At 46.7% G+C, this 144,179-nt stretch overlaps 1 protein-coding gene across 1 annotated transcript; it reads left to right on the top strand.

Moving 5' to 3' along the window:
• The first annotated feature begins 17,892 nt into the window (after window positions 1-17,892).
• Window positions 17,893-118,925, top strand: LOC126524203 (uncharacterized). Its single transcript, XM_055067363.2, has 14 exons — window positions 17,893-18,000; window positions 18,335-18,380; window positions 62,965-63,203; window positions 64,050-64,190; window positions 68,794-68,946; window positions 79,601-79,803; window positions 90,043-90,237; window positions 96,588-96,636; window positions 103,098-105,147; window positions 106,046-106,162; window positions 107,740-107,917; window positions 114,854-115,057; window positions 116,024-116,256; window positions 118,662-118,925. Exons 1-14 carry the CDS (start codon window positions 17,893-17,895, stop codon window positions 118,829-118,831), a joined length of 4,086 nt encoding a protein of 1,361 aa, XP_054923338.2. The 3' UTR covers window positions 118,832-118,925.
• Window positions 118,926-144,179: the final 25,254 nt, after the last annotated feature.

Genomic DNA, 144,179 nt, shown 5'->3' on the forward strand with positions numbered 1-144,179 from the left:
GAAGACTCCGAAAGTATGCTTCTTATCATTTTTACAAGTGAAACGAAACTATAAATACATTCTCCAGGACTTTTCTTGGCGTCATTATCTCTTGCCTTCATATGGATGTGATTGACAAAGAACAGAGCCCTCGGATATCCTCCTTCTTTTCGTTAATTCCAAGTCGCAAACTAAGAACTGCGGCAAATAAATAGTTTGCAAAGAAAAGAAGGGACAACAAAAATGAAGTATGCAATAACGGAGAGCTGAAAAGTTGACAGGCACTTTAGCATACCCTGAAGAGGATGATTGCGAAAGCCTGCACGCTCCCGAGACATTCATTAAACCACTTTACATTCTCATTCGAATGCGTTACTACTTCCTGTTATTTGTTTTTTCCCGCCAGACACCGTAGGTTCGAGTGCCCTAATTTATTATATTATTTAACTGTGCCTTAATTATATTTACTTCAATTAACACCAAAGGTCGTTGACGCGACTCGCACGAATGGTCGTGAGTTCAACCATCAATTTTGCTGCCATAGACCTTTGGTCCTACCTAACGTCGAAAGTTCAACTCCCGCCAAAGATCGTGGGTTCGAGCGCTTTAATTAAGTTTGCCTTAACGAAAGACGGTCGATTCGAGTGCATTAAATAATTACATCCTTATTAACTGCGTCTTAATTATCTCCGCCTTAATTACTTTAATTTGCACCAGAGGTCGTAAGTTTGACTCCCACCAATGGTCGTTAGTCAGACCATCAATGGAGGCACCATGAATTTTAGTTCCATTGAATTTTAGCCCCACCAAAGGTTGCGCCTTGGACTTCAACCAAATGTCGAGGGTTAGAGTGTCTTAATTAACTTTGTCTTAATTTACCGAGGTCGCCTTAATGAACAGGAAAGGTCGTGGGTTCGACTCCCATCAATGGTCGGGTGTTTGACTTCCACCAAAGGGCAACCAAAGATCTCGGGGATCGGCCCACCATACGTGGGCCGATGGGCCGATCCCCAAGATAGTGCAATGCCGGGCTGACCAGCGGTGGAGGTGAAGCAGGCGTTAAGCACTCCCCACATGTGGGCCGATCCCGAAGATAGTGCAATACCGGGCCGACCTGGCGGATTGAACTCACAAAGGCCCACCACTCAAAAACCTTGGCGGCGCCAAGGTTTGTGAGTGGTGGCGCTGGCTAACACTCCCAGGGTTAGTTGTAGTAGTAACACATAAATACGCCAGAAAGTGGAGGGGAGAATGGTGCCGGCGGTAGCTCGATTGGCAGAGCATCGCCCGTGTAATGCGAAGACGTGGGATCGTTCCCTACCTGCAGCAAATTATTCATTCATCCACTTCCATTTCAATAAATTTATCATTTCTTTAATTCAATTAGTAAGTATCAGAAATTTACACTGTGTTGTCCTTTGTGCCTCTATTTGTTGGTGTCTTAAGCAATTTTTAATAAATATCGGCCCCCTCGGTTAACCCCCTTTTTTTCCTCGTTCATTACATAAAGAAGGTCTCGGATGCGGCTACATTGATGCATTCAGGTAGTACGTGTGGCCTTATTGACCAGTTGCCTTCAACGAAAAAGATCACCTACTCGTGACGCCTGCGGCAGAAGGATGTTCCACATCCGCCGCAAAGGTTTGTGAGTGGTGGCGCTGGCTAACACTGCCAGGGTTAGTTCTAGCAGTAACACATAAATACCCCACAAAGTGGATGGGGGAATGGCGCGGCGGTAGCGTAACTGGTGGAGCATCGCAAGCGTAATGCAAATATGTGGGACCGTTCCCCACCTGCGGCAAGTTAATTTTATATCCACTTTCATTTTCATTAATTTATCCTTCCTTTTATTCAATTAGTAAGTATAACCGATTTCCACTGTGTTGTTCTCGGTGTCATTTCTTTGTTGGCTTCTTATTGTATATATATATATATATATATATATAAAGAGAGAGAGTACAGTAACGTACAGTACGGTATATAGTACAGTTACGCATTACTGTACTCTGACGAAGGCTGGTCCACCAGCCGAAAACGTTAATAATTCTACCAAAAAGTTCGTCGTCTCTTCCCTTCGTGTACATATACATACACGCAGGAAAGAGTGTATATATATATATATATATATATATATATATATATATATATATATATATATATATATATATATATATATATATATATATATATATATATATACACGTGCGTGTGTGTACCACCACGTGTCATGCGCAAGTCACAGTTCAGTCATTACTATATTATTGCGGTCCTCTGAAATTATTAATTCCTTTTATTTCGTCAGCAATTAGACGGACACGTGAGGCGCGTTGGCACCGCCGCCGTTGTGCAGCCTCGTTATTGACGGCGCTTGCGCCGATAGCACGCAGAGGGTTAGGCTAGTTAGACGGTGTCCATTGACGCGGAGTAAGTTTGGGCGACGAAACGATGACGCGAGGCGGTCTCACCGTCAGCGCTTCGCTCAATCATCTCGGTGGCCAAGCCAGTACAGCGTGCTGCTTTCCGCTCCTGGCGTGAACGTTGCGGGGCACGCATACATTTAGCACAGTAGCATTACTGCTGAGATGCCGTGTGTATGCACAGGTCTGAGCGCAAGGGATAGTAAACGTCAAGCTAACGTTATCTAACTTACGGACGCCGAAGATTTAACATCGGTCTCATCTCGAGCGCCATCGAAGTTCGACGCCTCCAATGCCACTTGCGGCGTTCCTCTACGCTAGTGTTGTGAGACATCTGGTAGCTACGAAGGCACTATTTCTTCTGCCCCGCCGCAGTTTCCTTGCGTGCTGCGTTATCGCACCGACGTGTCACGAACGCCCGGTTATAATTCAAACAGCCGCAGAGGAGTTCGAGCACAACCGTAAATCTTCTTATCGCCAGCAAGGCTTCGCCGTTCGTGAGAAACTGCGAAACGTTTTTAGTGCCCGCCGTGCTTGCTCACTTGCTACGGTGTTGGGCTGCTAAGCACGAGTTCGCGGTATAGAATCCCGGCCATGGCAGCCGCATTTCGAAGGGTGCTACATGCGAAAACACCCGTGTATTTAGATCTAGGTGCTCGTTATAGAACCCCAGGTGGTCCAACGTCCAACCCCAGGTGGTCAGGGTGCAAGTACCTTTTGACCATGCTCTGCCCCACGACAAAGTCTCCTGAAGCGATTCCTTTGAACGAACTGAGCTCCACCGAGATAGTCGACGCTCTGTTGTCTGCGTTTGCGCGAATCGGTTTTCCTGCAGAGATTCAGGCTGACTAGAGGACGGTATTTACAAGTGTTTTAACCACGACGTTCCAAGAAAGGTGTGGTGTGCGGCTGATACACATCTCCGTGTACCATCCACAATAAAACGGCGTTGAGAAGATGCACTAAGTGCTTAAGAGAGTGTTACGTGCATTGTGCCATGAACACAAAGCAGAATGGGGGGACTGTTTACCCGTAACCCAGTTCGCGTTGAGAACGGTCCCACATAAGGCAACGGGGTTCGCTCCTTCCGAGCTGGTGTACGGTCGGACGATCCGTTCCCCCCTTAGTATGTTAAGAGAAATATGGGAAGTAACAAGTGAAAATCAGACGGTGGTGAGTTACGTTTTGAAATTGCTGGATCGCTTAAGTGTCTCGCGAGAACGGGTTGAAAAGACCTAAAAGAGGCCCAGGAAACCGCGAAGGTGTACTATGACAGAAATGCGCGTAGGCGAACATTTAAGGTAGGCGACAGGGTCTTGATCATAAGGCCTTCACGAAAAAACAAACTTGAGGTGCAGTGGGACGGACCTGTAAAGGTTACCCAGAAGATATCGGAGACTAACTACACCCTAGAAGTTCCCGGAAAAGGAATAAAAGAATCATTTACCACTGCAATTTAATGAAACTTTATTGTAGAAGAGAAGAGGTGGTGAACTTGGTGGTGAACGCGTCTGAAGAAGTAGCGGTCGAACTTCCAGTTTTAGCAACAGTGACAGATGCGGATTGCTCCATAGAGGACAACGTGAATCTGTCTGTAAACCGACTGGCGCTCGAGGCCGATCAAGAAAGCAACCTCCGGAAACTCTTTGAGGGATTTCGCCAATGCTTGAGTAGCCAGCCGGGGAGAAAGACGCTCATTACTCATGCGAATGAGTTGACATCAGAGGAGCCCGTCCAATCAAAACCGTACCGGGTCTCACCTCGTCAGCGAGAAATAACGGAAGTATAGATCAAACGAATGCTTTAGTTGGGAATCATTGAGCCAACACACAGTGATTACACTAACCCGATGATTCTCGTAGAGGCGAGCGGGAACGAGCCGCGTCCATGTTTGGACTATAGGAAACTGAATGCGATTACAATTGACCAACTTTTCCCTATACCTAACATAGAAGAACGAGTTGAACGGCTGGGTGGAGCCCAGTACATTTCAACGATCGACTTAAGGGCTACTGGCAGGTGCCCATGTCAGAAAGCTCAAGTCGCTACGCAGCATTCACTTCCCCGCTTGGCACATTTCGACCACTAATGTTAAGTTTCGGGCTTAAGAACGCACCGTTTAGCTTTTGCAAGCTGATGGATATTATTTTGAAAGACCTAGAAGATTACGTGATCCCCTGCTTAGATGATGTGGCCATATTTTCTAACAGCTGGAAAGATCACATGGAGCACTTAAGGAAGATGCTGGCACGTCTACAAGATGCGAGTCTCACGGTAAAGGCCGAAAAGTGCAGCTTCGGGTGTTCGCAAGTTGCCTACCTAGGGCATGTCGTAGGACAAGGAACACGACGGCCCTCCGATTTAAAGATAGCGCCTATCAATAACTTTCAAGAACCGTGAACTAAGACGGATGTCAGAGCCCTTTTGGGGCTCGTGGGATATTACCAGCGGCACATTGCAAATTTCTCACAGGTAGCAAGCCCCCTGACAGACCCCCTCCGAAAGGGAAAGCCCGGAAAAGTTCGATGGAATGAGGCCTAAGAAAGCGCATTTCAACACCTGAAAAAGGTTCTGAGCTCAGGACCAGTGCTTCGGACCCCCGATTATTGTAAGGAATTTATCGTGCAGTGCGACGCTAGTGACATAGGGTTTGGAGTCGTCCTCAGCCAGGTGAGTGAAGAGGCGATGGAGCATCCCGTACTGTATGTAGCCGAAAATTAACGTGCAGAGAGGAGGCGTTCAGCGCTTCCGAAAAAGAATGCGCCTGCTTAGTTTGGGCGGTCCAGAAATTATCTTGTTATCTGTACGGAGCGAAATTCACTTTCGAGACCGACCGCTGTCTTCTGACCTGGCTCAGACACATGTCCCGTAAGAAGGGACGCTTGCTCAGATAGAGTCTAATTATCCGGGGATATAACTTCACCGTCCGTTATAAAAGCGGCAAGTTAAATGGGAACGCGGATGATTTCAGCCGGTTGTATCGGTAAACTGACTTATTACCTTACTTCCTTTGACTAGCAAGGTAGGAAGTCTTATTATGGGCTGGAAGTCATACTTGTAGTATCAAAGCTTTGCTTGTGTATAGTTATAAAAGTTGTTTTCAATAATTGTTTAACTTTCTCCAGTTTCTTTTGCAACGAAAATATCACACTGGTCTTGTCGGCATTCGGAGAGATATGGGAAGCTGTTTAAAAAGGTGGTTGGAACTGCTTTATCAAAATTGAAAAAGAAAAAGAAAACCTACGGTTGATTTTGACATAGTAATAGCATGGCGAGTCAGCGATGAAGAGCCTGCGCTTTCACATTGTGCAGCGCTATGTTGTTTCGTTTGTTTTACGTACGTTCTCCAGGGCCCGGGATCCAGAAATTCGTCACACGAGGCTCGTCACCAGTACACTACATGTTCCATCAGCGTTCCTCATGGCCAGCAAATTGATTTCACCAGCCAATGCAAACTTCCGAGGCGAGGAGGAGCTGTTGCATACGTATCCTTTTCCTGGCATCACTCAAGTTCCCCGACCACATCCAATCGCCGTCGCATTCCAATTATGGTGCGCCGCGGCGCGTTTACCGCGTACCGGACCCATCAAACAGGTTGGCGACCCCGGCCTCATGCGCCGCGCGGTGAGTTATTGAATCTCCCCCCCACCCCCCCCCCTGCTTGACTCGTCACAAAAGTGCCACGGGAGGCTGGCATGGTTCCAGGTAGTTGATCGTAGTCCCGAGCAAAGCTGTTTTGCGGATCTGGAGGGTCGGTCGAGAACAACCTGTCTCCTCCAGCTGAGCGCTTCCAGGCGAGGAGGGCGACGCCGGAGGCCAGTCAACCCTCGGACAATGGAGCCCTTGGAGCGTACCCATTGGCAGAATGTGACGGCGCTTGCACGGGCGCCTACCAATGGAGGAAAATGACGACACCTGAGCTGGCTCGACGATTGGCCGAAAATGACGTGACCCTGAGAGACCGAAGGGGTTAAAAGCGAGAGACAGGGAACAGAGCCTTTTTTTTTTCATTCTTGTTGCCACGGGCCGGAGCGTCCGATTTGTTGCCGGGCGTCGATGACTTTATGACTGTTCATCACATTGTGTTATTACTGTAAATAATGTAAATGAACCTTCAGTTCTGAAAATCCTCCTCAACGTCGGCCAACTCCCGCACTCAATGGCAAGATCTAATACTACTTAAGCGGAAAAAACGAAATCAGGAAAGAAACTTTTTATGATAACTCAAAGGGTATCTCATTACTTTTCGAAGCGAGATCAGGATGCCTTAGAACACGCACCTATAAAACGAGATATAAGAAGGAAGAAGAAGCATGTGCTTGCAGCGGTAAAGCTAGGGAAACTATGGCGCATGTCTTACTAGGACGTGAAGTTACTGGCCAGTGGTCGATTTAGGCACCAATGGACTCCTTGTAGCCCTTGGGTTCAGCGAGAGCAGGGAGAAAGTAAACATGTCCGCAGTAGAGATTAGAAAGAGGCGATTGAAAGATTGGTGGAAGAAAAGTAGGGAAATGACAAAAAACGGAGACGTACAAACAGAAAGTTCACAATATGGGGTCAGAAAATTTCGTTATGAGAATTCATCGCGTGCTTTCTTGTTCTTTCTTTTACCTAGGTAGGACATTAGGCAGCATAATAACAAGAGCTTGGTGGCGCAACCCATCGCCCCGTTCCAGAACGCTCAGCACATCCATCCATCCATCCATCCCTCCCTTCTTCCATACATAGATATATTCTGATTCTCATACGCGCCTCCTTCTGGCGCAATTGCGTTATTGAAATAACTGAATTTCTCAAAGTAAAATGCATCAGAAAATTTGCAAAATACGACTTAACTTTCGTACAACCTGCAGACATGGAAGCATCGGATTGTAATTCGAATATACGAGAAAATATAATTCTGTGACGTGGAAACTCAAACACAAAGCCTTCCATCTGGCATTTGTTTTTGTGTGAGCAAAACTGCGCACGAGGACACGAAAGGTCCCGACCAATTCGGGGCTCCACTGTAAAAGAATCGCTGAAATTTGCAAAACGCATACTGTTGAGATCGTTTGAAAATGTTCAAGCCTAATTTCATGCAGACATGAAAGGCTGGCTGCTATTCGTGGCGTAAGTACGCCACAGCGAAGTGGCCCGTGCGAGCCAGCTGGCGGTGTATGCTGGCGGCTGCCGATGGTTAAAGTTGTACCTGTGCTTGGGACTTTGATTCCTTGTATCGCAGCTCCTTTTCATCCTAGATGTTCGACAGTGGTTCTGGCATATCGCAAACGATACAATTTGAACATGACTTTATCTCAGGGGCCGCTGTTCTGTATGGCAAACAAAATTTAACGGCGTTTCTTGCTGCGCTAATTGCGATTTTTTCCGGAACATGTAAAACAAAGTTTTCCAAATGGTCACAGTGGCCGAAAATGCAGTCAAAAATTCTATTTCTTTCACATAAGCCATGTGTGGCGGCTCCAAATTATGAGAAGTTCTGTCTTTCGCGATTTCGACAGAGAAAGGCAACTCTCTGCTTAAGCAAGCGAAAATATATGCAGTTATCAGAACAAACTACAAACACAATATTTCTGTCACAAGATTATGTTTATATCCTTATATCGCGGCCCACACTTGAAAATCAACACTACGAAAAATTTGTTGTAGCCGTTCTGACCTCGCTTTACATCCCTGCAATTTTTAAAGCGAAGCTTTCATTGCCTCTTCCTTTGACTTTTGCACTGCTGCTGCTGTTTCTGCTACTGTAGCTGTCAGAGGTAGTTCACAAAGTGCATACACATTCTACAAGCGTAGCAGGTAGGGAAGGCGACGCGAGAAACTCAGTAATGTGGAAAGTTGGGCAACTTGGTGATTCATCACCATACCTTGTTGGCAAAGAAGCACACTGACCAGGGTGGCTTGCACGAACGTTTAATAACGAAATTAATAACGAATTTATGAACGCGTTATAGTGCCGACTAGGACTTGTCTAGGGAATATTTAAGAACACGTTCTTAAATTCGTTATTATTTTTGTTAATAAATATTTGTGCAAGCTGCCCCAGGACATGGCAGAGAGACGCAAGAATACACGACCCTCGCTGCTCAGCGAGTGTCGAGTATTTTTGTGTCTCTCCGCTTTATCCTGGTCAGTGCGTGGCTTCACCAACACGGTATGATGGCGAGAAACTCGTTTGGACCTTTCCAGCGCGTCGCTTGTGCACATGTCCTATGGAGCTCGCTGGGCGGCGCCACAATATCCTGCTGGCGGTTGTAAATATTAAAGAATGATGGGGTTTTACGTGCCGAAACCACTTTCTGATTATGAGGCCCGCCGTAGTGATGGACGCCGGAAATTTGGACCACCTGGAGTTGTTTAACGTGCACCTAAATATAAGTACACGGATGTTTTCGTATTAAGCCCCCATCGAAATGCGGCCGCCGTGGTCGGAATTCGATCGCGCGACCTCGGGCTTAGCAGCACAACACCATAGCCACTAAGCAACCACGGCGGGTATTGTAATTATTGGTGGCACCCACAAAGGCATTGCAGAAAGTGCAGCGCTTACTTTTCTACTAACCTGCTAGCCTCCAGATGGGATGCAGATAGAACGGCAGAGAGGGGGTTTAGAGAGCAGGCAAAGAATGCGTAGGACCGACGCCGCCTCGAAACGAATGAATAACTGCTTCGGCATTCTTCGCTCGCACTCGCATACATGGGGGAGGGCGGGAAAAGGGAAACGCTATGAAACGTCACTACTAGACATGAGAACAGCTGCGGACAACCTGGATAAATTTAAGCTGAAGGTGCGGTACGGTACGTTTCTGCAATTTCTGGAGAATAATGGAAAAGGCCTAAGGCCTGTAATATTGGCCGGTAGTACTTGCTAAATAAATAAGTAAAAAAGAAACACTGCGAATTCGCCAAGCTGACAACTGACGCGCAGTGTAAGCTCAAAACCGCATTAATGCACCGTAACATCTAGGAGACCTTCAAGTACCGTAGGTTATAGGTGTCAGACGTCAATTTAGCACTTTTGGGCCCGCTGTGGTTAATTTGCGGTTATGGCATACGTCAAGATTGCGGGTTCGATCCCAAACCCGGCAGCCACATTTCGGCGGGGGCGAAATACAAACTTTCGTGCACTTAGATTTAGGTACTGTTTAAAGAACCTCGGGAGGTCAAGATTGATCCGTAGTCTGCTACGACGGCGTGCCTCGTAATCCGGTTGTGGTTTTGGCACCTACAGCTCCATAATTCAATTAAAGTTTAACGCTTCTACCACAATGCGATGTGCCGTGTGAGGCAATGGCAATACTAACCTTCTCTGAGGTTATGAACAATGACGCATAGAAACGCCTCAAGCAAACATTCTCGCTCTTTGTTCGGTGTACTACGAGGTCAAACAGCAGTAGTGCAGGCAATATAACATTTACCATCAACTCACCACTCTCATGTGGCAGTAAAGGCTGAAGAAATTAAACAGTCGCCGTCAGCATCACCGCTAATTATCGTCAATCAAAGCAAATAGCACCGAAAGCTTCGCTTACGTCCACTCCGCATAATTTTTAACATACTTTTATGCGTTGCATATTGCAATCACTCAGTTCAGCCCTTGGGCGTGGCCGGGCAGCCACCATTGACCTTTAGCGCAACCATGTGACGTGACGTCACGACAGCCGGAGGAAAAGCTGGGCCCCAACACAATATGCAACGCATTCTTGGCTTAACCAAGCTAAGCCTGGCCATTTTTCATTGAAAAAAAAACTGACTTCGAGGAGCACCTGCAGTGGCCGTCGAGGCGCCAGAAACACTGGAGGAGAGAGTAATCGCATTCACCTATGCTGCATTTCGTCATCCGGTTTCACCGTCAGCGGCGCAGCTGCCACCGCTTTCGAAATACGTCGCGTACACTCTCGCGTCAATGAAGCCCAATGAGACTCGTTCACGTAAGCGGATCACGCGAGCGTCATATGAGCACAGCTTGCCGTACTCGCTCGCTCTGAAAGTGTTGTAGTAGGTGTGAGAGAAACAAAAGCCCTCCTGCAGAGAACGCACTGCTCGCGCGGAGGAGAAGGAGTTATGCGAATAGGTATGTGTACAGTTGAAGCAAGTTGAAGAAGACGATAGTGAAGAAGATAGTGAAGAAGATGACCAGGAAGTCGAAAGCTTCTATGAAGACGTGGAATCGGCGATGGGTAAAGTCAAAACAAAATACACCATACTGATGGGCGACTTAATGCCAAGGTAGGCAAGAAGCAGGCTGGAGACAAGGCAGTGGGGGAATATGGCCTAGGCACTAGGAATAGCAGGGGAGAGTTATTAGTAGAATTTACGCAACAGAATAATATGCGGATAATGAATACCTTCTTCCGCAAGCGGGATAGCCGAAAGTGGACGTGGAGGAGCCCGAACGGCGAAACTAGAAATGAAATAGACTTCATACTCTGCGCTAACCCTGGCATCATACAAGATGCGCACGTGCTCGGCAAGGTGCGCTGCACTTACCATAGGATGGTTAGAACTCGAGTTAGCCTAGACTTGAGGAAGGAACGAAAGAAACTGGTGCATAAGAAGCCGATCAATGAGTTAGCGGTAAGAGGGAAAATAGAGGAATTCCAGATCAAGCTACAGAACACGTATTCGGCTTTAACTCAGGAAGAGGACCTCAGTGTTGAAACAATGAACGACAATCTTGTGGGCATCATTAAGGAGTGTGCAATACAAGTCGGTGGCAACTCCGTTAGACAGGATACCAGTAAGCTATCGCAAGAGACGAAAGATCTGATCAAGAAACGCCAATGTATGAAAGCCTCTAACCCTACAGCTAGAATAGAACTGGCAGAACTTTCGAAGTTAATCAACAAGCGCAAGACAGCTGACATAAGGAAGTTTAATATCGATAGAATTGAACATGCTCTCAGAAACGGAGGAAGCCTAAAAGCAGTGAAGAAGAAACTAGGAATAGGCAAGAATCAGATGTATGCGTTAAGAGACAAAGCCCGCAATATCATTACTAATATGGATGAGATAGTTCAAGTGGCTGAGGAGTTCTATAGAGATTTATACAGTACCAGTGGCACCCACGATGATAATGGAAGAGAGAGTAGTCTAGAGAAATTCGAAATTCCACAGGTAACGCCGGAAGAAGTAAAGAAAGCCTTGGGAGCTATGCAAAGGGGGAAGGCAGCTGGGGAGGATCAGGTAACAGCAGATTTGTTGAAGGATGGTGGGCAGACTGTTCTAGAGAAACTGGCCACCCTGTATACGCAATGCCTCATGACTTTGAGCGTACCGGAATCTTGGAAAAACGCTAACATGATCCTAATCCATAAGAAAGGGGACTCCAAACACATGAAAAATTATAGACCGATCAGCTTACTGTCCGTTGCCTACAAAGTATTTCCTAAGGTAATTGCAAATAGAATCAGGAACACCTTAGACTTCCGTCAACCAAAGGACCAGGCAGGATACCGTACAGGCTACTCAACAATAGACCATATTCACACTATCAATCAGGTGGTAGAAAAATGTGCGGAATACAACCAACTTTTATATATAGCTTGCATTGGTTACAAGAAAGCGTTTGATTCAGTCGAAAACTCAGCAGTCATGGAGGCATTGCGGAATCAGAGTGTAGACGAGCCGTATGTAAAAATACTTAAAGATACATATAGCGGCTCCACAGCCACCGTAGTCCTCCATAAAGAAAGCAACAAAATCCCAATAAAGAAAGGCGTCAGGCAGGGTGATACGATCTCTCCAATGCTATTCACAGCGTGTTTACAGGAGGTATTCAGAGACCTGGATTGGGGAGAATTGGGGATAAGAGTTAATGGAGAATACCTCAGTAACTTGCGATTCGCTGATGATATTGCCTTGCTTAGTAACTCAGGGGACCAACTGCAATGCATGCTCACTGACCTGGAGAGGCAAAACAGAAGGGTGGGTCTAAAAATTAATCTGCAGGAAAATAAAGTAATGTTTAACAGTCTCGGAAAAGAACAGCAGTTTACGATAGGTAGTGAGGCACTGGAAGTGGTAAGGGAATACATCTACTTAGGACAGGTAGTGACTGCGGATCCGGATCATGAGACTGATCATGAATCAGAAGAATAAGAATGGGCTGGGGTGCGTTTGGCAGGCATTCTCAGATCATGAACAGCAGGTTGCCATTATCCCTCAAGAGAAAAGTTTATAACAGCTGTGTATTACCAGTACTCACGTACGGGGCACAAACCTGGAGGCTTACAAAAAGGGTTCTACTTAAATTGAGGACGACGCAACGAGCTATGGAAAGAAGAATGATGGGTGTAACGTTAAGGGATAAGAAAAGAGCAGATTGGGTGAGGGAACAAACGCGAGTTGATATCTTAATTGAAATCAAGAAAAAGAAATGGGCATGAGCAGGACACGTAATGAGAAGGGAAGATAACCGATGGTCATTAAGAGTTACAGAATGGATTCCAAGGGAAGGGAAGCGTAGCAGAGGGCGGCAGAAAGTTAGGTGGGCGGATGAGATTAAGAAGTTTGCAGGGACAACATGGCCACCAATTAATACATGACCGGGGTAGTTGGAGGAGTATGGGAGAGGCCTTTGCCCTGCAGTGGGCGTAACCAGGCTGCTGCTCATGATGATGAAGCAAGTTGAAGCTCTCTCTCTCTCTTCCCCAGTCGGCGCCTCTTGTAGGGATAGGCAAGTGGAGAAAGCACAACACATTCAAACAAGACGGCTCATCGCCGTCCCAAATGGCATTGTTCGTAAGAAAAACTGACATCACCTGGCGTATTCTTTTTTTTTCCATGTTGGATATAACGCATGAGTCTAACGACAGAACGTACCGCTCAATGCTGACGGCTGTTAGTCAAAGGGAGAGCAATGACACACGGGCATCTAACACGTACAACCTAACCAGCATTTAGGTGCTCCTGTTGCTGCTTCAGGTTTCTGCTTTCGTGTAGCAAAATATGAGTGGCGTTCATATTAGGCATCAGAATACAGCCGTACCTACCAAGCGTCACGTCGGTAGCCCTGTGCCTCACGAAGCGAAAAGAAATAGCTTGGCCGTTTCTGTTCTGATCTTTATCCTTGTATTTTTCAGGAGTCGAACACGGTGGCGTTTGTCTTAGCATAACTCGCAGCAGTAGAAGTGGATGCGAAAATTTGCCTAATGATCCTCAGCGTTAATCCATCGGTGCCACTTAACCGCAGTAGTCAGCTCATCGGGCGGCGAAAAATTTTGAGCTACATGTCATTTAGTCTAATGCACATGGTTATCGGCGCTGACAGATAACCGAAAATGCTCGACGTTAATAAAGCCAGGAGGACCACCCGTGTGAATCGCAAGTCGCCGCGGCATTCATTCTTGGTGGAGCGGCCTTGACGGCAACCGTTTAGGTGCTTAGAGCTTAGCTCTTAAGCACACGTTCGTGCATCGAACGTCAGCGTGCCTCGGCGGCGTATACCTCGTAACCGATTGAATGAGCACGACCGAAAGAGTAAAGCGAACGCGGAGCGTAGTGGTAAATGAAAGATCCCGCGAGGAGAGTGGAGGAGGAGGCTAAAGAGAGCTTGAGGCGGAAAGTGAAGGAGGATTGGAGGGGAAACGGCATGAAAGGAAAAAAAAAATTGGAGGGAGCGTCACGGGACAATCTTCAACCCTAGTCACAAAAAATTACGCGAGTTGGATGATGGGAATTAGGACCTTACGTGATAGGCAAGCGGTCGATTTAGTCGGCTCGCTTTGGTTGCGTCTGCTGCGGGGGTTTTGGAATATGCGCACAAAGTAGGCGTGGTAAACGCACGCCGAGGTAGAGTGAAAGAATTCAAGTGTGTGAAGCAGTGGAGCCTCTGTTATGTCAGTCAGATAACGCACTGAACTACCACGCGGTGCGCCGCTTAAGCAAGCAGCAGACAGACGACAAGGCTGTAGCGAACGAAGGCGTCGGGTAACTAACCAGAATTGTGTCCAACAACCCGCGAAGGCCACCTCAAGAACGACCGGTCGCGTTTCAGGACGGTTTCAGGGAAACGAGGAAACCTTTCGCTTGCAAACATCTGAACGCATCCACGCCGCCCTTCCGACAGTGACTGGTCGTGTTTGGGAGCATCTTCTGGGAAACAATAATGTATTTCGCCTCTGCAAGCATGTGCAGTCGATCAAACGACCGTCCAGGGTCCGCAGCGACTGCTTTACTGTCTGAAAAAAATTCTTCCCATCTTGTGCCCAACGATGGACTGGCGAGCCGGGGATCCCGGCCATACTTCACAACGTGCCGGCCCACTGCTTTGGCAGGTGGTTCCAGTCGACGCTGTCGTTCTGCTCAATGCATTCTGCCTCCCAAGAGACCAGCGAGAACTATAGGAACGTGTGAACAGCGGAACGACGTCTCACCGCACAATCTTACAAAATAGTGAACTTAAATCTCACGGGAAGGCGATGACTTCGGCGTTTAGAGTGCAGGGTAATGCTCATTATTTCTTTCACGACGAAACGCGCAAAGCAAAACACTTCACTAAGCAAACACGTGACAAATAACTATCCTACGAAGCACCTCGTCTCATCCTATATAGGTGCAAGAAAGCGGAACAAAGATCGGCAAAAAAATACGCACCGGAGTTCAAGATATCCAACAGCTGATTTGACGAAACAATAGACCACCTTCGGGCATATTCTGAACGGGTTTCGAGGTGAGAGCGCCGACTAACTGCGTTTCAACTGCGTTTTTATCTACGTTTCAACGCAATGCATTTCAAGCGAAGAACGACGCCCGCGGTAGCAGAAACCAACGCATCATACTTCCTACGCGCCTCGGTGCCTTTGACCGCAGGGGCCACTAAGCCACTAATTGTTACTGCCTTCGGGACACGAATGGTCCAGCAACAATGTGGGTCTATTCCTACCAAAAAGGCACCGCGCACAAGGCCCCGGAAACCGGGAGGAGCGGCTTCAGAGGAGGTTGGCTTCCGGAGACAAGCAAAATCACCTGACGCTCCCTCCTCTGTTTTTTTTTTCCTCCCTCTATGGGAAACGGCTTGTGCATGCGCTGAGTTGCCGCGTGGGCGATCTCATCTGCGCTTCTGAGGGGGGTCCAGGGTGCCGTGAGGTGGGGAGGGCTACGCTCGTCCGCGGCATAAGCTGCTGAGGTCAGCCCGCAGTACCAGCGTTTCTGACCTGTATCACTGCTCCTGCAAGGGGCTATGGTGAGCCGCTGCGAGTGAGGCTCGATGTGACGCTTCCTTGGGTGCTGTCGCCGCTGACACTGGTCGTACGATTTTCCTGTTACGAAGGGCCGCCTTCATCGTTGGTGGAACGAAAGCGTGAGAAGAAATGCGTAGTGCCGCTCAAGACGGGCTGTGCGGCGACGATGGCTACAATACGGCGCCAGAGTAGTGCGCGTCGTCTGTAAGGGAACAAAGCGTGCTACTCACAGCGTTCTCTTCCTAATGTAAACCGTGTAACTATATTATCATAATAGAAAATATTGACACGCGAAATGAAACCATTTATCAAACCTTATCAGCCCTTATCAAAACCCTTATCAGCCAGTTCAGCTTAATCCTATGGCACCCATAGAAATAGACGAAAGGGAATTACTGCATTACTTCAACGACTAGATGTGTCCAAAGCTGGAGGCCCTGATGGTTTGTCCAATGACCTTTTAAAGTTGTGTGCCGAATCTGTATCTCCTTCTTTAGCTCTCTTATTGAAGAAATCTTTGCTCACTAGTTCTCTTCCTGCAGATTGCAAGGTTGCCTGCGTAGTCCCTATTCATAAGACCGGGCCTCGGGAATTGGTCTCTAATTACCGTCCTATATCCTTAATAAGTAATGTCTGTAAAACTCTAGAGCACATCCTATATACGAACATAATGAATCATCTCAATCCCTTATTAAATCCAAATCAGCACGGCTTCCGGCAAGGGACATCCTGTGTTACACAACTAACCGAGTTTGTTCATGAGGTATGCGAAGCTATGGATCGTTGTAGCATCATTGACTGCATATTCATTGATTTTAAAAAGGCTTTTGACGTAGTAGATCATGGTCTCTTAGTCCACAAGTTGCGCTGTTTAAATGTGAATGAGAAGGTTGTTGAATGTATTAGGGAATACTTAAGTTTAAGGTGTCAGTATGTCACAATAAACAGAGCCAAATCAAATGTAACTTTCGTCACGTCAGGCGTCCAACAGGGGTCAGTTTTGGGACTGTTGCTATTTCTTGTGTTCATTAATGACATATCAGAGAATATTACTTCCCACATGCGACTCTTCGCGGATGACTGTGTAGTCTACAGAGAAGTGAAAAATTGCCAGGATTCGCTTGCTTTGCAAGAAGACCTAAATACATTGCACCGGTGGTGCGAACAGTGGCACATGAATATAAATTTGCAAAAAACAGTGCACATGTGTTTCACGAGGAAAAAGAATGTACCTAATTAAGTCTATAACATAAACGGCCACTTATTGGAAACTGTTCTCGAATATAAGTATTTAGGTGTGTACATCACCTCAAAACTATAATGGCATCGACATGTTGATTATGTTGCTGGGAAAGTTTGCAAAATGTTGCGTTTTTGCGCCGTAACACGAGAATGTTTCCGCAAGACTCGAGGGATTTACTATTTAAAGCGTATATTAGGTCCGCGTTGGAATAGGCTTGTACTGTATGGGACCCGCCGACAAAGACCGACAGACAAAAATGAGAAAGAATCCAGAACTTAGCGGCCCGCTATGTTTCTGGGAATTATAGTAGATACATTAGTGTGTCTGGCATGAAACAGGAATTAGAATGGGAACCCCTTGAAGTAAGAAGAAGAAAGCTAAGGCTTAAATTTTTTCATAACATATATTACGATAAGATTGCTATTCCTAGGGAGAAGTACATTTTTCATCCACACTACAGATCCGAGCGGCTTGATCATAACCATAAAGTGCGTGAATTCAGGTCAAGAACCGATATGTTTAAGATGTCGTTTTTTCCTCACATTGTTCGAGAATGGAATGCTTTATCTTCATTTCTTGTTAATATTACTGACAATGAAGTGTTTGCATTGTTGCATTGTCATTGTGAGTGCCATTGTAATATCTTTTTTCTTTTGTACAACCCCCCCACTGTAATGCCACTGAGGCGCTGTGGGTAAATAAATAAATAAATAAATAAATAAATAAGAGCGGCGCTCAAATTTCGCATTAGGCAGTATCGTAATCGTCGGGAAACTTTCTTGTAGAAGCACTGATAATACGTAGCAATCATACAGGTTGGCTAACGCAGATTAGGCCTTAATAGAAAATAAGTTTGCTGAAATAGTCTTGAGGAACAAAATGATACAGGAAAAAAGAAAGTGATCTCAGATGCAGCTGGTCAGTGCAACCTGCTCCATTCTCGCCAGCCCGACTCTGTTTGGGCTTCACGACTTTACCTTTTACCGTCGTAGTACCACTCCCGACGGCCTGGAGCTTCTGCTTGTTCTCCCCAAGCAATTTCTTGTTACTGTTCACGAAGAACTCCACGATGCCCCTACGCCTGGACATCATGGAGTGTCGCACACGTACTACCGCGTACGGCGCCGCTTTTCCTGGCCTTGTCTGCACCGATCTGTTCAACGCTATGTTGCTGCATGTGAGCTTTGTCGGCAACGTCTACAGCTTTCGGTGTTGCCTCCAGGCCTTCTCCAGCCCATTCACACACCCAATGAGCCATTCTACCGCTTCGGACTTGACCTCCTCGGCCTGTTCCCTACGTCTACGTCAGGAAACAAGTGGGTGCGACTGACTACGCTACGCGGTATTCCATCACGCAAGATTTGCCGACTAGTTGTGCCGCTGACGTCGCCGATTTCCTATTTCATGACCACATCTTTCATCACGTTGCCCGTAGGCAATTGCTCACTGACCGAGGCCGCTACTTCCTGTCCAAAGTCGTCAATGAACTCCTTCGTTCCTGTTCTGTGCAGCACAAGCTCACTACTGCATACCAGCCGCAGACGAACATGCACACCGGTAGGCTGAACGGCACCTTAACCGATATGCTGGCCATATACGTGTCTGACGAACATCGTGACTGGGACAGCACTTTGCCATACGTCACGTTTGCGTACAACTCATTCCGTCGCGACACCGCCGGCATTTCGTCATTTTCCTACTGTTTGACCACAAGCAGCATTCCCGTTCGACACGTTACTACCGGTTGCTGGAAAACATAGCAAAGAGTATGCCCGCGATGCTGCCGTTCGAGCCCATCTGGCGGGTCAGATCGGTCGTGAGCGTCTCTCTGACTCGCAATTATTTGAGAAGGACCGCTATGACTGCAGCCACAGAAACCTCTACTTTTCTCCGGGCTGTCCTGTGCTTCTCTGTATTCCATCTCGTCGTGTAGGTCTTTCAGAAAAGCTTTTGCCACCTCACAGCGGACCTACAAGGTTTTGCGGCAACCTAGTAACCTTATATGTATAAAGTCGCGCCTCTGAGCAGTTCCTCGCCATCTCCATTTCGTCTGGTGACGTCGTGCATGTATCCCGGTTGAAACTGTACTTTTCTTCCGCCTCCCCCTTTAGTAGTTAGTCTCGAGACGGCGTTTGGCCCGCACGGGAGGTCAGATGTTGCGAGCCACCTCATTGGACTAACGAAGACGATGACGATCTCTGGAACGCGGCGCGTGTTCAGCCATCTTGGCCATCTCTGTAGATAGTTAATTTATAAATCACGCTTCGCTTTTCATCTATTTCACGCGCCGTCACAACATTGGCAGCATTTTAAGCGAAGAACGCCGTGTTTTGGCAGGACGGCTTTTGCCGGACGCACCAAGCCTGTGACCACCTTTGGTGTTCGCGTGGTCACTGTGCAAAGTTAGTATCCCCTTAAGGCGCCACCCTAAGCGCCGCTCCTATGGCACTCTTTCTGCGTAGCTAACAGGAGCCACCTGGCTCCATTTCTAGACGAGAGACGTTACTTTCAGCCACGAAGTCATTTCGCCTACGGCAGTATCAGCACAGATGCCTACCGACAACAAAGACAAAACGAATAATCTCGGATTACCATCACCGCCTGTTCTTTGTGCATCAAAAAATGATTACACCCATGACAGGCTCATTTGACTAGAGTTATACACGAGCCCCAGTCCTGGCCGGCCGCGCCCAAGAGCGCCCAACCGAGCCTCGAACGACCGCTCGCGCTCACGAGTCACTTTGTCCTCCGCCTCTTCGACTGCTGGCTCCGATGCCCGAGTTCCCATAACATATACACTGACGTTTCGACAGGCATCGTCATAGACCAGTTTGGGCAACAGCGTTCATCGCTCTGGCGTATTGTTTTTGTCAACATTATAACTTAGTTGTTTGTTTCGTCTTCTTTTTGTTTTTATATCTTTCAGTTGTTATTTTTTCTTATTATTTATTTATTTATTTATTTATTTATTTATTTATTTATTTATTTATTTATTTATTTATTTATTTATTGACTTTATACATATGCACCTAGGTTTCGACACACGTCGTCAGGGACTAGCGTTTGGGTAACAACGTTCATCGCTCTTGTGCATTGTTTTTGTAAACATCTAGGACATACTTTTTCCATATGGTAGCCATAGACATAGGCAGCTTCGCTGTAAAAAAAAAAAAGAAAGGAGAGCTCCGTTATCTAGCGCTCACATGGCTTCAAGGCAAGGGGCCCAACTCCGGTACGTTCACCAATAAGACATGCATGGGACCGCGCTGCACACAGTTTGAGGTGCGGTTCTAATGCCGCGCATGGGTTCAATATCAGCTCCCTCGGCAGCCGGTACTGTATAAATTGGCTGGTCAACGATGTCGATCGACCACCAACGGACGACGAAACGCGCGCTCCTTTAGCATAGGATCACAGCCCAGTGCACAGAGAGCTATTAAAGCAGCCCAAATAAAGAAATGGAGACAGAAGCCGTGCCTGCCGGCACTCCCAATATATGACAGAAAACTTCACTGCGCAACATCCACACTTGTAAGTTTCGCTTCCTGTCACACTTTGGCATCTTATCAGCGTTCATCGCTTCTTCTTGGCTCTTCCTCAGCTGATAAAACACTGCGACGCCTCGCACCATGTCAAGAGTATGTTCTTGCAGGTTAGTTAGTTTATTTGGGTTTAATGGCGCAAAAGCGACTAAGGCCATGCTGCGCCAGCCACAACATATTAAAAAATCAAATGTGAATCAGCGAAAGCTGCGTTAGAGTCTGTGCAAGAAAACCGGTTTCTTCTAAAAAGCTCAACAAGTCAGTGAAGGGCACTAGCGGTTCCTCTCCGAGTATTGAGGGGACGTGTAAAGGTAAGTTATAGAGATTCTGTAAAAGCTTCCGTCTTTGTGTTTCAGTATGTGGACATGTCATAATAATGTGCATTACTGCTAGTGTTTCATTGCACTTCTCGCAAGTTAGTGGGTTTTTGTTTTGAAGTAGAAAATTGTGTGTCAGGTGTGCATGACCTATTCGAAGTCGACATACGATCACCTCATACAAGCGTTGCTGGTGACTGCACGACTTCCACTCGCCAAGCAGGGGTTTTATTTGTGTAACTTGTTATTTATGCAAGACTCCCATTCTAGTTGCCACTTTGATGTAAGGGCCTTATGAATCGCTCGGATACTGTCTTTGTATGGAAGTGTTGTTTGCGTTATGCCTTTGTGCGCTGCCATGAACGCGCATCTATCTGCTCCTTCATTTCCTGGTATCCCAACATGGCTTGGGAACCAGCAGAATCGTATGGTTCTTCTATATTCATTATAGGCCAACATCGCCAAGCAGGGGTTCAGACGGGGAGTTAAGGTTTAGAGCTCTGAGTGCGCTTAACGAATCGATATATATGATAGCATTCATCTGCTTGCATGTGGTAATTTTTTTACTGTCGTCCTTATCGCAATAACTTTTGCGGTAAAGACTTAAAAAAGATTATTTATCCGAATGCTATTTTCGCACGTTTTCGTTATTATTCCGACACCTACGTATTCTTGTGTTTTAGAACCGTCAGTGTGAAATTCCGTGTAATTTTTATATTTTTCTTGAATAGCGCGGAACTCTTGTAGTATGTGTTTTTGTAGAATGTCTTTTTTTCTTTAGATGTGTTAATGTCCAGTCACATAGCTGTGAAAAGTTGTACCATGGAGGCAGTCTTGGTGGCCTTTCAGCAACCTGCAAGAGCTCATCAGGAATTTCATAAGTCTGACAGTATCATTCGTGTTTTGAGATAAGCGGTCGAATCATATTCGGTTTGTTTGTATAGTGTAGCCGTGATTTGCACTGTGTTACGATGCTGTAGCATATATGTTGTGGTGATGACAGAATTTTCAGTATGTAGGAAAGTGTAAGTAGTGCTCTGTAGTGCTCTAATGACGGCTAATTGCAGTCAACGTATAAACTTTGGACAGGCGATGTTCTGTAGGCACCGGTCGCCAGTCGTAGGCCGAGATTGTGAACTGGATCAAGTTGCTTAATGTAGGACTGCCTAGCTGCACCATAAACTACACTACCGTAGTCGAGGATGCTACGTACAAGAGACCGGTATATACGCAATAGACATGTTCGGTAAGATCCCCAGTGCTTGTGCGATAAAACCTTAAGGATATTTAGTGCTTTATTTGCTTTAATTTTAGTTGCGTTAATGTTGGCCAGCAAATTCAGTTTTGTGTCGAAAGTTACACGTAAAAATTTGTAGTCTTCTTTGACCCGCAGCGTTGTGCCATAGAATGTGAGAACTGGAGTGCAGCGTAACACTCGCTTCTGGGAAGAGACGACTGTAACAGTTTTGTGTGTTAAAAAACGGAAACCATTTTCGTCAGTCTCCTGTGTAAGATTATTTATCGTTATTCGTAATTGCCTCTCGCAGGTGGGTAGATTTGAAGCGCGGCAAGCCACTTGCAAATCGTCGACATATATTGAGTGCATTACAGAGGATGGGATGATCTTATTAACAAAGTTCATTTTGACTATGAAAAGTGCCGTGCTCAGAATGCATCCTTCTGGAACGCCATTTTCTTCTGTAAATGTGCGTGAAAATATTGTGCCGAGACGTACTTCAAATGTTCTATTTGACATGAAATCACACCGACAATTTAGTATTCTGCCGCGAATTCCCCGGTCATCCAGATCTCTCAAGATTCCATATCGCCACATCGTGTCATACGCTTTTTCGAAATCGAAGAAAACCGCGAGACAGTATTGTTTGTGTAGAAACGCGTCACACATTTCCTGTTCTAGTCGCACGAGATGGTCGGTGGTGGAGCAGCCGTTTTTGTATCCGCACTGGTGCGTCCCTATTAGCCTTTTTGATTCAAGGATGAATGTGAGTCTCATGTTTATGATGCTCCCATAGGATTTGGCTAGACCACTTGTTAACGCAATGGGTCTGTTGCTGCTAGGGGATGTTGCGGGTTTACCAGATTTCAGAAAAGGCACTACTACCGCATTTTCCCAATCTGCAGGCATTACCCCAGACTGCCGTATATTATTGAAAAATTTTAGAAGTGCCCCTACCGATGCTTGAGATAAGTGTGCCAGGATTGTGCAGTGGACAAGGTCAAGACCTGTTGCCGTTTTTTTACCGGCAGAAAGAACTTTGTTTAATTCATGAATTGTGAGGGGGCTATTATACATTTCAGCTGAAGCGCCAGTGGTGGGAAGTCTCTGTTTCTCCGCCAACTCTTCATATTTTAAGAATGTATTTGAATAGTTCGCTGAGCTGGAGATGTTTTAAAAGTTCAACTAAAAGTTCGACTGGCCCTGTAGTGCTTTTTGTGTGCCTGAACATGTAAGTAGTGGTAATGTGTATGATGAGTATTCTCCTCTAAATTTCCTCACCTGGTCCCACATTCGTTTCGGTGTGACCGTACTATTAATTGAAGATATATATTTTTGCCATGATGATTTTTCAGCCTGTCTTCGAATATATCGTGCTCTGGCTTTGCCTTGTTTGAAGTTTAAGATGTTCCAATAGGTGGGGTACCTCAGTAGGATTCCCCAGGCCTTACTTTGTTCTTTTGTAGCGTCGGTACACTCCTTCGTCCACCAGGGGTTCAGCTTTTTTCGCACAATACCCGATGACTGAGGTATTTCTGCCGCTGAGATTATGACCTCAGTGAATTTTTGGTTCAGTTCATGAACGCTTAAGCCTGGCGAAAAAAAAATTTTCCAGTTTCAAGTTCTCCATAAAAACCGGCCAGTTAGCGAGCTGTAATTTTCATAGGCGTGGCCTAGTGCTTAAGGTTAGTGGTGATAAGAGTTTAATGACTGTGGGTAAGTGGTCACTACCATATGACGTGTCGAGGGCTTCCCATTTAAGTTCATGAAAAAGACAATGGTGAGCAAAAAGCTAATTCTAAACGCCTAAAAGTGCGGGAAGTTGATGAAAAGTAGGTCGGGGCACCTGAATTTAAAAGGCAGATATAATGGCATAAAAGAAGATCGTCAACCAGCAGTCCTGTTTGGTCAATTTTGACACTGCCCCAATAAGCACTAAATTCCCCTACTAAAACAAATGGTTTCGGTAATTTATCTGTTAAATTTTCTAATAATTTAGTAGTAAAATCGGTGTGGGGTGGAATATACAGTAAGCAAATGGTGATAGTTTTCCAAGATAGAATGGTGACAGCTACAGCCTCTAAAGATGTACTCAATTGGGCATTTGGATAACAATTGGGTAACAGCAGATTTGTTGAAGGATGGTGGGCAGATTGTTCTAGAGGAACTAGCCACCCTATATACGCAATGCCTCATGACTTCGAGCGTACCGGAATCTTGGAAAAACGCTAACATAATCCTAATCCATAAGAAAGGGGACGCCAAAGACTTGAAAAATTATAGACCGATCAGTTTATTGTCCGTTGCCTACAAAGTATTTTCTAAGGTAATTGAAAATAGAATCAGGAACACCTTAGACTTCCGTCAACCAAAGGACCAGGCAGGATTCCGTAAAGGCTACTCAACAATAGACCATATTCACACTATCAATCAGGTGATAGAAAAATGTGCGGAATATGATCAACATTTATATATAGCTTTCATTGATTACGAGAAAGCGTTTGATTCAGTCGAAACCTCAGCAGTCATGGAGGCATTGCGTAATCAGGATGTAGACGAGCCGTATGTAAAAATACTGAAAAATATCTATAGCGGCTTCACAGCCACCGTAGTCCTCTATAAAGAAAGCAACGAAATCCCTATAAAGAAAGGCGTCAGGCAGGGAGATACCATCTCTCCGATGCTATTCACAGCGTGTATACAAGAGGTATTCAGAGACCTGGATTGGGAAGAATTGGGGATAAGAGTTAATGGAGAATACCTTAGTAACTTGCGATTCGCTGATGATATTGCCTTGCTTAGTAACTCAGGGGACCAACTGCAATGCATGCTCACCGACCTGGAGAGGCAAAGCCGAAGGGTGGGTCTAAAAATTAATCTGCAGAAAACTAAATTAATGTTTAACAGTCTCGGAAGGGAACAACGGTTTACAATAGGTAGTGAGGCACTGGAAGTGGTAAGGGAATACATCTACTTAGGACAGGTAGTGACTGCGGATCCGGATCACGAGACTGAAATAATCAGAAGAATAAGAATGGGCTGGGGTGCGTTTGGCAGGCATTCTCAGATCATGAACAGCAGGTTGCCATTATCCCTCAAGAGAAAAGTTTATAACAGCTGTGTATTACCAGTACTCACGTACGGGGCAGAAACCTGGAGGCTTACGAAAAGGGTTCTACTTAAATTGAGGACGACGCAACGAGCTATGGAAAGAAGAATGATTGGTATAACGTTAAGGGACAAGAAAAGAGCAGATTGGTTGAGGGAACAAACGCGAGTTAATGATATCTTAGTTGAAATCAAGAAAAAGAAATGGGCATGGGCAGGACACGTAATGAGGAGGGAAGATCCCGTACAAAAATGACTGTTGATTAACCATTGATATATTGTTGGGGAATTGTTGAAACAACAAAATTCAATAAATTTTCAATAGCAATTGAGTTCGCTCAACACTTGCACAACAATATTACCGTTGAGTGTTCTCAATAAAGAATTTATTGGGTAATTTGTGTTGATTTTTGTAGTTGTTTGTTTGTTGTGTAGCAGTTGAGTCCAGTATCAATAATTAGGACTCGCAAATGAAGACATTCCAAAAATTTAATGCGAAGCGTTCCAACATCATTGCTGTCGCTTTGCGGCAGGTAGGTTCTTCTTTCGCCTCGTTTTCATAAAAAGAAAATAATTTGTGACCGATGGGGTGGCATTGAACGTCGGCCGTTCAGCCCGGTGCTCTAACCATTAGGCCACGAACGCGCACATGCTCCTCTCGTTCGACAGCCAGTAAGTTCTGAAATGCTTGGCGCGTGCGCAGCGTGCCACTTCCTCGTGCTGTCGCTAAAGCTGGCGCTTTGAAGCGCCTATCTCCGGGACCGCCCCACTTTCGTAGCCGTTTTCTCTCTCTAAAAACTGCAGCGTTAGACTAGCTTCATGACCGCCCAAATTCATAACGATTTATTTCTTCGCCAGTGTACAAATGCCATCGTCGTTTTAACATACACTAGATGACATAGCAATTGGTACGATCCAAAATGAGCACGTTTCGGGGAGCAGAAGAATGCGAAGTTCACTCGCAAACACGGTGACTACACGCATGTTGAGTTCCCCAATAGTAGACACGGCGGCAGCGCGGCCGGCGATAAGACAGGCGTTGACACGCGACGACGCTACCATCGAGCATCCGACGCGCTGTGGGAACCGTAGGATGCAAGCGGCGCACATGCTGCAAACATACACGTGAGAGATCTTCGAATTTCCTGCGACGCACCCTCTGTCCGGAAAGTAAATATACCTATTTTTATCCAACGGCCGTGGTACTAGAGATAAAACAACGAACACGCTTTGAGATCGCAGCGCGCGGCCGCTGTAACCATTGACTTCAAAGAGCTTCTGATTCAGAAACAGCCGCAACAGTATCGCAGTTGTATCTGTGGCTGCTCCCGACTTTCGCCTTGCAAGAAGCATGCGATTTATTTGAGCCTCGCCGAACTGTCGTCCTCTCCCAAGCCTGTAGGACAGGTCCCGTATGTTCAGTTAAATTGGCGGCGAGGAGTTACGGAGTCGCCATCTATCGGAAGCGCCTCGCTGGCGTATTATGAGGGATCACGTGGCGCGCTCCTCATAGGTTTTGCTGTCAGCGCTCACTGAAAACACCATGCGCGAGCTCTTCCGGACATTTCTGTAAGTACTTTCGAAACGAGAGAAGTTCATTACTGTCTAAATAATAATTTTGGACAAACTGAAAGCACACAATCGTCTAGACGCTATTTCTTTACCAAATACGTACAGTGAACGCCACTGCGCGCGGTCGCCGCGATGGAGTCTCCCGAACTGGCTTCTTGCGTGAAAGGTAGGTAAACGCTGAGAGCAAACTATGTGAAATATGTTCTTATAGTGTTTGTATAACTAAATGGAGTGTAATAGAACGAAGCCTCAATGCAGCGATCGCGCAGATTCGCAGCGACCGACTGCGCGTCTGCATGCTTGTCCGCGCACTGTTTCGTTTTCACCGCGCGCGCGTTTTCGCACCGTGCCATGAGATTTAGGCAGCAGAATATGAGCATTTGACAGTATACAAGCAACCATTGTTGCGTGGGCGCTATCACAGCTGTTCAAAAATAATTTCATTGTAGAGACTTCGACGCCTACGGGGACTGTGATGTGCCGTCGCGACGATTCAATCTTTTTTTTCTTCTAAATTCTTTGACCTTTCAATAGTATTTCTCGAGTTGCGTCGCACTGTATGTTTATCGGTGTTGTCAGCGTGCAATTTCCCGCTGCTCCTTTTTTGTAATTTAGCGCATTAATTCATAACACAAACATGACCATATGCCATGCTTTCCTTAAATGTGCTTCTTACCGCTGCCTTTCCACTCCACTGAACTTGCCAGTATCTATAGCATCGACAAGTTCATAGACCAAACCGTCACGACATTAGTCGAGCAGCGGACTCGGGCGAGCGTGTCAGTGCGCGTTTTCAGAACATCGCAGACCAGGCGCCGTAGCAGAAATCTTCCTCGCGTCTGTGCTTGCTGCATACCCGAGTTGTAGCCGATGACTGTTTGCCGGTTTTATGTTTCGCCAGCCAAGCTTCACGCAGCTTCTTGTCCTGCGGCTACGTGTGAATAAGGCTGACACCGGCCTCCGTTACGTGCGCCCGGCCCTGCGGCACCGAGCAGTAGGCTACCATGTTGCGCGCCTTCAAAGGCAGCCACTACCCATTGTAGTGCTTTCAAGCGTTGTAAAGGAGACACTCGAAGCGGGAAAATTTCGCCACTAAATGAGGACCGCAGCGTACGAGGGAATTTAAACTCGTTTTCAGCTCGCTTCGGCGCGACCGAAGCAGCCGACGCGGCCGCTATGTCCACGTGATCCCTCCTAGCACGTCACGCCGACAGTGGCGCCAGCTTTTCCAGTGGTGGAGCTCGAGGCCAATAGAAGAACACCAAAGGGAAATGAAAAAATCACAGGTAACGGACTGTTATCACACCTTACTTGTCACCGCGTCATCTGCAAAGATGCTATAAACTATTCCAATAGCGTTACTTTTGTAAAAATTATAAAATTAGTAGTAATTTTTATTTCTAGGTGGCGCTACTAACGTCAAGGCAGCGTTCGGGTGTGTGCGTGTGCGCACGCGGTTGCAACCAATGTAGCTTCGTTTTGAGCACACTTTTGTAACAGTACACATCGTTGCCGCTAGTTTCGTAGCCGCATATTTTGGTCGTAATATTTGTTGTTTACGCTACAAATTAGGTTGTTCTTCAAACTTTATAAAGGTTAATGGATTAATGGATTGGTTAATGGTTAATGGTTAATGGATGAAAAATTATTACTAAATAATTAGTCGTGTTTCCGTGCCGGTATTTTGTGTTTGAAATGTTTTTATAACTCCATGCGATAAAGAAGCTGTGAACGGCTTTCGGACTCAGTTGGTTGCCTTGTCTGGTAGTTCACGTTTCGTGCTTTTCGATGAAAGTATTTTTTTCTTTTCGGACATCCTGACGCACATTTTAGTGATATGCTTTAACGACGATAAGTGGGACGTTTATCCGTTGAAGTTGTTGGCTGACTCAGCTACTAGCCTTCGACTGATGTGCGAGCCTGGCTGTTTTGATGAGTTGCGCGGCAGAGGTCATGATGCCTGTTGGAGAGAAGGCACCCCGAAAGAGCCGTAGCCGAGCCTCTGCAGATAGGTAAGTAATCTCGTTTTCTTGGGCACGTAGCCTTTTATCTATTTTGACATTGACAAGCGTGAGATGTTAAGCACACCGTTCACATTTTTCAAGCAAACCGTATGCCCCGGAGCGAAAGCGCGCGATACTAACGCTCGCTGCCGCCGTCACTTCGTTTGAAACAATGGTAGGCGAAGAGGCAGCGGCGCCCCACGTGCGTAAAATTGCATTGCTTCATTTGTTCCTGCCTAATGACCTTTCCTTAATTTGTATTAGAGAACACAATTGGAACATAAGGATCAGCTTCTCTGAGCAGTGATAATTTTGTACAGTGGCCACGCCATCTTTCATAGGGGCTCACGTGGGCCGACTAAGCGCTTGTTATCGCGTTCCGATACGTGAGAGGCGCGCTGCCTTTCAAGGTATTTAGGCAGATACTACGAGCTTAGGAGAACCGCGACAAATAATTGTGCAACAGGTGTGCAGCTGTGCTACGTTTGTACCACACTCGTACCGGAAGGCGGTGTCGCAAGTCACGCTTACGCATTTCGTAACTATGGCGGCCGCCGTGGCAATTTGGGGCTCGAGGTCGTGGATACGATCCCTGCAACGGCCGCATTCGAAAGGAGCGGAACGCAAAAACGCTCGTGCATTGTGCATTGTATGCACGTAAAAATTTCCAGGAAGTCAATATTAATACGGAGTCAATCCCCAACTACGACCTGCCTCATAATCAGAGCGTCGGTTTCGCCCGTAAGACATCATATTGATTTTTTTTAATCCGTAGTGGCTCATCCTATACCATACGGTTAGTGTGATCACCTTTTGTGCCGTAGCGGTTAAGCGTGCCTCGATTTAGGTTGCACCTAATGGTGCGGCGCACCGCAAAATATATTTCGCCTCTTTGGGATTTGCGGAGAACGGCCAACCGATAAGTCGCAGCTTCCGCGCGGTGACTGTTCACGGATACACAGCGCAAATGAACAGAGCTGTGGTGACGACGTCGGCAAAGAACACAGCCGCCGACGGGCTCGCCTTATTGCCTATCACTGCCAAAACTACCGCAGTAAGCATCTTTATCTAGCGCGGCGCGTTTCTGTGGAAGGCGTAGCGTACAATTTTAATTGGCGATAACCGGAACATGCCACCGTTCTCTGCTGCCTCTTTGAGCTGGACCGATACTAATGTGCGTTGCTTGCAGAAGCGAAAGGAGCGTCACTCAGCGCGTTGTCGCCTCGAGCACCGTTTGTGCGGTGAATGTCGCGTGCATGAAGCTAGCTCACTGCGCAGACGCTACCGCGCAAAACGCGGAAGGGCGTGTACGCGACGTTCTGCACAGAAATCACGTGGGATGATCGGAGACACGCCGGAGCGGCTAGCTTCAAAGCACCAGTGCATGTTCTCACTCGTACAGGCACGCTCACGCTCGCATCGCTCTCGGCGTATCTTTAGGTCATTCCTGCTGCTGGACTTCTACCCAAACATTCGATATCTGCTTGGTGTTGGCTATGCACTGTAGCGTGGTCTTTGGTTCTGCAGAGAGCCGGGAATATTTCTCCCCGCTGCGAAACATCGCTGTGCGTGTCTTAGCTAACATTTACCGTAGTGACCCATTTCTTCCTTTTCTAGACAGCACTCGTAAAGAGTCGCAAATTTTTACTTGCCAGTATACTGTGTACTTCTATTTTGTGCGTAGTTATGTGCAGAGTGTGGATTCTGAATCCGCGCAATCTCATTTTCTGTCCGCATTCCCTTCTCGCAGGTTACACATGCAGCAAATGCCCAAATGCTAAAGTGTTCTACGTCAAGAGCAGCTTGGCGTCGTGCAAGAGACACCCGTTGATATGTGGCTGATTCACTAGCAAACTCGCATCTCTGTTGCCACTCTCCATCAAGTGGGATTTTTAACTATTTTTTGTGCTGCTCTGTGGTGTACTAGCTGCCGCATGGACGCTGTGAAGGCTTACTTTCGATTGGCTCTGGCTTTTAGTAGTGAAGGACGGGCTACCTTTTGAGGGAGGTATTTCCTTTTGCTTGCGAGGATGTTTACTAGCCTAACAAAGTGATACGTGCGTACTGGAAACAGCAACGCGAACAGAGGCGGACGACGGACGACGAAATAGGTAGGAGCACATACGAGCGCAAGTTCAGCTAAGTTTATTTTTGAAGACAGGGGTGTTAAAGACGCTGGTCAACTTGACAAAGGTAAAGAGCCGTGCATGCGTGGCAAACAGCCACGAGCGACAAGAAAAAAAATATGAAAAAGCCATGCCATGTAGAATAAACGTGCGTGAAAAACGAGAAATATCGGACAAATCTTTCGAAAACGCCAAATATTTGTCCGATGAGTGATACTACCCAACGAGAAATACTCTTGAGGACTGCAAGTCTTTCCCACTAAGGGCAACAGATAACTTGGTTATGCATTTGTTTCGTTTGTGATCACTAAATATTGCTTCTGGAACTCCTCTGGTGTTGAGGTATAGAGCAGAAAGAACGGTTGTTTCATCACAAAGACCGGAACACAAAAGGACTTATGGAAGAATTATTTATTGATCACGAAGAAAAATTCATAAGCAGGATTTCTGTGAGCCTTAGTGGGAAAGAGTTGCTGCAGTATTTCACGTTAATATCACTTACAGGACAAACCTTTCATGTTTTTTTTTTGTTTTTGACGCACATGTTTGTTCTACAGGACATGTCTTTCGGTCCTTTTTTGTTCTGCCGTGCTGTTTCTGCTGCGCATCCATGGCTTTTTCTTTGTGAAGTTGGCCAATGTGTTTAAAATCTTTGTCTTCACGAATGAACTTCTAGTTGAGTCAGCGTTCATCTGTGTTCCTACCTTAATTCATCCTTCTCGTCTGTTAGGGTGGTTGTCAAATATATATGTACACTGAATTGTCGAAGTGTCCATAGAATTGATACATGAAATATTTGCGCTGTTTATTTCAGGAAGAACGCTATAGGGTCTTATCTTCTGTTTTTAACTGATGTACATTTTTCTAGTTCAACTTCAAGGAGTCCCCTGAGGAAGCCAATAAGAGTGATGGTAACTTCATTTGTGTGAGATTTATGAATTTCATCCATTGAAGGCATGACATGTCACAAGCCTGTAGGTATGCAAGTATTCGTACGTTTTAAACATACTAAGCTCTTGTTTTTGGTTCTCATGACGCTGCTTTGTACTGTGCTGCATTCTCCAGGCGCAGGAACCTTCTTTTATGCTGTCAGTGCATGGGCTCATTTTGTAAATATTGGGGAAAAATTGTCTTGAGCTTCAATATGCATATATATCACTTATAATTTCTTTTCAACACGGGTGCTGTATCTCCCTCCGTCTTTGTTACTGCTTTGGCCCAATTTTTTTGCAACTTTTATGTATTTTCTGCAATAAAATTCTGGTAGCATTTTAATAACATTTTACCTGCGCAATTGAGGTCATTGGTTTTTCGTATACGCATTTATTTGCGTTTTTCACTGTCTCACCAATCTGGCTGTCCAGTCATTGAAACCTTTTCCCATCCTTTATGACGATTTCTGGGGTACTAGATATTGCAAGTGCAGGTGACCATCTATTTGGCTCTTTGGAATTGTGTTAGCCGTGTGTTACTACCAATTTTCTGTGCTAAATAATTATGTTTTCTCTTATCGCTCAAGGTATTAGCCTTGCCTTATCTCTTTATTGACTGAGGTACCACTTAGTTGCTGGGTAGAGTGAAAAAGGCCCCGAAGAGTGCTCTAATTTGCTTTGTGCAAGTCCAGAAAAATTAACTTATAATGAGCTCGCTAAATTGAGGAAATACCACCAACAAACTCTTCTGTACCTCAATTTAAAATATACAAATGGTTGTTCTGTTCTTGCAAGCCTGGCTCGTCAGAAACATGATTCAGGTGTTCACCATGCCAGAAAACTTTCTAAATGATGTTTCATCAATTAATAGCTAAGTTGAATGATGTTACTTTATAAAATATTTGGGCAACCTGAAAATATATACATCTCGAAGACAAAAAACTCAGACAAGTCTACTTTGGTACTTCATTAAATTTTAATCGCGGTGAAAGACGTGTGCTGAAGCTTGTATATATTTACGTGAAGTCATTTGTTTCAAGTCTGTTATTTTGCCTTCTCACAATCAGCCGTAACTGTTCCTGTGATGGGTTAGTGTGCGAACCATTTTAATGTAACGTATTCAGATGTCTTGTGTGTGTTCACATGCAAGCAGCTTCAAGTGTTCATGTGTTCAAAGTTGGTTGTTAAAAGGGTATGCTTAAGCCCTGCCTTTTGAGTCGCTTTGCCTTCTAGTCATAAACTTAAGTCGCAAGGGAAGACCGCAATGATCGTTTTGATTTAATTCATATGTATAGGTTTTTTCAGATGTATTTACACTGTTAAGAGTGCTGTGGGTACTAGCCTGTGTCTCCAGGTTCGATGTAGGGGTGCCTTATGTACTGTAATAATGTTTCATGGGCACGCACTTTAGTGTAAATAAATGTCCTTCAAATTGATCAGTCTCTCCTTTGCTTTTGTTTGTGAAAGTTATGATCAGGCACCGGGGCATGCAAGTGTGAATAGCAAAGCAATTTCAATATATGAATAAAAATCCACTAGCCCAACGAAATGTCAATCATATTTCAATGGCCACTTCTGAAATCTCCATGTCATCTCAACTGGGCCACAACGTACTTTTCAGTGCTGTGACAACAATAACTCAACAGGTCAGCAGAACTACCACAACGTCAGTTCGATGCATTATCAACGGTAACCCAGCAACCATTCAACAAAATGAACACAACGAGCCGTCTAAGCGCAACGGAATTTCAATGGTAACTTAACAATTATTCAACATTGAGACACCCAATGGCGTTCCAATTAAATTTCAGTGGCCAATATTCAAGACCACTCAACAATCAGCCCAACAATTCTCCATCAAAATTTCCACAATTCCTCAATGAAAAACTCAACATTGACCAATAAGAATTCAATGCCTTCTCAATAATTTTTTTTGTACGGGATAGCCGATGGTCATTAAGAGTTACGGAATGGATTCCAAGGGAAGGAAAGCGTAGCAGTTGGCGGCAGAAAGTTAGGTGGGCGGATGAGATTAAGAAGTTTGCAGGGACAACATGGCCACAATTAGTACATGACCGGGGTAGTTGGAGAAGTATGGGAGAGGCCTTTGCCCTGCAGTGGGCATAACCAGGCTGATGATGATGATGAATTGGGCATTTCGGATAGAAGTGCCGCCCTGCACGACTATATCCAGTCTACATGACAAACGGCTGGAACATTCGCCGTCCCTTCGGACAACCGTGAAACCTTTGAGAAGTTGACTATTTTTCGCCGAGATTTGTTTCCTGGAGACACACTGCAACTGGTGAAAAGCTGTTGATGATGCCTTTGACGTCACCTAGATTGTGTATGAGACCTCTACTATTTCAATGCATAATATAAGCCATGTTGAAATTGATAAGTAAGAAATGGTACAACGGAAAGAATAAGAGGCAAGCTGATAGGCGACATAGATTTCAATATAGGTTAATACAAAGGAGCAACAACCTTTAGGTTATGGCTTTCTTATTTAGAGTGGTTATTGGGACTTTCTTCCTCTTTCCGCGCTCGAGAGAGCGGTTGTCCTTCGGTGTCGATGACACCGGGGTGTTTGCATCGACCTCCATCGCTCTCTCTGACGCACTGGAGGACCGACAGTTTGGCGCCGAGACACGTGTCTCGGGCCTTGGAGTTCGCTTGATCTTAGGGCCCTGCGGGACTGGTGTCTGCAGGGCCTTTGAAGAGGATGGAGCAGCACTGGCTGCTTCCACCACGGAGGCGGGGGGGGGGGGGGGTCATTGCGGGACCACTACGCGTGGTCTCGGATGACTCCTGAGGCCTCTGTGACGCTGCCCCCATCTGCGTCACATCGGCATACCTTCTCCGCGGAAGGTACGACAATCGCTCTCTTCAAAGAACGAGATTTTTTCCTTAAAAGTTAGTGCAATTACTTCTTTTTCTTTTTTCCAGCAAGGGCCAGACCGCGAGTAAGCTGGATGATCTCCTTTGCAGTTAACAGAATGTGGCGAAGAGGTGCAGTCGTCAGATTGGTGATCATTGGAGCTGCATTTAGCAAGGATTGTTTGACCTCGGCATGTACACTGTCGTCCTTTATGAAAGGGAACACGCGAGCGCGTGGCCTGCGCTCTGCGGCGGCTACCTACAGTGCCATCAACCTACAGCTAAAGAAAGTACGTCCGCTTTTGGCGTCATCTCTTGGCAAACAAGATAACGACCGTGCTTGTGCACCACGCTCGATTTGTTGGCGGCAGACGACGCGCTACAGCCATCGCCCGTTGCGCGAGTGAAGAGGGAGCGTTATCTAGCAGCGCTTGTGCACCGGCCATGACTCGTTATTTTGTTTGCCAACAGATGACGCCAAAAGCGCACGTGCTTTCTTAAGCTGTCGGTTGATTGTGCTGTAGGCAGCCACCGCAGAGCGCATGCCACGCGCTGGCGTGTTCCCTTTCATAAAGGACGACAGTGTATGTGAAGCATGTCTGAACCTTTGGCACTTGAAACATCGTCTGGGGTTCGGGATATACGGTCTCACATTGATTTTAACATAAGCTGCATCTAGCGAAGTAGGCAATATGCTTGTTCCGAAGGTGAGTATGACATGTTTGGTGGGGATTTCTTGGTCATTTCTGCGGATGACAATTCTTTGTACTTTTCTCACATTTTGTTCTTGAAATCCGTTAAGGAGTTCCTCATCGCTCAAGCCAATGAAGTCTTCTTCAGATATTACTCGCCTGCTTGTACTAAGTGTTCTGTGGGCTGACACTGTCACTGTCGCGTCGCCACTACTGGTGAGGTCAGAGAGCTTCTCTGCTTGATCTTAATCATTTGCTTCAAGGAGGAGGTCCCCGCTAGACATTTTGGAAGCTTTGTATGTCGGTTCGATTTCGTCTTTCAGGCATTTGGCTACCAGGAATGGAGATAGCTTTCTTACTAGCATGTTGCCTTCGCTGTGGACTACATAGCACTTGGGGGAAAATGGAGCGTTGCTCCGAAATGAGAATTGGAACGGTGCTTCTGTGCGGCATCTTTTCAGACGCCGATCATAGACAACAGAGGCTTGCGCTGCCATAAGAAAATGTGTATGTTCGGCAACAGCGCCGACCGCCCACCACGGAGACCAACGAGGGGACGCGGCAGAGCTTGTATACAAGCCTGCACGACGGCAGCCGTACGCTGTCACTATAACCAAATATGGTGTACCCAAGGTAGGAGAGCCACACAAAGTTAACCCTTGCCGCCAAGGAGAAAGGAAGTAAATGGAAGAGAGAAGAAGACAGGAAATGCCAGAAAGTGAGATATAAAGACGAAGATTCGAGGAGAGAGAAACTGGAAGAGGCGACTGCCGATTTCCCCCGGTGGGTCAGTCCGGGGGTGCCGTCCTACGTGAAGCACAGGCCAAAGAGGGTGTGTTGCCTCCGCCGGGGGGCCTTGAAGGTCCGAACACCCGGCATCGGCTCAACCCCCAGGAGCCCCCTTTCCCCGCACACGGCTAAGCCTCGCATGGCTACCCACGGGAGCGTCCAACCCTCGTGTGCTCGGGTGCGTGGTGTCGCAACAGACCAAACGCCTGCTGACGCAGACGCCCCTGCGGGGTTTTCGCAGGTTCAGTCGGCCGCATTCCCACAGAGGCAAATTGCACAAAGGCGTGCACACGTCTATTTTAGAGACCGACAATACACCATAGGTTGGTGTTGTCAGGGCCTGGAGCCCCAACTACGCTTTCTGTCGTAGCCCAAGTGACACCTCACAGAAGTCAAGGCTAATCAGTCGATATCACCACGATGCTCATCGTCAACACTGCCATAAATTTTCCAATCTCATAAGAACACGCGCTCACGTGCACGCTAGAATACTGCGCAGCACCATAGACAACATTCTAACTGGTTTGGGATGAAATCCGTTCAAGTCGTCGATCTCGCGACATTGACGAACTTTGTTCAGAGCAGTCACTGCACACATAGTACGACTCCAAGATGGGGGTGGTGGTATCGAAGCGGCACCTGACGCTGTTCGGTTAACATGCGAATGTGGCTTAACGTGTATAACGATTACTGCAGTCTGATGCTTGAATTTTAATAAAGAATGTTTTGGATACAACCATACGTCTCCTCACGGGATTAAACTTAGTGATGCATACAAGGCCTAGCTTCAGAAGGATCAACATCTGAGCTGTGTTGTCTTTTCTACGTTCTTGTTCGTCTTGAGTGCACTAAACTTTTCCTTAAAGCCTAGCTTTTGCAGAAAACAGAATGCAGATTAATCGCAAAGTGAACATATGTGTTCGTGTTTACAACAGCACGCGTTTCAAGCCAGTTTTGTTGTGTTCCTTATAATAATAATAATAACAATAATGATAATCCCGTTGATCGCACTTTGTTCTTTTTATATTTGGTGGAATTAAAATGACACGTGGCCTATTTCCAGTAGCGTAGCAGGCGACAGGGGGGGAAGGGGTGTCTGTATAGAGAAAGGGGGCCTGCATGCGCATTAGCCAAGGGGCCCCATTTTTCTTAATCCGGCCCTGAGAAGGAGCGCCAGCATAGGAGGAGGAGAGAGGAGATGTCGTTACTTTTAGATCATTTAGGGGTTTTAGCCAGGGTTGGGAAACGGCGCCACGAGCTAGCGGCGGTGAAAGGTGGGAACTAGCCCCGAAGAGCAGGCCGAAAGAGCGCGCCCATCGCCCCTCTGGCCCTGCCGTGGCTGTAAAAGGTCTATAAGTGATACGGCTGCGTACATTCTTAGTAGGTATTTATGGCATAACCGCACGGAAGTCTTGCGGCCCATTAAGGTCTTAGGTTGTACGAAGCCTGGGCGAAAAGGACATTAAGTAGCAATGTCAATATATGCATGAAAGAAAATTACGAGCTAGAATCACGCTGAACGGGCAAAAAAGCGAGACATGAAGGATATCATAGGTGATTTTGAGGTGCCTTCTAAGCGAATAAGGCAGGCGCCTAAAAGGAGTTAGGTCAGACTGAGTGCCGTCTCCATAGTACGCAAAGCAGTTCTCGCCTCTATGAATCGCAGCTCATAGCAAACTGGTCGTCATCCATTACATCATACTAATTTTGAATAACGCCACGGCACAGTGGTTAGTCACTATTTTGAAAAATTACTGAGGGTTACAATCGTTCAACGGACTACCGTGGTTCAAGAAGAGTAAAAAGTAGGCAACAGCGCAGAAGAAACGCATACATGACGTCCACATTCACTTATATAGAAGCGAGTTTTCAAGAAAAGGCCAGAACGCTGGTGGTCCGATTGCGCAAGCTGCAAGTGCGCGCAAATTATTCCTACGAAGCAAGAAATTAGCACAAAGGCGCAAATACAGGTGGCCTTTACCCACAGGCTTCCAGCTGACGGTTCGCCACATGATGCTTCGCAGGGAGGATAGAAGGCCGGGCAACGTTCCCCGGAGGAGGCGACCCGACAACTGGTAGGCGACTGTATCCGTATCGCGCTGTCACCTGGCTTTATCCGTTCTGCCGCGACTCGCTCAAAAAGTCAACGCCATCTGCGTTAGGCGCCGTGCCAGACGATTGGCATTTCATTAGAAGGCGAATTTCAAGAGCGTGCTACTGAGAGATGCAACGGTGTCGTCAGCGCCGACGTCGGGTTTGAACTCCGGCGTGCACGCGGTTTAATTTTGGCTTAGACCGAACCCAGTGAGCCTGAATGAACGCACGTAGACACCATTGCAGAAAACAGTGAGGTTAGAGAGCGTGACGAGGCAGGGTGACGCCTACGCTCCATTTCATTTAGCGTCGATATCCCGGACGTATGCATCCGAAGCATGCGAAAGCTCAGGCCCAATGCTCTGTCGCGCGAAGGTCCCGACTTAAGAAAAAAAAAAGGGCTACCTTTACGTTCTTATTACACATACCGTCGTGTGCCCTCCCACTGAATCAGATTTATGTGCGCGTAATTATAATTCGTTAACGGCGTTTAGCATCCCAGTGAAGCACAAGAAATACACAAGACGTCGCAGTTCGGCTTTTAACACTATAGTATGTCCCAATCTTGGCAGAGGAGCGTTCTTGCGTTCTGCCGGTATCATATCAATGTGTAGCCACCGATGCTAGATACCTGAACGCACGAACTCCTACTCAGCAGGAGAACGTCATACCGCTGACCCCATACGGCGCGTTAACTTAAACTCTATAGCAAAACTAAGAAAAACCCATAATAATGCGATATTGCACTTTAGCGTAAAGTTGGCGAAAGAAAACAAATGACGACTGAAAATGTGTACCCCAAGTACTCTTTATGTCGATGTCACTGCGCAATGCAAGCGATCTTCAGAAATAATGTATACTTTATTGAAGAAATGCAGTGTAGCGTGAAAAAGCGAAAATTAATGCAAAAGACAACTTCAGGGTTAGAGATTTAGAAGGGTGGGGAGGGGGGTGCAAGATGGGGCGCGTAATAAATGGCCCTTAAACCACTCTGCAGATGAAAAACTTGTTTTATAGTGCCAGCTGCGTACCAGTCTACAATTGATCAACAGCCGCAATAATTTTTTTTATTATTTCCACCATAGCGAAGTTACAGGCGCTCTGATGAAAGACTTCGTCACAGGCGCGGTTTTGTAGCTCGTCGTCGATACTAGGTTTGCCAACCGTCCCGAATTTAGCGAGGCACTCTGACTTATTTATGTCTAAAAGACCCGACTTCTGTATTTTCTGCTAAATAACAATCAATAAACAAAATTTTTGTAATGACTGACATGTCGGTTACAGATTTGTCTTTTTCGTCTTCTCTTGCATGTTTATATACATAAAGGTGGTCTCGTTTTGATCCTGGTGCTAGTTCTCATGTAGACCCGAGCTGCTCAAAGTAACGTTTTCTCTACTAATAGATATGTTAGCCAGGCAACTACAGCACTTTTCTTGTAAACCGCGACGTGTTAGTATCGAAGATCTTGTGATATTTTCTGCCTGTATATATACGCGTAACGAACACACGTGATGCCACCTAAATCTTCTTACTCTAACAGAGAGAAAGAAAAAGGTAAAGGTAGGGAGGTTAACCAAGGACGTTCCGGGTTGACTACCCTACGCTTGGCGAGGGAAAAATGGAAGAACAGATAAGGAGCGAGAAGACAAATATCAGTCAGTCATTCACAGTCAGTCGCAGAGGAATCCCCTCTGTCACAAACGTTCATACAATCCAGTGTCCTTTCAGAAACGCAGAAGGGCTTTCATGGCCTTTTGCATGCAAGAACGCATAGGCCATGGTTAGTGGATCTTTACTTCTGAGAGCGCTCTATTGTCTAGCAGGTTGAGTTTTGGTTGTAAAGTAAGTCGTTGAGTGTCAAAGAATGGGCAGTGACACAGGAGGTGCTCTAGAGTCTCATCACAACCGCACAAATTGCACGCCGCTCTGCTGACCATTCCGTCAGGAATTAATGGGGATTTGTAAATGCCAAGCCCAGCCACATGCGACACAGTAAACTTGTTTCGCGACGGGAGAGTCTAGGTCGCAGGCGAAGTTGCAAACTAGGGTCGAGAGAGTGCAAGCGTGAGTTGGCGAAACCCGGTGAATTCCATCGTACAAGTGTGATGTGGCGAGCAAGTGATTGAAGTTCTCGCGCAGCATCAGTTCTTGAAAGTGGTATAGGAACCCGCTGACATCTTGGGTGAGCCGAATGCGCAGCTTTATCAGTGCTGTCGTAGCCGAGAATTCCGCAATGGCTTGGCAACCATTGAAATACAATGTCGTGGCCTTTCTCGAGCGCGTGATTATGAGCGTGTGAGAGAGTCAGTGAGTGAAACAAGTTTATTTGGTCCACTATAGACGCAAGCAAGCTCAACGTCACCTGGCTAGGCCCACTCGGGGACCATGAGGTGAAACCTAACGGCCCTCTCGCGAGCCCTCTGGACTGCCAGGATTTGAGAGGCCTGCTGTCACATTTCGTACACTAGCTGCTCGTGACGATGAGCAAAACGAGAACAACGGGAAAGCAGGAGCCAACGTTTCGACAAGTAGACTTGTCTTCTTCAAGGCGACATATGCTTTCCTCGCTACAGTATAGACCTTTGCACCGGAAGCCTCGAACCAGATAGTCGCAAACGGATATCAGGCCCCCGTTAGCGAGAGTAGCTAGCGTCTCATAGTTGCCCTCTCTTGCTGGACTGTCACGCGCACAGTTCCCGCATTGACTGCACGACGTTTTCGCGATTTTAAGCTTATCCGCAGAGGCTATGCGAACGTCCGGGCAGCACTGCGCTGTGTACGGTTGTTCGGACAACCAGAAGAAGCGCAATGCAGTGAGAAAAGTGCAGTGCAGCACGCACAATGTTCTACAAGAGGACTGCGGCTGCAACATGTACCTGTTGTATCGGTTTCCTGCCGATGCGGTACTGAAACATCGCTGGATTAGCGCTGTACATCGTAAGGGATTCGAACCTAGGAAGTCGTCGTGCGTCTGCTCGATTCATTTTATCGACGGAACGCGGACATCTTAGAATACAGAGCCGATGCTCGGATACGCGAGGAAGGTAAGATGCGCTGTGTGTGTCTCCATCGTCAGCCCCTAATGTTTAGATGGGCTATAAATATGCAAATATGAGCCAACAAGGTCAAGTTTTGGCCTTGTTGGCTCAAGGCGGCAAGCCGACAGCGGCTGACGTCGACGCCATTCCGCAATCGCACGGACTGATTTGCAGCCACGGGCACTCAAAACAGGAAAGTAATCGCCTTCATGCGTAAAGCGACACCTCTCAACACTGGTGATACTTCCACTAAAGGTACAAAACAACGCTGAGGAGACTTAAGACATGGAGAATTATAGGTGAAAGCAGCTGCAGCGCTGAGCTGACGCTTCCCGGCGCCATCGGGCAGTCGCGTTCAGTCGTACGGCCGCTGCCAGCAGGAAAGTTTCCGTCTCGATGCGTAGCCGATGCCTCTCGACACTGCTGAGAATAGCACGAAAGTGGCAAGACGACACTGTGAAGGCCGAAGATACGGAGCAACACAGATGTAGGTAGCAACCAACGTTTTTAGATCTGTTTGTTGATAGCAACAGCAGTGCTGAGCCGGCCGAGGCTGAGCAACGACAGTCCAGTATGGCATCGCCGCCAAGCAGACGCTAGGCGGCGCCAGTAGTCCAAATATGGTGGCGCCCGTGGAAGCCTCAGTGCAAAGGTCTATATATAGGTGGGGTTCTTCTAAAGGGAAGAGGGCGTAGTGCGGGTGGGTGCGGCATCAAGCGAAGGTGTGTTAGCGCCGAGGGTGTCGAATTGAGAGTAAAGGAGTGCTGTGCACAAGGCCAGGGACACGGCCGCCTGTCAGTCACGTGTCAACGCCCGTGTGTCAGCCGGCGTGTGAACGGCGTGCACAGCAGCTCTCTATTACCTGTTTCGCTGGTGGTCGTGGGCTATCGTGTCTCTGAAAGAGATGTTAGAAGGAGCGGCAGAAACCGGTGCTCGTGAAAAAAGAAACAGCAATAGAATAGAAAAAGCTGAAGTTGAATAAATAAATAAACAAAAGCAAAAAGACGGAAAGAAGAAGAAAAGAACGCTAGGAAACCAAACTAAGTATTGTTGCCTATAGGTTGAAATTTAGCATAGCGAATACATTCTAAAGCTCCCTTTGAAATGCATATGCCTATTGGTTGTAATGTTTTGAACTTATGGATAAGCTATGATTCTTTGTATTTTATCTGTCGTTCAGAACGGAAATTCGGCTCTAAGATATAGAGTTTAAATTCATCACAGTTAGGACCTGGTTGGTTGAAATGCTCGACTACTCTTTGGGAAGCTTCAGCTGAGTCCGCGCGATATCCGTTTAATCGGACGTTCATTGATAGTCCCGTTTCACCGATATATTCTTTTCTTACAGAATGAACATTCAGACATATAAATCACATTTGAACTTGTACGAGTGAAGCCAGATTTGACTTCGTGCGTATAACTATTTGCGGTGCTTTTAATTTTTATGTGACTTTGAAGGTGCCTGCAGCTTTTGCACCTGGGGCGACAACATGCTCTTATTACAAGGTAATGATGATAGCTGACTTTTGCGCGCACTGACATGTCTTTAAAGGTCGAGTTGCGGCGATAGGTAACCCTTGGTACATCCGGGAACGCTTTTCTCAGACGCTCGGTACTTGATAATATTGGGTGGTATTTTCGTAGGATGTTGTTTATGTTTGGGAGTGCATTAGAATATTTTCTTTTAAAATATGGCGGTCTGTCAGGTTCTGGTGTAGGCTGTCTTTTAGCTAATTCCAACTGTCTCTCCAATATTGACGTGACATCATAAGCTCTATCGAGAGCAACTTTTGGATAGTTTATTTCTGCTAGCGTTGTTTTAAGGTCATTCAGGTGGTGGATATAATAGCGGTCTTCGCTGCAAATTCTTCCTATTCGTTTCGCTTGTCCGACAAAAATTCCTTGCTTGCAGTGTCGCGGGTGATGACTGTTGTAGTCTAAATATTGCTAGGTAGATCACCAGAATTTATGACAAAATATTCTAATGCACTCCAAAGCATAAACAACTTCCCACGAAAATACCACCCAATATTATCAAGTAACAAACGTCTGAGAAAAGCGTTCCCGGATGTACCAATGGTTACCTATCGCCGCAACAGGAACTTTAAAGACATCTTAGTGCACGCAAAAGTCTGCCAACATCATTCCCCCGTAATAAGAGCATGTTGTCGCCCCAGTTGCAGAACCTGCAGGCACCTTCAAAGTGACATTAAAATTAAAAGCACCGCCAATAGTTATATATTAGTCAAATCTAGCTTCACCTGCACAAGTTCGAATGTGATTTAGATGTTTGAATGTTCATTCTGTGAGAAACAATATATCGGTGAAACGGGACAATCAATGAACGTCAGATTAAACGGACATCGCGCGGACACAGCTGAAGCTTCCCAAAGCAGTCGCCGAGCATTTCAACCAACCAGGTCCTAGCTTTGATGAACTTAAACTGTACAGCTTAGAGTCGAATTTCCGTTCTGAACGAGACATAAAATACAGAGAATCATACTGTCGCGAAAAAAGTATACCGCGGGCCTCTTTGCTTTCTTTGCGGGAGTTTTGTGGGCTCCTCGACGCGGGGGGAAACCTTCGTACACAAATAACCGCGACGGCGCCACACGGGCATGTGCTGCCGCCTGGCCGCCGCCGCCGCCGCCGCACCTGACGTCACCCGTGCACATGACGAGTCCTCTTCCCACGCTCGGCTGTCAAAAGCTGATTAGTTATGGTCAGAGTGCTTTTGTGTACGGAGTGTTGACGCGACCATTTCTTGACCCCTTAAACTCTGACGCTTATTGGATGATGTCGGCTTGCCTGATTGGTCGGAGTAACAAAATAACCCATTGGTGGAGAAGCCTGCGCCTCCCGCCGGTCCGCGGCTCCCTTGAATGCTGGGGAAACGTATTTAAGGAATAGTTTGAGTAGTTTTGAGGTGTGAGCAACGAGACAGCAGCAGACGGCGCAACTTCACCAGGGGAGACCAGGCCGGTCAGGCAGGCCGACGACGACGGGTATGACATCGTTCTGTTTGTAGACATTTTTGTACAGTGTAAACTTAAGGTAAAATACCAAGTGAATACACCTAGTTGTTGGAATGCTACCTCTCTTCGTCGTAGCCGCGGATTGGGACTTGCCCCCGCCGGAGCTCCATCCCACTTCATCTTCCGTCTCCTTGGTGAGCTGATGCGTCTTATATCTAACGGCTGCCTCACTTCGCTGCAATACCTTATCCATAAGTTCAACACATTGCAACCAATAGGCACAAAAGTTTCAAAGGGAGCTTTAGAATCTATTCGCTATGCTAAATTTGAACCTATAGGCAACAACGCTTAGTTTGGTTTCTTAGCGTTCTTTTCTTCTTCTGTGCGTAATTTTTGTCCTTTTGTTTATTTATTTATTCCAATTCAGCATTTTCTATTCTTTTGTTGTTGTATTTTTTCACTAGCGCCGGTTTCTGCCGCTCCTTCTATCATCTCTTTCAGAGACACGATAGCCCACGACCACCAGCGAAACAGGTAACAGAGGGATTCTGTGCGCGACGGACACACGGGCGTTGACACGTGATTGTCAGACGGCCGTGTCCCTGGCCTAGTGCACAGCAGTCCTTTATTCTCAGTTCGACATCCTCGCTGCTAACACACCTTCGCTCGTTGCCGCACCCACGCGCCTTACGCCCTCTCCTCTTTAGAAGACCCCCCCCCTATACATACTGTAGCGAGGAAAGCATATGTCGCCTTGAAGATCGTATCTCCCTGCCTGACGGCTTTCTTTATTGGGATTTTGTTGCTTTCTTTATGGAGGACTACGGTGGCTGTGGAGCCGCTGTAGATATCTTTCAGTATTTTAAAATACGGCTCGTCTACAAGTCCACTTGTCGAAACGCTGGCTCCAGCTTTCACCTTGTTCTCGTTTTGAACTGAGTAATGTCATCTGAAAGTCGAAGGTACTGAGATATTCACCATTGATCGTCACTCCTAAGCCTTCCCAGTTCAAGAGCATGAATACTTCTTCCAAGCACATGGTGAATAATATGGAGAGATTGTGTCTCCTTGTCTGACCCCTTTCGTTATAGGTATCATCCTACCTCTGGAGAATTAAGGTAGATGTGGAATTTCTGTAGATAATTTCCAAGATATTTACGTAAACGTCTGTACTCCGTGATTACGTAATGCCCCTATGACTGCTGCTATCTCTGCAGAACCAAATACATTATTGTAATCTATGAAAGCCATATAGAGAGGCTGATTGTACTCTGCGGATTTCTCGATTTGGTTGATGACATGGATGTCACTAATCGTAGAGTACCCCGTCCTGAAAACAGCCTGTTCCCTTGGTTGACTGAAGTCCAGTGTTGCCTTTATTCTGTTGGAGATTAAGTGCGATACTGGACTTCAGTCAACCAAGAGAACAGGCTGGTTTCAGGAAGGGATACTCTACGTCGAGAAATCCGCAGAGTTCAATCAGCCTCCAGAAGCAACTAGTGTTGCTAGGCGACTTCAGCTGTGTTCTAAAGGGGCAGCATAGGTCAACAGGAACGCTCATTAGAGACAAAAGCTGTGAGTTATTAAACGAGATAATAGGTGAGCATGACAGAATACGTGGCTGAATGTCTCGAAAGGGAGAGAGATGTGAGATTACGCACTTCCAAGGAGCCAGTCCCGCTCGGCTTAATAGAAAATATCCTTCTTTACAGATGATCCCAAGATATGATAGTTGCTGTTGTGCCCGTATCCTCTTTCGGACCACCGCATAGTTAAATGCGATGTATGAATGAGAAATGGTGTAATACTAATGAGAATTGCAGAAGGTATACTGTCACCTCCCTAGAGACGAGATCATTAGCCAGTGAGTAATGGAAGCAATTCATTTTAGTAAACGAGACAGTACACCGACCATAGGTGTACAATGGGAAATATTGAAGAAGCGAGTCAACATAAAAGCCATTAGTCGTTCTAGCTCATTTCACTCACGTGCTAGACCGACTAATGACGAGAAGAAAAAAAGAAAATCCGAGAAAGCCTAAGTACTTCTTATGAGTTATGCTTTACAAAAGGGACATCGGTCATGCGTTCTTTGAACATTATAATATGAAAGGTTGTTTGCTGCTAGCAAGTGGATCTACACGACTTAAGATGAATGTTTCTAGGAAGCGTGTGACGTCTCTCCGACAAACAAAAACAACTCTAGATGCACATAAAACCCACACTGAAAAAGAAAAGACGCTGGATAATTTGAACCTTGTTAAGTCAGCCGGGGCAGATGGGCTCAATACTGTGCGGTATGAGGCATTAATAAAAAATATTGTTTCCTTCCTTGAAAGTGGTTTTCGACGAAGCATATGCGAAGAAAGCGCTGCCGCCGTCTTTTGTCAAGCCACGCTGTTCTGATATCAAACACTTAACAAAGAGATAAACTAACAATGGTTGCGTCGTACAGACCGATGCCATTATCGAATTGCGATTACAAGACACTAATGAAAGTATTCGGTAGAAGAATGCAAAATTTTATTAAGTAAATACTTGGTCCCCATCAGATATGCGGCATATAGGGGCGTTCAATTATAATTTATATTGGAATGTTGTGACGCCACACATGCTGCAGTTGCTATTCTCCAGCTCCATCTAGAGAAAGAATTTGCTTGCGTTCTCCGTGAGATTTCGCTTGCTGTCCTTGACCCATCACCACAGACGGCGTGGTCTTGGCGTATTGCAACTACTTAACAGGGTTAATCACGAATAAAATTATTAGGGGCCTCCATTCACGTGAATCGTTCCGTGCGCCAAGGGTGCCCAGTGAGTCCTCTGTTGTGTACAATTTAAGTTAAATGTTTGTGTTTATCAATAACAGAAAATGGTACCATTCGCCGGTTTAGGGCTAATGTGAATTGAGGTGACACTTGTGGCTTACGCTGGAGATGTAGCTGTTTGTTGCACGGCCGAAGAAAGTATACCTGAACCAGCCAACGTAGTTAAAGATACGGAGAAGTCACAGGAAGCTTGGTGAACAGGGAATAGCGTTAGCGGTTTTGGTATGGCGAGTGGCCATTGACCCTAGGCACTTTTGCCAACATCCGCTGCGAGTATAAACCTGTAAAATACCTAGGAGCGTCCCTTCCAAGTTGCAAAAACAGTGATGATTTCTCTAAAGGTGACGTTAAAGAAATATGAGAAAAGGCAGAGAGGCGGAAATGCACTTAGTTATCAATGTTCGCGTAAATTTATTATTTATCAGTAAATTGTGGTATGTTATGCAAGTGTTACACCTTTTTTGATGATATTACCATGTCATCAGTACTGAAAGTATGCCAGAAACCATTCGTGTTTATATTAAAGAGGTTGAAGCAAGCATACGTTTTTTTGGCTGTACGTTTTCCCAATTAGTATATATTTTCCTTAAAATGGTAAAAGTTTTGCAATGACATTTGTTATATAGTTCTACCGATACCATTATATAGAGCTCTGTACATTGGAGGCCAAGGACAAAAGTCCTAAAGAAAGTGAAGAAGATGCAAGTTCAACGAGGTGAGCAACCCTTTTTGTTTAAACTTCATACAGGAACCCTCACTACACGGTTACCTTTACAACAATTTACGTTTTATTTACCGTGACGAACAAACCGTGTTATATGCGAAAATGAAAACATGATACAACTGATAATATTTTATAAACTGCTCAGAGCGAGTGCACACTCTGAACGTGTTATAAAGAATATTAAAATATATCTGCCGTTAGAACTACAAGGAATCCGGGATTCAGCCATATACTCTGAAAACTAATGAGGGTATCGCACGAGTGAAGAGACCAATTTACTCTTCAAAGCGTTGTTTTACTCTCCTAAAATGTCGAGTGGAATAAAATGCATTGTTCACTTCGTCAGCAAGAAGGGAGTGAGATGTGCTTTTCACTCTGCCCTTCTGAGAGAGAGTAGAATACCCGTTCTACTCTTGAGGCATTAGAGAACAAAACGTATACCGTAAGCACCTGCTTCAACTGTAGGAGGCTGGCCCCGAACATGGCGATGTATTAATCACGCGCGCTAAGCAAAGAACACACCATTTTGCTTCTAGCAGGCAGCCACAGTTAAAAAAAAAAGAGGAGCTATCGCCCTACTTTTTCAGTCGTTGTCCCACCGTGCGCACGCACCATATCGCGGAACAGCACAGCAATGGAGAAAAATGATCCGTCCAGCGAATAGCAACGAAGGCCATCCAAGGCAGATCGTGTGTCAGCCATCTCGCGTCGCCGCGAAAACACGACACTCGTTCGTCATTCGTTGGATATGACAACAAATCCTCCACGGTAAGTGAATTCTAACTTACGTGCTCATTCTGTGTGTATGACATGCTATCGCAAGGAAGTCGTCGCGGCACTTAGCCGCCGCGATTGACAACAGACTAGGCAAGGGCAGAGTTCTGACTGGTGTGGTAGAAGTCTGTTGCCCGCTTTTTGGGTCAATGTTGTCAGACTGCCTGCCAAATTTTACGGGGGAAAACACCGTCAAATATAGCGAATGCAACGAGGCCGTTTCCGAAGCGTACAGAGTTACTAGATCAGGAGTATAACACGCGCACGCCTCCCAGCTTCCGATAGTACCGTAAGGTCGCTGCATAACCCGCGTGCTTTCGAATCGTTTGCTTGTTGCGGGCCCTGTTCTCCGACGGTACGAAGCGCTTTCTTTCGCTGTACATGCTGTGCCTGGTACCCGCGGGACGAGGCTTTCGCTGGATATGAATCTGAGACGCGTTGCATAACGCTCGAGGCGCTTTATATCACTGCGCGCGATCACAGCAATGATAGAAAACAACTGCATCGCCTTCCTTTGCCTAGGCAGTCTATTGGGGCTTATGCTGCTCGCAATGAAGACTTTTCTGAAACTTAGACGCGTTGCATGACGCTCGGGGCGTTTTATATCGCTGCGCACGATCGCAACAACGGTAGAAAACCGCTGCATCGCCTTCCTTTGCATAGGCAGACTCCTGGGGCTTACGCTGCTCGCAATGAAGACTTTTCTGAAACTGAGACGCGTTTCACCCTTCCTCTGGGGGTTACAAGCGTAATGTGTGCATTTTGTTACTGCATGGAAGATCAAAATATGTTTATCGCTTTAATATTTTTAGTGGAGAAAGAAAGTATCAAAATAAAACGTTCCTTTAATTCTGTGTTACCAGTCATCTGTTGTACACAAAACAAATTGGTCCAATAAACTAATAACTGCGGTCTAAATGCTACTTTTACATGCCTTCAAGAATGTAAAATGCTAGATTTCAAACTGCAGCAGTAGGCGAGTCTGTCAAAAATGAACTCCATTGCGCACCTCATAAATGAAAATAAGTTCATGCCTTTTAGTAAGCTTAGATGCAGGCCGCAGTGAACTGTTTCTTGTTAGTATTGAAATGTTGGAAAGCTTGCCATAAGAAGCCTTGTTACCCGTTCTTATAGGCACATCCAGTCATATCCATTGATCTGGAGGACCATATTTTCATCTCTACTGAGTATCATGTTTGCAGATATGATCCTTAAATTATGGCTTGAGCAGTAGCACTACCAGAGATTGTGCGGGGGGCACACTGGGCACGTGCTTAGGATGTGTCACAAGTGGTGTTTACGAAACACCAGACTAATGAAAGGCTTACTACATCTGACAATGACCAATATTCTATTCATTAGTAGTATTGTAACATTGGTACTGAACGAGGATGAACTGTCGGCTATTTCTTTTTTCTTCAAATCTAGATTAGCAGTTGACTGTTGCGGTCATTTAGATGTTTCGCATGCATTTCAGTAGGAAGACTAAGAGCTAAGGCTTTCTTTTAGCGCCGTGACCTTATTTCTTGACTGTCTTGATGTTGTTTTACACCATGTTCTCGTGTTTACTTTTGCACACGATATTTTTCAGGTACCAGTTTTATATAAGGCAAGGACACAAGGATGTCAAAGAGCCAGCCAAGGGCGACTCCATGCAGTGCAGAGGAGCGCACGCCGAAGAATCAAAATACATTAACATGCAATTTGGACGAGAAAACTAGAATGTAGGTATATTGAGTGTACCATTTCACTGAATGTCAACAAAACTTTCAAAATACAGTATGTGACACCAAGATGAAAGTTCTCACGTGCTCTAGGTATTCATCTTAACATGGTGTTTTTACGTAATATCTCTGATGGGAAAGTCAAGATCAAGTATGCTCTCTGGAGACAAACACGTAGGGGAAAGTGTCATTGAAAAGTTAAAACTGTGTTCTTAAAAAAAGCTGATTAGGTTTGTGAGAAGTGACTGCTTTTTGTCTTGCCTCTCAACAGATATATCCATGTGATAAAAATATGGTACAATGAAATTGTACATTTGCTTAGTGACATAATACATACATGCTTTGAGCACGGTGCCTGTGTTCACTATAAAAAGTAACAGCTCATGCTTAATTTGCTGCTAACATAATTTAACAACACGTGAATGCATGGGTGCAAATACGAACCACTGTTATTCTGTATTTCAAATGCTAACATGAAGCGGACAGATTTTCATGTCTTCCATTTTATCAATGTTTTATACCTAATTTTAGAAGTATGGCTTCCTCTTAGGTTCAAGAAAGGGGAAGCATTGGGGGCAGAGTATCCCATGTTTAAGAAGTCATAACCGTTTACGTGCATGCTCACGAAACCAGTTCACTAGAACCGCTCGTGCCTCCCGAAGCGAAAGCAAGGAGCAATTAAGACCTTTAACTGTTTACACCGTGGTGCGCACCTTAGGTCTTAGAAGATGCCGAATCACTTGCAATTTAAGATTATTTTAAAAATATAAAATTATGATTTCTCCTGCTGTTAAAATAAGATCGTAGCTTCTTGCAGGTATTTGATATTTTGATTAGGGTGACTCAATCTACTTGCCAACCAAGTATGCTAGTGGAGGCAGACATGTGTTCAATGCAAAGAACTGAGAGCATCTGAGTGGAACACTTGTTCCTCATTTGGCAGATGGAAATATATAGTGTTAATCAAGCAAAAACCCGTAAGGTTGATGGTTTCTGCAGGCATAATTTTATAAGGCAAAATAAAATTAAAGCGTTTTTGCACATGGTAAATTTCTGGACTTAAGATAGAATGTACAGTGAGGCGATGTATTAATCTTCCCAGACACAGATGCACTTGTTTTGAGACGAAGATAAGATTCTGTGAAGTGCGATATTTTTTTGGCGTATCTTAACCATTTCAGCAGGAAAAAAGCTTTGCTTTCAGGTAGTTGGTTCATTGTGAAAGCATATGCACAGCCGCATGCAAAATCCGCGTGCATGGAAGGGGTATGTCAGACAGGATGGAGCCTTTCCCAATTTATTATTTGCTTCTTTGTTTGTCTTTTTCATGCACTTCCTTGCCTGTACTTATGCTTATGTCGCCTTTGCTGCATCATATTCATCACATCTGATTTTTGGTTCACATCTGAAGCCACGCTAAACTCTAGTTAGATTGCATTTTCAACTAGTCACAATAACTGATCATGTAATTATGCAAGCTGCTCCTGAGAAGTATAGCATTCTTACTGTAATGCGGAATGAAAAGATACTGTATATGACAACAAATTTGATGCGCATGATTTTAATGCCAATGCTCCTTGCAGTTTTATGCTCATTTGCCACATAATATTGTAACAGACTACACACTAATATTGTAAAGTTAATTTTATTTATTTGTGAGAAAGTGTAACAGATCAATCTCAACAGCACCAGGAAGCTACATTCGTCAGGGCGCCAATTGAATAGGAAATATGATATTCCTCTGTATCGCTTTGAGACCAGGCAGGATATTGCTACAGAACCACGACTAGACACCCTTAGAAACAATGGGGTGAAGCGCATACATGAATAACTTTATGTGAAATATAAGCAAAGCTAGCTAGACCTGTGGCCTCACATGAGAATATGCAACACATTTCTAAATGCACAGTATACTCAGTCAGGAAAATCCATACACTGTTCAGGACGTTATCAAATGAGCTGCTGTCTTAGAATATGGCACACAAAAAAGTTTCTTGCACAATTTATGTACGTTACCAACCCCATGCGTAGAAGCTCATCTGGTAACCTCTGCCATATAAGTGCATGCGTTTTGTGCCAGAAATGCGTTTGCTAGCCAGTAATGTGGCGCATATTTCTCTTTGATCGTAGTGTCAATACTTTGCGAGTTTCACACATTTGTTCTATGTTTAACTTTCCATTGTATACTTTATTTTTGAGGAGGTGGAGCCATTTGAAGATAAAGGATATTTCTACACTAATACTGATGAAACTTTAGAGAATATACTTATTTTTTATTGCAAGATGTGTTGTAAAGTTCATGGGTATCATTTTAATCTGATTTTATGTGTTTGTCAGTATGTTTCTCAAAGTATAATACAGTTTGTCTTGTGACTGATCAATAAAAATTTTGACTTTTGAAGAGAAAAAATGTTTTTGATTTGAGTAACTCGGCGACTACAGATTACATCCGATTCACCAAGTATAAGGACAGGAGTTGCTTCTGAAGGAATCGAATATTCCCCACATGTAAGTATTGCTAATCCCTTCTAACGTGACCATGGCGCTACATCGTGCTTTCACTGTTGGGAAGAGTACTAGCACTCTGTTCTGAAAGAGTACAAGCACCCTGTTTGTGGGAGTAGAAACACTCGGCTTGGAGGAGTAGAAGCACTCGGTCTGGGGGAGTACTATTACCCTTGTGGGGAGAGTATCAGCACTCTGTGGAAGAGTACATACACTCCCTTGCGGTGGCATAATAAAACTGTCAGGAAGAGTTACTCTACTGCTTCAAAGAGGCTCGATCTACTCTCGAAAAGAAAGTGAAATATGGGACAAGCAGATAATCCCTCGAAGAGAGTGCCTGGAACTCTCTTTGTTTTTAGAATGATACAAGATGAAGCCTTTATTTCCTACAGTCTAATTATGTAAACAAGCCTCCACTGTTTATGGCACACCCGCATGGCTGGGTTTCACTGCAACCCTGATCGGCGTCCAGCGTGCCTGTCCTTTTTCGCGGGAGCATTGCTAATTTAATGAAAGTGATAAAGGCACAACTATGTGTCCCGCATTAGCTGTCAGTAGTGGAACCCTTGACAGCCCTTATAGAACTTTTAAATGAGAAACTTAAAAAGATCAGCCATATCACATGCATTCAGTGACCTTCATGTATGAGCTGATAGCAAAAAGTATGGTGGTGTTTGTTGCAACGTCGAGAGCCTGGAAATAAAGAAACAAAGATTATACATATACCTCAGTATATGCGGAGCCCACGAACTCATCTTATGCCTTGATCTTCTGTCGAGTGGGTGGAATCGTATGGCCGCAGCCTTTTTTTAGCCCGTGGTGAGTAGCACCAATCGACAAGTTTTAAAAACGACATATTTACATCTAAAAACTGCAACAATCTGCCTGGGGCGTGCGCTTAAGAAATCGTGTGTTCATAGGTTCGAGACAAGTTTTGATGACAATCAGATTGTGGGGCTATTAAAAGCCGGCTACTCTAACTCAGTGGTGACATCAGTGGGGGAATTTGCTCGAGAAGCCGAAATGCAACAAAAACCTAAGGTGGGCGATGAAGTCGAGCGTAACGCTCGAAAAAAGGCCCAAGTGGTCCAGTACCTTCATAGTGTTAGCCACAACCTTAAGAAAGTAGTGGACAGGCATGGAGTACCTGTGGTCTTCTCCGTCCCGAACAAGCTGGCCCGTCTGTGCCCCCGAATTACGGGTGACGCTACGAACTGGTGTAAAGTACAGCAAGTTAAGCGTTACGTGAATTGCTTCATTGGAGTGGTTTATCTGATTCCGCTCAGCTGTAGCACGTGCTACATTGGGCAAACTGGGCACTGCGTCAACGACCGAATGAGAGAGTATACGAATGTTTTAAAGAAGGCTACGACTGCGCACTTGTCTGCGCATTTCAGGTCTTGTCCCGACTGTGAAGCACTGTTTTTTTCTTTTATGTCAGGCTTCTAGGCATAAGCAAGAACAAAACCGCCTGCGAACTGCTAGAGGCCTACCATACCCAAACCACTGGTCTAGCCTGCGTGAGTCAAACTACTGTTGCGCTTTATGATTCGGAATTGATATTTCTAAGGATATAAAAATGACCGCTCCTTCCAGTCCGTGAAGATGGTCGAACAGCGAAGCTGTGTTAGTTACACCGAGTGTTACGCCATGCAAGTCAAATTTCGTAAGCACTCTATATTGTAAATATTTTCTTTCACTATTCTTTCATCTCATTTTTGCTTTTGCGTCCTTCGCATGGTGAGCATGCTTTAGGAGTGTTCCTTTTTTTGCGCTTCTCATTTTTTTTCGCGCGTGAGGTTTCTGTCTGTGTGTGTATGTGTCTGTTATTGGCGATCCCGTTCACTAGCCAACTCTCGCGGACCCTCGCAGCAGGTAGCTTCTTCCTCAGGAGTACGCACTACTCGTGGTCTTCCCATGGTTGTAGCTGGGATGGAATGTACAGAACCACCAATTGAAAGCTTCGTATATTGGGCGTATGACCCCCTTGCAGCGCCTGCAAGATGCGGACGCTGCAAACGTTTTGACAACTGGTTGTATTGGTTCGACGGTTGACGCGATTGCCAGCACTTCTTGCTGGCGCAAGAAGTGTCGGCAGCCACGCGATCCTAGTATCGCGTTTAAATCGCTGGGCACTGTTCCTTGGTCGCAAACCGCAGCATAACATTTGTTTCTTTCGTGACAGGGTGGAATCAATCGTCGATAAATTCGACGCCAATTAAAACTCTTGCTTGGGCTAGTTGGTTCATGCTTGAATTAGTAAAGACAAGGCGCAGAAGACCAGGACTCAAGAAGAAGAACACAAACGACAGGACCGGCGCCTGTCGATGCCAATGTGGCTCGATCGCCGACAATGCTCCATGTGAGATAAGATGCGCGTTTAAGATAGCATTCTAGATGGGGCAAAGGGGTCACTCCATCCCCTTTCCCCCCGTTTAGCTCTGCTTTCCCTCTCCCGCTATGTCATGGGCACCTTTTTAGCGAAGTCCGACTATGACGCCATAGGTTTCCCATACACAGCTACGCTTTAAAAGTGATAACAATTCCTTCGGCTGACTGGCGTCCTTTGCGTGTTTCATGATTTGTGCATGCGTTTGTTTTTGTGTATATAGGATGCTCTGTTTTCGGAATAAACATTTATAAGTACAGCGCCCGTCTTTCCTTTCCTTTTGCCTCTCTCTGTTTTCTCTTATTCGAGTTTTTTCGCTAAGGAGTATCGTGTTAACTATTGACTGCTCTGCGGGCGTCATCCAACTTGCCCTACCGCATGCCGTTGGCCCTCCTGATCCTACGCCGAGTCGACTATGTTCCACCAATTACATTAACCTACCTCACCGACCGGTGACATATATCGGCGCTTCGCCCGGTACTCCTGTTGCCGACAGCGATTACATCTTGTCGCGCAACGTCACCGTCCTGCTGTCGCAGGACGTCGCATTCCCACACACAGCCGCATGTATAAAAGACAATGCCACCTGTCCTTTTCGGCATCTGCCCTCAAGTGCTACCTCTGGGCATATCTGTTGCTACCTTGGCCTCGGCTTGCGACTACCATATTTCTGCTTTTACTAGTGATACTCCGTCGCCTACCTCTCTTCGTTCAGGACCTACAACCCCAGTATTAGAGCCTTTCACGTCAATAGCCGCGTTTACATGAATGCGACAGTGTCGCATCGTATCGCATTCATGTAAACAGCGGTAATGCGCTAGGAAGGCGCATCGCAATAATGCGCCAGGCGAGGGTAGTTTTACGGGCGTGAGTCGACTCTCGCGTAGCATGTAAACGCAGGATCGTCGCATTAGGAATTATGGGAAGGAATTAGCTGCGGGACTGCCGCGCTCGTGAAGCTGCGAGACAGCAACGTTAGTCCATGCCGACAAAAGTAGCATAAGAGGGAGACGTAAAGCTGCATTCCCAATTTTGCACAAGCGTCAGGCTCTCGGTAGTCGGTACAGTCGGCACCATGGTCGGCACTCATGCACCGACGTGCACTCGGCCCACTACCGGAAACCAGTTACACCGGAAGTCGGCTGCACTTCCCTTATACGACACCATGTGGCGCTACGTTCTCGTGAGAGTTAATGCGCTACATGTAAACGGCGTCGCATCGCCTTTCCCAAATGCGCTTGGAAATGCGATGCGCCACTGTCACATTCATGTAAACGGGGCTAATCATCCCTCTTGACCTTCCGGCCCACCGTGCGGACGCCATTATATGCCCCATTACGCGAAAATACCGCGTTGTTGTCGGTGCCGCAACCGAAAGATCATACCAAAAATGTCCCACGGCGCGACGAGTAAAAACACGTCAAAAATGCTCGGATTGACGCCAGCTTTCTCAGGCAAGTTTCTGTAAACAAAGTCAATTTATAGAATTGAAAACAAAATTTGGTGCATTTCGGTTTGGGTGGGAGTTGCATCCGGGCTGCGAGACAAGCGCGCTTCCCCGATGCCACATGACTCCACGCTAATGGTCGTCCAAAGTTGTGCCTAGTGCGTGCTTCATTGCATACGTCACGTCGCTGCCTCCCGCGCACTTGCTTTTGATATGTTATAGGTGCTGCGTCTACTGGGATGCACTCCCAAGCGAATACCTCAGCGGCATCTGCGACATACCCCAACGACGTGCCCATTTCCACATACCCAATGCTCCATGTTCTCGATTCACAAAGGCGCAAACTCACTGGCACTTGCCCAGTGGAATATAAGCAGTGGCCGAAGTTGTAGTGAAAGAAGTTACATGCGGACATACATCATACATCCCACAATGTGGGTGACTAAGAAAAACGTTGATCAATAAAATAATAATTACAGCATAGAAAACATATCTAAAATGACACACTCATCACACGAAATAACGCTAATCACGATATTGTCGCTAATCATCACAAAATAAGTGTGCGCGCCACCTTTATTTTTTTTCTTTCTTGATGCGACAACAGCATCACACTGCACAGAACTCAATATCAGCTAACTGCCCATGGCCCTACTTAGATTTCTGCAAGATGTAATGTCGCCATTTTTGTTTATTCAGGCAAGTTTCGCTCCATTCTTATCTTTGCCCACCTACGCGCACGTGTAATGCAGCAGGGTACACATGGGGGCTACTTCGTGAATTATCACGGCGAGAAGGTAAGACGGGTGCAACGGCTAAAACCCATGACGCAGCTCTGCGACCTACGTCGTTCAGTTGTTGTCCTGTGTTGGCGCTGTTTCTTCAACAAGATGTGTTGTGCTTTGGGCTCTTTTTTCTATTCATACTGAATGACAGCCCATCTTACAAAGGTCGTTTGCCGTTATCCATCGCCATCAACAACCAAAAGTAACTGCCCGAATTTCGCTTCGGAAAAGAAGAGGAAGACTGGACCTCGGCGGCGAGAGGTGTGCCTCAGGGATCAGTACTTTCACCAGTATTGTTTAATATTTTGCTCAGTAGAACCCCCGTTCATCCAGGTGTCAGTACCTACGTATATGCTGACGACATTGCTTTCTTTTTGCTACTGTTGGATCCTCAGCGCTGACGCCCGTTGTTGCAAATGGGTCGCAAGCCCCAAGGGTAGCGTTGGCCTGGCGGCCTGGGGCACAACTGGAAGCATCCGAAGGTCCCGGCAAAGCATGAGTCGACTGGTAACAGAACAACTTGTTTATTCTAACATCGCAAAAGAGCGGGCGGTCAGGTCGACCGAAGTGGAGAGACGGGAGAGCACGTAACTCAACGGAAGAAATCGGAGCCTCTCTCTCGGCGTCCGGGGGCAGCTGCTCTTATACTCTCGGAGTTGAGGGCAAGAGGAAGGCCTCGTGACGAGACCACGTGACGGCGGGCACGGACACGCTGAGAGACACGTTGAGACGAGTGTAGTGACGCATCCGCCAACCCGGCGCCTGTCAGACCTCCTCGCTTCACACTTGGGGAGCTCCTCTCCCCGGCTGCCGCGCTTTGACAAGCGTGGGCACACACACACACACGCACACACGAAGACACGTGGCACTGAAACACGCCTAGACGCGCTTGGCGGGGAGGCTTTGCGGCAGCTCCGAACGGGCCAAAATGTCCGCCGCTTTGAACGAAGCCCCGGCGTCCGTTGCATCCGCGCCGGCTATACCGCGCGTCGTAGGCGAAACGTAACACTACCGTTAGTGACATTTACTCCCTTTACCAAATTTTGCAGTCGTATCTGAGGGAACTGGAAGGCTGGCTGGATAGCTTACACTTACACTTGAATGCTAATACGTGTGCTATCCTTGCTTTTTTTGTTAAGGACCCAGTACACACATCACTTAATTATCACCTAGAAGATATCCCACAAGTAGAGTCACTAAGTACCTTAGAGTTATTCATAACGGATCTCTCAACTGGTGATCTCATATTGAGTATATTCCGACAAAAGGAGCTCGTGCAATGGTCATTTTCCGCAAGTTGAGCAATCGAATATCAGGTATGCGAAGAAAATCACTTTTGTAGATGTACAAACTGTACATCTGGCCGTGTTGTATTCTCAGGTGTACCAGCCCACAAGCTTCGGCCACTAATTTTATTAGAACGAAAGGCACTACGTCTGGGCTTAGGACTTCCGAAATACGTTGCAAACGCCGTATTGTACCCGGAAGCGAGAATCCCAGCCATTTTATGCCGATTTTACCTTCTGACCGTTCCGACTTTTCTAAGACTGTCTGAATCACCATTAAGCCGTTCTGAAATAATTTTTATCTCTGATCCAGAATAATTTACTTCCCGTTCATTGGCCTAGGTTTCATACACCACAGGTCATATTTGTGCAAACATTACTTGAGCCACTTAATACACAAATTCGCGATGGCATTTGCAGTAATACGCATTCAAATTCCCCGAAAATTATGTTTGAAGACATTTTTCCAAACCACAAACCACGCAAAACTATTTCCTTACGGCATCTTAAACGGCATATTACAAGGCCATGTAAACACTCTAGCAACAAACATTATCATTGCGACAGATGCTTCGCAGTGAGACGAAAAAAACTGGCATTGGAATATTTTGCCTTGGACTCGACTGCTCTATCTTTTTTTTTTTGCGGGGCCCGTTTTTCTGGTTTAGTTTATAGCAGTAATTAAAGTTTTACGTAAGTTGGACCAAACGACTGCAACATCTGCTTTTATTACTGACTCACTACCTGTGTGCTCTTCCCTTACCACTGCTAGCGATCGGCCTATGCTAAAACTGTTTCACTTGCTAGTCCCTGCACATAAGCAATGTGTTCATTTGATTTGGGTACGCGGTCATAAAGGTTTGTTTTTCAATAAAACTGCCGATTCACTGGCAAATACATGACCTCTCGGCCCAGTACTTCCTGTTCTACAAGTGAAACCACATACTACGGCGGCTAGATTTCTTATTCGATCAATTGTGAAAGCCTTATCAAACCCAGTTCTGACTGCTTCTCCAGATTATAAGCACCTGGAATTTCCCTGGTGTAGTGAACCATGTAACACAAACAGGCACGTACGCAGGCTTTTTTTTCGGGGGGGGGGGGCCCAACCCAAGGTAACTTTTCTGTGCAAATGAGGGGGGGGGGGTACCTTGACTAGTACAAATATGAATAGCGCCCATCATTCGCCATAAAAACGCGTAAACCCACAAAAGAGAAATGAAATAAGGTGTATTTTACAGGTACGCCTGTGCGATACGCCTCTCCCTTACTTGGCAAACAAAGAACCACGTCAAATGGACTCGCGCAGGAAAGAAGCGCAGGAATAAAACTGCCAAGAACAAGTACAGAAGCGAACGTGTAATATAAATATTGCTTTAGTGGGATAGAACTTTAAGAAACAGCAGCTGACAACAAAGGCACACGGACTGCGCGGAGTTGTCTTACTCCGCCAGCCAATCACAGAAGCAAACAAAATCGTTGTCATGCGGCCTTTTCAAAATGGCGTCGTACTTGATACCTCCGGAGCGTCTGCTATTCTTCAAGAGTTTTTTCATCGGCGGAAGCAATGAGGTGTGCAACAGACATGCACAAAATGTATGGAATCTGAGCATTTCACTCTTCGAAATCTGCTGTGCAGTTCATTTCACTGCTGAACCCGTTTTACTCATGAAACTTCACTGGCAACTGAAGTGAAACTTCACAGCGAATAGTTGTAGCGAAGCGAGCATGGTATTGCAATTCAATAATGGATTAGGTATTCGCCATTCCACAGTAATAGGCGAGGGGAAAGGTATAAAATTACGCGCTAATAATTTTATTTTTATAGTTACCGCCTTATTTGGTTAACAAAAAAAGTTTGAAGTACGAATTATTTGCAGCCTCGCGGAGAAGCAGTGGCTGGCGGTTATGAGGGCGTGGGCTGGGCTTCATTGCAGACTTAAGTGGAAGCTTTAGCTCGGGTGCTCCTATCTAAATATATGTAATGTAAAAGGATAATTCGTTTTTCTCAGCAACCACTGCACCAAATTTGACAAGCTTTGTTGCATTTAAAAGAAAAACTTAAACTCCAGTGACCGTTGGCTTCGAATTTTTCCTTTAGCTTGTCAATGTTTTATTAAAAATTGGCAAAAATCAAAAATTGTCAGAAAACGAGACTATCAAGTTTGCAACTCTGTCTTTCGGCAACGAGAAATGATATCACAATTCTGTAAATTGCACCTAATAGTAGATCTAAAGCGTACAAAATTGATATGTTACACATGAATCTAAAAAAATAGTAATATGGAAATACAGCTTTTCCTGAACCCTTGTAAATACCGTAACAAATTCACATGAAATATAAAATGACATAAAATTTTTCCGCTTTCAATGGTCTAATGGATGCCGTTTACAGAACTGCGATATCTGTTCTTGATGCAGAGCTATGGATTTGTAGACTTCTTGCTTCTATGTTTTTCAAACTGTCGAATATTTGAAACTCTTTTTAACAAAATTCAGGCCCTAAATCGAAATTCCGTTTGCAACAGTCACTATAGTTTAGCTGTCTCTCTCAAATCCAACAAACTTTATTAAAATCGGTCCAGGGGCTATCTCAGAAAAAGTTTTTGCGTTTTACATGTATTTGAATAGGCCGCGTCGGAGTTGGGCCTGAGCTAAAGCTTCCTCTTAAGTTGCATCCGACTATAGTAGCGCTTTTTGAATTAACTCTGGAAGAAATATACAGAAATATATATTTGCGGAAGAATCTCAGTTGTTTTGGATCCCTTGTTTACTGCTCTAACAAGTGCCACAACCGACTCGTATTGTTATTTTTTGGAAAGCTACGTAACGATGCGTGCCCGCGAGCCGCGTACAACCGCGTATGGCGCAGGAAGCTGCGATTCTACACGTACTGCGCCCACCGCGGAAGGTTACAAAAACATCTACATAAGCACAGCAGAGAAATGGCAACGTTAAGCGGCTCAAATGATAACTGTAGAAGCGTCATTCAGAACACACGAAATTGTCCTCCACTTCCGGCGGCGTTTTCTCTACTTCCTTTTTAAATAAAAAGATGTTGATCCATAAATATTTTCATAAACAGTGGTTACAATTGTTAATTTTCGCTTTTCCTTCCCGTTTGGTTGTTGCCTTGGCTCTCTCCCTTAGGAGATCGCTTAATTTCTGAAATCCTTGCGACTATTGTTTCCAGTTGACAATTTTGCACGAAAAGAGCTGTAGAACTAGGGAAAAACCACACAAATTAACGAGTGACTGTCATATTGGCTGTGAGTTTAAAGGTTATTGCAGTGATTGATGATGGATGCTGTCTCCAATCATTTTATTTTCCACCTCATCTAATCCATATCACGGGTATATTGTTCCGAGGATCTGTCAGCGTCGCGGTGAGCCGTCACTCGAGGAAATAATGGAACAACAAGAAAAATTAAAGGCAATTGGTATTTTCTCTGGCCGCAACTCGCTCCACGTGCACACAGACCAGCTGACCACGAACTGAATCCCTTTCCTGGCCTCTGGATCAGTCTAAACGAGGAAGGTTGAATATACGAAGCAACAACGATGGGCGTGACATTTGAATAGACGGTGACAGCTAAATACATCTCGAGTTAATCGCGCGGGCACCGAATTGATGAGAAAACTGGCCATAACATCCCAGGAGACGCCGATAACTGCCGCCATCCAAAAGGAGTGAGAAAGGCAGCAAAATGTTGACCGCCGAATAGCTGTCAAGCCTCAACATTGATTTGGCGGTGCATTAAGAATGTGTGTGAGAAATGGTGCCGTGGGAGGGGGGGGGGTATGCATCTTAATATCGGGGGGGCGGGGGCCCGGGCCCCCCCGGGCACCCCCTTGGGTACGTGCCTGAACACAAAGATGATTGAGGTTTCTCTCACAAAATTACGTTGCCGCATCCCCTGCCTGAATTCCTACTTACACAGGTCGGGTTTGGTTGCCTCCCCTATCTGCTCGTTTTGTAATGAGGGCGAGACAATCCATCACTTCCTTCTGTCTTGTCGCCAATTTTTTAGGGCAACAAAAAGAGTATTGCAAGTACTTTTTTGATAACCTGACCTAGACTCGATAGAACCTGTAATTCTTTCGTTTCGTGTCTCCGCTTCGCAATTCAGTCACAGGGACGCCTATGTTCCGCTGTCCGAAAAATTCTTACCGAATCTAGCTGAATGCCCTGCTAAATTTTATCTTTGCCTTTTTGTGCGCTCTTAAATAAACTGTTATTGGTTCGACATGACCTTACTGGTTTTATTTTAACAGGTAATTCCACGTTATGCAGCTCTAAATTCATAGATGTTCGGAAAGTTGTTCACCATAAATTGCAACAGTCCACTCCTTCCTTGACCCCCAATCCGCCACAGTGGGTAAGAGCCACATACGCGACAGGAAGAAGAAGCAGAAGAGTGAACGGGGGCCTCTGGCGGCGGCGCCTCACCACCGATGGGCCGGCGGCGGTCGGGTGTCCCCGGGGTCTGAGTCGCGGCAGCGCGGTCGGCGGGCCCGTTGGCCACAGCGAGCCCCCGTCACCGCCATGGCCGAGAACAGCGCCGGCATGGCGCTCACCGGCAGCGGTGGATTTGCCAAGGAAACCATGAACGTCGTGAGTCTCCCGTTTCACGCTCCTCTTATACCGCCTCCTCTACCCAGACTGTGGATGTGCAAAGCTGTCCGCGCTGCTGAGTGCTTGCGCGGGCCACGCGCCGCATCTTGGGCGCAAAGATGGATGAGCCGAGACGGCTGGTCGCTTCACTCGCGCTGTCTTCCCGCACGCCTATAGTGAGGTCGTGTAAAGTGAGAGGCCTGGTGCTAGTAGTATCCTAAGGCGAAAGTAGTATTTTGAATGCGTAATATAGATGTTTAGGCAGGTTTGTGCACACCCATGGTGGGCTTGGAGTAATTGAGGATCATTCCTCACGTTATGCCGTCTCGGCTTGGTGAAGGTAACACTAAGAGGAAGCGAACGCAGAACTTATGTTTGCCTATGTTTGGCTGAAAAAAATTACTGCGTCGCCTGTTTTCCTCCTCATTGTTTTCCTTTTCACAGCGTGATAACTGGCCTCCACGAGTGTAGGATGATAGTACGCGGCTGAAAAAAAAAAGATAAAATACGTCATGATACGATATTTCATTGCTACATCCATCTAAATATCCTTCTAGTAGGTGCCGCAGAAATTTTCTTTCTCTATATTCGTGATTTTTATCAGCGTTCTCTTTTTTTCCGCCTCTTGTCAATTTTCTCTGTTTCTCATGCCTTCTGATGAAGCCGGTGACAACGATTTGCAGGACGGAACTTTTGCCGTGATATTTCTGTTAAAGGATGAAGAGCGCTAGGAGTGCTGTCGCAGTTGCTACATCCTGCAATCTAGACACCTTAAGTAAGCCCATAGGTCACACCCTGAGTGGCCCAACCTCTTAAAAGGCCACATTTGCTCGTGGTTATATGCAGATGGCCGACGGCTCACTGAACTGTGTCAGCGTTATACGGATGAAGGAGAACGACTACCTGCTGCCGACAGCGGTGCTCTGCGATCACAGTCCCATAATCAGGGACATCGTGTCCATCCAGAGGGGGGACACCATTCCCAGGGTGAGCTTCTATGATTAAATAGTGCCGAAGATGAACAGTAGTCCAAAAGAAACATCGAGACAATGTATTGTCTCTCAACTGCAGTTTACCAAAAATTAAATAAAGCACAGCCCTACTTTTGTAGGGTGAGCTATAGACATTGCTCACTTGACTTAATGCAAAAGGGTTTGGCCTGCATTATGTACTATAGTGTGCCTAGTACTAAATGTTAACGCCTGGCATGTTGCCTCATTCCCTACCAAGGAAGGCGGGCTGGGGTTAAAATTGAACTATAGGGGAATGTGTTGCCCTCGTCTCTTGGTTGCTACTCCCACTGGAGAGAAATCTAATTGGCCATTGGGAATCAAATGTGCTATGCTGCGCGGGTGCGCGACGGTACCAGTCCTTGCTTAGTGATATACCATAGAACTATAGCCAATCGTTCGCTGCAGAATCATGCATGCCGATGTTCGTGGCAGGATTTATAGTCAGATAGCAGGATCAATTCCAATCTCAAAGTCTCAAGCTCGGCATACTTAGGGACAGAAGTAGTAGAGGGTCGACTACGTTCGAAAGAAATTTAGCAGAAGCCAAGCTCGTATTCGCAAACTTATTACTCTTTTCGAACGAATAGCACTCAAAAACAGCGGTCAAAAGCAGTGTCCAGTGTTCAAAAAGCACTGTTCACAGGAACAGCGTCCAAAACAGCACTGTTCATAAGGGCGGGTGGCAGCTACTGGTGACGATGGAAGCACTAGCGAAAGTGACCGGCCAATGGCAAACGCCTGTTACGAACGATTAGGTTTGTAATGTCGGCCACTAGCCAGAAGGAACGTTCCTTCTAGTAATAATGCCTATGATAATAATAACTCTGGCCCTGAAGTTAGGACAACACAAGTAAATAAAAGGCTACGAAGCTGTCAACAGACGACATAACTGCACTTCGCTCACCTTGTTTTCGCCTTCGCCACCAACGCGCCTTCATGGAAGTACATGTTACTGGGCTAGTCGGTTCATAAATATTCGTGGTCTACTGAGCGTCTTGATGGGCCAGATGCAAGTGTGTCTGGCGCTGGCTGGTGCGACTCCCTTTAGTTCAATATAGTACCTGAACGAGCACTACAAAAATGTAGCGCACCTTGTTTGCATTCGACAGGCTGCAGTAGCCAGACATCTGTGCGGAATGTGACGATGACCCATCAAATGAAATATGGAGTGGGAAAGCTGCTTTGCATGCATTTCCATGTCAGCACCATTGAAACGTCAGACGGTTCAGTTCAACAATTTCATGTTTTTCATGCGTTTCTTCTATCATTGTTACAGAACTTAGTAGTCGTTACGTATAGACCGTTTTATCAAGGCTGCCGCCATTTTTCAATCACAGCGCCGTCTATCGGCTGGCACGATGCTGGTATGTGGGATCGCGCTGGAGGGTGCACAGCGAACGTGCTGTTGACGACGAGTGCCACGTTTTCACGTTTTCCGATGGGGCCTCGGCAAATGTTTGCGATTGGGAAACTTCTTGGCGTGTCGTTACTGAGCTAACTGAGCTTCAATATAGCCGCAACTACGAACGGCGACTGGCCTAAATGCGCTGCCAGAGCTCTGCCCGCAACCGGAATAGGATGCGAATGAAGTCTGAGCATTGTCGATACGTAACATACGTGTAACGAGTTGTCATTGTGCATCTAGCCAGGAACTCTATCAATGTATCATGCAAGTGGCAACAATAAGAGGTGTCTTCGTATGTCATGCGGTGAGCCGCACCAGTTTACATCCCAATCTAGGTTCCGAGGAAACATGTTTTGCTAGCTTACCTGCTCCTAAAATTTTCGCAGTATGACTTTCTAAGCATTGATTACCTGGCACCTGGGCATCAAGTACGAAATAAAGAACTTAAAATCGCTCGAAAGGAAGGCCCTTAAGAGGAAGCTTTAGCTCGGGTGCTCCTATATAAATACATGTCAAATGAGAATTCAGTTTTTCGCGGCAACCACCGCACCAATGTTGACGAGGTTTGCCGCATTTAAATGAAAAAAAAAATCTAGTGACTGCCGATTTTGAATTTTTTATTTAGGTTGTCAATTTTTTAATAAAAATTGGCAAAAATCGGAAATTTTCAGGAACCGAAACCAAGTTTACAACTCTGTAAGTCAGCAAGGAAAAATCATACCACAATTCTGGGAATTCCATCTGATAGTACATTTAAAGCGGACAAAATTGATATGTTACACATGCATCTCAAAAACTTTAGTAGTATATAAACACAAGTTTTGCAGAACATTTGTGCACAACGGAACAAATTCACGTAAGATATAAAATGACATAATAAATTTATCCGCTTTCAATGATCTAATGGGTGAGATTTAGAGAACCGCGATATCCGTTTTTGATTGCAGAGCTATTAATATCTAAACTTCGTGCTTCCATCTTTTTCAAGCTTACGAATCTTTGACAATCTTTTTAACAAACTTCAGGCCCTAAATCAATGTTCCGCTTCCCGTCAGTCACTACAATTTAACTTTCTTTCTCAAATGCAACAAATTTCATTAAAATCGGTCCAGCAGTTATCTCAGAAAAGCGTTTTTTTCGTTTTACATGCATTTGAATAGGCCGCGTCGGAGTTGGGCCAGAGCTAAAGCTTCCTCTTATCATGGAGTACTCGATAAAACGACCCGATGACAGTGGCCGCGCATACGCCACGGTCAACCAGTCACACGCGACGCGTTGAAAGAATATGCGGGCTATTAGGGCTCGAGTGGCGCCTGTGAAAGAAGACCTCGGTGACTCGAGAAAGCTGAAAAATGAATAACTGCTCTCTGCAATAGGCAACTTTATTTTCTGAAGCAACACAGCACGCGATGCGCGGCGTCGGCCAGGCAGCTTTCCGGCGATGTTCAGACACCACTGCCGTTCGAAGCTGCCTTTGGCATAAACAGCGATGCGTACGCAACGATGCAAAGAGGAGAGCAGCGTGGCGTGCTGGTTTGAGGCTATGTTCGAAGTTACCGTTTAAAACGGTCTCTCAGTACCACGCGGTTTCAGCAGAACGATGGCGAAGCATATCGAATAACTGCAACGTCACAATTCCGCAGGGAACGGTCGAGTCTACAATTGTGTGAGGTATGTTATGACGGATTCGGTTTTGCCATGTATATTGTTCACGACTGTACAAACATTGCTACAATCTACCGCGTTGGGTCAGCGACAGTGCTACAGAGCACAGTATCCCGGGTTCGAATCCGGCTTTGGCTACTTTATGTGAGGGGCGATATTTGAAGACGACCTTGCACAGGGATTTCCGAGCCCTTTAAATGGGAGATGAGAAGGAATTTTAGGTTTAGCTTTATTTGTCAATTACGCCTATGGGGAATGAAAAAAACAACTCAGCTTTATTATGAACCTCAGTCTTGGTAAGTCATCAAAGAGGCAAATGTAAGCACACGTTACGACGCCACCTAGAAATGGCCGGATTATCGCAAACGTAAACAACACGGAACAATGGCGAGGGCAGTAGCGAAGGCAAATAAAAGTTCGCACGCGGAATTCGTCCTTTTTCCTGTGCCGATTGCGCATTCATTAAAGCCTATTTTTGCTCTAAGTACCTCAGCATCATGCCGCGAATTTCGGCAACGTCTGCTCAGAACTCGATCGGTACATAGTAAACGAATAAAAAGAATGCGTTTGCATTCACAAGCACCCATTTTTGCGCTACCTGTCTGCTTCCTGTCGCTACCTGTCTGAATGCATTTGCGTTCGCAAGCAGACAGGTAGCGCAAAAATGGGTGCTTGTGAATGCAAACGCATTCTTTTTATCCGTTTACTATGTACCGATCGAGTTCTGAGCAGACGCTGCCGAAATTCGCGGCATGATGCTGAGGTACGTAGAGCAAAAATAGGCGTTAATGAATGCGCAATCAGCACAGGAAAAAGGACCAATTCTGCGTGCGAACTTTTATTTGCCTTCACTACTGTCCTCGTCATTGTTCCGCGTTGTTTACGTTTGCGATAATCCGACCTAGCGAATTTGGTAACAATTTCTCTCGAAAAATAGCCCCAAGCATGCGAAAATATATTAGAGCGAGTGAGTTTTGCAACACAAGAACCTTTCAAACTCATCGTTGAACAGTAAGTCAGAAATTCCCGAGATGTCGCAATGGGAACTTCCCTGTTCTTTTACATCCTAAGTATTCCTGCCTCACATTTGCGAAAGTGCACATGTGATATGCATACACATTTAGATGGTATGCGTGTCGTACGCTGCGGGGATGCTTGGGCCTCCCCCCCTTCCCAAAATTCCCTGTATTATCTGAATCACACTTCTCTGGAGTGGTTAGTCAGCTGACTTTGCCGCCATTCTTTTTCAAACGCAAAGGAAAAAGGAAGCAGAGGCCGACGTCACAATGAGACCACGCATGGTCAGGCCGCATGCTGGGTCAGGTCACATGCGTTGTAGTACAAACATAACTGCACCTTAGCAAAAAGCTACCGCGGGGCGGTACTGGGGATGGCACAGTCCGCCGCTAGCCACTCGGCTACTCTAGAAAAGTGCGATTCAGACTGTACATTGCCCTAACTACTCATTTATGCTGCCGTAAGAAACATCCTCAAACTTGGCCTACAGATTCACATCAAGGGCATCGATGACAAGACCTTCCGAGTGATCATGGAGTACATGCGAACAGGCCACGCTGACATCAATGTGCAGAACGTCATCGACGTCTACCACGCCGCCAACAGCCTGCAGATCACGCCGCTCGAGACCATCTGCTGGAACGTGAGAACGTCTTTTATCTTTCGTACACACGTGGCATCCACCAAGTTATCGTCGGTGCTTCAATTTTCTATAACGTTGGTCACGACTGACAGCAAATGCCAAGGGAACGCTGTACTAAGATTTTAAAAATTCAGAGGTTTAACATCTTAAACCTACACAGGCTGTGAGGGACGTCGCAGTTTGTTTTCCAGTTTAACATCAGCCACCTGGAGCTCTCCTTCACCCAAAGCATGCTACATTGGCGTTCTAGTAGATCGTCCCTATCGCAGTGTGGCAGTCAAGGTGGCGAATTGAGCCCGCATCCTCATTGTCAGCAGCAGTATGCTAAAGCCGGTGATCCACCTTGCCGTGTCCTGGGCGCCTTCGAAGAGCAACATTATTATGATTGCTTTTAGGGAAATATCTACTTAGCAAACAGTAATGCCGACCTCAACGTCACTAGATGCGTGTTCTCAAAAGGGAAACACTTCTCGGTTTTAATTTGCGGTTCAGCGTTTCCTTGATCACAGGATCCTGTCGGAACAGGATAATATACCACGAAAACCCTTACTAGCTTCTCGCTCCTTCTTCTTCGGGAAAAGTACGTAACATTGCGCACACGTGTGGAGGAATACATTACGAAAGTATATTGAACTCTTTGTGCGTTGCTGTGAAAACGCCATATCAGCGTACTATGATTACGCTTTCTGCAATCTTGGCGTGGTAAAAGTCCTCTAATACAACAGAAACAAACAAACAAAACAAAACAAATAGGCTATACCAGGGACGCTGCCGCAGTGGACTACGTTGAACGCCTTGTGCGTGCTGCAGGACGTGTATGGTCAATATAGGGCGCAGAAATAAAGTAACAAATACGAAAGTTACATTTCTCAGTCCATTAAAAAGCTTACACGCGCCTAACTTATATAAAAGCTAGAAGCAGTATCCCAACCTAATTTTACAATCGTGCTCGCTGCCTATCCCTATAGTGGGCCCGCTTGTTTTGCAAATGATGTTTGTGCACTAAGATAAAGAAATTGAACCCTGTTGGTGGCACTCGAGGCAGTCCTTTGCCGCTAGAGCCCACCGAACTCGTAAATGGTTAGGGCTCCTTCCTGCATGCACTTGCTCTCCCTGTGGGGACGGACGCGTCCCGCCGTGGTCAAATGTCTCGATAACTCTCTCTGTATTGCTGCCAGAGACTTTTCACACCGTTTCTGTACCCTACGTTTCGAACGCTTGGGTGTCATAACCGAGCAAGCATGAAATATGTCTGCAACATTTACCACACCTGTAGGCCTTGTAACCCCTGTTGAGTGCACGTTTGAGTTCGATGGATTATAACTACTATGGCTGTGAGAGCTTTCTCAAACGCGACCACTTTGGCTCGGATCGGCAAAAGTATTGTCAATCTGTGCCTCTCTGGAAGCAGAGTGAGAACATCATGCCCGGCGCAAAACAGCGCCATCTCTGCATGCAAAAGATGAATGACCGAGTAACGGCTTTTCCTCTACACAGTGATACCAAAGTAAGGCGTATGCGTGGTATGGTTGCAAAGATATAAGCGATAGTAGTGTAAACAATGTGTTATGTGTAGACAATGTGTAATAGTGTAAACAATGTGTTATATAAACATATATATGGGTTCGATAAACAAGTTTTATACTAAACGAAGTCGACGCCAAAATGCGATCGTTCTGCAAAATTTGAGCAAGAAAAGTGCAGCGGTGAGCGCAACATCTTTTTTTGAACACGCGCACCCAAATATTCCGGACCCTGTACAGTGAAAATTACGGTTATGGGAAGCGTTTTGTGGTTGGCTGGCTATCGCGCCTCTTTTGAGGTTGGACAAAATATAAACACATGGAACTAAACCGTCCTCCGTGTGAGGCAAGCAATTATGTGCATGTGTATGACGTAAGCTCATCTATTCTGACGAGATTGACAAGACGACTGCATAGCGAAGGTAGAATTACGACGGCGTGTAAAACTATGGCAGACAACAATGACACACAAATCATAAATGACGGCAACAGCAGCGTGGCGATCCCAAAACACTTAAGACACGAGGTCGCGGGATCAAATCCTGGCCGCAGCGGCCGCGTTTCGATAGGGGCGAAATGCAAGAACGCCCGTGTATTGTGTATTGAGTGCACATCGAAGAAAGCCAGGTTATCATAATTAATCCATAGTCCTTTACTATATGTCGTGCCTCATAATCATATCGTGGTTCTGGGGCGTAAAATCCAACAACCTAACTTAATTTTTGTTGACGAATAATACAAGCTGCTTTGTTTGGTAAATGCCCCAAACGATTTGTCAGGGCGATTGAATGGGAATTCCTATTATGGATGCATATTATATACGATGCAGCGAGCGTTCGGAATTTCAGCACGCCACAAGGTCAAGAAGACATGCAGCGTTCGAAACTAGCGCGCGTTAGCACTACCTTGGATCCGAGTCAAGGAGTGTTAACAAGCTTAATTGAATCAGTCCAAAACCACATGTCGGCCTGTCCGGACAGGCCGCCATTGGAATATGAACCTGGCAACGTTTAACGCAAGAACATTATCTAGTGAGGCGAGTCTAGCAGTGCTATTGGAAGAATTAGAGGGCAGTAAATGGGATATAATAGGGCTCAGTGAAGTTAGGAGGCCAAAAGAAGCATATACAGTCTTAAGGAGCGGGCACGTCCTGTGCTACCGGGGCTTAGCGGAGAGACGAGAACTAGGAGTCGGATTCCTGATTAATAAGAATATAGCTGGTAACATACAGGAATTCTATAGCATTAACGAGAGGGTGGCATGTCTTGTTGTGAAACTTAATAAGAGGTACAAAATGAAGGTTGTACAGGTCTACGCCCCTACATCCAGTCATGATGACCAGGAAGTCGAAAGCTTCTACGAAGACGTGGAATCGGCGATGGGTAGAGTGAAAACAAAATACACCATACTGATGGGCGATTTCAATGCCAAGGTAGGCAAGAAGCATGCTGGAGACAAGTCAGTGGGGAATATGGCATAGGCTCTAGGAATAGCAGAGGAGAGTTATTAGTAGAGTTTGCAGAACAGAATAATATGCGGATAATGAATACGTTCTTCCGCAAGCGGGATAGCCGAAAATGGACGTGGAGGAGCCCGAACGGCGAGACTAGAAATGAAATAGATTTCATACTCTGCGCTAACCCTGGCATCATACAAGATGTGGACGTGCTCGGTAAGGTGCGCTGCAGTGACCACAGGATGGTAAGAACTCGAATTAGCCTAGACCTGAGGAGGGAACGGAGGAAACTGGTACATAAGAAGCCGATCAATGAGTTAGCGCTAAGAGGGAAAATAGAGGAATTCCAGATCAAGCTACAGAACAGGTATTCGGCTTTAAGTCACGAAGAGGACCTTAGTGTTGAAGCAATGAACGACAATCTTGTGGGCATCATTAAGGAGTGTGCAATACAAGTCGGTGGTAACTCCGTTAGACAGGATACCAGTAAGCTATCGCAGGAGACGAAAGATCTGATCAAGAAACGCCAATGTATGAAAGCCTCTAACCCTACAGCTAGAATAGAACTGGCAGAACTTTCGAAGTTAATCAACAAGCGTAAGACAGCTGACATAAGGAAGTATAACATGGATAGAATTGAACAAGCTCTCAGGAACGGAGGAAGCCTAAAAGCAGTGAAGAAGAAACTAGGAATTGGCAAGAATCAGATGTATGCGCTAAGAGACAAAGCCGGCAATATCATTACTAATATGGATGAGATAGTTCAAGTGGCTGAGGAGTTCTATAGAGATTTATACAGTACGAGTGGCACCCACGATGATAATGGAAGAGATAATAATCTAGAGGAATTTGATATCCCAGAAGTAACGCCGGAAGAAGTAAAGAAAGCCTTGGGAGCTATACAAAGGGGGAAGGCAGCTGGGGAGGATCAGGTAACAGCAGATTTGCTGAAGGATGGTGGGCAGATTGTTCTAGAAAAACTGGCCACCCTGTATACACAATGCCTCAAGACCTCGAGCGTACCGGAATCTTGGAAGAACGCTAACATAATCCTAATTCATAAGAAAGGCGACGCCAAAGACTTGAAAAATTATAGACCGATCAGCTTACTGTCCGTTGCCTACAAAGTATTTACTAAGGTAATTGCAAATAGAATCCGGAACACCTTAGAGTTCCGTCAACCAAAGGACCAGGCAGGATTCCGTAAAGGCTACTCAACAATAGATCATATTCACACTATCAATCAGGTGATAGAGAAATGTGCGGAATATAACCAACCATTATATATAGCTTTCATTGATTACGAGAAAGCGTTTGATTCAGTCGAAACCTCAGCAGTCATGGAGGCATTGCGGAATCAGGGTGTAGACGAGCCGTATGTAAAAATACTGAAAGATATCTATAGCGGCTCCACAGCCACTGTACTCCTCCATAAAGAAAGCAACAAAATCCCAATAAAGAAAGGCGTCAGGCAGGGAGATACGATCTCTCCAATGCTATTCACAGCGTGTTTACAGGAGGTATTCAGAGACCTGGATTGGGAAGAATTGGGGATAAGAGTAAATGGAGAATACCTTAGTAACTTGCGCTTCGCTGATGATATTGCCTTGCTTAGTAACTCAGGGGACCAACTGCAATGCATGCTCACTGATCTGGAGAGGCAGAGCAGAAGGGTGGGACTAAAAATGAATCTGCAGAAAACTAAAGTAATGTTTAACAGTCTCGGAAGGGAACAGCAGTTTACGATAGGTAGCGAGGCACTGGAAGTGGTAAGAGAATACATCTACTTAGGACAGGTAGTGACTGCTGATCCAGATCATGAGAGTGAAATAATCAGAAGAATAAGAATGGGCTGGGGTGCGTTTGGCAGGCATTCGCAGATCATGAACAGCAGGTTGCCATTATCCCTCAAGAGAAAAGTGTATAACAGCTGTGTCTTACCAGTACTCACGTACGGGGCAGAAACCTGGAGGCTTACGAAAAGGGTTCTACTTAAATTGAGGACGACGCAACGAGCTATGGAAAGAAGAATGATAGGTGTAACGTTAAGGGATAAGAAAAGAGCAGATTGGGTGAGGGAACAAACGCGCGTTAATGACATCTTAGTTGAAATCAAGAAAAAGAAATGGGCATGGGCAGGACATGTAATGAGGAGGGAAGATAACCGATGGTCATTAAGGGTTACGGACTGGATTCCGAGGGAAGGGAAGCGTAGCAGGGGGCGACAGAAAGTTAGGTGGGCAGATGAGATAAGGAAGTTTGGAGGGTCAACATGGCCACAATTAGTACATGACCGGGGTAGTTGGAGAAGTATGGGAGAGGCCTTTGCCCTGCAGTGGGCGTAATCAGGCTGATGATGATGATGATGATGAAAACCACATGAGTAGGCTCGTATTGAGGATTACTCCTGTAATTAGTGGGCGCAACAGTTGGAATCCGCTAGCGTTATATAGGGTATTGTGGACATCGATGGGAAAAGCGTTCGTCCTGCAAGAGACATAAAAATAGGCTGAAGATGAAAGGTGTTCTTGTACGCACCAATTAGATTTTTAAAAAAGCAATTTAGCCATTTCTTGGCGTGGCTGTCATTGTTTCTCGTGGTTCTATTGCGATAGCAATTATATGGAGACTCCAAACGCATTTCTGCAGTCGGCGTCGCCATGAGGTTCCGTATAAAGTCCTATGGCGATAAACATTTGGAGGATGCTGAAGTTTAACATTTAAGAGTGGAACGTGCTAGCATTCAAAGATCCCAGCAATTGCAGCTCGTTTAACCGTAATGTTTACCCAGAAATGCTGGCGGGGAACGCTATGTACGAAGGCGAGCCTTCTGGTAAAAAAGCGGCCTCTTGCATAAGCCCCAATGCGAAAAGGCCAGCGCCATCTAGAGGTGTTGCAAAGAACCGTGCGCGCCGCTTTATGGCGTTTGATATTTCCGCGCGCAAATGTGCGAGGGCATGGCCGCTCTATGAATGGTAGAAACGCTGGAAAAGGGGCTTACGGGTTTTTCTCGTTATGTTTTCTCGTATATTCAAATTACAATCCGACTCTATCATGTGTAGGTTGTGTGTAAGTCGTACTTTACGATTTTTCTGCGTATGTTAGCTTGAGAAATTCAATTAGTTCAGTAACTTCTGTGCGCCAGATGGAGGACCTGGGTGTGCGTGGTTCGAAATTCTTTTTGCTGAAACGACGTCTGACGCTGGGCGCCGGATTTTCTGTGACACGGGGCCCTTAACGTTATCGCGTTAAAATCGGCGCCGCGTGCCGTATGCTGTATGCGTGAGTGAAAGCGTCCCAGGTTGAGCCGATGATCGCTGCTCAATCTCGCGCACGAAAGGGAGGAAAGCGACGAGGAAGCGCTCCGTCTTCCGTCACGCACAAGCCTCCGGGGGAAGGGTAGGGTTGAGTGGAGGGCGCGCTTCCCTCCAGGCGGACCGGGCGCCCGCGCGCGTATACAGTCCACAGCGAGCATAGTTTTCGCGGCTTAGCCCGCGTTGATGCGAGCGGAAGCATGAAGGTCAATTAGCTCACTGCTGCTGCCGCGCTTGGGCTACGCGTTCACACTTGGTCTCGGAGCAGGCGGAAGTGGTAAAAACTTCACAAAATCCGCCTGCTTAGGAGGCGAACCCAATCGCTCTAGGTTCGATTTTTTCGTCACGGTGAAGCGGACAGCAGTTCTGCTTCACTAGAAGCTGCACTAGTATGTAAACATCCGGTCGTAAAATTGAACATATTCGGTTGTTCATTGTCCATTTGTAGGAAAAACTAGCCAAAAGCATCGAAACTGTGTCTTCTTCCTTATTCATGGTAGACGAAAGTTAACGGCGACGCGTTCAGTTCCGCGAAATGATAGCTTTTAATAATTGATGGGCAAATGAATAAAGATACCGCTTGAAATGGTGCTATGAACAGCGCCACCACGCGGACAAACGTACGCAGACTAGATGGACGTAGGCGAAAGCGGCAGTGGTTTCCGCTGCTGTGGCGAAACAAATGTGAACATCTTGGACATGCGCGGAAAAGATTTTCCGCCCGCTTTGGCCTTTGCGCCCGCTTGCCGCTTCCAAAGTGTGAACGTTGCCTTACTCCACCATTTTGACAGCATTTCTGCGGTCATCGACTGAGGTGTGTTCATGTTCGTGTGCGCGCGTTAGACAATGCTTGTTAATCTAGTTAGTATGCCTATGTTTACACATCTATACGCCCGATAGAACTACTATCCTTACTTAGTACAGCTATCCCATGAATTTGCTAGCGCAATCGATACTTCGTCTTTCGGGCGAAACTGCGACTTTTTTTATTACAATAGTAAGTATATGGACAATTCAGGCAAATTTTCGCCGCCACTGTCACCGTGATGCTTCGTACTAAGTACAAGTGCAATAATATCACGCCCCGCCCACCGTATCTTGTGGGAGAGTGAAAGTGTGCGAGGGTGAGCCCAGAAAGATAGTGGCTGGATACGCGCTATTTTCCCGCGCGCTCAATCTTGGAGGTCATTGATCAAAGTTGCGGAAGGCGAGGGGAGGGGAGGCAAGAAGGTGAGCGAGTGGCAGCATAGTCAAAGCATTGTGGGTGGGGGAGGGGAGGGTAGAGGCTCACGTCAGCGCGCATCTCCTCCTCCAGCTCGGCCATGGCTGCGTACGGATGTCCGCATGGTTGTAAACAAAATGGGCCTGCGTGTCCTACTTTAGAGGCAGCCTGCGGCAGATGTAAAGACTGGGCAAGCCGAGAATCTATGGTGAATTCGTGTGCGCTGCCGTTCCGCGCGCCTAGATTTAGAAATCGTTTAGTTTAATCTTTCGGCTACGCGTTTAAGCGAGAGGCAGCACGAAACATTCGTTTCCCGCTGCCAGTTCTCTTCATCAAGCGAGTGTTATGACAGCGAGTGTTCACCGTCATCCAAAGAGACATTTTCATCTTTGCCTGTGCACGCGTGACACCGTGCTTACTTGTTTAATAAGTAAGCGAATGATTACTGCAATTTATACGTACGATAAAAATTCGTACATTACATCGTGTTGTTGCTGAATACAATGCCTGCTATCACTTTCGATGACATGCCGCTTGGACAAAATTTGCCTTCTCTGGTGCTTCTGCTTTCATTGCTTTTTGTCGAAGCTGTTTGAAGTGACGGAACACAGTAGTGCCAAGAAACTGAACGATTTATTGCTCTGCCCTTGAGCTTTAAATAAGTGAAAACTACGTTAAAACCCGCTCGTTTTTGCATCCCTTCTTGCTGATAAGAAAATCGGGCGCGTAAAGTGGTGGTGGTTACAACTTTATTAAAATTCTGCTGACGTAAGACCTGACAGGCCCGAATCCTAGAGTGGCCCCGCACGAGGAGCGACTCTTTCGGCCCAGGCAACGAGGGCTTGCTGTCCTCTTTGATCTGGCGTTCTCAGCAGCTCCTCCCACGTCTGTTGTGTGGGAGTTGGCAGGAGCGACAACCCTCGCGCCCCCAAAGCATGTGATTTTGGGTAGCCAATGCTTGATTTGTGCAGTTTTGACATATTGGGTTCCATTGCCCGTTGGTTATTATGGCCAGCCAATGTGGGCTGGCGAACGAATTGGTTTGCTTTCGACGAAGAATCCAGGCTTGTGCTCGCTTGAGGCTTGCGTTTGAAGGCGGATATATTCGCCTTTTGTGCTTGTCGTAGTTTATTTCGAGGTATATCGTCGATGCCTCATCCATGGGATCCGAGTCTTAGGGGCACACCTCCCGGTTTATCAGACGTCCCGTTAACCACTGCACCTCCTCATTCCCTTCGATTCCCCAAATGGGAAGGTACCCATACTAGTTGAACAGCCTTTTCATCTGTGAAGTCCCGTAGAACACGCGCCGCGCAGACGCCTATGCTGCTTCTCGAAAAGTTGACGATTGCCCTTTTGGAATCGCTTATGACGGTTTGCACGGAGGGATCTGCGATGGCCAAAGCAATGGCAGTCTCTTCCACTTCCACGGTGGACGGCGTTTTTATGATCTCGGCGTTGAGGCTACTTCTCTCTCCGGTCATGACACTCACTACGTAACTTTGCTGATTATGCTTTGCTGGCATTGACATACACGGTGTGCTGGTTGTTTTGGTACCTTTCTTTAAGGGCCTTGACGCTGGCAGACCGCCTCTTGTCGGGTTTGCCAGGAAGCATGTACTTGGGTAAAGGTTTGATAACCAAGGGCGTTTGAGCGCACCGAGTAGTGTAGTTCGTCCTGCTGAATTCATAAAGGAATTCTGTCCGACCTTACTCAGAATGATCTTGCCAGTTGCGGTGACGGAGAATTGTTCACGCTAGGCCGGTTTTGTGGGTCTCCATGAGTTCATATAGGGCACTGTATATACCTAGCTCAAGTAATCATCCAATGTTCACATACCTAGGTAGGTATAACAGTTATAAACACTGGGACTTCGCTGGTTAACCATCTCTGCGGAGTGCTCGGGAGGTATTACTTTTCTTTGTATAATGTTGTTTTTCTTTTGATTATGCATGAACGTATCTGTCCGCATAAGGCTTGCAACTTCTAATTGACATGATTATTGGTTTTGTAATTGTATTACACATGTATTGATATCCATTCCTGTAGAAACCCTGCACAGAGTTGGCAGTATTCGTAAACAAAAATAATAAATAATGTTACCTTATGTTAACTTAAAGCGCAAGTAAGTCTTCCTACCGCAGCATCTCATGGTTGCCAGGACGATTTTACCTTTATCTTTCACACGCTCCCAGCAGTCGGCTATTTTATCCAGCAAGCTCATCCTCTCTCCCTTCACAGCCACTAAAATGGTTTATATCTTTAATTCATAAACACTCACAGACCATTCAGTACCCATTTTCAGTGAGCATAGCCCAAGTCTGGGACGATCTACTCGCGTACATCGCTTTGATGACTGACCAATTCCAATTCAACACTGCCGTAGAAACATACCATTCTTCAAGAACTGTTTGTGCCGCCATTGTGTAAAGTCACGCATAACCTTAAGGTGTAATAAATAAATGAAGCAAGAAAGACGACATGTCTGCCTGTACAACTTGTACAGTTTTCCGGCGATTGTTGGCAGCAAGCCACGTAGACCAAACCAAAACCATTGAGGCCCGCATCAGATGGTACCAGCCGATGCCCAAACTTCAAAAGTAAATTACTATTGTGAGCCGCTGTGGAGCTGCTTAAAGGCAATTAAGGATATTTGCGCACATAAAAGATAATGTTTTCTTGCAAAACATATGTAAATGAACTCGGCAGAGTTCTCGTGCAACTGTGAAAGTATATGACTGCAGGAAGCGCGTAAGAGCTAGGTCGTAATTGAACGGGGTCGCGGTAACGTAAAATTATTCCACTTCTGTTATTCCAAATCCAACCACTAGCCCTCCGTGATCGGTCAAAGTTTTTCAGTCTGAACATTCTTGATCAACCACAAAAAGGCTCATTGCGGATTTGCCTTAAAACATAGTAGAATAGATGTATTTTCTCAAGTGGAACTACAAATACAACTGCGCCAAGTGAATGCAAGAACAGAGAATTGGGTATCATGCTGAGTGAAGGCCAGTTTATTTGCACGTGCTTTTACTTATCGTCCAATTTTACACTGTGTACTATTTTTCAAGTTCTTACAGGGAAACGTTAAGGACCGAACTTCAGCGCCCTCTGCTGGTGGGTTGTTGTGGTGTGCAGAAAGTGTTCGAGAAGGAACCCATGGAGCGGAGCCTTCCGGCCTGGATCGCCGCCAAGCGGCTGAACATGCCGAGCGAAGAGAAGCAGCTGTTCCGCTACATCACGCACAACTTCGACGAAATCTCGAAGACGGAAAGCTTCTATGAGCTGGACGCCACGCAAGTCAAGGAGATTCTACGCGCCGACGTCATCAAGGCCGACGAGTGCGTTGTATAGAGCGGCACTCGCATTTTGCCCTTTCGATAAGCAGTGGGCGCGTTAAGTTAGCGCGCTCCGAACTCCAAAGGAGCACGCTCGAGTGCGCTCGAGCGCGACGCCTTCGGAGCTTAACGGCCATTTTCGCCGACTGTTTTCGGGTGCACGAACGCGCCGTCTGGCGAATGTTATGTCGTTTCCGCATCCGCTATGGCACATCGCGCGCTTTTCGAAAATGGCCCCGCCGACCGTACTCCTGCAGTTCTTGTTAGACGATGAAGAGGTAGAAGAACTTGACGCGCGGCGACGGAGGCAGCAGCAGCCGCTTACGTATTCGATGCAAGCTCAACGTTCGCGCCAAGCTCAAAGAGCGCCAACACGTTCGTGATCCCCCCTGAGAGCAGCTTCAGACGCCCGGCTGCGCAGCGGCGGGAGGAACGAGTGGGCAAGGAGAACGGACTTGCATCAGTGGAAAGAGTAGGAAACACGTCATTTTTCCGGAAGCCGTAGCAGGCGCGCGCTCTCGCGCACCGTTTCCAGGCTGCGTATTTCCAACTGCTCGTAGGTACAACGGGGCGTGGAACTTGCGGAGACGACGGACGTTTGCGCGCATGCGCGAGTGAGAGCGGGTGCGAGAGAGGAAATGTGGGGAGTTTTGATTCTTGAAAATACGACTCTGCCTAGGTACTACGGAGGAGTCCCTTGGGGCGCGGTGTATGCGCTTGTCCCTAGGCGCGCCGTGCCGGCAGAAGTCGCGGGGCGCGGTTGTGCTGAACTTAGCATCGCAAGTTGGCGGCTCGACGCAATCATATTTAATCGATCATGTTTTTACTAATGAAAAGAACGTGTCATTATTTCGCATTATTGGCGGCGCCTCCAGGACACCAAAGCGGCAACGGGGATATCAAAGCTAGAAGCCGGACTGGTCCGTGGGTTGGGGCTCGCAGAGGCCTGCGCGTGCCAGGGGAGTATAAGATCGGCTGTCCGCTATCGCGGACAGCCAATGTTTTATGCGAACACCCCCAGGCACGCTTCGGCCTCTGCGGCCCCAACCCACGGGCCGCCCGGCTTCCAGCTTTGATCCCCCCGCTACCGCTTGGGTGCCCCGGAGATCCTGCGCCGCCTGCTTTAATATAACCTCAGGTGCTCTCCTGAGGCCTCCGTTTGCCGGTTACATGTGCCCTCCTGGAGCAGTGCTTGTAAAAAATCCGATCTATCGTCGCGACGAAAAATTCGACCCGTGACTTATAAAACACCAGTCAGAACATTGTCCCTTCAGACACAGCGATCACCAAGCGGCGTCCGCGCCCACTGCCTCACCGCGCGGGCAGCCAGCGGCGGAGCGTATAAACCAACTCGACCGAACTCCGCAATGCCGGCATGTCAGGGGACAAACGAATACAACGCAATCTAAGAAACCTCCTCCGTAGTGCCTAGGCTGAGTCATATATTCAAGGAGCAAAAGCCCCCAGATTTTCTCTCTCGCGCCCGCTCTTACTCGCGCCTGCGCAGAAACGTCGAGCTCCGTCAAAAGTGGCACGCCCCGTTGTAGCTGCTAGCGGATGAAAATACGCTTCCAGGCTGGGGCGCGTAGAGCGCGCTCCGTAATCACGCACTGGAAGTCGCTTTTTAGCCGTTAAGCTTAAAAGAGCGCACTCTGCTGGCTAGAGCGCGCTCGAGCGCCTTAACTGTCTAAAGTTGATGGCCAAGATGCATTTCTGGCACCGCATTTGAATACAATCAGTGCTGTCCAGAACGCGACGTCTATGACGTGTTTCCGCCTGCCAAAACTGCTTCCGCCGCATTCAACCAGCAAACGCATACCTCTTAACATCCGTTATTAAAATCCAGAGGTCGCCACCCTATGAAGCGGGGATTTGGGCACCACCTATTCTCAAAAGCATATATAGCCTTCGACACTGGTGTCTCTGACTCGGAAGTAATCGCAGCTAGGGCGCGCATTTGGACAGCAGCTATGCAAAATTGTCGATTTCGTCGAGTTTAATCAGTATAAAGACGAACGGTATATTCAGCTGCTTTGGTAGATTGAGCGCCTTGAATCACGAACAGGCTAGCATTTTCGTAAGCGAAAGCATCAGCAAAGTAACGAAAAAGAAAAGCACGGCGCCGTGACACTGAAATTTCCGTACAAATCCATTGACGCAAAAAATTTTAGGAAGCGCCTGCTCGTGGCTCGGATTGCTTTCTTTTTTTAAATATGGTTGATCCCTCTTTCACAGTGTTAGGCGAACGAAGGATGAAACACTGAAGACTATTTACAATGTATACTTACAAAAACAATTGCAGCGCTAGCCTGTTCAGCCGACAGCTCGAGACCCTGGAGAAGTTCGTCTTCTTTGTCGGGGCGCCCGCGGGCATTGCCCGAAAAAAAAAAAGCACGCAATATGCACGTATAGCATTACCTCAGGTGGCAGAAGCACCGACCTAGTGCGCCTAGTTATCGGCGTCACCAAGATAGTAATGACGCTTGAGGCGTGCAACATGCACAACATCAGAGGAATGTGGGGCAGAGGAGGCACTGGCACTGACTCGGGCAATTTCATACATAACTGAAGTCATGGCACGCAACACTCGGTATGGGCCTGCGTACAGAGACAGGCGTTTATCGTACAGCCCAACGTGACGGGTGCCAGAGATCCAGGAGAAAAGTGCATGCCTCTGTGTTGCCTATAGTACAAACGCCGTTGGTTCTCTTGGGAGGAGAGCTGGCGAGTGCGGCCAATTTCGCGTGCTTGGGCTGCCCTGGTGATGGCGTCAAATGCATATTTGCTGGCCTCTGCTCCGACAGATGGAAGGCATATTTCCAGTGACAATGTTGCTTCTCGACCAAGCAACACGTAGAACTGGGAATAACCAGCAGTGTCGGGGCGCCAAGAATTACATGCAACTTTGATAGAGTACAGCGAGGTCCAAATCAGTATGGTCGGACGAGACATACTTTGCAGGGTGCGATTTAGACGCTCCGTGAGACCATTAGCTTATGGATGGCCAGCTGTAACCAGCTTGTGCCTGGTTGAGCAGGACTGCACGATGTCGGCGATGACTTTTGAAAGGAATGGTAGGCCATGGTCACCGAGTAGCTGACGTGGAGCTCCACGTTGTAAAATGACGTCAGGTAAAGGAAATCGGCGACATCTGTAGCACAGCTTGCTGGAAGCGCTCGGGTGATTGCGTAGCGCATTGCGTAATGTGTCCCTGCGGCGACCCACTTGTTGCCAAATGTTGATAGAAGGAAAGGGCCAAGTAAGCCCAAACCAACATGAAAGAACAGCCCCGACGGGACGTCGAGCGGCAGAAGGCACCCGGAAGCATATTTCCAATTGCTAGTAGGTACAGCGGGGCGTGCTCTTGCGGAGACGACGGACATTTGCGCGCATGCGCGGGTGAGAGCGGGTCCGAGAGGGGAAATGTGGGGACTTTTGCTCCTTGAATATACGACTCTGCCTAGGCACTACGGAGGAGTTTCTTAGCGCGTGTTGTATGCGTTATGCGCTTGTCCCTAGGCGCGCCGGCAGTAGTCGCGGGGCGCGGTAGTGCTGAACCTAGCATCGCAAGTTGGCGGCTCAACGCAATTATATTTATTCAAGCGTGTTGTTTGCAAATTAAAACAACGTGCAATATTTCGCATAATTGGCGGCGCCTCCAGGAAACCAAAGCGGCAACGGGGACATCAACGCTAGAAGCCGGACTGGTCCTTGGGTTGGGGCTCGCAGAGGCCTGCGCGTGCCAGGGGAGCTTAAGATCGGCTGACCGCTATCGCGGACCGCCAATTTTTTATTCGACCACCCCCTTGCACGCTTCGGCCTCCGCGGCCCCAACCCACGGGCCGCCCTGCTTCCAGCTTTGATCCCCCCGCTACCGCTTGGGTGCCCCGGAGATCCTGCGCCGCGTGCTTTGATATAACCTCAGGTGCTCTCCTGAGGCCTCAGGTTGCCGGTTACATGTGCCCTCCTGGAGCAGTTCTTGCAAAAAATGCATCTATCTTCCGCGACTAACAACGTGACCCACATCTTATACAACACAGTCAGAACCTTGCTCCTTCAGAGACAGCCATCACCAAATGGGGCGTCCGTGCCCACTGCCTCACCGCGCAGGCAGTCAGCGGCGGAGCGTAAACAAACTCGACCTCCCTCCGCCATGCCGGCACGCCTAGGGACAAACGCACGCTACACGCGCAAAGAAACTTCTCCACTGTAGTGCCTAGGCAGAGTCACATATTCAAGGAGCAAAGGCCCCCACATTTTCTCTCTCGCACCCGCTCTTACTCGCACCTGCGCAGAAACGTCGAGCGCCGTCGAAAGTGCCCCGCCCCGCTGTACCTACTAGCAATTGTAAGAACGCCACCCCGGAAGAGAGCGCTGATGGTGTTTTTCGGCGCTGGAATTTGTCATACGCCACAACATATTTCCGGACGGAGCGGGCAAAGCGTGGCCAAAAGAAGCATCGGAAAATCCGGTCGTAGGTGCGATAGACGCTTAGGTGACCTGCGGTTGGTAAGCCGTGAAGTTCTAAGAAAACAGCTGAGCAGGCATGCTTAGGCATGACGAGGAGTAGGTCAGTACCGTTGGGGCGAACGTTGTGGCGGCATAATACACCAACCCGGAGGGCAAACATTTGAAGGGACGAATCTGAAGGCGAGACAATGAATGATGGCGCACAAGGTGGCATCATGACTGTGCTCGTCGGCGCTTAGAGCAGTTCACAAAAGGGGAAAACGCAAGCGTCGTCATCGGTGTTAGGGACGGCGGGTGGCTCATCCACTGGATAACGTGATAAACAGTCTGCGTCTTGATGTAGGCGGCCTGATTTGCACACTACTATATAGGACTATCCTTGTAGCCGCAGAGCCCAGCGACCAAGCCGGCTGGTAGGACCCTTGAGTGAAGAAAGGCTGCAGAGTGCGTGGTGGTCCGTGATTACAGAGAACTGTGTGTCATGCAAATACGAGTTGAATTTGCAAACCGCTCAGACGAGAACTAAGCATCCACGCTCTGTAATAGCATAGTTGCGCTCCACTGCTGTAAGGAGGCGGATAGCACGATTTTGTCCCAGTTGGCGTTGGGCCAAGACGGCTCTGATCCCGTAACCACTGACATCGGTACGGAATTCTGCAGAAGAGGACGGGTCAAAGTGCGCCAGTAGATATGGAGTGGTGAGAATGGTAGTGAGGTGGGCAAAAGCGGCAACTTGATTGGGACCCCACGCAAACGGCTCATTCTTCTTTAGAAGATCAGTAAGTAAGCGGTCGGAAAATCGCTGCGACATCTTTCCCGAATCATTGGAGTAGGAGCATAGTCCTACATAACTTCGAAGGTCTTTGACAGACGGAGGTACAGGAAAAGACGTGACAGCATGAATTTTCTCCGGGATTCGTTGAATACCAGAGGCGTCGACGTGGTGGCTCAGCACTGTAATCTACCAGCGGCCGAAGTGACGCTAAGATGAATTTAGTTGGAGCTCAGCCTTGCGGAAGACTTGAAGAATAGCTGATAAGCTCTCGAGGGAAATGTAGGGAAATATAGAAGAACGTCGTCTAGGTAGCAAAGGCATGCTTACCATTTCAGCTGTTGAAGCAAAGAGTCCATCATACGTTCGAGCGTAGCTAGGGCGTTGCATCGACGGAACGGCGTAACTTTGAATTCCCATAGGCCATCAGGGGTGACGAACGCAGTATTCTCTCGGGCCCTTTCATCCGCAGAGATCTGCCAACAGCCAAACTGAAGGTCTATTGATGAGAAGTAGTTGGCACCGTAGAGGCAAAAGATACTCTCGTCAATGCGAGGCATGGGGCAGACATCCTTTTTGGTAATGCGGTTTAGATGACGATAATCTACGCAAAAACACCACGTGCCATCTTCCCTTTTAACGAGCACAACGGGCGACGCCCAAGGGCTCGACGAGAGTTCAACGATGCCTTTTGCAAGCATCTTGTTCAGTTCATCGTGTATAAGCTTTAGCTCTTAAGCAAACATTTGGTATGGCGGGTGATGAATGGGACTAGCTTCACCTGTATTTATGTTATGCTTAACAAGTGAAGCGTGACCCAGTTGAGGATTGTTGAGGCCGAAGGTGTCGCAGTAGGAAGCCAAAAGGCGGCATATAGCTGCTGCTTGTTCAAGCAATAGGTCCGCAGCAATCATTAGACAAAATGTGGCGTCGAGGCAACTTGCATCCTGTGGACATGCAAACAACTTGCAACTGCATAACTTGCATAACTGGTCTTGCATAACAGACAACTTGCATAACTGGTCAGCGCAGTAAAAAGAACTGGAACGTGGCGGCCAGCGATGCTTATATGGGCAGTCCGCATTCCAGTGACGGCAGCGGTGTTGCCATCGGCGACGCGTACGACTCGTGTAATAGCAGGCGTGACAACTTGCTTCAGTAGACGATGGAGGTTACCACCGATTATGGACACCTGAGCTCCAGCATCAATTAACGCGGCCAAAGGTACACCGTTGACATGAACATCAAGTGGGTTCTGGTTGGATGGGAGAATCAATGGAGGATTTCGGCACGATGACAATAATGCAGCACTACCACCAGGAGCTTGAACGGTGTAGTTTTCCGCTCAAGAATCCATGATTGGTCGGCCACAAATAGCGACGTGGTTGGGGCGAAGGGCACCTACGGCGCTGAGGTGACGGCGAGCGAGTGGGACGAGTGTCCACTAAAGGAATGTGAGACATAGTAGACCTACAACGAGGCGAGTAGCGGCGAGGATCTGCATATCGGCGAGGAGAGGGGGAAAATTAGCTCCAATACGGGGACGTCCAGAAGGTGCGGCAGTGGCGAGCTACATGGCCTATTTAGTGGCAACGAAAGCAGATTGGCTTGTCGTCCAGAGGTCCCCACTGACTATGGTTGCGGAATCAGGGAGGACCACACAGGTCGCTGCGAGGCACAGCTGTCGCCACCGGTCTGACATCAGGTCGTGAGACAGAGCAGGCAGCAGGAAAACCGAGGTTGGCAGATCCTTTCGCACAACTGCCTCAATGAGGGAGATCACTGATGCTGATTGCTTATGTGGGCGTGGACGGAACGGGGCTGGACTTGTAACCTCGAGCTCGCAGCGAACGATATGCATCTCGTTCTCGTTGAATATGGGGTAGAGTAGTAAGGTGGACGTGGTTTGACGTCACAGCCTTCTTAGTGAGACAAGAGATCTGTGGAATGACGCGGCGGCTCTTGGCCAGCTCGAAGAGGGCCCATTCCTTGACAGTGACGTCGATGGTGGAAACATTGTCGCAGATAACAAATTGAACGCGTCATCTGTGATGCATTTGATGACACGGCCTGCTTTGTCAATCTCAGCCATTTTCTCTTTGGCTTTCCGACAAAAAGCAAGCACGTCTTGTACGTACGAGACGTACAATTCAGTGGAAGACTGCACTCAGCAAGCTCTTTCAGCCAGTTGGCGACCGGCCGCGTTTCCGAAGAGGTCGTGGAGCTTCCTCTTCAAGGCATCCCAGCTGCACAGCTCGTACACGTTTGTTTGGAATCAGCCACGCGGTGTTCCGCCCAAGTATGTTGTTCTGGCTAAGACGCTCATACATGCTGAGCCGAAACGACAACATTATTTTGATCGGAGCATATAACAGGATTGTCTGGATTGGTAACCGTGGCGTACGTTGTTGATGAAGTCGCAGATGTGGATGCAGACGAGGTGTCATCACCGGGATCCATGAGGGAAAGCTGGACGGTGCGGACGCTGCGGAGCTGCGTGGCCAGGACGGACAGCGACAACATCCATCAAAACTTTATGCGAAAGAGGACTGAAACGCTGAAGTCTATTTACAATGTATTTTTAGAAAAACAGCTGCAGCGCTAGCCAGTTCGGCCGACAGCTCGAGACCCAGGAGCAGTTCGTCTTCATAGGGGCGCCCGCGCACATCGTCCAAAAGAAACACGCAATATGCATGTAGCAATAGGATTCGGCAGAACACGAAAGTGAAGCGTGTCTTTGCAGAAAATGTTGCATCTTTCCATCGTAAACTCACGGTCTCTTTTATCCGGTTTCGTACTGTCTTGGCCATCCAGTTAAACTGGGACGCGCTCTGCTTCAGGAATGCAAGTGACAGGGTTCGCAGCGTGCGCTGCGAACGAACGCGCGAAGGTGTTCTGCTATGGGCTAGCGTGTCTCTCGCCGGACCGAAGCGAGATTCACCCTTCGGCGTCGTTACCTTTCTGGACCGCTTAGTGCAATAGTTTTCTTGGTGCCTTCTCAAGTGAAGCACTAGGCGGCGTGTAAGCACTGCTGATGCATGTGGAAGCTGCACTCCGTATTTAACGAGGCCTCACAGGCTAATCTGGCGCGAAAGACAAACCATGTGTGGAAACTGCGTGGTCACCTCAGCAGAAGGCCTACACTGCCAACATCAGGCTTTCAACAGTCATGTTGCTGTCACCGGGCTACTGCTGCTGTTGAGGTGGCAAGGCATAGGCATGCATCTTTTGCACCTTTTTCTGATTTCCCAACGCAATATTGTGTGAGGCGGGAAAGAAGAATGTATAGACGTACGGAGACAGAAAAAATATACAAACCGCATCTTCGGCACACGAGGGGAAAAAGATTCACTTAGTTGTAATTTTTCTTTGTGCAGGACCAGACCTCCATAAAATATCATGCACTCTATATTTATTTATTTATATTACAATACTTCAGACTCTGTTGAGTCCAAGCAGGAGTGAGCACATACATAGACATTCACTACAAAGATATGGAAAGAGCAAAAAAAGATGCATCATTCAGACATAGCTCTCAATGTTGCGAGGAACACTTCAACATTGGAGCTGTCAACAACGTCCCTCCGTAACAGATTCCAGGCTGCTATAGTGCAGGGAAAAAATGAAGAGTTGAATGTATCAATATTTGTACCATACTGTTCGAGCTGTTTGCCATTACTGCAACGAGTGCTGGCGCGAGACACGGGGGTTATGTAGCGAGACAAATCAATTGGTAAAAAATCATGATACATGATATTTTTGGCACGTAAAACCCCATAATTTCATGATACATGAGATACAAGAGCTTTAACTTTGATTCCGCTCGCCTAGACTGCAGCGACTCGAGGCCAAGAAAACTAATCATTTCTGTAACACTGTCAGTTCTCCTGTACCTATTACAAATAAATATTGCAGCCATCCTCTGTATTTATACATATGAGTCTACCGAAGTAAAAATAAGGGCATATATTTACAGCTAAGACTTAGCATTCATCAAAAATTTGTAGCTTACAGGGATGAATACTACGAAAGCAAGCACCAAAACTTGATACACAAAGAAGTTTCCGGTGAGACAAAATACACGGCGAGAAACCAGTTTCATAGGTTGGTACATTTTTCCACGTTCATTTTGAACTAATCAATCGCGAATAAACATTGCTGAAAATTTATTTCTGCGTTTACAGTCACATATGGCGTAGGTTGTGCAATCATATTGGTTCTGAGGCAGTATGAATATTTCACAGACAAACGCCTCTGGCATTTCACTGACTAGTAAAGAGAAGTTACCTGAATGTGTTCTCGCTGGCCATCGCTTCTGGCCCATGGCTGCTTCCAAGAAATGTTTATTCACATGAAGAGGCACATGAACGCCCTCCGTGGTCCGAACTGTCGAAAACAATGACGCATTCGACTGCTCTCTTCCAGGGGCTCGGGATCACTCTCGCGGAATGACATTAGCCTGACGAAATCGAGTTTTCGGAACATTCGCCTGATTCACTTACGACACGTCGCTACATGTCAGAGCGCTCGGGGGCGCTTTTAGTCCTCGATGCGCAAAAAAGATCCGACAGAATCACGAGGCTGCCACAACTTACGTTGTTAACGCGGCGTCAGCCTCGTCAACACACATGCCTCTGCAGGCCGTATGTGTCCACCTTGTTTATTACAACATAAGCAGTGTGACGTATTTTTGCTTTGAGCCTGCGTTTATTCTGGCGAGTGGCCGAACGCCGGCTCTATAGCAGGCTTTCTCGGGCTGCGATCTCGGGAGGCTTCCGCATCGTTGACATACAGTTCATAGTATAACTAAGTTAGTCATAATAACCCTACGGTAGTCGCGATTCGGGTGAAAGGGGACGAAGCGACCAAAACTGCCATGAACATATCCACTCATTGTGAACATCTAATCTGCCGGGGCTTGTGCTGAACAGATGGTGCAACGGTTGTCAGGTGCTCTTGAATCAACTCGCCATGTATTTCGTTGCCCTGACTCCTTGCAGTGAGCTGGCGCTATACAAATCTCTCATCAACTGGATCCACTACGACTGCAAGGCACGCAGCAAATACGCCAGCAGTCTAGTTGAGGCCATCCGCTTCCAGGACATGTCGGCCGCCCAGGTCGAGGCCTTCAGAGCCGTCAAGGTGTGCCCCGAAGTTCAGAAATACTTCGACGTCAGCCAGCGCATACCTCAGGCGTAAGTGTCGTGTCGTACATTTATTCCCCGCGGCGTAATCTGTGATTTTGGCACTGCTCAGGGGATGGAGCGCAAAAGAAATGAAAGTTGGGTGGTGGTAACAATTTTCGAAGCATTGTCGCATTGTTTAGTCCGTTGTTTTCAGAATAACATCACCTTATTGTTACGAGAAACATTTAAGGCTGAGAAAGAAAGTTACGGCTTTGTAAGCGACAGTGATGTTGTGTGTCTTATTAACGACTTTTTTTTATCTTTTTGTCCCCTTTAAAGCATTTACATGGCCACCTTATGTAACGAACTCGAAAGAAAGCTTTACTCGATCTATTATTGGCTTTTCCCCACGTTGGCCGTCAATGCAGTCATCCAAAATAACATAGAGCCACTGAATGAACAACATGTAGTTGCGTACGGTTAAATCTAATATATGCCCTAACCTCGACTGACGGAACATGACACACTCGCAAAGAAAGGCGGCGTCAATGTTCCGATCACGTCTGAACGTCTGTTTTGTCCTTGCCTCTCTCTAATCACGGCATTTCGCATTGAAGACGTGACACTATATTGGCAGCTGTCGTGCACGACTTGCAAACAATGGTATCCTCCACATAGTCCGTGTAGCATACCAAATAGCCAGTCTACAAAACGCTGCTTCTGGCGAGACGAACTCTTTCTGTACACTGTGAAGAGTGTGCTGCATCGCGGTACCATGCAGTATCGCAAGCGCGCGCTGCCAAAAAGGCAACTAACCCCGCATTTTTCCCAGCCATTCAATTATCACTGTGGCGTAGCCGCCGCAGTGACTCAGTGGTAAATATGGCTGCTGAGAACGGCGGCGCATTTCTGTGCGGGTGAAATACAATACTTCGATTTAGGCACCCGGTAATGAACCGCAAATGGTCAGAATTATTCTGGCGTTGCTCACTACATCGACCCTGGTTGCTCTACTATCGCTTCGCTACATCCGATCCCATGAAATATCAGTCAGTGTAGCACGTTCTGCTAAACATTTGCCCCGGTGCCCACCGTCCGTCTCCCTTTGAGTGCACTGACACCGGCGCTTGACAGGGCTCCTGCGGTCGGCCATGGCAAAGGAGCGACTCGAGGCGACCGATATTTGCGCCGCTGAGCGCGACCTACGAGTCGCCACCTCAGCAGTAGCAAACGTTTCAGCACATGTGCCACTCCCTTGTTAATTCACATCTCCTTTTCGCACCGAATGAGTTTTGATTTTCGTGACTATACACGCAGTACAAAACACACGATTAGTACCTGCTTGCGCCTCGTTCACCTCAAGCTGGCAAACATTAATGCCGCACAATCGGGCCTCCCCATGTCAACTTCTGTCGCCCACATTATGGCCTCTTCCTGCTTTTCGCGCGTGTTATTCTAGGGCTGCCGTCACCTACGCTGATGACAAGTTCGCTACGAGTGTTCTGAAATATACAGTGGCAGTTTGAACTGAACTTGGAATAGAGAAGAAAATAAAGTGACAGTGATAGAGAGCGATAGAAGTACTGGCCTGTTCTAGCCGGTACTTGGTCACCACTCTAGGAACGGCGTGTGCCTCCGGTCGCGCCTCTAATATATTATCACGCAAATTAAACGTCAGCCTTTTTCCGACAGCTGGTCTTGCGCGTCGCTGATTGTTCCTGAAGCTTTTGCGGCTCTATGCATGGAGCTCGTTGCAGCGAGCGGTTCACCTGAACCAATTGTTTTTCTGCGAAAGCGAATATATGCGACTGTCGCTTCGCGACCACTTTGGTCGTGCGACGTCAGCCACTTCATTTCATTTATTATACCCCTCAGGGCCAAGGGCATTATGGAGGGGGAGTGGTAAATACAAAGGAATGAAGAAGACAAATGCACTTGGTTACGTGAGTGTTTAAATGGCACCTGCATATACAATATTAGCTAAGGCTTCACGGAACTGTTCATAATTAATAAGGCCTACAACTTCGGTGGGAAGATGGTTCCAGTCACGTGAGGTTCGCGGCAGGAATGATTGTGAAGAACTTTTAGTGTTGCATGACAAAATGCCGACTTTGTACTGATGATCATAGTACCGGGATACATAAATTGGATGGGGGATGATGTGACCTCGTAGAGTATGATAATGGTGCAACTTGTGGAAGAGGGCAATACGAGACACTTTTCTGCGAGATGCCAGCGATGGGAGGCAAAGATTAGATTTCATGTTAGTTATACTCGTTGTGCGGTTGTAGTTAGCAAGAATAAAATGTGCAGAGTTATTTTGAACCATTTCGAGGTCAGTGATTAGGTTTTCATGAGCAGGGCATGAGCAGGGTCCCATACCGGAGTCGCGTATTCGAGTTTGGGTCGTATTAAAGTTTCATATAACAAAAGTTTCAAATTAGTAGGTACGTTGAAAAGGTTGCGACGTAGGTAGCCAAGCGTGCGATTAGCGTTTTTAATTATGTTCTCAGTATGAAGAGACCAGCTTAGTTTAGAAGTGATGTAAACACCAAGATATTTATATGAAGAAACTGATTCCAACGACATGTTGTTAATGTAGTACGACGGTATTGTAGATGTTTTCCTAGAAACACGCATGACTTTGCATTTGTTAATATTGAGCTTCATTAACCATTCATTGCACCAGTTCCCTATAGAGGTAAGGTCCGACTGAAGTAATTAAATATCGTTAGCATTGGCAACTTCTCTCAAAATGAAGCAATTATCAGCGAACAGATGGATATGGGAGTTGATAAGCGAGGGAAGATCATTAATGTAAATTAGGAACAGTAGGGGTCCAAGGACGGAACCCTGTGGAACACCTGAACGGACCTCTGTAAAACCGGAGTTAATGCCTTTAGCAAAAACAAATTGCGAGCGGTTGAGAAGAAAACACTCAATCCATTTCAGAAGGTTACCGTCTATGTGAAGTTGTTTTAGTTTATGAAGTAATAGTTTGTGACACACCTTGTCGAACGCTTTTGAAAAATCTAAGAATATACAATCAGCTAGTGATTATTTCTCATGAATATGGTGTAGTGCATGTGTAAACGATATTATTTGGGTTTCACAGGAGTAAGATTTCCGAAAACCGTGTTGTGCTGACGTAAAAAATGAGTTCAATTCAAGGAAATTAACCAGGTTGGTAAAAATATGTTCGAGCATTCGACAGCATGTACTGGTGAGATGGATGGGACGATAATTATTAGGGGATGCTTTGCTGCCGGATTTATACACTGGAATCACTTTGCCTATTTTCCACTCATCAGGTAGCGTACAATGGTCAAGGGATTGCTGGAAAAGTTTGGATAGTATGATAGAAGAATAATATGAAGTGTTTTTTTAAGAATTTCGAGTTAATACAATCGTATCCGGGAGCAGAATGAATGCATAGTCCATCAATAAGCTTGCCGACACCGGATGGAGCAACAAATATGGAGGGCATGGTAACATAGTTAAGGTGCTGTGCACTCGGCATATGTGTGCTAGATGTGGCTGTAAAATTTTCTGAAAATGTATGGTTTAGTATGGTGGCAGAAAGGTCGGATGGAATTGGAACACCGGAAGAGTCGGTTAAGACAAGGCAGTTGTCAGTCAAAGGAATAATTGCACGCCAATATTTTTTTTTTTAACATTAGTGGCAAGCATTGAAGGGAGAACATGTGATTCGAAGTGCTTTTTGGCTTCTTTGAGCGCTTGCACATATGCGCTTGACGCCGCAGTACACGATGCCCAGCGTTCAATTGTGGGTGAAAGCTTTGCAATGCGGTAGAGACGCTTCTTTTTATTTGATAAACGCTTAATGTAATTATTGTACCAGGGAGAGATTGTGTGAGTTGTAATGGTGCGTTGAGGAATGTACTCTTCAGTTAGATTGTTGACTATAGCTGTGAACATGTTCCAATTAGTTTGTACACTACGGTGTTCAACGCCATCAAGGAAAACGCCGATAAAAGAAGATAGCGCATTATTTATGGCCTGATAATTTGCTCTGTAGTAGTCTCGTATTATTTTTTCTTCATAGTTTTCGGACGGTCTAGTTTAATATCAAATTGTAGAAGGAAGTGGTCGCTAATTCCTGGCAGTACGTTACAGGCGATGCTATATCGGGTTGATTAGTGAAAACTAAGCCTAGTGTATTCGCCGTGGTAGCTGTTATTCTAGTTGCCTGAGCGCAGATCTGCACGAGTGAGAATACTGAACACACATCCAAAAAGTCACGAGCTTGAGGTGAGAGTGGGGATATTAAAGGGGGGTCGGTATTCCATGTGATGTTTGGTAAATAAAATCGCCAAGTAGGAACAGCGGTGATGAAGGAAAGCGTGTTGCAACGATGTTAACAGCATCATAAAGTTCGTTACTAAAGTTTGGTGACGACGAAGGTGGACGGTAGCATACCCCTATTACAACTTTCTGATGATTAAGTGTTATTGCTGACCATACTAATTCTAGTTCAGTCTGCACGTGTATACACGATGGTGATATATCATTGGGAATTGCGAGAAGCACGCCGCCGCCTCTCTGCGTGCTACGATCGCAGCGATAGAACGAGAAGCGATGAGCATTGACGAAGATATCAGCGTCGCAGACATGCGCAGCGAGCCATGTTTCCGTTAGCGCGATTATTTTAGCAGAACATGTATCGATTGCTGATCTGAGTGAGTTGTACTTGTTAAGGACGCTTCTAATATTAGTAAAAAGAAATGCTACTGAAGCCGAGGATGTCAGGTCACTTACCCCTCACTCGTCCCTAGGGAGTGTCGGCAGAGATAGCGGCAGAGAGCGAGCTGGTATGTGGCCTTCTCGTATCAGTGGAAATGACAGTGGCAGTGATAGGGCCATACATGTAAGATTTCTTGTTCATAAGTAACGTGTTGTGGCGCAACTTATGGGTTGGGGATCCAGGTTGGGCTTTCGCAAATTCGAGCAAATTTTTTCGTGCCAGACGTCTTGCGACCGAGTAATCTTCACTAATGGTTACCTTATTTTCCTTCAGGCTGTTGCGTTTGGCGAGTATTAGGTCTTTCGTTTTGAAGTTCAAAAATTTTGCAATGATAGGGCGGCATTTGTTAGGTGCGAATCTTCGTAAGTGGTGCGCGCGTTCGATTTAGTGAGGGGAAAGGGGGTCAGTTAGGCAATCACGAAGGATAGAAGTAAATTTTTCCTGAGTCAGGTTTCATCGGAATCTGGGATGCCATAGAAAATTAAATTGTTACGCTGTGACCGCTCGTCAAGATCATCCTGCCGTGATTGCAAAGTGGTGACCAGTGCAGAAAGTTCGTCTGTTTGAGTGTGAATGGCGGCAATATCCTGGCTTACAGCTTACCTAACCTCTTACAGTTTTCCTCTAGCTCATCTAACCCGTTTTGAGTCGCTGTGATTGTGATTTCAATGGATTTCTGTCCAGTTTTAATAGCTTCAACGTCAGCTGCCAATTCCGTTTGTGTTTTAGAACTATGCAGCGAACGCGTGTGTACGTCCTTTAGCAAGTGAAAAATAACTTTCATCTGTTCAGCGGGATGCGAAGGTAAAGATTCAATGTCTAAAAAGGCTTCCGAGCGGGTGGTTGTGGGCCCAGGCTTGCTCTCAAAATCACCTGCGCGCAACAATAAAAGGGTCAAAGAGAAACATGAACAACAAATTTCGCACAACACTTGTCAACACGGGAACAGCGATAAGCAGACGTTATTGCTCTTCCTAGCATACAAGGAAAGGTTTGTATGCACCAGCATAGCAGACGGAAAGCAGTTCAGTGCTCTGTCAAAGATACTGTCCCCGTGTCCACTGAAGCAGCTGGTGCAGGGCCGGCTTCTTAAGTACTGGGCCGAGGATGACGTTGCTGTCGATCCGAGGGGTGTTTTAAGGTCGAGTTGTACCGGGCAGAATGAGCCGACGAAGGGTGCGAAAGCAAGATGCCATGAAGGCACCTCGTCAATCGCGCAGGCGTAGCGATGGTCCATGGTTACAGGTGACGGAAGCCGGCATATCAGGTCGCATGACGGGGCTGATAGCCAGGGCATGAATAATGCAAGCAGAGCCTGCATAGCAAACGGAAAGCACTTCAGTGCTCTGTCAAATATACTGTCCCCGTGTCCACTCTTAAAGCACATACGTACTTGCCGGTATGTATAAGCCTTTCCTTCTGAATCAGTGTCCTAGTTCGCTTTGCTGATTGATAATGCGCTATCGGATTTAAAGGATGCCAGTGGATCATCTTGCACTGTTGCATCGCCTTCCCCTGATCCAGTAGGGTAACACTTCAACGGACACTTCCGGGTAGACGTCGATCTTCTTTCTATACAGGCACTGTACACTTACGGGTAGACGTCGATCTTCTTTCTATACAGGCTATAGACTGTGTCGCGCGCCTTTTCCAGGGGACAGAAGAAGCCTGACAAAGCGAGAGAATACGCTCAAGCGCACAAGGTAAGCACTGCTTAGATACTCCGAGAACGGCTGATGAATATCTGTGAGTGCGCAAACAATAAATGAAAATGACGCGTGTGGAGCGTATGACAACTGGCCACGTACACAAAGTGCACAGGCCGAGGGATGGTAAAGCAAGGTTGTAGGCGTAAGGCTACCGTTTTCGAGTCTACTTCGGTGGAATGTAATATGATTATAATTATCCGACTCGTGCACTAAAATGCTTCGCTGCAAAGCGAAATGCACCGAAAGGTGACTGCAGATACGATAAGCCAGAAGAGTGCATGAAAAATATACATTTAAACAACAAGATTACAAGTAAGCATGTTGGCATAATACGCGTAGAATTATGCTTTCCTTTAAGATATACCACAATGAGATAGACAGAGGTAGGACCTGTTGTTTCTCTGCGACCCTACAGACGACATTTGAAAGCGTCGGGGGCTTATCGCGAGGGTGTCTCTCATAAGACGCAACAAGACCCTACAACTGATGTTTTCGACTAGGTCATGCGGAACTGTAATTAGTACCGCTAGGGCGTCTTTGACACCACTACGAGCATTTATGTAAAACTATGGTTATGGTAGCAAACTACGCAACAAAACAAAATATATTCATAGCATAGCCGCACAAGCTTGCACATAGAAGTTTCGTAACTGGAGACAGCCGTTAGAAAATCTGCACATTGCAGTAATATTGGACCTTGGGCACCAATAACTATTTAAAAAATCAGGGCCAGCGTTCACAAAAACATCTTATTCTATAATTATTCGTACTAGCGAATGGCAGGCGATTGTGATGGTGGGCATACTATTGCTAAATGCGGCCAGCCAGTAACAAAGAGCATTTAGAAAGAAAAGCTTTGTGAATTCATCCGCAGGTGCCGCTCAGGTAAAGGAACAACAAAAAGATACAAGAATGAGATCGACGTAACTCTCTCCAAAGCTACTACGAGCTTCGAGAATTTCATCCGTTTGAAGAACGGCACACATTTATTGAGAAAAGCTGCGCGCTTGTCAAACATGCAAGCCCACGTATTTTTGCCTGGTAATATTGGACAGTGTCGGTATGGGGAGAACCTCCTCCAGGTCTAAGTATACCAGAGAGGCCCGTGCACACTGAAGGCGAAACACGTGTCGCGTACCGGAGCTGGTAACACACGCCGCCGTCAGCACGACCGCGCTGGTCAGCGTTTTCTCCTCCGCGGCAATCACGTGATAGCTTCCGTGTTCAACGCGGTCTCTAAAGCAAATACGTCCTTTGTCAGAAGAACCCTGGTTCTTATACGTCTTTCAGCTGTTCAACGGGCTTCTAGCGCGCAGAGATCAGTACATATTTAGCAGTTTTACGCTTTATCCGTCAAAATGCCGTAGTTTTCCCATTAGTGCAGCGCTTACCTGTAGGATTCACTTTGACACTTATGTTGGATGCACCTTCTTTGATAGAAATTTCCATTGTTTGCTATTCAGTGAACGCCGTGCGCCTGTTATCGCCGCAGTTGTATACCGCAAGGTATTTAAAACGGTACTGCGTATTTTTTTCACATGTAGGAGGCCATAAAAACGCGCTTGAGCTTGTTGATATATCGTCAACTTTCGCTTTCAATGCGCTGCGCAAGGCAGTGAAAGAAACGCTATTTAAAGTGTTAATATTTTTATCAGAGGCTGCTGGGCTAATGGCATTCATCTTCTACGAGCGAAAAGCTATGTGAATTTGGGCCGCGGGCCCATGTTCGAAGAACCGTTTGTATGTAACGTTAGAAAATCGCTGAATCTTTTATCTTCTTTAGTGTAACGACATTTCGAACGTACTTTTGGATATTCCTTCTATACGTTTTACAGCCCAGCAAAAACTCACTTGACAAGAACGACGAGCTGACAGTTCCACCTTTGTATCGCGCAGTAACCTCGGAACAATTTTACGACGCACAGCCAATCGCGTGCGCATAATTAAGGGACCCTAGAAGACTTTTTATCGAACTCGAGAAATGCATTAGAGAATATTTCAGAACTACTGCGCAGCAAAAAGCACTTCGATGCGTTCAGCAGAAGCAGAGGCATTGGCAATCAACAATCGCCTTTGATCCCCTTCGCAGTGTTCCTGCTTCTTCAATGTCTTGCACTGTCTTGCACTGCGAAGGCTACGGCGGAGCCCGCAATGCTCCGCTTACTATATGAAGCTTTAGCTTAGGGGACGCAAACGGCTTGCGTACGCAAGAGCTAGGGGCGAGGGTACTGCGCATGCGTAGACCAAGACGTAGTGGATTGCGCATGCGCAGTACCGTCGCCCCTAGTTCTTGCGTACGCAAGCCGCTTGCGTCCCCTAAGCTAAAAACTCTCTACTGAACATCACCGTGGCGGGCAGCTATCCTTGAATTTGAGCCCCTCTATTCTAGATAGCGACACTACCCTCCTCGCGCTCGCTTTCCTCCTCGATTCTCCTCAGATTTCGCTCTCCCACGGGACGGCGAGTTGCGCACGGCACGCTTTTGGGGCCAGCGACCGCCGGTCGCCGCGGAAGGACGAATGCGCCCGCTTGTTGTTTCAGTCGTTTGAAGCGTTATTCTGGAATTCATCGGCTAATGAAAGTGATGTGACTATGGTAAACTTTTGATGGGTCATGCTGACGAATATTTTCGAAAATCGACTCCGAGATACACTAGCGGAAACCCTCTAAGCAATGGCTATCATTCAGTGGCATGAATGGCCCCGCGGCTCTGGCCATCCATATCGCGGCGGAGTAGGTTATGCTGAAAACTTACGCAGCGCAGACAATTCATGCGTTCATTTGATAGGCGTGGTCTTTAAAAAAAACTTGGTAACGTAATTCACGCATACACATGATGTTTTTTTTACAGTAAATCCACCACTATCGAGGGCACCCAAAGCACTTGAGCCAATGCCACTACGCGAGACGCATTCTGGGCTTGTGTGAAGAGTCAGTAAAGGAAACAATGCACGCACTTGTACTTCGCTAATGTCCCTTCATAATAAACCATCAGCATGTAGCATGTATGTTTTACCAGAACTAAGGGGCCAAGTGCTACGCGCATAGTTCGTATTCTGTAGCAGCCGCGAACAAAGCCCGCAAGTTGCGCGATGTTGCTGGCTGCTTACTGCACAGTGGATGCCGGCATAACCTTTACCAGCGGTAAAGTGATACCCTGTTTTCATTCGGGACGTCAGAAACTGAAGGGTGGGCGCCTACAGCATGTTTTCAAAAATCAGGCCGCATTCTCCAATTCATGCGTAAGAACATAGATTTATTTGCTTTGACTGAAAACCATTTCTTATGAGCAATTTTTTTCTTTAGGAGATTCGCCGCCGGTGTTCCAGAATTATCGACACTTAACTCTACGGAGCTGTTGAGCCTCTAGGCTCGCGAGTATTAATTATTGAATGAAAAATAGTTCTCCAGATATATGTAGGCGGGATTAATCGTCGGCGACTGGTACTTGATTCGGAAAAAGAAAAGAAAATGGCCTCGGACATTACCCTCACAGTAGTTGTTGCGATCCGATAGTTTATTTTTCTTATTGGTGAGCATAATTTGTAGATAAATGCAGCTCCCAACGGCACGCCAGTTAGATCGTACTGAACACGAAATTTAACTTGCACTAAATATGTGCGCAATGTACTCGATGAACTAACACCATGCATGAAAGCTCACTGCACTGGTTGCCGGAGCCGGCCAACAAATTTTTGTGAAAGTCTTTTTTTACGCTCAAATTCAGGCAAGAACACAAATTACCCGCCGGAGAAAAACAGGCCGCACGACCCGTTTTCTTCCGGGGATTGCAAACAACGCTAGTCCTTTTTCCCGTCTGCTGCGCCCTTGAAAAGCGCAGCAGCCAGGCACTCATCCGGCAAACGAAGCTCGCCTAACTTGCAAAATGCACGTGCGCCGTGGCAGTGTGATCAACACGTGGCCCGCAAATGGCGGCCGAAAAAAAAGATAAAAAAAGATAGCTCGAATAAGTTTCATATCGTCTTCTTGACATGAGGGTGAGCTGATAGGTCTCTTGTGAGCGCTGCAGCCAATCAGCGTGTGGGAAGCGCAGGCGTGGCAACAGCGAGGAGGAAAGAGAGGAGTACAGCGGCGCGGGCGAGGATGTGGCGGCAAAGATCTAAGCGATACCCCCGAGTGCGTGCAGCTGGGTATTGGCGACACCACCTAGATAGAGCAAGGCCTGTTTACTCCGATCCGTGACGTCACGCTACCTGGCCCAAAATTTCCATTGACAGATCAGGCGTGATGAAAGCGGTGACGTGAAAATCCCTGTTGCCTATACTCCGGAGCATCTCCATTAAATTCTATTGCAGTCGGGTCAGGTAGCATGTCATGGAGTGAAAAGACCTTGTGCTACCTAGATGGCGTTCGTATGGGTCGACTCTTGGCCGATCCACCATTATGGGCACGTGTCATTGTGACACAACTGGTACAGAAGCATTAGATTTACATATGTACCGTATTTCTCCTTGCGTTCGCCGCACATGAACATTGTGCCCTCGGCGGGCACCTTGGACCACCTTACAACTTGCTAGCCGCGCTGGTTGGCACGTCTACCCGCAGCGTTAGTTTAGTGGCTAGGCGCTGCGCTGCTACGCTCGAGGTCGCGGGTTCGATCCCGTCGGCGGCGGACGCATTACATTGCGACCGAAAAGAAAAACGCGCGCGCACTTAAATATAGGTGCACGTTAAATAACACCGGTCAGGCCAAATTAAGTGGTAGTCCCGCAAGGCGGCGTGCCTCATAATTAGAGGATGGTTTGGGCACGCAAAACCTCACAGCTTGTTTTTCTTTTTACTTCCTTCATAAGTGTGGTGTAACAGGAAACGAAACAATGGGATGCAAGAACGGAACCGAAAAGAGCATTTTTCCGCTCTTTCCAATCAATTTCTTGCTTCGCACTGTTTCTCGTGTTATTACACAATAAAAATCATAAATCGGCTTTCTACCCGTGACAGAGACAGCGACAGACGACGAGTACGTACGCTTGTCATTCACTTCTACTGCTACGTCACTGACTCAAGTAGCTTCATCTTCTCTAAACAGTCTTATGCATACAAGGCACCTTAACAGTATAAGCCCCAAAATGTTTTCCTAAAGATGGTTTCATTGCTTTATTATTTCTTTGTATGGCTTAGCTAAGCGAAATACAGTAGATCAAAAAAATATTGTTGGCGAGCTGGTTAAAGGTAAATGCAGGGTCCATACCTGATGTTTGGTACTTACCCTAACAAGGTAAATTTGTGCTCTTGAAATGCACCTCTACGGACATAAATAAATAAGAGCTTGCTTCAACAAAGGAAACAATTCTCGTATTGGCGAAAATATGACAACCACGTGCGCTAGGACATGGCCGACCAAGGCAACCGGCTTTGTCACGAAAACATCTGCTGCTGCTCACGGACGACATTTTTGCGAATACTACAATTTAGCTGGTAAATTAATAAAGCTATATTCAAAAGCCCCGACACAAATCTATGAATACGTCTAATTCTTCGAGATGGTCTTGTCAGGTAAGATTATCGTTGAGCTGCCAATTAAAACGCTAAGCCCTTCTCGTCTACCCTATATGGTGGCTCAGTCGCTTGAAGTCATTAGTTCTGAGAGGGGAAAAAATGAAGGCTGCTGTCCTCTTTGAAAGTGCACACATGCATACGCATAAACACGTGCGTAAGAGTAGGTTTCAACGTAATTTCATGAACTCAAAGAAACTGCATGTGATCTATATTGCAACGTGCGTTGAATAGGGGTGTTTTGAGCGAATATGTCGTGAAGCGTGACCAGTTTCAGTTCCATAATCACAATGTGTGTTCCGTAGTACTTAGCCAAAGTCCGATTATCTTTATATCAGATACTTGGGTAGTCACACACATAATATCTTATATAACTGATATTCGCTGCTCATTGTACGCGTTATCCGGGCACTGAAACTGCATAATATTGGGAGGGGAATGTTAAAACACCCACCTACTTCAATTTCGTCCCACGTTAGAGAGCCCGATGTAGTAAAGTTCAAGTTTCATGATTATGTTTGATCACACATTTCAACATGCAATCATACAAATGAAAAAAAATGCTGCTTGATTTATTCGGTAAGGGTAATGACGGGTCTCACATAAAGATCAATAAAGCATCGACACTCACTCACGACAAGACAATAAAACAATTGAATGCACAGGAAGATACACATCCTGAATAAAATTCAAATTATGTGAAATATGGTGTAGTGCGTAAATCAGCAAGGTTCAGTCAATGCAATTTATGTAGAGCCTTGAGCTGTGGCGGCTGCCCTGGCCCTAGCTTCTTGAAGTCAATCGTTCATGATAGGCCTCCAAATCCTTCAACTACATCGCCTAATAACCACTACAAATTGCCGAAAAACTAACGCGAAAAGATACCTTTCATCGACTTCATTTGCTTCAACTCTAAACATACAAACGTGGTCGCGCAGGTGGAAGCAGGCGAAGGCGCCGAGCGGTTGCCCGCACCGCCAAGCCAAAGCACCGCGGCAGCAGCCGCGCTGCCCAAGCCTCCGGTCGCGCCAATGCCCAGCTACGACGCTGGCGCCCCGCGTCCTGTGCCTCCCGCGGAAGCTCCCATTGCGAAACAGCTAAGTGCGACGGCTGTGCACTCGGCGCCGCCACCACATGAGCCGCCTTCACAGCCGCCGCCGCTGCCGCAGCAGCAGCAGCAGCAGCAACCGGTACCTGTGACAGCGCCGCTAGTTCTCACCATCGAACAACAGGCGGGAGTGCTGCCGGCCGAGTCTGAGGGAAAGCCTCAATCCAAGTCGGAGGCCAAAATAGGTGAGGCCGCGCCCCGCAAGAAGGAACAGTCAAAGGAAAAGGCCGAGGCCGCTGAGAAGAAGCCCGAGAAACAACCAAAGGGTGAGGCCAAGGCGACGGAAGGAAAGAAGGACTCCCCTTCCAAGGAGCTCCGCAAGGCAGCCCCCGTCTCGGAGCCTTCGCTTGTCCCCAAGGAACTGCCGAAGACCAAGGATGGCAAGGGATACGGGTCCCCCGTTAAGAAGAAGACCGATTCGCTCGAAAGACCAGACGCCAAGGGCGACAAGAAAGGTAAAGAGAAGCACCCGGGCAAACACAGTGGCAAGCACGGAGGCAAGCACGAAGCGGACGTCGCCTCGAAGACGGCGACGTCCGACGTCGCCGCGACACCGTCGACTACCATGCCTCCGACCGTGAGTGACCCGACATCGGCCACGACCTTTCCGCCTTCGACGGCTGACAGCAAGGAAAAAAAGAAAGAGGGCAAAGAGAAGAAGTCTAAAGACAAGAAGAGCAAGAGCAAAGACAAGAAAAGCAAAGGCAAGGGTAGTAAAGAGAAGAAGAAAAAGAAGGGTTTCTGTCCCTGGCTAAGCAGCAAAAGCAGCAAGAGCAGCAAGAGCACCAAGGATAAAGGGGTAGGCAAGAGCAAGGAATCCACTGCAAAGGAGGCGATCAGCCGCAGCGAGGCCAAGACGACGGAGGCCGGCAAGCACAAGTCTAAGAAAGCCAAGAAAGGCTCCTCTAAAGAAGGCAGCTCGAGATCCAGAAGCAAAGAGAAGGCCGGCAAGGCTAAGTCCAGTAAGGAGAAGGTGGGCAAGGGAAGCAAGGAGAAGGCGGACAAAGGCAGTAAGGAGAAGTCGAGCAAGGAGCGGGCCTCGAAGGAGAAGCATAGCAAGGAAAAGAGCAGCAAGGAGAAACACAGCAAGGATAAGCAAAGTAAAGAAAAGCAACAAAGCAAGGAGAAACACCAGAACAAGGACAAGCACGGAAGCAAAGAAAAGCACAGCAAGGACAAGCGGAGCAAGGAGAAGCTGAGCAAGGACAAGTCGACCAGCAAGGAAGGCAAGAAGGGTGGCAGCAAAGACAAAATCAAGAAGAAGAAGCACAGCAAGGATAAAAAGCCCGGAGAGTCCAAGTCCGAATCGGTTGGTGGCGGAGGAGGGGGAAGCCATAAGCGTGACGCCCCTGTGAATGCGTCAAAGTCGAGGAAGTCTTCAGCGGATGGGCCTGGAGGGGGCGGGCAGACAAGCGTCTCGAAACATGACAAGTCGAAATCGCACGAGCGCTTGTCCCGCAAATCGCCTTCGGGGTCGAGCGGCCATGCGAAATCATCCGGCAAGAGCTTGAGCTCGTCGACTGTTCCCAAGCGCAAGCCCGACAAGGACAGGGGCAGGTCGGACCTAGGCGTGGCGGGCAAGAAGTCCAGCTCTGGGGGCGGCCACGCCGTCCGACGCAAGGCGCGTAGCGCTAATAGGCTTTCTTCGGGTGGCGGCGGCTCGGACCTGTCGCTCGTTGTCGGCAAGACTACGTCCCGGACCGACCGCCAGAAACGTCGCCGGCGCCTGTCTAAGGTGCCTCACCGGGCGCGTTCCGAGACGCCGCACACGTCCGACCTGAGCTCCAAGGCACTTGAATACGCCGCCATCGGCGACCAGCAGCTGGTGGTTGCTCTGCTAGGAGGCCTGGCAGCCGACTCCAAAGGCGCTAATCTTGAGAGTAAGTAGAGCACGTCGTGGTTCCGGTTCGTGCCATTCTTTGCGAAAAACGGAATACGCTAAGAACTTAGGTGGTCATTCTAGGCCAGACATGAGCCTTTCTGTGCGAACAAGAGTCCACTGTCAAATGCGTACTTGCTCCATGTATATGGGCCAACATGACTGAACTATATTATCATACCTCTCTGGACAGACGAGAAGAAAGGGGGTTAACTGAGGGGCCCGATTTTTATTAGTCATATAAGAAGACAACAAACACTGACACCGAAGACAACATAGGGGAAATTAATGAAATAAAGAAACGATAAATTAATGGAAATGAAAGTGGATGAAAAAAATGGGTAGAATCTTCTATGAACTCCACTTTAATCATTTCGTTGTTGCAGACGCTAGCTATTTCTGTAATCTGCGAAGCAGATGCACTCAATTTCCATAAAAATAAACATGGCATTTTGATATCCCACATGGTACATAAGTACCATTTTTATCTTGGAATAAGTCGCCAGATTGGACGTGATAGCGATACTAGGTAATTGACTAATTTAGCAGCGACGCTATCTTCCTAACGGCCTGTCAACATGGTGATGAGTCACGTAAGCTAAAACGCAAACCACAAGATATCAGGCTGACTTTTGTTCCACGCAGAAGACATCTGCCGTGAGTCGCTTGATCACGTTTTGCCGTCATGTGCTGACATGCATGTTCATCACTTTGTTTAGGTGGGCTCGCTGCGTAATCGGTTTGCCGAAAAGGCGTGGGCAAGCAAACCTAATAAATTCGAAAATGGAAAAATAAATCAACCTTTGTACATAAAAGGCCACCGGTTATGACGCGATTCTTCCGGTGCTCTGTGTGATTCTGGCGTGTCCGCTTTCTTTTTCTTTCTCATTTTCACTCAGGTGCCGCTATTTACTCATTTGGGCCCCGAGAGAGCAAGTGGAAGTGTGTAGGCAGGATGCCAAAGCCCCGCTACGGTCACCGGGCCGTCATACATGAGGATTACATTTATGTTGTGGGTGAGTCGAAATGAAGACAGCACATACATCATGAGGGTGTGCATGGGGATCGAGCTTTGCATGTGGCGAGGTGGCCGCTACTGAAATCTTCATTCATGATCATATGTTGGCAAGGCGTTGGTCATCTAATGGTACATGCAACTGGTTGCTACCGCACTACAACTCTTCTTGCAGCTATGAGGAGCCCTCTCGACATTGGAGCCAGAGAAAGGCTGCCCCAGCCGAACGCTAAGTGTGCCCAGGGCAATCGGAGTAGCCACATCATCGATAACCTGTCGAATTGCGAATTACTCTCACAGTTCGCAGAGGATAGCACTTAAGCGCATTCAGAGCTGAATCAAGGCGCTTTGAATGAGCGAGGCTAATATGTGTTCACAGTGTTCGACTTCAACCAGCCGAATTTAAGCCGCACCACAATAGCGCTCCAGAGGGCTAGAAATCTGCCAGTTGAATGTAGCATAAGTGCCCATCCGCGCTTATTCCGTGGCTACGCGTATCAGTTGCAGCCAAGGACACTTGCGATGGCGTGCTAACATGCTGGGGGGAGAGCGATATCAGGAATGCTGAGGACTTTGCAGTGTCGGTGATGGTGAAAGAGGGAACATGGCTTGAGGTTGCGTTTTTCATTGCGCTCACGCGCATTATGTCATTGCCGGGAAACGTCCTCAGCCGTTCGGCGTCTTAAAGGGCGACATTAAAGAAGTGAACAAGAAAGTACTTAGGCAATTTTTTTTCTGCATAGTCCACCAGCAGCGGCATGAGAGTACAGAAGAGAGGTGGAAATGAGAGGTTTGTTTTCCGTCTGCAATTAACGCGCTGTTGTCGCACTAGGAGTACGTTTCAACTGATCTTGATCTTCTTCTTTTTATGCGCATGTCAAAACACAGTGTATGTTTTTTTTTTTTTTTTTTTGCTGCACCAATCTTTTTAAAGTTTGCCCATGGCAGATAGCACAATTTTAACCCTTGATCTAAATTACTCAATGAGGCGGCCATTACTTGTACGAGAAAGCAAAATGTTCAATTGAAGAATTAATGTAATTACGATAATTAGCGTTTTAATTAATTGCTTTATGCCCCATATTTCAATCTACGAATTATAGCCTAGTGTCAGACTAATTGTTAATTATACGCCTTCAACTTTTTAATGTAATCATATAACCTTAACTTGCGCTGTTCTCCACTACGCTCGCAATTATTTATCACTCGCGGTAATACTTCAACGGGGCACTGCTTATGATCATGCATGCTATATGCATTGCATGATCAGCGTAACCATTCTTATTCCTGTCCATTTTAACTATACTTAATATCAGTAATGCCAGTTCGCTATCGAGTCCACGATGGGAAGTCACACCTATAGCGCGTACTAAAAGTAAACTGACTGCATATCTCTTCCTCCTCTGTTTCGCTCTTGTCAGCAAACCGCGCTTCTTTCGAGATCCGTACCGATATTTGTTTCTCACCACCTCGAAACTTTGCATCGTACGTCTTGCATTACTCGGAAGAGTCGAGGGACTTGACGCCTTGGCGACTTGACGCCAGCCTTGACGCCATTTATTTTCCGCATCCGTGCAGGCGGCTTCGAAGTGCGCAACGACGCCAGCCAGCTGGCCACCGCAGCGTGCTACCGGTTCAGCCTGTCCCGGAGCTGCTGGGAGACCATGGGCAGCTTGCGACGCGCACGCTGCCACCACGGCGTCGCTGTGGTTCTCGGGAGGGTGTACGCCGTCGGTGGACAGTCCGTGGACGAGGGGTATATGCATCTGTGTTCGCAAAAGGATACTGCGGCGTCGCACTAAAAAAATAAGCACCATAGTGTATTTCGTAGCTCACGTTCGTGCGCAAACCAGCGACCGCTATAGTGCATCACCACTTACAACGCTTCATAGTTTATAGGCCCGCGTATTTCCGACCTGTGCAATTCGTAGAAAGCATGCACTGACCTATAGAAACATTCTCCCTCTATTCTGTCTTGCACGTCTGGTGGCACGCTTGGCTTAGCCTAATGTTGTGACGTTCGCCCTCTTAGCGCACGCTAACAACCTCTCTCGCGAGACAGTGCTCCTTTACGCAGCCCGCCCGCTCTCACTGGTGTCCATGTGGCGCACTGGTTTGCAACGTCTTATGTTCGTCTTATGTATGATGATGATGATGATGATGATGATGTTCGAGGGCTGTGGCTCGGACTTCAAATTCCGAAAGTCTGCGACTCTCTCATCTGAAAGACTGACAGTACTCTGTGTGCTTTCAGCGGTTGCGCTCAAGTTATCGACCGCCTCAGCTTGTCGCACAGCGATTATCACTTCCACACATTAGTACAACTGTGCCACCAGCCTTTTCTTAGTACCATTTTTTTTTCCTTTTCGCAACATTCAGCGGGCGTGTGTGATTGGCATTCCGCAAATCCTTATGCACATATGCCTTAGGAAACCCCTCTCGTTTCGCGATTCCTCTCCCCATCCCATGCATAGAGTAGTCAATCAGACGTCTTTCTGATTAACCTGTCTACCTTTCTCTATCTCGAAACTTCATCCGTTTTCAAGCTCTCGGAAATCATTTTTTATGGTTGTAATGTCCCTCCGATGGCCACTATTACAAAGGAGCTATAACACCATTTAATTGTGGTGTCATACAGCAACGAGGCTAGCACAGCTGTAGAAGGCTCCGTGTGGTGACCTCAATTGTCTCCACTGTTACATAACGACTTACACATAATTGAGCACTTACCGCTGATCTTTTTGCAATCAACCTTCGTGACAAGGTTGCCTTTATTGATCATTGTGCAATCGCAGCCCATTTGCAGAGATGTGTCCTTTGGAGCATTCATTCGAACAGTTGCATTAAGTAATTTAATTCCCTCAAAAAAACGCCATCTTTTAAAGCGTTGCCAGAATATGGTTCGTCCATTTCACACCTTGTCCGATGTAACGCTTTCGAGCACTTGTTTTTATGGAAGTTCTTACGATAGCTCTAATTCATCCACGGACATTTTACTTCGCGAGCACGTCGGTTAGTGTGTTTCCCTCATTTTCACTAAACTTTACCTTGGTAGCATTTATAGTTTTACGAAGGCGCTGGACTAAATACTGCGCCTTTCGAAAAGCACACTCCTAACGCTCCACAGCGTCTGTATATGTTATGTACTGATAAGACCGTAATTCACATGCTTCGAATTTACCCCTACACACTGCTTATAACGTTCCCTAATTATCAATATGCATTAACAAGGTGCCCGCTTTAATTCACTCAGGATACCGGCGATGTCTGCTAAAAAACCTCTTGTAACGCCAGAAAACAGCTAAGAAGGAAGCACCCGCTATTATTCGCAACGCTCTTAATTAGGCTCTTAAAATTACATATAGGGTGCCCCACTCCACATCCACCACAAGCAAGGTTGATGTAAAGTTTTTAAGGGTCACTGGGAAATGGCCGATAACGACCGTGCGACGCTTCCGAACACAGCTTAGTTAAGAAATTACCTGACGCGTTTGACACTTCGCGCACTCACGCATAAGATGATCCATATTCTTTCAAAACTTCAACTTTGTGGCAGGTTGAGTTCGTTCCGGACATTGGGCAAACTTCTTGGGTGGTTCATCCTATACGCTTACAAAATTTCGGAGCGAATACATAGGTAATTTTCCACAAAGGGCGTACACTCTTCAAACTTTCACCATACGTCACCCATAATATTGCCCCCATTCTCTTTAACATACAGAACTGATGCCACACTTGATTGAAGCGTTTTATATAACGCCTCCAAACAGGCAGAAAATTGTGATTGAGCAATTTTCTTTTAGCCATTCATCGACCCACACGCTTTCAACATTTGCCCGCACAGCACCCTTATAGGATGCCCCGGTTCTGTTTGAACATAAGCTCGGTGTACGATCTAGTTATTTCAGAAAACAGCGAAAACTGGCATATAACGTTTTCAAACGCCTCTAATCACACTAACAGTTTCGCTGTAAAAATGGACAGAAATCATCGGGGGACGATTATCTAAGCCAGGTGACAGCCTCGTTTCGTAAAACTATAGTGAGAATATCCGTCATTTGTCCTTCAAAATCGTCTGGTACCTAATTGATATCGCGGTATTTTCTTTCTCGACGCAGAACAGAAGCGTTCACAAAGCATCTATAACATAATACTGCTTTAGGACTGGCCGATGTTCCACGTCCGCCACTCATCATTGAAATTAGCGGATTAAGCAGACGAATTCCGCGGCAATGGCCGATCGCTGACTTTGCTTACATCAGAGGCTTACACACAGAGGCCCTCCGCTAAAGCAATAACACAGGCAAAAGGTGACCCCGAGATGAAGTTGTCCCACCACAGGTGCCGAATGGCATTTTGTCTCGCTCTGTGTACTGAAATCACGCTTCTTCAATTATTCACCGAAGAATATGTGTGATTCTAGTGATTAAAAAAAAATACTTCGATTCTGTGGGCACAGCCGATGCCTTGGCGCTCTTTGTTCCAAGTTAACGCCCTCGTAGAGGTCGAGGGTAGTGTCATTCTTCAGTTTTACTGTCAACTCATGTATGCGGCAAAGTAGCACCTCTCGCAGCATCTCCAATAGAGTGAGAGAGAGATAAAGTAAGATGTACTATTTCTTGCAATCATTTAGATCGCACGGCTCAGCGCCTTGGGGAAGGCGGCACGAAGAGGAAAGGAGAGAGAGGAAGTCGGGGTGGTCACAGCCCATGGGTGTCAGCAAAGGTAAGTAAGCGAGGCACCAGCCCCGGTTCCTCCAGGAACCTAAGGAGGCGCTTCAAGGCGGAGCTGTGAGGCCGGCCGAGGAACAGAAGCTGCGATGCCGAAACAGCCGGAAGGCCTACATGCCGAAACAATATGAAGAGAGAAGCCCTCTCCTCGGAGTACGCAGTGCAGAAGCAAAATACGTGCTCAAATGTCTCGGCCTCGCCACATGCAGATCAGGCCGACAATGGAGCCAGACTCATGCTGTACCTCGGAGATGACGTCCAGAAGCAGCCGAAATACATGCACAGCAGGAGCGGCTACTCCTGCCTTGTGAAGCCGCGAAAAGAAAGGGGATGGAGGGCGGGGGGAAGACAATCTCAACGACATATCAATGAGGCGCCGCCATCCAGGCGAAGGCTGGAAGCAAGGAATACGCCGACAAAAGAAGACCTGATGACTCGACGTTCCAAGCACAGGTCAGCACGATGCAGGCGTGACCCAACCCAAAGGCCAAACTGCAACGCAATACAAAGAATCACCGTCCTCGGCGTGCTCTTCGACGGCCACAAAGTCGCTGCTTTAGTCGAAACAGGAGCCTACTACTCGGTCATGAGTGGACCCATCGCAGCCCACTTGAAAAAGTAAGACTGCATGGGAAGGCCCTCAAATTGGGGCCGCTGGAGGATACCTGATAACGTCGACTTGTATCGGCGCTGCAAGAACTACCGTTCATGACCGCACTTACCCGGCCACCTTTGTTATACTCCAACAGTGCTCAACATTCTCGGCATCCAACATTCTCGGCATGGGCTTCCTGAACGAACACGGCGCAATCATCCACCTGAAGTCGAAATTGATAACGCTGCCTGAAGATCAAGCGATACCGAAGTGTAGACCGTGACGTTCTAGTGTGCTCGAAGATCAAGTCAGCATGCCGCTTCGATCCAGCATTGTCATTTTCGACGGCACCGATACACACGAATACGTAGAAGGCGTCATATAGTGCGACCAATGTCTACTGATCGACCGTGAAATTTGCGTCGCAAGAGGGATCGCTCGATTGCGCGGAGGAAAAGCGAAAGTAATGCTGATAAACTTCAGGGAGGGGTTGTCCTCTCCCACGGACAAGCAACGCACTGATCGGCTCGGCAACGCTGAATACTTCTCGTCGATGGATCTCAAGAATGGCTGCTGGAAAAAACAGAAGTTGACGAAAGGGATCGCGAGAATACCACCTGTATCACGCGGGACGGCCTCTGTGAGTTTAAGGTCATGCTATTCGGGCTGTGCTCGGCGGCTGCAATGGCCCGGCGCCTGATAGACAAGGTGCTAGCAGGGTTTAAGTCACCGACTTGTCTACTTGAATGACGTCCACCGGCAATTTCGACGATCACCTTAGGCGGCTTGAGGCAGTATTAGAGGCGATCAAGTCATCCAGACTCACCCTCAAGCTGGAGAAGTGCCGTTTTGCTTAAGAAGAACTTCTGTTCCTAGGCCACGTCATCAGCAAGTCTGGAGTCCGTCCCGACCGACAGAAGACAGCTGACATCGCTAAGTTCCCGCGGTCCCTCGACAAGTAGGCAGTGCGGAGATTCATTGTGCCTATTGCAGGCGTTTTGCACGAGGCGTTTCAAGAACTTTGGAGCCATTAACCCGTCTCACGAAATCTGACGTCGACTTTCAATGTGAAACACGCCAGGAAAATGCATTTCCGGCGTTGACGCAATGGCTGCACTCACCACCGGTGCTTTCACAGTTCGACGAAGACGCCAAGACGGAAACCCACACTGATGTAAGTAGCGTAGGCCTTGGTGCAGTGCTTGCTCAAAGGAAGGAGGGAGTTGAAAGCGTAATAGCTTACGCTAGCCGGTCACTCTTGAAAGTGGAAAGCGAATTATTCTAAAACGAAAAAGGAGTTCCTTGCAATCATTCGGACTACGGTGGAATTCCGCGCTTGCCTATACGGCATGCACTTCAAAGTGGTAAGCGACTACCACGCCTTGTGTTGCCTGGCAAACTTAAAGGCCTTCTGGTGGCCCACGATGGAGTTTCAGACTCCAGGAATTCGACATCACCATTATCTAGAAGTCCGGATGGAAGCATTCTGATGCCGACTGCATGTAGCGCGCCCCTGGATGACGACGCCTTCCTAGAAACAATAAGCGCAGACGAATTGGCAGAGCAACAGCCAGCGGACCCGGAGCTAAAACGCCTTGCTGAGAACTTGTAAGGCAAGACTGACTTTGTCCCGAGGGTGTGAAGACGCAGATTGCCGTTGTTCTCCTTGCGAAACGACGTCCTGGTGAAGAACTTCCCCCAGCCCGCGCTAACTGCCTCCTCGTTGTGCCTGCGGCACTCCGGCTGGAAGTCCTGCACGCCCTGCACGACGATCAGACAGCCGGGCACTTCGTGTTTTACCGTTCACTCGCAATAATACAAGAGAAGTATTATTGGCCGCGCCTGACCGCCAACGTCGTCCGTTACGTCAAGACATGCCGTGATTGCCAATGGCGTAAGAAACCGCCGACAAGTCCCGTGTCATTTCTACAGCCGACCGAGCCTCCTTGATAATCGTTACAGCAGGTCGGGATGTATTTGTTGGGACCCCTTCCGACGTCAACGTCCGGAAATAAGGGGATCGTCACGGGCTACTTCACCCGCTTCGCTGAAACGAAAGCTCTGCCGAAAGGTGGCGCAGCCGAAGTTGTGAAATTCTTCGTCGAAAACATCCTGCTACGACATGGCACCCTAGATGTTCTCATCACCGACAGAGGAACGGCCTTTACAGCAGTGCTCGCCGAAGCCCCGCTGAAATACAGCCAGAGAGCCACAGGAGGACAACTGCCTACCACCCTTGCCGACATGCCAGCAATAGACGTCGATGTCGAGCACAAGACATGGGATGCCGTCCTGCCGTACGTAACCTTCGGTTATAACAGGACAGCGCAAGAAACAGCGGAAATCGTGCTGTTCAAGCTTGTTGACGGAAAGAACATGGCGACGAATTTCGACGCCACTGCCACACGTCACGGACGAAGGGAATCTCGACGTCGCCGCCTGTCTACAGCACGCCGAAGAGGCCCGACAACTCGCCCGTCTGCTCATCAAGAGCCAGCAGTGGATCGACAGCCGGCACTACAATCTTCGACGACGCGACGTGGAATACCAGCCCGGTGACCGTGTTTGGGTCTGGACTTCGACATGCCCACGAGTACTTAGGGAGAAACTGTTACGATGATATTACGGACCTTATGAGATCATCTGACGTATCAGCGCACTCGACAATGAGGTCACGCCAGACCTCATTGTCACAGCGGTGCCTCACACAACCTAAGTCGTGCACATGCTGTGTCTTAAGCCTTTCAACGCCCGCTGACGACTTTCGGGACTTCCTTTCTTTGCAACTCTTTCTTTAATAAGCGTGGCTTTGTTTTGGAATGCGTGTTTCTTTGCAGAATCGGGGCGATGGCGAAGAGGGGGAAATTGATACGTGTACATTTTAGCTTTCTCGGGTGACTGCTTTTAACCAGATAACAAATGTTAAACGATATCGCTCAGCGCAGGACGCGTCTGCGTGTATATAAGAAGTTTCATTAATGTTATCTGTTGTTCTAGCCGCTGTATCGTGTCACCGAACATTGTGTTCTGACTGTAAGCGCGAATTCTGTAGTACTTTCTGGAAGACGCGCGATCACCAGTGATTACGCTGGAACTTTCGACGACTCATGCTCTTGACCTGTTGATCTCATTTCGACGATCGCCGACTTTGTTCGCTGTTATGGTTGTTCTTTGAGTGTAGCCCGTTTTTGTGGGCACAGGTTCGCCCAATAAAAACTGTTTCCTCCTTCATAGTTTCGCTGCTGTGTTCTTCACGGTCTCCACAACGGGAAAATACTCCTCATTTCTAGTTTTGAAGCTCTTGCCAGCGCACGTGAGCATGGTTTGTCTACTGCGCACACGCCACGTGACCACGTACCTCTCCCAGGTTCATGGATTCAGTGGAGGTGTACGACTCGGACCTGGACCGATGGTCGGAGGTGACTCCTCTGTGCTGCGCCCGCATGGCAGCCAATGCGGTGGAGTTCCGCGGACAGATGTACGTCGTCGGCGGCCTCATGATGGTTCCCGGCCACAAGAGAAAAGTTTGCATCGTGCCCGACACCATGTGCTTCAATCCGATGGACGACACGTACGTGCTCTGCTCAAGCAGTAATTGCACGTCGGCTCATTTGTACAACTTGTGTCGCATTTTTACTTCACGTATTTTATATATTTTTGTTGGCGCACGCCGGCTGTAGAGATCTCCGGGACGTTTTTTGCCAGCTTTGGATTTAATCGCAGGAACGAGAAAGGAGGCTTGCATATCCAGAACTTGGAAGGCCCCAGACTCGTTATTTTTTTTACCGTGCTCGAATACCGGTGACAAACGCACACCCGGTTCCTGCAAAAGGCTGCGGACGCTAAACCAGAACGGGGATTCTGATAAGGGCTTTATAGTTATGTGCTTTCGTGGAATCGGTCGCTATCGAACAAGTTTTTACTGTCGCAGTTCTGGTGCCGAATTCACGGATATTTCATTCAAAAGCGCTCTTTGCCATTGCTTCGATGCCTTAGCTAATAATATGGCCAGCCCCGGGGTTGGCTGGAATTCGCTGTTGCGAACAATCCTAGACAACTTCTTGGGAATATGGGCCCTGTTGTTTAGCCTTATTTAAGCCGTCTCATCTTTGCGTCTACTGAAGCTTTGACTTTGTAATGAGATTCTTTTCTGTCTTTCACAGTTTCCCTATACGTGTTCATTTATGTCTTGAAGACGTTGACCACAGCTTTTGCCTAGTTGCGCTTCCAAGGCAGAGACGTGAGCTCTAAATAGAATACTGTTGGATCAATCATGAAGCGACCTACGTTTATTTTATGCCATCAACAGCTCTTCATTGCGTTCATGCTGGGAATGAAATCGAAACCTCGCTTATTACATATTTCTTTTTTTATACGTTCAGTCACCTTGCTCTTCTACAATAAAATATCGTCTGGTTTCCCTCTATGCGACATCCGAGTGCTAAGTTAACGTAGAAGAGAACACTAAGGTTTCAGAGTGCGCGAAAACATGAGCGGACATGTCGCGCGGTGTCATTGCGCGTCATGTTCGCCTTAGGTGGCACCACAAGGCGTCCCTCCCCGTGCCCATGTGCAACTGCTCACTGGTGGCTCACCGCGGCCGCCTCCTGGCTGTGGGTGGCTTAGTGCGCGCGCCGGCAGAGGCGTCGCCGCATCAGCAACCCATGGCGCCCATCGGCGATGTGCTCGAGTACTCGCCCGCCAACGACTCGTGGTCACGCCTGAGCATTATGCCAGTGCGAGCACACAGCGTGGGACTCGCGTCGCTCGGTGAGTACGTAGATCCAAGTAGCAGAACAGATGGCGATGAAGGTACGGTGACACTACTTTTCAGAGCACTGAGTGGGGCGTACGTCAGGAGGGAATCACGTAATTAAGATTTTTCAACAAAACGTTTCTCTCTACCGCGCGATGCCGGTAACATACGGGCTCTTGCTCATCAATCGTTGCTTTGAGTTCCCGTTGACGAACAAACAATGTAAAACTTGCTATCGTAAGTAAAATGCTGCATACTTAGACATCTGAAAAACATGTATGATACCAAGTTGTGCAAACACTAATAAAATCAGCGAAGCACACAGCAATGACACATTATAACGTAAATATTCCTTTAAAGACTGTTTAGCGTAAGCCGACTTATGTTCTTATTGTGGTATCCGCAGTTACGGCAAATCGCTTCCGCGTTTCAGTACACACGGGGCCTTTGGAGTTGTAGCGCCCGCGGCCTCGGGCTCGGGCCGCAGGCCACAACTCGCTCCGCGTGCAGCGCCCGTCAAGAAGGAAGAAGTTAGTTGCCGGCCGCGCAGCGTGCGCAGTGCGGAATAAAAAATACAATAGCAGTTCGAAACCCAACTTTGCCGAAGCTTCGTATTCCTCGCATTAGCTCCGACCATCGTGGCCTAAGGACCATCGAGTTCTTAGGCCACCTAGCTTGTCACCTCACAAGGTATCCGGCTTCTCGCAAGCAAAGTGAAGGTAATTCAAGACTTTACACCCCGACTTCACTAAAAGAACTCCGAGGATTCCCGGGCCTACTGAACTTTCATCGCCGCTTTCTTCCGAAGTGTGCCAGTTTCATGAAGCTTTTGACCGACCCACTGGCTATAAAAAAAGATCTGGTTGCGCCACTTGAGTGGACTGAAGAAGCTGCATCGGCATTGGCTACTGCCAAGAAGGCGCTGGCAGACGTCATCACGCTCATGCATCCCGTTCCTGATGCCCCAGTTAGTCTCATCACAGATGCATCGACCATGACAGTCGGCTCAGTTCTCGAGCAACACGTATCTGGTTGGCAGCTTCTTCGTTTTTTCTCGCAAAAGCTGAAGCCACCTGAAGCTAAATACAGTACATTCGGTCGAGAATTCCTTGCGGTGTACCTCGCCATTAAGCATTTTCGCCACTTTCTTGAGGGCCAGGACTTTCACGTCGTCACAGACCATAAGCCCCTGACGTTTGCCTTCCATCGGAATCACAGCAACTACACTTCACGGGAGATCCGCCAACTGTGCTTTATCTCCGAGTTCATAGTGGATCTCCATCACGTGTATAGACTGGAAAATGCTGCCGCTGATGCACTCTCCCTCATCGATGCCCTGGCGGCCCAACCACCAGTACACATGGAGGTACCCACCCAGCACGACCCTGAGCTGCATCGCCTTCGTTCCTCAACCACGTCCCTGTCCTTCACTGCAAGACTGCATAACGTGCAAGACATCCACTTGTGTTGCACGACCCATCGTGCCTCTGGCTTTTCGTTCCGCAATTCTTTAGCAACTGCACAACATCAGCCACCCTGGAATTCGTGCTACCCAGAGGCTAGTCACAACTCGCTTCCTTTCGCCTAGTATCAATGCAGACGTCCGAAAACACGAATGCGAAAACACCCGTGTATATAGGTGCACGTTAAAGAACCCCCGTTAAAGAATACCTTTCCGGAGTCCCTCACTACGGCGTTCCTCGTAATCAGATGGTTGTTTTGGCACGTAAAACCCCTTAATTTAATTGAGTTTAACGGTGAAGTCCCATGTACACGTAAGCCACGCAATATGTGCGTGGTCACATGCTGTCATGCGTTTGACAGGAGCGAATTTATATTATGTACTGTGAACACCAAGCGTCCAGGGCATGAGCCTACTGGTGCGCTTTACAGAGCGAGCCAGCGGAGCTTGCTGAATAAGCTCGCGGACTGCTGCGCAGAAGCAACTTAATTTCTTAAGCCTGAGCAAACGGCGCAACGACCGTTCTGGCTACCCACTTATTTCAATGTGTGCGATAGCTGATAGATGTAATTGGGACCTTCCCTTCTCTTGTCCCGCCATATCACGCTTCCGTTCTCATATCTCCTTTCGTGCTTAACATATAGCACACACTCACACTGTTTGGCGTATCTTAGCCTATGCTCAGTTATGTCATACTTTAGTAGCACTTCAGATGCCATCTGTACTTAGCGTCTGACTTCGAGCAGAGCTTGTCGGGGAATCGAAGCATGTTTCATTCAATTCAAAATGATCAGCATGATTTATTATTTCCCCTTTTACGCGACAAACGTGCTAGTTACTGGGTCGCTATCTCCATGTAGTGGCCGCGTAGCACCCGCCGTAGCGTCGTAAGGAGAGAAAAGGACGCCTATAATAGAACAGTATACCATGCAACTTAGCAACGTTATTGGCATGCAGGCGATGACATCTACATCCTCGGCGGTCAGTTAGCGGACGATGCCGGAGCAGCCACGAAAAATGCCTACCGCTACAACCCAGTGACCGACCGTTGGGTGACGCTGCCACCGCTACCGCTGCGACTGAGCCAGGCGTGTGCTGTCACCGTCAGAAAGCACGCGTTCAAATAAAGCACACGCCGCGACGTGTGTGCTCGTTGCGTCGTCGTCGGCCAACCCAAATTTAATAAATTTCTTGCAACGAAAAGAATACTTACTCTACGACTGCAGGGGCACAATGTCTCAGATTTATTTCGATACCAATACCAACTATGTGGGAGAATAAGCAGACTACTGTAAATCTTGTGGGAGACTGGCTTAACCTAACCCCAGCGCCCTCTTAATGGGCCTCTCATCAGGCCCCAGCAAAAGTTTTGGTAGGGCCTCATGAGAGCCTGATGAAAAAAATTCACCGACGGTTACGATACTCCCTAAGGCGAAATTTGGGCGAAGCTCTATACGTGTTTTCATTTCCGCGCGTCAATATTTTCCATCATGATCAAATAGGTACACCGTTTTTATTAGGAAGAGAACACTGTGAGTAGCGTAGCTGGCGTGGACAATCTATCTCGTGCGGCACATTGCAAATGGAGCGAAGTGTGGCGGAACGAAGTGTGGCGTGACCGCCTCGCTAACCGGGAGAGGCAGCGCGCGGCTGCCGCGTGGGTGTGATTCGCAGTACCCGCCATCCAGCCCATGCATCTCCTTGTTTCCATACAGATGGCGCGCGCTACTCTGGCGCCATATCGCAGCCATCGCCGCCGCGCAGTTCGTCTCGCGCGGCGCAACGCTTTTGTTCGCACGCTTTCATTCCACCAATGATGAGAGCGGCCGTTCGTCGTGAGGAACTCGTGCCACCAGTGTGAGTGGCGACAACTCCCAAGGGAGCGTCACATCGAGCCTTACTGCTAACCGCTCGCCATCGCCGCTTGCAGGAGCAGTGATCCCGGTCACACACGCTGGTACCGTGGACTGACCTCAGTAGCTGACGCCGCGGACAAGCGTAGTCCTCTCCACCTCACCCCAGCCTGCCTCCTCCCCCTTTCGGAAGCGCAGATGACATCGCACACGTGGCTCAATGTGCCGTGTGCGCCGGCAACTCAGCACATGCGCAGGCCGTCTCACCTCCATCCCTCCACCCCTCTTCGGTTCCCGCCTCATGCTCTCACTCTAGCCTCCTCCTCCACTTTCCTCCTCTCGCACATTTTTCTTCATCTACCACTGCGCTCTTCGTTCATTCGGTTACGAGGTATTGAAACGGCAACGCTCAACGCAGGAACGAGTGCCTAAGAGCTGCGCTCTAAAACACTCGAACTTGGAATGTGGCGTCTAAGGAACGTTCACACACAACGGTCGCAAAAGAAATGTATTCGTTGTTAGAGATATGAGGAATGTAAATGTCGCGTCGCCATGTAGCCAAGAAGTGACCTGCACAGTCAACAAAGACATTCCCTCCTTTTGCTTTGAATAGTGTCCGTCCGCAAGCGACATTCCTTCCCAGCATGCTCGCATACAGAAGCCACAGGACCCGGGGGGGGGGGCGAGAAATGTTTGGGTTGAGGCGAAGAAAACACTCATATTTCTGCAGCCCTAATGCGAGCATGACTCAGTGTCTGTGGGGAGAGGGAAGTGAGAATGATAGAAGAAAGAGGCAAGTGAAGGCAAGGCAAGTGAGGCAAGGCAAGTGAAGGCAAGTGAAAGGCAAGATAGAAGGTGTCGTCGTCAAGGTGGGACTGGTAGTGGTCAGCAGACCCCCACAATCTGCTGGACAGCGAGGTATCCTCCAGGAAGTCGAGGACCGCCTTGAACACATGGCTTTGCCTGCGGGTGGGGAAGATCATGGTCGCTATAGTGGAGGCAGGGAAGCCCTGCTGGCAGAGTGAGTTTCGCTCGTTGCGTGTGCTGGGCAGTAACAAACCTTGCACGTAACGAATTACACATAAATACTTATTTATATTCATTTGCGTATTTTGGTAATGTAATTTAACGGCTACTTTATTTAGTCGGTAACGTTCGCTGTAATTGAATTACTTTTTTCAATCATTATTTACATGTAACCAGTTACATTTTTTCGCGGAACAGCCTATAGCAGGCGACACAGCTGTGGGGAAACCTGTGGGAAAAGATACGTCGGGCAGACAGGAAGGTGTCTTAATGACAGGTTACGAGAACATAGCCTAAACGTGAAAAATATGTAATACGGTCATCTGTCAACTGACTGTCAGGAATGCGGCTGTGCGCCGGTGTATGGATCCTGACGGGTTCTTACGAAGCACAAAGATAAAGAGATGTACGAGAGATTATTGAGGCTCAGGCTATCTGTCGGAATAGTGATACGTGTGTTAGTGAACCTTCGGTCGACATGTTAGATAAGGAGGCGGCTTTTTTGGATGGTTAAGATTGGATGCGGTGGTGCCACTGTGCATGGGTTAAATAGGTGGGTGTTTCCTGAAAATCAAGTTGTTGAAATTAGCGCATTGTGGTGTCGTCTCCGTCCTGCCCTTGTTCGCTGGCGCTAAATATGCTTTCCAAGTCAGTTTACAAACACGCCCAACAAATGGCATTGGTTAACTATAGCAGCCGTGGGGCGCTCAAGCTGAATGACACTAGACGCACAGTCAAAGAAGGCTGAACGGGGCGATAAAACGTCTAAGCTAGGTATAACGTTGCTAGGGAATTGTTCCAACTTAGGAAGCAAAACAGTGGTTGAGGTGCGGCGCAATGCCAGTGCGAGCAGTGCGCATAGCAACCATGGTAGGCATTCCTCCATCGGCGACGCGGAGGGTGCGGAATGCAGCGGATTTGAGGACTTTACTAAGGTGTCGGCGAAATTAGACACTCATCATGGACATGTGCGTCAGTGTCAATGGGACTCTTCGGTCATCCGTCCCTGACAGTCCCGGGTTGCCCGTGGCAGTGCTTTCAGCGAATGAGCGTTGCGTGTGGGTGCCTCTCGGACAGTCCGGGACTGTCAGAGACGGATAATCGTAGAGGCCCAATGAGTGGCGGCACACTGACGCCATCGAATGCAACGCCCATCAACTTCCGTTTGGTGGACAAAAGTGACCAAAAGGTCTTCAACGCAGGGTCACACTCGGGAGCTGCTTCATTTAGTGTTCTGGAAACGGGCATCGGGGTTGCATTGGCGTTGCATCGGGGACGGTGGTTGACCAGCCTGGGGTGAGAGGGATCACGGGCGCCGAGATTGTGGCTTACGGAACTGATGACCGACGTATTACGAGAAGGGACTGTTCCAAGTGGAACGAGCGTTATCGGTTGTAGAAGACATGGCTTCAAGTTCAAGCTTTCGAACGTAGCGTAATACAAAAAGCTCTCTGGTCACGGACCGGCGTCTGTGACTTCGCGCAGCACGTGGAACCGTGAAATTGGTGGCAAGTCCACGCACTAATCAGCCGCTGGCAGCTATAACTTAAAAGACATGTTTTTTGCAGCAATTGAACACAAAAGGAAGACACATAAAGGCAACACGGGCGGCACTTCCAACTGATTCAGTTTGGGTTGTGACCCATGAATATATACACACATACACGCATGCGCTGGCTGTTCACAGATTTACGTTACCCAGCGGTCAAACAATCTAGTTTCCGATTTATACAGCACGATAGATGTATCGCTTATGCAATTTCTACCTTTCTTTTTTATATAGTAGGCTTCCATTAGCTCACGTGCTGTTTGAAATATACTTCTGCCAAGAATCCTAATCTCAGAAAAACGTGGTTTGCACATGCGGGCCTTGCAGTGCGCAGGCAAATGTGCCACGACGTCTTTCATTAGATTTAGTTCGTGTTCCCTGGCTCGTTCATTTATGCAGCGTCCAGTCTGTCCTATATAGGACTTACCGCACAAGGGGAATTTCATACATCACGCCTGTAGCGCATCTCCTGCAGGACGTGCTATATTTCTTGCCACAGCCTTGCGAACCGGTCTCCTCGCGTGTGGTTCTCGAACAGAGTCGATCCAGTTTGACGGGGGCATAAAAGGCAATACGTACACCATACCGGCCTGCCACCTTCTTGAGGTTATGGAAGACCTTATGAACATAAGGAATCACTGCAGGTCTTACGGTTCTGGCTCTTTCTTCCTCCCTTGTGGCACTGATACCTTTAACCTTCCGTAAAAGGCTTTCGGTGTCTGAGGTCACCAACGAGTCAGGGAACCGGGCTGCTTTAAGTCACTTAATCTGATTATTGAACAAGGCCTGCATTGTGTGTATACACGATTTTCCGAGGGCTGACTCCAGGCAGAGCATAGCAATTCCACGCTTGGCAATTTTGGAATGGCATGAATTATACGGCAGCAACCCTTTCTTGGCACGTGGGAAATATTGCCAACAAGCTTGTCCGTCATGAAAGGTTAATCTTAAATATAAAATTGCAAAGTGTTACGCTGTGGCACTCCATCCGTAAACGAAAGCCCTTTACCATTGTCCCTAAATATTATTACGATAACATTGAGCGATGCTCAAGAGATGAGCCGCCGCGAGAACGACAAAGAGGTTGGTCGGTGCCCTGGGCACGAGCGAGTGTCAGCCTGACTGCCTGGCTCCAGTGTAAATAGCGTGTAAATAGCATCTTTCGTCTGTTTCTTTCCACACGTAACATTTCTGGTAGAGGTCAGCGATCCCTGCCGGCTGTGGCAAGAAATATAGCACGTCCTACGGGAGATGCGCTACGGGCGTGGTGTATGAAATTCCCCTTGAGTGCGGTAAGTCATATATAGGACAGACTGGACGCTGCATAAATGAACGAGCCAGGGAACACGAACTAAATCTAATGAAAGATGGCGTGACACATTTGCCTGCGCACTGCTAGGCCTGCATGTGCAAACCACGTTTTTCTGAGATTAGGATTCTTGGCAGAAGTAGATTTCAAACAGCGCGTGAGCTAATGGACGCTTACTATATAAAAATGAAAGGTAGAAATTGCATTAGCGATACATCTATCGTGCTCTATAAATCGGAAACTAGATTGTTTGACCGCTGGGTAACGTAGATCTGTGAACAGCCAGCGCAAGAGTGTATGTATATATATATTCATAGGTCACAGTCCAAATTAAATCATGTGGAAGTGCCGCCCGTCTTTTTATTGTCTTCCTTTTGTGTGTGTTCAATTGTGGCAAAAACATGTCTTTTAGCTAGCACCAACTAGGCCACCAGGCAGTTCTGTTGGAGCTATAGCTTGTAGACTGGTTCAGGTGCCTTCGTCATTTGCCACTTGTGAACGAAACTGGTCTTTGTGTTGAAATGCTCATAACAATTAAGTTTCTCACTCACAAGTAAACGTGTTCGAAAATTCATCTACGTACAATCAGAGTTAAATGTGGACGCCGCCGTGACCGATTCTAATGCAAGTGCGTCCGGAGAGAGTTATCTAAACAGTGAAAGGCCTTTTTCTCAGTTACCAGATTTGCAATGTTTCATAGAGCAGAACAAGGCGTCCATTCCAATGTCTTCGCGCTCTTTACGTAATTATCGCATGTATAAGGGTAATAAGATTCTTTGTTGGAATGATAAGTGTAAACGATCTTTTATTGAAGTTTCAATTTTTTCCGAAATCTGAGAAATCGACTATAAGAAGAACAGGGAAAAAAATGCTTTTTTTTTCTCCCGATCAAAATTTCAATAAATTGTGCATCCCCTGCTTGCGGGCAGTGATCTACCAGCAGCCGACGCGCATCTTAGCAGTAGTGTCTGCTCGTTCCTGGTAAACCCTCGATCAGTGAGCAGCGGCGGAGGGTTTTCCTCCAGCAACCCTGGAGTATGGGCGGCCGCTTAGCAGCAGCCGTCGAACCGTACGCCTCTCGTTTTCGTAACGATCAAGCCTTCCCTCCCTACTTTCCTTTTCTCTTGTCTTCGGTTTTTCAGCACAGCGGACTTCCAGCTGCAGTCTTGCACGCTTTGGCATCAGTGTCCAGCTGCGCAGTCGATAGTGGTTATATAGATTATATATACCTCCTATCTGCAGGAAAACATAAGTATTAGACTTCCCCTTTAAGGAGTGACATAGACATTCCACCAGTTTTTGTTAGTTTTTTATTCTTTGTTATAGACTGCGGGAAAACATGTACATATATGTGATAGTATATGCTTAAAACAAATATAGGGTCCATTTTGTGTCCTTTGATTGTAATTTTGTCCCAGCTTTCTTTAATTAAGATTCTGCAAACATTTCCAAATATGAGTTTCTCAGATTTCGTTAAACAAGGTGTCAGCGCCTTGTGTATGATTCATTACATGCCGTAAGACCCGCCTTACTTCCCCGTCTACCCTACAACAAGAGTCTCGAGATTTTGTAGTTCAAACCCGAGATCGTGTTCGTCTGGTGCTTAACTTCGAATTCTTGCAACTCTTCGGCAATAGTAGGCATAGTATTAAGGTTGGCCTTAAGGCATTATTTGGACTATACAGAAGCCATTTATATCCTAAGAAAGTCTCAGGAACTTATATTTTTCAAATGTTTGCAGAAAACTAATTAAAGAAAGCTTGCACAAGCTTAGAAAACGTAGATTTCATGTCTAAAATCTAAGTTCGGAGACCCGATGTATTACACTGCTGTTCGATAGCTGAGCTGTGTAAAAGCTTGGTCTCGTTGCTCTGACATCAGGAAAGAAATAGATTGTATCGCTCTGAAGGGTCGTCCAGGTTGAGTTACGAGTAGCTCTCGAAATTTGCCTTTTGCGTCAATTTAACGGATCACATAACGTACGTGGGCGTGAAAGGCGAAACTAAAATTACATATATACATGATCACTCAAATTCTGCCCACTCCAAGGCGAAGGCCTCTTCCAATGATCTTCTATTACCCCTGTCTTGCGCTAGATGTTTGTGACTTCTAAGTTTCTGCAGTCTTCGACTGCACTTCCCTTCCATTGGCACCGATTCTTTAACTCTAATGGTCCACCGGTTATCTGCCCTAGGCATTACATGGCCTGCTCAGCTTTCATTCTCTTCCTCTCTCCTCTCAGCACCATTCTCTTCCTCTCTCTTGATGTTACGACAAACGTTTCTCGTTGCATTGCTCTGTGCACAGTGCTTAACTTGTTCTCGAGCTTCTGGTAACCTCCAAGTTTCTGCCCAGCATGTTAGCACCGATAGAATGCAATGGTTGTACACTTTTGTTTTCGACGACAGCGCTCAGCTTCCAGTCAGGGGTTAGTAACGCCTGCCGTATGCACGCTAGCCAATTCTTATTCTTAGGTAAGTTTCCTTCTCATAATCAGGCACCCCTGTGAGTAATTGACCTAGATGAACGTACTCTTGCACAGACTCTAGGGGCTACCTGGCGATTAGGAATTATTGCCAAAATATTCATCGTTACTTTTGTCTTCTGCATGTTGATTTTGAACCCTACTCTCACACTTTCACGGTTAAGATCCTCGATCATTTGTTGCAGTTTATCCTCAGTGCTGCTGAACAGGACGATGTCATGTGCAAACCGAAGGCTGCTCTTTAAGCCTACTAAAGCCTATAATATCCCAAGCAATGCCTTATAATTAACCAAACAGCTAGCCCTGATAAGTTAACCTCACTCGACAGGGTTTGCGGGTTAAATGTTGCCAGGTTCAGTTTCCATTATTAGCAAGCAACCCGTCCTTTTCCACTTTATTTTTTATCAATGTGTACATCTATCTTATTTCCCTGCTCATTGGCGTAAAGGACGTGTCATTTTTATTGCAAAACCTAACCGCCCTCCTGACTCTCCTTCATCCTACCGTCCTATTGTTATGAACTAACTATTTAGCAAAATTATCGAATGTCTTCTAAATTTCCGACTCTACTTTTTTCTTCATTCCAATAACCTACTTCATCCATCCGCGTCAAATTGGTTTTACGCATGGGAAGAGTGCGTCCACCGCCTACGAAAACTTTAAACCGCCTACGAAAAACTTTAAGGGGACACTAAAGTGAAAAATGATTTCTTTTGCATCAGTAAATTACAGCTATACAACACCAAAAACACCACTTTTACAACGATAAGACGTTTGGTAAGCCAGAAAAAGCGCAAGAACGAAATACGGGTGGCGACGCTTACTTAAGTTCCCGCATCTGGGGGCTGTGACATCTTGGATTTTGATGGCATCTTCTAGGGCCTACTAATTATATATAGCGGTACAGATTACATTGTGTTCTAAACGAACCAAATATTAAACATGGCAAGTTTCGGGAACCTTTATTCAGCCAACGCGGCCCAAATGCGAAAACATACTTTGGTATCCCTCACGTCACGCTGACGTACCGGCGCTGGGGTTTCCGCACGAAATTCGAATACTGATACTTAGACCTTCATTTTCTCATATAATAATCAAGCTATCTCTTTTAAATGACTGCCTGCAGGGTTCTCAAACAATGCTTCACTAGTCTAAACTGATTTATTGTTTCGCTTTAGTGTCCCTTTAAACACCTATAAGGACTTCAAGCTCATCTGCCTAGATTTCAAAGGGGCTTTCGACAATGTTTGGCACCCGGTCGTTCTCCACTTTTTACGCTTCCACAATTGTCCTTCTAACCTGTACTATCTCCTAAAATCCTTCTTAGAACACCGCGTGGTCACTTTCCGATCTCAGGCTAGTGAGGTGTCTGCGACGCCTACATTGGGCAGCCCTCAAGGGTCACCCTTTAGTCCGCTGCTGTGGAACAATGTTATTTACCGATTACTTGACCTCCCCTTTCCACCGGACGTGTTTGTGCAGGCCTACGCCGATGACGCTGTTATCGTGCTCTCTGCAGCCTATCGTCGCGCCTTAGAATCTAAGGCATCTCTCACTCTCAATCTCATTTCGACCTGGGCAAATAGCACTAAACTCACCATCAGTACTGAGAAATCGTATCAACTTTACTTCCCCAATAGCCACTCCTCTTCCTCTTCACGCACCCGTCTACCCATTGTTCGCCTTAACTGTATCACCTTCAAATCTCAGCCCAGTATTAAAATTCTTGGCGTCATCTTTTACACACATCTTACCTTTAATGCGCATTTAACATATCTTCGTACCAAAGCAGACTTTCTTTCTTCCCGTCTTCTCCTGTTCTTTCGAATGCACTATTCGATGCCTCCCTCTGCTCTTCGTCTCCTCTAATATCAGGTTCTGCTACCTTCCATAACATATGGTTCTCCTGTACGGTGGCTGACTTTTCCTACGTCACAGTTTAAACTCAATATTACCTCCATACAACGTATACTCTTTTTACAATCACCGGCGCTTTTCGTACGACGCGTACCTCGTGTCTCCAGGTTTAACTAATGCTCTGCCGCTCCCCATTGAACTCGCTCGTTTAAATGCCCGCTTTTCTTTATTCAAGCTTAAGGCCCCTACCTTTTATAGCCCTGCCACCTACCATCCGTCGCTTGTCCAATACCCCCTGAACCCTTGGGACTGTCATCCCAGCCTCAAACATCGTTTTTTTTATCATCGCCTTCTATTCCAAGAGGCACCCTCTGTAACCGCTCTGCCGGTCCACCACCTATATGCTGATGGCTCATATACTTCTCACTCTGCTGGCGCTGCTTTCCTACTTTTTAATCCAACTGGTCGCATCACTAAGGTCGACAAGTTTAAAGTCACCGGTGCCACTTCTTACGCCACTGAAACTGTCGCGTTATAAGAGGCCCTAGCCTACATACGGACTCTGCCTCATACCACTCCTCTGCATATTTACACGGATTGTCTATCATTGCTCACTGCATTGACCACTTTCACAACCACCAATACCTATGTCCGGGACATCAAGCAACTCCCTATTTCCATTTCTACCTGGCGGCGGGTGTATCTTTTTCATGTGCCGGCACATCAGGGCATCGATGGCAATGAGATGGCGGACTTCCTTACTAATTCCGCCGCCTCCATGGTCTTTCTAGGTTTCTCCTTGCTACCCCTTCTTCCGTAAAATCTAAGATGCGGGCCTTTTCCTTCGCCCAGTGGAATGTTTATTGGACGGGAGAAAACAGTGACACTGCACTTTTTCAATGGATCAAAAATGTTACTCGCATTCCTCCTTTTTTCTCGCGAAAGGCCCCTTTTTCACCTCATCACCGCTCATGGACGCTTACCTTTTTACTATTTCCGCTTTCATCTTTCATCTCACTGTAATTGCGCACGCGGCACCCCTTGCTCGGACTTGCTACATTATCTCAACGACTGTCCTCTCACTTTTAATATTGCTTACCTCCTTAAAGACAATCACCAGCCTACCGTGACACCTGATCTTTTTCACTCTCTTCTCACCGACCAACGCAAACGGGCACTCCTCACCCGCCTTTATCGCGTCATCTCCCTGTTCACTTTTCCGGACCCCTCCTAGTATGATCTTTCCTTCAGCCATCCATATTTCGCCATCCGGTTTTTTTTTTTCATTTTTAAAATTACTTATTTATCCTTTTCCCCTCTTTTCATTTTTCCATTCCTCTTCCTCCAACCTTGCTCTTCGCTTTTTACTCTATAGTGTCCTCAAATATGCCAACTAAGGTGGAGCTCGTCTCCGGGGACACTCTAGACGGAACCCCTGACCTCCCGACTCAGACCCTTTCTTGTTTTCCGTCCATCTCCTGTCTGTCTCCTCTCCGAATGCTCATTATACACTCGACGTTCCGTCTAGAGTGTCCCCGACTCCCGACTCAGACCCTTTCTTGTTTTCCGTCCATCTCCTGTCTGTATCCTCTCCAAATGCTCATTATACACTCAGCGAAACTGTTTTGATGCCGCTTTTAAGCCCCTCGCAGTCATGCAGTCGCGCGGCAGTCCAGCAGACCCTGCGCTCTGCTTCTGCCGTCCGGCGCACTGTCGGACCAACCTGAGACCTCCGATCACGCGTACAAGATGCGCGCCGCACCACGAGCCTTCAGCGCATTTACCACTGCGTTAGTCGACGGGGAGCCGCCTACCAAGTGCCACTCTGTCTTCAGCCTCTTGCAGTCCGGTTCACCCGAAGATCTGCTCCTGCTGTCCGCCATCCTGCTGAACCTGCCTGCGCCTCCTCTGGTCCTGCCCTCTCCTGACGTCCTGATTTTTGCTTCTTTCCTTTTTCTTCTGCTGTCTCTTATTTCTTCCTTTATTTCCCTCTTCCCACCTTTCTTCTGCTCTGTGCCTTGATAGAATACTGGTCGGAATCGCGAGACGCCACATGCCGTGCCAATCCAGACTTCTACTTCGACGGTAATACCTGCCCCCTACTTGTGATTTGTATTCATTTTATGTCGGCTTACCTCAGTTTCTTCTTCTTTTTTTTCCTTCTGCAATTGGCTTTTTCTCAAATTACACTTTGGGTTGTTACCCTTCATCATTTATTTTCGATTGGCTTAAACCTGCTATACCTTGGTGGTGCGGGTTTCCCTCATATTTATTCAGGTTGTTTTTGTAACTTGAGGGGCTCAAAAATACGCTGCTAAACGGGTCGAAAACGAGGATTTCGCAATTTTCATTTTACCCTAACGAACACACACGCTTGAATATTTATCTGCATATCGCGCCAAACAAACCCGGAAGCTGCTGAACATATAGACGTAGTGAGTGATTTCGTTTTTACTTTTTGCAAAACAATGGAAACAGACATACAAGGTTTTTGAGCGCTTCTAGTCAGATTAACAGCTTCGCTTTAAAAAAACGAAGGTGACCCGATCGTTAGACCATCGGGCTCGTGCGCGGAGGGGGCCAAGATTCCATCCTACCATAGGACAGTCCGTTTCCTTTTATGCCCAACACGATACCACTCACCAACCTCAGGCGTGTGGCATGAGCCAAATCATGCTTAGCATTAAAATAGTTGCAGTAAGGTTTTCACTGTCAGTTTTGGCGTGACGTCCATGCCTAATAATCGTAAGGAAGTTACTGCTACACAAGGATACTTCAGTAGGAACCGCGAGAGGTGACTCAAACACGTTCCAAGTCTCGCATGATTTCCGAAGCCTCTGATCATTTACGCAATACATAAATAAATTATCAGTGCTCAATTACACAAAACCAAGCCCTTTCGACGTCGGTTCGCGGAGTTCACTATGAATTCTCACAAGTGCAGCCCGCCAGCTCGGCGTTGCTATTGTCGAGGTGCTCGACCACATTCCATAAAGATCTCTCCGCGAACGCCCTGCGTCACTGCTGATGTACGTTGTGGGAGCGTCGTCATATATTTAGTCTTCTGCACCTTCAGAACGGCTGCACAGAGCTCGCGCGACAGCGGGAAACGTAGAGGCGCCGTACGCGCACTTTGACTGTAAACCACGTGATCAGCGAAAGGGTATGATTCCGGCGGCTTTGTTGGTGGAACATAGACAGCTCGGGTTGCTTCGCCCGCGCGCCCCGGTCTCGCAGCCATGAGCGTCGACAGCTGGAGCCCGGTGAGTAGCGGAACCGTTATCACTAAACATTACCAGGAGGTCGTCGCTACCTTCAGCACTTGCACATCGTAGACAGCGAACAGCTGTTATGCCTCGGGCTACAGTCGTGGCTGCTGTTAAGTACCTTGGCAGAGCGCAACAAGAGTTTTTAATTGCAGCTATACCCCTGAAACCGTGCAAGAGTACGTTTACATTGCCCAAGTAAGTACAGTGGACGAAGAGAGAAAGGTTGGGAGTGCTATACAGAAAGTTTCTAGCAAACGGGCATGCTTTGAGTTCAGACTGACTTTTATTCTGCAGAGACAACATGCTTTCTCAAATCATCAGTAAAAAATGGTGCATATTTGGGAGAACTTGCAGAATAGCAACCACATTTGCAGCAGGAAGTTTCTTTCGAACGGTTTCCATAAATGTTTCTAGATGTTTCTAGAATTCGTGATTAAAACGCATACTCTAAAAAGTTGCCGACAAATACTCGCGCCTTAGAAAGCTTGCCCGATTTCGAGCACATGTTATGTCATTATTTTTAGAACGAGAGAAATTCGTCCACGCACATTTTACGGCAAGACAACATTGGCCAAAATAATATGCCCCCCCATTTGAACTAAAGCTTGCTCTTAATGGCATTCATAGCTCCTCCATTGCAGCGGGTTAAATGGTATGCTGTTGTTAAAACACACTTCTAATTCTCCGGAATGTCAGCTTAAGAAATTTCTTACAAAGGCCACAATTAGCCCCGAGGCTTTGATTTTTCTTTACATATCACCTATAATCAACCTTTTTGTATGAATAGGGCTTATCTAGTTCATGGGGGACACCGGGAAAACCTACTACAAACTTCGTATAACACATAAAAGTAGAAAAATATGACCGTACTGTAAATATTTACAACGCTTCTAATTATGCCAAAAACACTAGTTTCGCATTCACATTACACTTCAGATCCCCCATTCTCACGACATATAAGCTCGCTGTTGTAGCCTGTTTTAACGACAAATGCATTTCTCAACTTCGGAAAAAGGTGGTTCGGGACCCTTTTAAAACAGACCATTATAGAAGTACTACGCCTCAGAAAAGTACTTGCATTCATTTAGTAGAAGGGAAGTTATTGGCAGTCAAAGATCACCGGTAATGCTCATTGCGGTGCTCCCAGTCCTTTTTCAATGCCTTCCACTGCGAACGTTACGGTAATGGGTGGTGATGCCCACAACGCTCCGCCTACCGAATGTCACTGTGACGCGCAGTTTAAAGTTGATTTTGGATGTTCACATAGACGTCACTACTTCTGATTTTGGCGCCTACGACGTGCGAAACTCTGCGGCTATCCCTTAACTCACGGTTGAGTTCCCGGTGTCTCATCCATCTGCTGTGCTACAGTATGCTAGATAGCTACGTGCAGCTATTCTTGCACCAAGTGACATGAATAGTAAATTTCCTTTCGCACTTATCGCTACGACAATAACACAATTTCCTAAGATCGAACCATCTTCATGTTCGTTCGTGCAAATACGTCGGTAAATTCCAGCACATCGGCTAAGCACTGGATGCCACATTCCGAGTTCATGTTTAAAGGATTCCTAAACGTAATGAGCTTCAATCACGATGGAGAGTCACCTCGAGGGTTTTCAACTCGGGAAACAGATGACCTCTTCGTCATATCTTGGCGAGCGATCTGGCCCAGCACGTCACCCACAGATACCAATCAGAGGACTCCGCTGCCCTCAATGAGCCGCAGGAGATCAGCGAGGGCGCTCTTCAGGGCACTCCGTGGTGGCCGCGGCAACTACGCTATGCTGCATCCACAGCTACATGCAACGGTAGTGGCTGACTATGTGCATGACAAGGCTATAGAGTGTTTTCTAGCACTCATGTGCAAGAGAGCTAGCCATCACATTAGTCATCCGCGAAGGCCAACACGCAAGCAAACGACTGACGATCCTCACGGATTCCCAGCAGGCCTGCAGCAACATCCTACATGGAAAAATTGGAAGACCTGCTGCGGAAGTCCTAGCCCAAATACTCAAGGAGGACGCTGAGGGCATCACCACTCAAACCATCATCTGGATACCGGGCCACACTGGCATCACGGGCAACCTGCAGGCCGACAGAGCAGCTCGAGGATTCGTGCATAGCAGAGCACTCATCACGCCGGCTGCAGAAGACCCGGACCCTGTCGACCTCGAGTATTCGGTCATCGTTAACTACGACAAAGGGAGTCGCTTGCGATATCCACCACCCCATCGAAATCTAAAGGCAGAGGATGCCGCTATCTGGCGTAGGCTCCAGACAGGCACTTACACGAACCTACACATATTACATCGGATACACGCCACAGCCTACAGGGACGAATGCCCATGGTGTGGGGCCACACCAACCCATTACGTGGAAGAGCACACTACACAACATAGAACACCCTGTCACGAACAGCACGAGGGAGCAATGGGAGGCACTGCTGTCCAGCTCGGCCCTCGACGACCAGCTCAAGCTGATACAGAGAGCAGAGAAGATGGCAAGAGCCAGCGGAGCCTTAACTGCGTCAATAAATATGCAGAGTAACAGGAGGAAAAGCACAATGGTCCGCACACCTTTCTTAGTTGATGTTGGTTATTGGCGAATAACAACCGCGAATGAGAATCTGCTATATAAATAAAATATGGTAGCCTGATAAGAGCGAGGCGAAGGCTTCGGATAAAACGAGTCTTTGAGAAAAAGCTGACTTCGCGCTCCACTAGCCGAGCTACATGCCGCTACGCACGGCTGAAAACATTGGCTGAGATGTTGACAGCAGCGTATTCTATCGCCAGACTGTGTTTCTTCACCAAGCACTAGGGGAGGCCTAAAAGTGTTTCAGGGCCCCTTTAACAGGCTGAATTTGAACTAGGGCTCACGTACTGTTGTTCAGGAATCTGGAAAACATTGCGGATAACGGCAGTGTGAAACTATGGAAAGTTTGAATAAGTAGTTGAATAAACGTTGAATAAGTAGTTGAGAGTAGTTGAAGTAGCAGTTGAGTAAACTGCACAGACTAAGCATTAATCGCTCGTGACTCGTAACGTGTCGCCTACTTCAACTATATACAAACAATGTGCCTGGCATAGTTAACCAATGAGACAGGGCAAAAATTAACTACGCGCCTCTTATATGGCAATAAAACTGCAAGAAAGCGAGTATTCGGTAATTACCTTCAATGTAATTATTTACCCAACCAACTTGAAAATTTCGATACAAGTAACCGTTGCTACCCCAATTTTCTTTAAATGTAGGATTGATATGGTAGGGGTCCTTGGAGGGCAGGGGGCAAAGTTTGTGAGTACTTCATATAACGCGTTAAAACAGGCCAATAATGAGGGTTTGGCTGTCTTCGTTTAGCCCCGAATTAACGTGCACACTTCAACATTTCTATGTCAACCCTAGCACTTACGTTGCCGCTAAATACAAACTTCGTGAGGTACCTCCTTTCTCAAGGAAACTATGAAAACAGCCATATAACATTTTGAGTGCTTCTATAGTGGCACAATGAGCTTCGCTGTAAAATCAAAACAATTTTCAGCAACAGGCTCATTGGCGAGTATTCTTCAAATACTTTTCTGTCCGTCGCTTGTATTAAACTTTGTAAACAAAAGCAACAATTTCTTCTGAAATGACAAATTTTTAATGACTGGATACAATCATCGCATATATACACGGCATGGTATATCTTGAATATATTGCACGTAGAGGTAAGCTTCGGTACACCATGGAAACAATTTAATGACGAAATTTCTTCAAAGCATTTGGCGATTGAGGCCGTAGGATTGTGTAATTTCATTCAAGCACTCGGTACTTACTCGAATGCGCTTCTTAGGTAGGAGAACACAAAACGATCGCAAAACAATGCACTAGATTCGTGAATATTAATCCCGTCTCGAAAAATTAATTATAAGACATTCTTTTTACGTGCCAGAACCACGATCTGTTCATGGGACGTCGTAGTGGGGGACTTAGGAATAACATTCATTACTAGGCGTTCTTTATCGCTCGCCAAATACCTCAATTTAAGTGCAGGAGCGCTATTGTTTTCCGGCCCCACCGAAATGTGGTCGTCGAGGGCAGCATCGAACCATCAAGCAGTGTAACCCGATAGCCGCCAAGCTACCGCACGTGGCGAGTAATTTTGTCTTGAAAACGCGTGGGTTCTTCAGCGTCATAAAGCCACGTGTTGTGGTTTACTATACAGTCATACCTCTTTGAGTCAGCTTGATCGAGTCCACGTACCTGGCGATTTTATTTCAGAAAAACATGGCATGTTGTGTTGTAGGCAGCTATTTCAGGGATACAAAATACAAAGAGTCTGCAACACAGACTAAGGGCTACTTCCACTGTCAATTTATAACACATTGCACATGTAGGAATCCAGGCCGCAGTATATTCTGTGCAAGTGCAATGGCCCGTTGCCGACATGCTTTGCTGTCAAAACATGAAAGCTCGAAATGTAGATGCTGTTTGAGTATCGCATTTCAGTCGCAACAGCAACAGTTAAATAAGATAAAACACACCACTGAATGCAAAAGTTTACTTATTTTGCGGCTTTTCTTTGCCGCGTCTGGGCAAACGTGCAACCGTCGCACGTGAAGCTGCGTCGATTCAGCGTCTGTTCTAAGCAACCAAAAGCACTGTCAAACGCTGGCGGACTACTTCGCGCCGTAACACATGTGCAGCAGCGACACGCCCGTAGCTTTCTCTTCGTTGCCACAGAAAGTTGTCCGTGAGTATATAGCTTTCATTGACTACGAGAAAGCGTTTGATTCAGTCGAAACCTCAGCAGTCATGCAGGCATTACGGAATCAGAGTGTAGACGAGCCATATGTAAAAATACTGAAAGATATCTATAGCGGCTCCACAGCCACCGCAGTCCTCCATAAAGAAAGCAACAAAATCCGAATAAAGAAGGGCGTCAGGCAGGGAGACACGATCTCTCCAATGCTATTGACAGCGTGTTTGCAGGAGGTATTTAGAGACCTGGAGTGGGAAGAACTGGGGATAAGAGATCATGGAGAATACCTTAGTAACTCGCGAGTCGTTGATGATATTGCCTTGCTTAGTAACTCAGGGGACCAATTGCAATGCATGCTCACTGACCTGGAGAGGCAAAGCAGACGGGTGGGCCTAAAAATTAATCTGCAGAAAACTAAAGTAATGTTTAACAGTCTCGGAAGAGAACAGCAGTTTACGATAGGTAGCGAGGCACTGGAAGTGGTAAGGGAATACATCTACTTAGGGCAGGTAGTGACCGCGGATCCGGATCATGAGACTGAAATAATCAGAAGAATAAGAATGGGCTGGGGTGCGTTTGGCAGGCATTCTCAGATCATGAACATCAGGTTGCCATTATCCCTCAAGAGAAAATTGTATAACAGCTGTGTCTTGCCAGTACTCACGTACGGGGCAGAAACTTGGAGGCTTGCGAAAAGGGTTCTACTTAAACTGAGGACGACGCAACGAGCTATGGAAAGAATGATGGGTTTAATATTAAGGGATAAGAAAAGTGCAGATTGGGTGAGGGAACAAACGAGAGTTAATGACATCTTAGTTGAAATCAAGAAAAAGAAATGAGCATGGGCAGGACATGTAATGAGGAGGGAAACTAATCGATGGTCATTAAGGGTTACGGACTGGATTCCAAGGGAAGGGAAGCGTAGCAGGGGGCGGCAGAAAGTTAGGTGGGCGGATGAGATTAAAAAGTTTGCAGGGACAACATGGCCACAATTAGTACATGACAGGGGTAGTTGGAGAGGTATGGGAGAGGCCTTTGCCCTGCAGTGGGCGTAACCAGGCTGATTATGATTTATTTATTCAAAGACAGCTTCCTACAAAGGTGTCAAGCTAGAATTCAGTTTTAAAGATGACAGTTATTAGACAAGAACTGAAGAATTAGATGTAGTGGAGATGACAGAAGACAGAAGTGTGATGAAAATCACACAGACACTGCTGCTGCATCACTGGCCACAGTGAGCAGCGACATGTAGGGCAAGAGAGTCAACTGAAAGGAACATTATGACATAGTGTCATGCTCCCATGTGACTACTTTCCATGTTATTTTGCATGATGCAGCTCAACCTCCAGAAACGAGACCGCAACTTGTCTGTAAAAAAGCTTTCACAAAAAATTATTCATAACACTATTAACACAGCAGTATCATTTTTTTTTTGTGGCTTCGAGGTTCCCGGATGTTCATTAATGCAAATAGTGAGAAAAAGAAGAGCACGTGTCGTGCTTACACCTTTTTAACGAGTACGAGGGGGACAAAACTTTTCTAGTGATGCATCGTCATCACACCAAGTTTTTCAACGCCTTTTATAATTATTATTACCAGTTGGTTTTATCTGAGTGTATTGTATGCATGTAGCAGGTGTAAAACCTGGTCAGCTTGATCAGATGCTTTATCTGCAAGAGCCCTATATTCCTAAAATTTGTAATAAAATAGGTACGTTAGAGGCAGTTTCTTAGCACTTTATTGCGTGTGGTTTAAGCATTCCTCAATACTTTTGCGGATGGCAGTTTCAACTGACACAGCACTGCGCTTTGCCACAGTCACATGTGTCTTCAAAGCGGTGTTTACCAGTTGTGTTGATCTGTTTGTGTATGCATAGAGCAAGTTTTTAATTTATATTTTTCCGCATTCCTGTGCTTGCAATAAGCTTGTTTAAGGCAGTTACAAAATGTACATCACTATAACGAACTGTTCTATCGAGCTTACACCTGCAAATAATAGTGTTCAGACGGCCCCACTTCTATGTAGGTGCACCGCTAGCTTTGTGTATGTTCTCATGTTTGTATAAAGCTTATATAAGCAAGTTACAAAATGTATGTCACTAAGCACTGTGATATTTTTTAAAGAACTGCTTGGTTGGTTTTACTTCTGTCAATTAGTACTGAGGCGGTGGTTTTTCCATGTAGGCCCACTGCTAGCTTCCTGTGTGCTCACGTGTTCGTATTAAGCTTTTACAAGGAAGTTGCACCATGTACGTCACTAAGCGCTGTGATATTTTTAAAGAACCGCTTTGTTGGTTTTACACATGTGAGTAATAGTACTCAGGTGGCACTAGTCATGTGTAGGTACACAGGGACCATTTGTATACATTATGCTCATGTAAAGCAGTTACAAAGTGTATGTCACTAATCACTATGATATTTGTTGAAGAATTGCTGTGATGGTTTTACACCTGTGAATAATAGTGGTCAGGACACAGTACTCGTGTTGTATGGTTGAATTTATACAGTGCCCAGACATGGGCTGCATACGTACCAAAAGAAATGCATGTCATTATATTGTTGTGATGATTATTACTAAACTGTTTATTAATAAAACTGATTTTATTAAACTGTAATAAAATTTTCTTGTATCTATTGAGGTGTGGCAATTTGTCATGCAACCAAAGTGAGGACCTGAACTTGTGCATACAAATGAACAGCTCATTTAAGAGTACACTGCGCATATTCTGCTAAACCAGTAAAACAAATCTTGTACTACAATGCTGGAAAAATGACAGCTGACTGGGATGTACAGGAAGAGTTCTGCACTGGTTGAAGGACTGCCCCACACTGGAGTTGGTAATGTTGCGTTTATTGGAGTAGAACAGAAAGTGCACGTCTATTAAAAATGCGACAGGCAGTGCAGAAACACAAAGCAGACTAGCAGATGTGGCACATTTATTTCAGGGCCCTCCATGCCTGCTATTGCATTTCTAGTCTTCCTCTGTTCTGCGTATAAGTCCCTGTTCAGCCAAGGATTTTACTCCATGACAGTTGTTCTACAGGGTTCGTAGCAATATTGAAGCAATAAATTCAAGGGTTTTCAAGGACTTTCGAGGCCCTGACATAGTAACTTCAAGGACCTCATGCGATGTGTTTAGTAGCTTGGCAAGGCAATAACTTGTTCAACGACGACATCGTTAATTTAATGCAAACAAAAGAAAACAAAAGAAATCGCATTTCACTGATTTAAAACATTTGAAAGACTGTTAATTTGCCTTTCACCGCCCATCACTAAAAGCACACAGTGCCCTAACGCACACACAAGGAGGCATTTCAAGAAAGCGCTCGAAGTTTCTCTGCAATAGCATAATTAACTGCTTGGACCTGCAACATTTCCAGTTCTTGAATACTGTTTGATTTGGCAGTGTATGGGATGTCATTTGTTGCCTCAGCTTTTCACCATCAAATATGCAATAGTCATTTCTAGTTGCTTTTTATTGTAGCTCTCGATTTACTCTTTACGGCTTCTCTTCGAACGCCTCAACTGTTGAGATTCCTGATTCTGCTCCTCCAACTACATTTGTTACCGATTCCATGTGCCTAAAACTGGTATTCGCGGCTCCTTTGTAATTTCAACTTTAAAGATGCCGCTTTCCTTCTATTACCTCCACAGACAATTCTCTGTGACATGCGAGAGAGTCACAGAAAGAAAAAAAAACGCTTTCCAATGTCTGCTCAGTCTAGCCAAGTGTACAAATTTAAGGAGTTTGCAATACTTCTAAAAATTCAAGGGTTTTCAATGCCTTGAAAATGGAATTTTAGAAATAAAGGGTTTTCAAGGATTGCTACACACCCTGGACTCTAGCACCTAAACAATTTTACAACCTTATTTTGGCAAGTAATTCAGAAATTCATGCTTTTTAGCTAACGCTGCACTATCTCCGTACATTGAAGCCGCGACAGCGCAACCATTTTGGAGTAAATAAAAATACTGAAAGCCTGTAATACCACTTTTTTCCATGGAGCTTCGTATTGCCCAGTTAAGTTTACAAATGTGCCTGGTTTTGGTGGGCGTTTCTTCGACATTTTCTGTGAGAAGCAGATGACTAACCCCCGTATTCAGAAGTGCATCTTAATTTGAAGCTCATGCTTGACTTGATATAAATGACGCCTGGTGCGAACGCCCCCCAAGACGCTCGTTGCGTTTCTTTTGGTGCGTTCAAGACTTGCGTCATTTAGATCAAGTCAAGCATGGGCTTCAAGATGCATTTCTGAATACGGGGGTAAGCGTGCACAATTCGGGGCAACGCACTGTTCCACTAACACTGAGAGGAAACGGGGAAAACAAAGTTAACCCCCCATGCTCCGAAAGTTTCGTGCACCTGTGGTGTGCATGTATCGTGAAAGAAGGAACAGCGCAAACACAATGAAGACGAAAAAGCATCAACCACACCAGCGCTTCGTGGTGTGGTCCATGTTTTTCCGTCTTCCTTGTGTTGCGCTGTTTCTTCTAAAATGCTCAACCAACTAGCCGGCAAGTCCATCCTGTGCGTATATATTGAACACACGTATGAGCGTAGATGGTCTTCGAAGCTTTTAGAACGAGCACTGCTACAGGATACGAGCAGGGCACACGTAACAAGTGGAGACATCAGTAATTTATTCATGCGTGCCGATGCATACGCGGCTATCGGCAGACGCAGTCTCCAAATGCTGGAATGCATGCGCTCCAAAACGCTAATGATCCCCTGATAATGCAGAACAGCTTACGGCGGAGTGAACCAAACTCTAAACTAATGCGCTTGAAAAGAACGCCTACACGGCAGTGTGAGGCACGTCGAAATGCCTAGTACTGGCGTCGCAGTTGACCATATACGAATGAAACTGGCGGAAAAAATAAACAGGTATGCTCACCAGTATACGCGCGAATTAAATTCCCATACGTGGATCTTTGGCGCGATAATTTCTATACGCATATTTTCGGAGAACATATAATGCATGGACTGGATCAAACGCTTTTTCGTAATCAATGAAAGCTATATATAAGGGTTGGTTATATTCCGCACATTTCTCTATCACCTGAGTGATAGTGTGAATATGGTCTATTGTTGAGTAGCCTTTACGGAATCCTGCGTGGTCCTTTGGTTGAAAGAAGTCTAAGGTGTTCCTGATTCTATTTGCAATTACCTTAGTAAAACTTTGTAGGCAACGGGCAGTAAGCTGATTGGTCTATAATTTTTCAGGTCTTTGGCGTCCCCTTTCTTATGGATTAGGATTATGTTAGCGTTCTTCCAAGATTCCGGTACGCGCGAGGTCATAGGCATTATGTATACAGGGTGGCCAGTTTTTCTAGAACAATGTGCCCACCATCCTTCAACAAATCTGCTGTTACCCGATCCTCCCCAGCTGCTTTCCCCCTTTGCATAGCTCCCAAGGCGTTCTTTACTTCTTCCGGCGTTACTTGTGGGATTTCAAATTCCTCTAGACTATTCTCTCTCACAGTATCTATCAATGATATACCTCAAATATTAAAAGGAAATGCTTATCTACATCATTCAATGCTTCAACACCATGAAAAAATGACTAAGAATGTCACAAGTGTTCCATTCATCACCATTATAGCTTGTGCAAGATTTTCAGTAGCTTGCTGTTTGCCCAGCAGTGAGGAAATTTTTCTGCCTTGAGCACGACACTCCGAACTAGTCCCAGAGCTTGTCGAAATGCAAGGGATGTGTCAGGTCTTTTATGTAATACACCGTGAGGCACAAAAGGAGAGCCTTTGTCAACGACGAATCCTGGAGCTCAATAATCTCATCAGGTTTCCCACAACAGAGTGCTTTTGTAGACAATCACCAAAAAACACTTGGACCAGGAACTGCTGCATGTTTGTCAGAAAAGTCTTCCTGAAATAGATATCAAATGAGCATGGAGCGTGCTCTACACCCATGAAACTTGTGACTTTATTATACACTGAGCCACAACTTTATTTACTGGACATTTGTTTGAGTGAACAGCCATTAGAATTTCATTGACTTGTTCTGTATGTCCTGGTAAGCCATGCATTTGGGTGGAATACATGTAAAGTGTGTTTCAAAATGCTTGTTCCAATGCGATTCGAGATATGTACATGTCGTTGCAAAACTACTTCAGCGATGGCTGGAGGCACGGCAGAAGGAGTTGGCTTTGCAACTAGAACAGTAGGTAACCACACGGAAATCTTTCTGGCCATAAGAGACGCAACTGAACATTGTCCAATTATAGGAGCCCATCATGCAGACAGCAAATCTATACTCATTTTAAGATTAGCAAGAAAATGATGGTAATTCCTATGGTGTAATGACGTTTGGCTAATTTCATACGCATAACCTAAACTAAGGGGAACTGGCTGGGCCCTTTTGCAATGCAAAGCGCAACATCACTGCTGCACTTGCCTTCTCAGGCAAGGAGGAGCTCTTTCGGAGGAGGAGCAGTATTGTGAACGTCAAGTGCTGACCTTTCATGTTTTGTTGCTGTGTCTGTTGTACTTGCCAAAATAGCTTGCACATCCTCATCCAGAAATGGAAGGGAAACCAGTTGCACAAAGCATTACTAAAGAGTGAATCAATACGTTCTGGTAATCACTCACTGTGACATCACTGTGACACTTTAGTTCCTGTTTTTCATGTAAAATCAGCCAGACTGTATCTCTCCATACAAATCAGTAGCAGCAGCTACTATAACCCTAAAACGGGCACGAATTGTTTTTCTAAAAAGCATCCAATCTTGCTTCATTGTGCCTGTGCTCTGAATAATATGTCGTAGTTTACTTTGATGCTCTGTGTACTACCCCACCCAGGCCCATTTTCTGATACCTGCGGCTGTTACAAAAATGCATAAGTACTTCATCTTCTGTAGACTATAAGATCTTCGAACATATCTTCAGAAGCATGCTTGCAAGTTAGGGTTTCCAACTGCACAATTTTCGATCGGTCTGGCCAGTTTTTTGATAGCGAGCCGGTTGCTGGTTGGCACATAAGACCGGCCGTCACTGACTGGTTTTTCGGCCAACACATTCTTTGTGTATGTGATGTAACTGGTCTGGTAGAGTCAGACACAAAGAAGAGCTTTTTATGGGCTAAGCATGTGCAATTACTTTCAGTGCAGCCCATTAGTTCAGAGCAATAACCGAAACCTCAGTCGCCGTTAGTGCACGCATTCGCTGGTATTTTTATGCCAACCAGCCTGGTAGTTGGTTAGCTCAGCGTTGTGTTTTTGTAAACATATACGGTATGCTGATTTGTCATTTTTCCAGCGTAAATTTAACCTTCTCTATAAATACCCCTCCCCCTCCTTTCGAAGGGCCAGTTCTTTTTTTTTTCCGGCAAAGGTTGCAACCCTATTTGCAAGTCCAGGATGCAAAAAATGTGAATAACAGAAAACTGAAAGCCTTACCAACGTTATCAGTGCATGTTTGCATGTTTACCCCTCAGCTAGTCATCAATATCTGGAAATTCCATTTCACGATCACACATTTTGGACACAAGCTCCTTCCAGGTGTAGCCGCTCCAACATTTTTGACATTTTACCCTTGAATCGAAGCTCTGCCTCCACAGTGATCTGAAAGCATAAAACAATATATTTTACAAAAGCATCAATAGTATTGACGATACGATTAACTGTTGACGCTACGAGACATACACACACTGTCTGTATCCACCCCATGGGTTGACCAAGAAAATAAGTTTGAAGCTCACTCACAAAATATATTTCTAGGGCTCACTCAGACTCGTACTCTGCTAATCCTATTCTGCCGACCGCACTTGAACACACTCGCCAAAGTTTTAGGAAGCCAAGCTTACTCAGCCTTGTAATTCAGTTTAAATCTAAATCAGCCTGCTAGGAAGCATGATGCAGTTTGGTGGTGCCTGGCACAATGAAAATTAGCATTCTCCAACGAAATGGGAGACACTACCGCCCTCACCAAGAGTATGGGCACGTTGCAAGCGCTAGGCGGCGCCCTGTCTTTCGGACCCCTAGCGCCATCTGACGAATAGTTGCTCGAATGCGGTAAGATTGCCGTACGTAACATTGATTCTTGTAGATCGGCGACAGTAGACAAATCGTAGCAGCGAGCTGCAATTGCCGAGCTGGCATCGGAGGGAAGTGCAAGCACGCCGCGGTAGTTGTCCTGTACATACAGGACGGGAAATGCTAATCGAAAATATCTCATCCAAGAACGTGGGGCGTACGAACGTCTCGTAAGACCTCCCCGAGGTATGCTAACGTTGCTCTCCCCAAATGCAAAAAAGTGAGGCGCTTACCAGTTGTGTTAGACTACGCTGGGAAAATATTTTCGCCCACGTTACTGGAAGTTCGAGACTTTTTATGTTGCGATTTTTCAGTGCGTCCGAAGGAGGTTC

This window comes from Dermacentor andersoni, chromosome 3 (assembly GCF_023375885.2).
Source record: "Dermacentor andersoni chromosome 3, qqDerAnde1_hic_scaffold, whole genome shotgun sequence".
Lineage (NCBI taxonomy): Eukaryota > Metazoa > Arthropoda > Arachnida > Ixodida > Ixodidae > Dermacentor > Dermacentor andersoni.

Bases quoted from the DNA above. Each gene is read 5' to 3' on its own strand.
- LOC126524203 (XM_055067363.2), top strand. From the start codon at position 17,893: ATGCCCCTACGCCTGGACATCATGGAGTGTCGCACACGTACTACCGCG. The intron at 63,204-64,049 runs GTGAGTCTCCCG...GGTTATATGCAG, and splicing joins CCAAGGAAACCATGAACGTC to ATGGCCGACGGCTCACTGAA. The intron at 115,058-116,023 runs GTACGTGCTCTG...TGTTCGCCTTAG, and splicing joins TTCAATCCGATGGACGACAC to GTGGCACCACAAGGCGTCCC.